We start from the raw sequence: 144179 nt of genomic DNA on the forward strand, positions 1-144179 counted from the left end.
GGCTTAAATATGCCTGCGATTTCACACCAATACTTATGGTGCTGGTAGGTGAGGTGATGAACAGGTAACAGGATTAGGATGGAAGCTATTGTCTGCTATTCTTCAAATCTGCTGAGACAGTGGACCATGTTACACTTTTTGACACAGAATGCCAGAATGCCAAATTTGGAGACCAATATGTCTATGGAGACATATTGGTCTCCATTTCAGCAATTATCCTGCGGCCAATGTCACAGTGACTAATGTCTGGAACTCCTACCCAGCTGCACTGCAGGGAATGATAGGGTACTTAATGTGCTGCTCTCTGCTTCTGGGAATGATGTTACAGTATAGAGTAGTGTAGGTTCCCCAGTTGAAAGGACCTCCAGGAGTCAGGATGGGGTTACCAGCAAACAAAGTTACATTTATTGTAGCTTTAGGTGGCATACAGGGTGATATTCGACTTTTTACTGCTAATTCTTTACATCTGCTCGCTCTCACAGAAACGTGGATACAGCAGTCTGACACGGCCTCCCCTGCTGCACTGTCCTACAATGGCCTGCAGTTCTCCCATACCCCGAGACCAGATGACAGGCGTGGCGGAGGAGTAGGTGCTCTTCTCTCCCCGAAATGTACCTACCATGTTATCCCCCCTGTACCCTCACTCACTTTTCCATCCTTTGAAGTACATACGCTACGGCTTTTCAGTTCGCTGTCCATGCAAGTAGCAGTTCCAACCCTCATCTTAGGTGATTTTAACATCCCCACTAATTACCCCAACTCCTCATCTGTCTCTCAGCTTCTTTCACTCACCTCCTCCCTTGGTCTCTCTCAACTCACAGCCTCTCCCACTCACAGGGATGGCAACACTCTTGATCTGTTCTTCCTCCGTCTCTGCTCTGCTTCCAACTTCACTAACTCCCCTCTCCCGCTCTCGGATCATAACGTCCTCTCTTTCTCTGTCACGCTCCCTAACATCTCTCCAGACCCACCTACCTACCGTACCTACAGGAACCTTAAAGGGGTTGTCCCGCGGCAGCAAGTGGGTCTATACACTTCTGTATGGCCATAATAATGCACTTTGTAATATACATTGTGCATTAATTATGAGCCATACAGAAGTTATAAAAAGTTTTATACTTACCTGCTCCGTTGCTGGCGTCCTCGTCTCCATGGTGCCGACTAATTTTCGCCCTCCGATGGCCAAATTAGCCGCGCTTGCGCAGTCCGGGTCTTCTGCAATCTTCTATGGAGCCGCTCGTGCAGAATGCAGGCTCCGTGTAGCTCCGCCCCGTCACGTGCCGATTCCAGCCAATCAGGAGGCTGGAATCGGCAATGGACCGCACAGAAGAGCTGCGGTCCACGAAGACAGAGGATCCCGGCGGCCATCTTCAGCGGTAAGTATTGAAGTCACCGGAGCGCGGGGATTAAGGTAAGCGCTCCGGTAAACTTCCTTTACCTCCCTGCATCGGGGTTGTCTCGCGCCGACCGGGGGGGGGGGGTTGAAAAAAAAAAAAACCCGTTTCGGCGCGGGACAACCCCTTTAAGGCCGTTCACACCCAGGACTTTGCTGAATCTCTACAGTCCTCTCTGTCTCCTATCTCTCTCCTCTCCTGCCCCAACCTGGCTGCCGCTCACTACAACATCGCTCTCAAACATGCCCTTGATGAAGCGGCGCCCCCCATGACCCGAGCCATCCGATGTAGAACACGGCAACCCTGGCTCACGCCTCAAACACGCTTCATCCGGCGGTGCTCTAGAAGTGCTAAACGGCTGTGGAGGAAGTCGCAAACGTCCGCAGACTTCCTCCACTACAAATTCATGCTCAGAACCTACAACCTTGCCCTCCACCACGCCAAACAAGTCTACTTTACCTCTCTAGTGTCCTCACTATCGCACAACCCTAAACGGCTCTTTGATACTTTTCACTCCCTTCTCAGCCCTAAACCGCAGCCTCCTGTGACGGATCTCAGTGCTGTGGAGTTGGCTGCTTACTTCAAAAAGAAAATTGATGACATCCGTCAGGAAATAACTTCCCAATCCCAGACTAGCCCTGACCCTAGTCTTGTCAGCACTGCATCTAGCTCCTGCTCACTGTCTGTACTCAGACCAGCGACAGGGGAAGAAGTCTCCAAATTGCTCTTCTCTGCTCGCCCCATCACCTGCGCTAGCGACCCCCTCCCCTCACACCTCCTCCGATTCCTCTCCCCAGTGGTCATCTCCCATCTCACCACTATATTCAACCTCTCTCTGACCTCTGACATGTTTCACTCTTCTTTCAAAGACGCCATCATATCCCCATATATCCCCACTGCTAAAGAAGCCGACTCTGGACGCGACTGATGCTGCCAACTACCGACCCATCTCTAATCTCCCCTACATCTCCAAACTACTAGAACACCTGGTTTACTCCCGCCTTGTAAGCTATCTATCAGAGCACTCTCTCCTAGACCCCCTACAGTCTGGCTTCCGACCTCAACACTCGACAGAAACTCCTATGACCTACTGACAGCCAAATCGAGGGGCAATTACTCCCTACTGATCCTCCTCGACCTTTCCGCAGCATTTGACACTGTTAACTACAAACTCCTCCTCAGTATGCTTCGCTCCATCGGCCTAAAGAATACTGCTCTCTCCTGGTTCTCCTCCTACCTATTTGACAACTCTTTCAGCGTCTCCTTTGCTGGCTCTACCTCCCCTCCTCTTCCCCTTGCTGTTGGGGTCCCCCAGGGCTCGGTCCTCGGCCCCCTCCTTTTCTCTATCTACACAGCCCCTATTGGACAAACCATCAGGATATTTGGCCTCCATTACCACCTGTATGCTGACAACACCCAGCTATACACCTCTTCCCGTGACATCTCTGCACCTTTTCTCCAAAACATCACCGACTGTCTGTCCGCTGTCTCTAACACTATGTCCTCTCTCTACCTAAAACTAAACCTCTCTAAAACTGACTTACTGGTATTTCCACCCTCCACTAACCGACCTCATCTTGACATCTCCATCTCAGTGTGTGGCGCCACCATAACTCCTAGACAACATGCCCGCTGCCTTGGGGTCATATTCGACTCTGATCTCTCTTTTACCCCCAATATCCAATCTCTCGCCCGAACATGTCAGCTGCACCTCAAGAACATCGCAAGAATCTGCTCTTTTCTCACTGTGAACACGCTAAAAATACTTACTGTTGGCCTCATCCACTCTCAGCTCAATTATTGCAACTCGTTGCTGATCGGCCTCCCCTGCACCAGACTCTACCCTCTCCAATCCATCCTAAATGCAGCAGCCAGGCGTATCTTCCTGCCCAGCCACTATTCGGACGCCTCTGCCCTGTGCCAGTCACTGCACTGGCTGCCCGTTAAATACAGAATTCAATTCAAATTTACTACCCTCATCCATAAAGCCCTCCACAGCACAGCGCCCCCTATATTGCCTCCCTCATCTCAATCCATCACCCAGCCCGGACTCTCCGCTCTGCTAACGAAACCAGACTGAGCGCCCTTTTCTCATTCCTGCCTCTAAGACTTCTCCAGAGCAGCACCGGTCCTCTGGAACGCACTACCAAGGGCTACCCGATCAATCCAGGACTCGCAGAACTTCAGGCGTGCTCTAAAAACGCACCTCTTCAGGAAGGCATACCGCATTCCCTAAACAAACCCGTCTGTACATCGCCTGATAACATGCTCCCTGACCTATTGACTGCAATCCCTGCTAGCCATCATAAACCGCTCCTGCAGTCATACCGTTTCTGCCGTCACACGGCCAAATGTCTGACCATTGTCTATGTGTATAGAATCCCTCACTCTCCACCTCGCCATACAGTGCACATCTCCAGTCCCTTTACCTTCTGTATCACCCCATTACTTGTAGTATGTAAGCTTGTTGGAGCAGGACCCTCACCCCTATTGTTTCCATCAACTGATTTCTATGTAACCCTGGTTCTGTAATTTTTGTACTTTTGTCTTTCTGTATTCCCCCTGTCTATGTAAGCGCTGCGGAATATGTTGGCGCTATACAAATAAAGTTTGTTATTATTATTATATTCCTTAGGCTTCCTGTCTACGGGCGTTGCGGGAGCTGCCGCCCAGGAGCATGAGCCAGCAGATGGATCTCCACAGTAAGCCTATCTGACAGATGCTGTGATTTGCCCTCCGCGAGCGGAAGATCGCTGTGATTCTCTGCTCGTGGACAGGGGGGGTTGCGCTTTCCATAGCAACTCTATGGAAAGCGTGCACTGCATTACCAGCGGCCGGATTATCACCGCGGGAAACGCACTGCAATAACGCCCATGGACAGCCAGCCTAATAGTCAGTTTCCAACATCCAAGTTCAGAAGTAGTGACTGGAGATACCATTGCCTACAACTGTAGTGTCCCAGACTTTAGGGCCACTCAGCACTTTAATTACCTCCTGTGGTGCGTGTGATTGTATTTGTGATTACTTGTCTATCTTGTGTAATGAAGGAGACAGGAGGTGGTTTTGTGTACTGTATAGAGTCCCTGTCTGGTCAAATGTCTGCTGTTGTGTCTGTCTAACTTGTATATGTCTGTATGTGAGACACCCTACCCTCATGTGTCTTGTGAGTCACCGCCAAAAGCAGTCCTGGAATTGTGTAGAGGCGTCCGCCCAAAATCCTCCAGGGGAAGTTATATATAGTAGCGCAGGGGTGTAGGCAAAGGATAAGGGGGTAAAAGAGTCTAAAGCTCCACTTACATGCAAAGATGATTGCTCAAAATTTGCTAAAAAAAATAGTGAGAATAACAGTTTGAGCGATCATTTTGCATAAGCTGCTAATGGGCACTAATGCCCATTAGCAGCTAATTAGCTTCATTTGCATGTAAATGAGCCTCCCTGAGCTGTATGCAGATAACAGCAGGTGGTGTGTTATCTGTATACAGCCCCTTTGTTCTGCCGGGGGACTGCAACTGAATACAATGTTATCAGCGCTCCCACGGAGAATCACAGCATCCGTTCCCTGCTATCAGCTCTTTGGCCGAACAATTGATTTTAAATTCAACATAAAATCATTGGCCGAAAAGCAAACGATGGTAGCATTTACACGCAATGACTATCGCTCAAAAGCCATTGTTTAAACGAATTTTGAGCGATAATCATTGAGTGTAAATGGGGCTTAAGAGAACAGAACGGAAAAAAAGGATAAGGAAAAGCTTGTGCCTAGTCTAAGGTTAGACTAAGAAATGTGGATAAGGCAGGAAAGCTCCGGAAACCAGAGAGTCTATTTCCACCCCATTGGAAGAAGCATGCTCAGTGCGGGTAAAACCTTATGAGTCCCGGGAGCAAACATCAAGCGGCCAGTCTCATCCACGAGTAGAACTACTGCTGATGAGCAGCAGGATGGGAGCCACAGGAGTGCCAGCTTAAGTTCCTTTCATTCCTCCACAAATAATGTTACCTCAGGATCACTTAAGTTTACGGAATGTCTGACAGAAGTGTTAGGGCCCATTTACACACAAAGATGATCGCTCAAAAGATGGATTTTGAGTGACCATTTTGCATAAACTACTACTTGGTGCTAATGCCAATTAGTTGCTTATTAATGCTCCCCCTGGGAGCTATATTCAGAGAATAGCTGGTTGTCTGTTCTTTGAATACATTCCCTTTGTTCTGCCGCAGGGTTAACAGCTGAGATGATGTTATCAGCGCTCCCCGCAGAGAAAACAGCCTGAAGTAGCTGCTATCAGCTCTTCTGCCGAACGATAGATTTTATGCCGAACATAAAATCATCATTCGGCAGAAAAGCGAAAGACCGGCAGATTTACACGAAAGAATTATTGCTCAAAAGATGGCTTTTGAGGATAATCGTTATGTGTAAAAGGGCGTTTACTAATTGTTATCTATGCTGAAGAATCAATGTTTTGCTTGTTACCACAGAAACTGTTCATGGAATATATTTGAGAGTTGAGTAAATTTTATACCCTTGGTTTACCATATATCATCTCTGGTCTGTAATGTTTCTATCATCATCAGCAGCGTACAATTGTGCACACAAAAACATGCACCTATTAAAACTATTGGTTCCCTATGATGTGTTCACATATCTGTGTTTTACAGGCGTGCAAATGCACGTACCTGCCAAATATAGGACATGCGTGCACCATAGGCCCCTGGTGCGCATGAATATTTCCCAGTCGGGAGTCCCCTTGTCAATGAACACTGTGACAGCACTGTGTGGAGAGTAAAGAATCCACTGCCACATCTGTCACAGCTGTGGCAGAGGATTGCGATGTTCTCCCATTGCTTTCAATGGGACTGTCACTTCTGCAGTCCCATTGAAAGCAATGGGCTGCTGGCAAGCCCTGCAGGGATTTTTCGGGGAAGTGCTTTAAATATAAGCCCTTCCCTGAAAAATCATCCCTAGAATGTGTTAAAAATAAAAATAAATTATTACTCCCCTCTCCTTAGCTGCCGGGGCTCAGGCACGTTTAGCCTGTCTTCTCCCTGCACTGCTCTGAAGCTCCCTCAGCAGGCGAGAATTTAAAATCCCCGCCTGCTGAAAGGGCTGTATCTGATTGGCTAAGCCATTCATTGAGTGACAGCTGAGTGCTGCCTGTGATTGGTCATAGCACTCAGCTAATCACAGGCAGCACCTGGACCCATTGAAGGCAATGGTACAGACCTGCATTTACGCATGTTTGTACACATACGTGGGTGCGCGGTTTTGTGCGCACCTATGTACGACACATGCACGTGCTTGTGTGAATGCACCCTAAGGCTGCAAATGACTTTCCCCTAACCAGCTGTCTGCACTTGTTGTCTTATGTGCTCTTCCTTCTAAAGATTCTGGAACTGCACAATGGTTTTTATAAGTTTCTTGCATCCTTCCAGCACAATAGGGCCGAGAGGAAGGACAAGTACACTAAATTAAACTGAGTCTGCTTTTTCCCTCTATAATAAACTATTTGATACAATCACCAACTCCAATATAGACGTAACTTCAGCCCATACAAAGAGGATATTAACCCCTTAATGACCACCCATATGCCTTTTGACGGCGACCATTAAGGGGCTTTATTCTGCAGCACTGTCTTTTAACAACGGCTGCATGAGAAGCCTAGTGCCAGTCTCCCCCCCATACCGCAAACAGTAGATGCTCAGCTGTTGGATGACAGCCTGGCACCTGTTCTAACAGCAGAGACCAAAGAAACCTTCAATCTCTACTGTTTAACCCTTTACATGCCGTGGTCAGTGTGACCGTGGCATGTAAAAGTCTGACAGAGAGAGGTGGCTCCCTCTGTCACTCATCGGACACCAGCAATATGATTGCGGGGTCCCAATTGGGTGCTATAGCATGCGGAGACTTAAATTTAGGCTTTGGGTTTGCCAGCTATAGTGGGCTATGTGGCTCAGCCTCCAACTGAGCTTCATAGGCTTTTTAATCCACTGCTAAACTGAAGTATAGTAGAGCATTGGAAGAATGATAAAATATGGTGATATTCCAGTCCCCCAATGGGACAAAAATAAAACGTTAAAAAAGTATTTAAAAATTATTTAAAAAAATAGAAACATCACTTTACTATGTAAAAAACTAAATAAAAATCTCATATGTGGTTCGTAATGACTCAAAGAAAAAAGTTAGTACATTTAACCGACACACTGCATGTCATGAAAAAAAATGTAAAAAAAACCATTCGCTAATTTTGCCTATCTTACCTTACAAAAAACGGAATACAAAATGATCAAAATGCCGCATGGATCAACAAGTGGTGCTATTAAAAAGTTCAACTCATTTTGCAAGAAAAAAAAAACCCTCGCACAGAACCATTGACAAAAAAAATGCCCGGGAGGTTTAAAATCTCTCTGCTCTCGGCTAGCATGAGTAGCCGAGAGCAGGGAGATGTCACCGGGAAGTTTTTCCAATGTGCTTCCAGAATAAAGTGAACAGATGGGAATATAGATCTCATCAAAAATGTGCACACTATGTTTGCTGTATGCGGTCCCCGGTCACATGACCGTTGTTATCCGATGGATAATGGCGATCATGTAAAGTTTTTAAAAAAATGTTAAAACAATTTACATTTCATCTTCCCTCACGGATCATATCCATGAGGGAAGATGAAATTACGTACCTAAGGCCACTGGATTTACCCGCGGACACTACCCCAGCTTCTGCGCATGCGGGGGTAATTTAAAATCTCACAGCTCCTGGCTACCAAACGTAGACAAAAGCCTAGAGATTTCACGGGGCAAGGCGCGGTATGTTGTCCTTGGTCACATGATTGTTGTTATCCAATAGATAACGGCGATCATATAAAAGTTAAAAAAAAGTTAGTGTTTCACCCCTCGTCACAGGTCGGATCTGTGAGGGGAGGTGAAATTACTTCCTTAAGGCCTCCGGCAATGTCCCCCAACGGGATCTTTATCCGCGGACCTTTACCAAGCTTCAGCGCATGCACCCGTTGGCAAAATGGTAGACACTAGCGCAGAAGCTGGGGAGGGCACAGGAAATTTTAAATCTTCTTACTCCTGGCTACTAAGGGTAGCCAAGAGTCTGGAGCAGTGACCGAGGACTGCGGTGAGCGGTCCCCGGTCACGTGATCACTGTTATCAAATGTTAATGGCGATCACGTAAAAGTAAAGAAAAAGTTGAAGTTTAATCTTACCTCACCGATGCGATCAGTGAGGGGAGACTAAACTTTGGAGACCTGCACATTTGAACCCGGACGCGATCCTCCTCCACGGGCCTTCCACGGCTTCTGTGCACATCAGCAAAATGGCGGACACATGCGCAGGAGCTGGGCAAGGCCCTGGAAATGTAAAATCTTCTTGCTCCCAGCGACCAACGGTCCACAAGAGCCTGGAGCAGTGACTGGAGGCCTCGTTGAGCGGTCTCTGGTAACGTGATAAAACATCTCACATGACCGGATGGAAATTGCGGATTCCGCACGCGTTTGATCTGCGGTAACACACAGGTCAACTAAATGCATTGGATTACACAATTCTGCTCACATTAGTGGGTTGGAATTATGTAATCCACTTGCAGAAAAGAGAACGCAGCACATTCTACATTACTGCGGACATCCGCAACATAGAGCCCATTGTGCTCCATGGTCGTGGATATACCCGCAGCCCATACGTAACTACATTGTGTGTGGGCTGCGAAAACCCGCGTCATCGCTAAGCAATGGCGTGGGAAAGGTAAACGAAGAAAAATGTACTGCGTGAGTACACAGTTATGCGCAGTACATTACCCGGAGGTACGCAGGGCTACGACTGGGCTCACAAGCGGATTCCACATATGGCCGTGTGAGGCCGGCGTTAATCAGATCGCTAATACGTAATTTACAAGAAGCCCCGGGTACGCTCACCTTCCTGCAGTTCCAGGAGCAGCTTGCTGAGTGCCTTCTGCGTGAGACCGCCGCACCTCAGCAAGATTACGAAGCCTCACAGAGCGCCACTTTTTACACCCCATCCCTGCCGCTGAGGTCCAAAAATACCTGCCAAAACAGTGTTGGGTTTTCAGCAAGCATGGGGGGAGGAGGGATACCCGGTTTTATTGCTCCATGTGCCCATTCCAACCAGACCTCCATAATTACCCCTGTCTTCGGACATACCACACAGTTCACATTATTACTTTTATCTAAGATTTAGGGAAAGCCAAAAATGAAGGGGGGGAGATTATTTTCAGGGAGTCAATTTTTATTTCTGCACAAGTGAGCTACTGGGCCTGGAATTTCCTCGGTTGTACCCTAAAATCCAATGGGTGTTCCCTCCATTATAGGCCTTGCCATGGATCCTGTAAGCAAATTGGGGCTACAATGGGGAAGTTTCTGAACACAGGACAAACAGGGGGATTCATTTTGGGGTGAAAGTTCTCATTCCTATGTATGCTGTACAAAACAAAACAGTTTTTAAAATGACATAATTGTCATAAAAATGAAAATCGTAATTTTTCCTTCTGCTTTGCTTAGATTCATTCAAAAACTGTGGGGTCAAAACTTGCAGTACATGCCTAGATGAATGCGCTAAGGTGTCTGGTTTTTAAAACGGGGTCATTTGTGGGGGTTCTCTATTATTTTGGCCACTCAAGGGCTCTACAAGTGGGCAATGGGGCCTAAATCACCTTTAAGCAAAATGTCTGTTCCGAAAACCACTGGCTGCTACTTTCATTTTGGGCCCCGTTGTGCATCCAGACAGAAGATTAGGGCCATATTGGGTATGTTTCTGAACACGGGAGAAACAGGGGGATCCATTTTGGGGTAAAAGTATTTATTCATATGTGTGCTGTACTAAAAAAACCTGTTTTTAAAATGACACAATTGCCAAAAAAATGTAAATCGTACTTTTTTTCTTTCTGCTTTGCTTATATTAATTCAAAAATATTGGGTTCAAAATACACAGTACACGCCTAGATGAATTCGTTAAGGGGTCTAGTTTTCAAAATGCGGTCAATTGTGGGGGCTCTCTATCGTTTTGGCCGCTCAAGAGCTCTACAAGTGTGCAATAGGGCCTAAAACGCCTTCAAGCAAAATGTCTGTTCTGAAAGCCACCGGCTGCTCATTTCATTTTGGGCCCCAATGTGTATAAGGACATAGGATTAGGGCCACAACATCTATGTTTATGAACACAGGACAAACAGGGGAATCTATTTTGGGGTGTAAATCCTCATTTTTATGTGCACTATAGAACAAAAAAAACTGTCTTTAAAATTGCATATTTGCAAAAATATGAAATTTAATTTTTTCTCCTTTAAATTGCATTAACTGCTGAAAAGAAACTGTGGGTTCAAAATCCTCCTGACCCCCTCAGTGAATACAATAAGGGGTGTAGTTTTTAAAATGGGGTCATTTGTGGGGGTATCTGTTATTCTGACAACTATGAGACTTTGTAATCTTGGCTTGGTGCAGGAAAACAAAGTGTTCCTTAAAACGTTAATTAATGTTAAATTTATTTTAATTAAGTTTTTCCAATGTGCTTCCAGAAATTTATACAGCATGTTTGCACATATTTGACATATTGCAGTTGAAAATGTAAAAAAAATGATAATTTTTTCAAAATTGTTCCAATTTTGGCACTTTTAATAAATATACACAAATTCTGTTGGTCTATTTTTACTGCCTTAACCCTTTCCAATCCACTGTCTGACATCTAAAGACATTATGATTTCAGGCTGTATAGCTCCGATGTTGGAAGACATCCGTCAGGGTTCTCTTACTGTATATTGCCAGCCTCTCTGCTGTCAGAGCCTATCCAACGTGTCACCTCATGCAGTACTGGATTTAGCCAGCATATAGCGCTGTTGTATAACGGCAGAAAAAGTAAGCCCCCTAGGAAAACCAGGAGACAAATTGGATTGGAAAGGGTTAATGAAGCACAACATGTGGCGAAAAAACAATGTTAGAATCACTTGGATATGCAAAACTTTTACAGAATTATTCTATGTCAAAGTGACACATGTCAGACTTCAAAAATTTGGCTTCGTCATTAAGCCGCAAACAGGCTTGGTCACTAAGGGTTAAACTAATTTAACATAATTGCCCATTGAAATCAATGAAAGCATGTTTGTGTGGTTTTTTTGCACGCACAAATAATACAGTAAAACACACACCGGCGCATGCAAAACCGCAGAGCAAATTAGACCCATGTGAAGCTGGCCTAATAGTTAGTAGTGATGCTCTGGGTCACTACACATCAATATCTGATTTATGGGAATCCACAGCTCGGGATCTCCGATGATCAGCTGATCGAAACGAGTGCTGCAGACTCTTCAATGTTTACATCTGAGTACTATCTGTCAGTGCTCAGAATGCTGTATTTTATATTAATTGATGGCCTCTCCTTTAAACATCAATGTTTAAGGCCTCATGTCCATGGGGAAAATCAGGCCCGCTACGGATTCTCCATGGAGAATCTGCAGCGGGTCCCTCCTGCCCCGCGGACATGAGCGCTGAAAATAGGAATTTAAAAGAATTTACCCATCCGTAGCGGGCGGGGAAAGTCTTCTCTTCCTCACGGCCGGATCTTCTTTTTCGGCCGGTGAATGAACTCGTCACAGCTGCGGCACATCCGCCGAGCCGAAGCAAGAAAGATGCAGCCGTGAGGAAGAGAAGACCTTCCCGGTCCGCTCCGGATGGGTAAATTCTTTTAAATTCCTATTTTAGGTCTCCCGCGGATCCGGACGGCTTCCATAGGCTTCAATAGAAGCCCGCGGGAGCCGTCCCCGCGGGAGACCCGCATGAAAATGGAGCATGGTCCAGATTTTTTCATGCTCCATTTTTTTAAAAATCCCTTTTATTGACCATCCGCGGGTATTTATCTACCCCGCGGGTGGTCAATGCATCCCTATGGGGTGCGGATCCGCGGGCAGGAGAAGAGTTAAAATCTGCTGCGGATTTTAATTCTTATTTTGCCCGTGGACATGAGCCCTAAAGGTTTGGTAACCCCTTTAAAGCTGCTGAAGGCAGGCCTATCTAAACAGTAATCACTCATGATTGCTGCTATGAGCTGCCTAGCTTAGACTCAGAATGGTAGAGTTGGAAGGGATCTTTAGGGTCATTGGGTCCAACCCCCTGCTCAGTGCAGGATTCACTAAATCATCCCAGACAGATGTCTCTCCAGCCTTTCTTTGAAGACTTCCATTGAAGGAGAACTCACCACCTCCCGTGGTAACCTGTTCCACTCATTGATCACCCTCACTGTCAGAAAGTTTTTTCTAATATCTAATTTGTGTCTCCTCCTTTTCAGTTTCATCCCATTGCTTCTAGTCTTTCCTTGTACAAATGAGAATAGGGCTGATCCCTCTGCAGTGTGACAGCCCTTCAGATATTTGTAGACCGCTATGAAGTCTCATCTCAGCCTTCTTTTTTGCAAGCTAAACATTCCCAGATCCTTTAACCGTTCCTCATAGGACATGATTTGCAGACCGCTCACCATCTTGGTAACTCTTCTCTGAACTTGATCCAGTTTGTCTGTGTATTTTTAAAATTGGGGTTCCAGAGCTGGACACAGTATTCCAGATGAGGTCTGACTAAGGGTGCATTCAGACGACCGTATATCGGCCGGCATGAATACCCGTCGTCTCTCTCTGCAGGAGGAGGAGGCTGGAAAAGCCGGGAGCAGTGCCATGAGCTTCCACCCCCCCTGCACTATTTTCAATGAGAAGAGGTGGGATGAGGGCGGGGCTAATTACCAGAACTTAGCCCCGCCCCCACCCCACCTTCTCTCATAGCAAATAGTGCAGAGGGGCGGAGAGGGGGTGGAGAGGAGGCAGAGAGGGGGCGGGAGCTCAGTGCACTGCTCCCGGCTCTTCCAGCCTCCGGCCCCTGCAGAGAGAGAGACCGTATATTGGCCGGCGTGAATACCCAACCGATATACGGTCATCTAAATGCACCCTGAAGCTACTTACAAACTGGCGAGTGTGATATCGGACTGAGAAAATAGCAATATCGCGCTTGGCAACCTGCATTTTACCCGAGTATGCAAGGCAATTTTCAGGCCAAAATGCCTTGCATTTGGAAAATTCCGATCCTTTCGCACAAGTTTTACACGCAATTGATTTCAATGGGATGCAAGAGCTATGCAATGCATTAAAGGTCCCTTGAAGTGAATGTGCAATGCGGTCCAAGGAACATGAAAAGATAGAGCATGCCACGACTCATGTATATGACTCAATTCAAAAGAATTGTATTCGCAAAGAACTGTGTATCTCGCAACGCACAAATCTCCCACAAGTTTCTCGGATGTGTGAAACCGGCCTAAGGAAGAGTAGTGGGGGATAATTACCTCACGTGATCTAGACTCAATGTTGTGTGTTGCCAGAAACAGTGCTACAATTGACATGCCGCGGCTTTCAATTCTGCACGGCATGTCCGTTTTGGCGTGACTTGGCCGCAGCGGACTGTCCGCAGTGTGTGGATGAGATTATTGCAAATCTCCTTCACTTTGCTGCTTTGTCTCGGGCTTAAGATTGCGGGTGGAATTTCTGTGCAGAAAGTACGCACAGAAATTCCGCCCCGTGTGAACCCAGCCTTAAAGAGCCATCTAAAATGAAAATCTTATGCAAAAACCTCTTCAACTGTTAATTTTGGAGAAAGTGCAATATGGTGGCTCTCTGGTTAGCACTTTTGCCTTGCAGCACTTGGGACCTGGGTTCAAATCAAACCGGGGGCAACATCTAACTGTATGTTCTCCCTGTATTAGTGTGACTTTCCTCTGTAAATTTCTAAGAAAGTGGTTCTAGTGCAGTGGTGGCAAACCTATGGCACGCGTGTCAGAGGCGACACGCAGAGCCCTCACTGCTGGCACGCGTCACCATCGGCCGCTCACCACATTAGTGAATGTCTGCAGGGGCCGCGGCTGCCCTGTCTGCATTCACTCATCAGCGTGCTGCCATCAGCACTGCTATCTGCGCTAATCCCAGCGCACCCTGAGACGTCAGTGTGCAGCCGGCATCCTCCTCCCCCGTCACCTCCTACTTGGAGAGCAGGGGAAGGAGGCATCTGGCAGCACACTGACGTCAGTGTGCACCAGCGATTGGGCAGAACAGGAGCGGCGCTACAATGAGGAAGAGGGGTAAGTATGTGGGTCCTGGGGGCGGGCATTATCACTGCTGGGGGACTGCTAGGGGACCGCTGGGGGGGCATTATTACTGCTGGGGGACTGCTGTGGGGGGCATTATCACTGCTGGGGGACCGCTGGGTGAGGGGGGGCATTATCACTGCTGGGGGACCGCTGGGGGAGGGGGGGCATTATCACTGCTGGGGGTCCGCTGGGGGGCATTATCACTGCTGGGGGACCGCTGGGGGCACATTATCACTGCTGGGGGACCGCTGGGGGAGTGGGGGCATTATCACTGCTGGGGGACCGCTGGGGGGGGCATTGTCACTGCTGGGGGTCCGCTGAGGGGGGCATTATCACTGCTGGAGCACCGCTGGGGGGGGCATTATCACTGCTGGGGGACCAATGGGGGGGGGGCATTATTACTGCTGGGGGACTGATGGGGGGCATTATTACTGCTGGGGAACCGATGGGGGGCATTATTACTGCTGGGTGCTATCACTATTATTACTGCTGGGTGCTATCACTATTATTACTGCTGGGGGGCTGCTAGGGGGTGTCACTATTATTACTGCTGGGGGGTGTCACTATTATTACTACTGGGGGCCGCTGAGGGGGTGTCACTATTATTACTGCTGGGGGCCGCTGGGGGGGTGTCACTATTATTACTACTGAGGGCCGCTGGGGGGTGACACTATTATTACTGCTGGGGGGTGTCACTATTATTACTGCTGGGGGGTGTCACTATTATTATTGCTGGGGGGGTGTCACTATTATTACTACTGGGGGCCGCTGGGGGGTGTCACTATTATTACTGCTGGGGGGTGTCACTATTATTACTGCTGGGGGCCGCTGGGGGGTGTCACTATTATTACTGCTGGGGGGGCCACTCTGGGGGGTGTTACTAATATTACTGCTGGGGGGCCGCTCTGGGAGGTATCACTATTATTACTGCTGGGGGGTCACTATTATACTGGGGGCCGCAGTGGGATGTCAATATTATTGCTGGGGGATCACTATTATCGCTGGGGGATCACTATTATCGCTGGGGGGTCCTTTTTAGAACGACGGGGATAAAATCATATGTCATGATAAGCCCCGCCCCCTGATGTTTTGGCACTTTGCGGTAAATAAGTGGGTTTTGGGTTGCCATCACTGTCCTAGTGCTTGAAATAGAGAAATTAGATTGTGAGCCCCAGTGGTGACAATCAGTACAACAATGCAGAATATATTGGTGCTATATAAGCAACAAGCAGATTGGTTCTCGGTGACTCTGGCCGTCTCAGGGGTTAACTCACCTTCAAGGTCTAGTAATCCAACTGCTAGAGGAGTTGTCAGCCAGCGTTCTCAGAAAACATTATATAAAGCCTCCTTCACAAGTGGTGTTTTTCTAGTTTGTAAAATGCCATGACTTTCATGGATATTTAAGGGTGGTTTCACATCTGCCCTGGAACCCCCGGTCAGAGGTTGCACCGCAGATCCGGCTCAAAATACTGGAAGAAGAAGTGCTGCATGCAGGGCTTTTTTTTTTGTCTAAAATCCGGGCAGCTGAGCGGAAACCTAATGGACCCCATTACAATCAATGGAGTCCATTCGGCGCTCTTCGGTTCCATCTGGAGCCATTCAGGGATTCCCCTTTCCTGCTCTTCAAATGGGGCAGGAAACCGGAAATCCAAGCGCAGGCGTGACACCACCCTAAGACATGTTTTGTGATGCTTTTTACATGTCTGTTTTTGGGTTTTTTTTGCATCTTTTTATCCTGTAGAGAACTCTACGGCAAAAGACCTGAAAAAAGCCATATCTAGAGCATTCTGCAAGTTGCAAGCAAAAGTACCAAAAGTGAGGAGAGAAAGCACTATTTGCAGTGTTTCAGTATTTTCTATTAACTTATAAGCTTACGTCTGGATGTAGTGTCTCCTGACTCAACAAATGTGATGTTTTTGAAAAAAACACAAAAAGTGAAACTATCCTAAAAGTCAAATAAGATTTATTCTGCACCTGTCAGGGCATGCTGGGAATTGTAGTTTTGAAAAAGCCAGAGGTCCACCGGTCAGAGACCACCGATATGGAGCCCTTTACTATATTCCACCATGTCCCACAGTTATAGCCAACTTGCCCTGTGTCTGCAGTATAATGCAGTGCATTGTTTTAGTAACGTGCAGATATGTATAATATTTACCTAGGTGTTCTTTCTAAATAAGGCCGGGAACACTTCCTTGCAGAGTTACAATAGGACGACTGGCAGACTGAGTGTGTGCCACAGCTGGAGCAGCTTCTGGGGCTTGTTTTTGCATGTGGGATGCTGCCAGACCCCACCCCTTCCCTAACTGTGCACTAAAGCTACGTGTACTATCCCCAGGCTCACAGCAGCACCCGCAGCAGCCGACTGCTACCTGCCTCCCTGCGTCTCACCTGCACCTGTATTTTGGCATACACCGAAAGCACTGGAGCAAGCAGGTAATGTGCATGTCTTCACCTTAACCTGCTGCGCCTCAAGGGTGTTCTAAAGGGTGACAGTCACTTCCACTGATGTGAAGTTATGGTGATCGGTTTCTTCTCCACAAATAGTCACACTTTATAAGACGACGTATTAAGAGAACAAGGCTTTGTTATTTGAGAAAGTGATATGTTCTTGTAGCATATACAATAGAGTCCTTCATACTTATGACTCACTTGTGTGTACAGTGATTGTATTCAGCTAATGTCAATACTGTGGCACCTTAACAGTCTACTAGTGCAGTCTACTAGTAAACTCGATTGGTCATGGACCTGGCACCATAACATCATACTATGAATGAATCGTTCTGGGCACTTGGGAAGTTTCGGGACCCTCCGTCTACGACTGACTGTGATGGGTTCTTTGGCCACAACTGTTAAACTGTATAACTCTACTGGGCACTAGATGCCCAGAAATGTGCAGTTTACTAGTAAAGTCTATTGGTCGTGGACCTGGCACCAAAACCGCACACTAGGAATTAAGTCATCTGGGCATTTGGCAAATTTCAGGACCCTCCGTTATGTTGGGTTCTGTGGACACAACTGCTAAACTGTAGAGGCTCCTAGAACCTGGAGGGCTACCAAGTGATGCACCTACAGTCAATCAATGGGGTCCAGGCTAGGAGTCCCCCATTGATATCTGAAAATACTGAAACTTTATGATAGAATGTGATTATAGAGTCTGGGGAACTTGTGGTCTAGGGGGCAATGCTGAGCTATCAGATTGTTGATACATTATGTGCCGAACTGCCTGTGTCCATACTAGTACTGGCCTCTATATATCATAAAAGTTAACCCAAACTATGTCATTCTTGTTGTAGAGTACACTATGGTTCATCTCATTCTGGTTGCCATGGCCACAACTGCATACATACAGTATATGCTTCTACGTCCACATGGACAATGACAATGAAAAACTGCACAATATAAGATGAGGATTAGAAAGGTTGAGATGTGACCTTGTGTTGGTATATGTAGGACTTATAGCATAATAATATATATATCACATAGGTTGATTTGACATAAAGCTTTGTCAGTATAGCAAGCAATGCCTAAAGACCCTCATACACATTAGGAACAGGTTGTTGGTACCCAGCAATGGGGGCGTTCCGATTCTCCCCAAAAAGACAATGTCGGAGAAGAAGAAGGATCGGGTACATTGAGTTTCAATGGTGAATCTTTTTGTCCCTTCTTTTGTCTGGCTGCAACTTTCTCCACATTCCGAGCGCTCATATGTATGGGGGAGTCAGGGGCAAAAGACCTGTCAGCCTAACGAGTGTTTGACCAGCAGCTATTGAAGGGGTATGGGCACCCAAAATGTATGGGATTTATTGCATTTTGTTTGCTGTTTTCACTACTCTGCAGAATAAGTAAAACATCTCAGAGCTACGTGGAAACTGTCAAGAAGTTTCTGTCAACTGATTTCTTATTCTTATCATTATGATTAGTAATAGTGGTTCCATTTATAAGTATAAAATGGAAAATTACTCTTGGCAAACGTGGACCTTGAAGCTTCTGAGTCCGGCTTACGTTCTGTAACAATGCCCCCCACATGCCATGTGCCATTTAGAATTCTGCCATCCTCTTAGTCTAGGGCTATACGGTGACATGAGTCGCTTATTAGCCCCGCAAACTCACATTGTCATTGAACTCAATGGAGTAACGGCACAAGTTGCATTCAACTCGGTTATTTTTGCGACCTGCTACTCGCACTGTGACTCTAGTGAGTTCAATGGCAGTGTGATCTTTGGTCATAATACTCTTGTCATGGCCAAAGTGGCCATGCAGTTCTATCCTTACGTGGTAGAGAGGATTTGGGACCCCCTCAGACACCAAAGCTGAGTTGTGACTATTACATCTGCATCCCTACCTGAGCTTCGGCGCGGTCTGTGGGTCTGATTGATTTATCAAAACTTTTTTATGCCCTTCAGACTTGCTTATTGACAATTGACTATTCTCTATCTCTTAGGATGATACATGATTCAGGTTGTTTAGAGCTGAACTGCGAGATATATTTAATTTATGATCAATACTAATAAGAATAAGAATGTAGCACCAATAAAGCTGTCACCTGCTTGTTGACTGTTTCCAGTCATCAATAAGGCTATTAAGATCTGTCACACTGATGGTAGACTGCACATATGCTCACTATACGGTAATTGATACTAGTTCAATTTCAAGTGCTGGGATTTAGGAAGGGGTGGGGGCATTATTATTTTGCGTGCCTCCAATCCATGTAAATAGTCCTACATAAAATGTTATGTGGACTGGAGATCGAAGAGGTACCTGGTGCACATAAGAGATATCATGCATGTTACAGACCAATGAATGGTTGGGGGGGGGGGCAGACTGAGAGATATGTACACTGTAAACTGATAAAATATCCATAAACTGGCCTTGTTTCCAACATGGTGACATCTAGCAGAGAGCGGCAGAGAGTGATTGGTGTTGAGAGGCAGTCACTCAGCAGGACGGTGCAGACACTTCACTCACTCATCGGGTGTCACTCCTCATATATATGAAGATTAGCGCTGCAGACTTCCTGTTTTTATGAAGGATAATCTCTATGGATATTAGTTCTTTTAGTCACTTGAAGACAGCGACTACTTGTGACTTTGATTACATAAGTAGAGACAGTACAATATAAGTTCCTATTGCTCAATACTTAAAGGGGCCATCCAGCTAGAAAGTGCATGAGGGTGGGGAGAAAAGTTTTACTACTTGTCAGTCTAACTTTCTATACACATTGAAACAAACATCTCCTATTGGTCTACTTCTTAAGCTTAGGTGGGCTTAGATCAACAGGGAGTGGCTTTCACCTTGCAAAATACTATAGAAGAAACACCGGTGCACTGTAGGGGTATTCTGGGCATTGACATGTAATGACTTATCTTCAGGATAGGTCATCAATAGTTGATTGTCTGGGATCCACTGCTCGGGACCCCCATCAATCAGCTGATCCTGAGGCCTGCTGTCAGTGGTCAGAGCCAGAAGTATAATAGAAGGCGATGCTCCTATTCATTTCAGTGGAAGTGAACCTTCTTTTACACTTTTGGCCCTGACCACCAATGTGGATGTCCTTCCCTGCTACACTGACAGCAGGCCAGAGGATTATAATAGAATGGTAGAGTTGGAAGGGACCTCCAGGGTCTTCGGGTCCAACCTCCTGCTCAGTGCGGGATCACTAAATTATCTCTGCCCAGCCTCTGATTAGCTGATCAGCAGGGATCCCAAGCGGCAGATCCCAGTGATCAACTATTGATGACCTATTCGGAGGATAGGTCATTAGTAATTCCCCAGAATACTCATTTTAAACTTGGGTTAGACTATTCATATAGGTCAGGTTCTCGTGGGTCAGCATTATGAAGCACATTAGGATAAAATATCTTCTGGTGTTTTGTTTGGAAGTAACTTTAGCAGTTGAAGTATGATATAGCATTGGTGTATTTGTGGTTAAACCTGCTATATAGATAGACCTCCCATACCATATGTGCAGCCTGTGCATCTACACAAGGGTCCAGGAGGTAAGGCGCTGACTACCACCTTAAAAGTAGTTTCCTACTGTCTATTAAATTGCATGTAAGGACAGAAATGATGAATTTCATTGCTCATAATTTTTGGTGGATTCACAGAGAAATAAAACTGGGTGCTAATACACTGTTCTCACGGGGAAGGGGGTGTCTACTGTCTCTGCCCACCTCTGTTGTATGCAGTTTTGATCTGTATACCATTGATTATCATGTTACTGGCACATACAGTAGCATGAAAAAGTAAGAACTCTTGGAATTACCTGGATTTCTGCATTAATTACTTAAAGGGGTATTCCGGGCTTTTACTATTGATGACCTACCATCAGAATAGGTCATGAATAGTTGATCTGTTGGAATCAACCACTCAGGATCCATGCCGATCAGCTGATCATCCGGCCTGCTGCCAGTGCAGTGGGGTCGGACGTCATCATCAGTGGTCAAGACTGGAAATGTAATACATGGCTTCACTGCCATTGTAATCAAAGGGAGTGATGCCTCCTATTGCACTTCCGGCTCTGACCACAATGAGGAGTGGGAAGTGTAATAAGGGGCATCACCTTGATTGATTTCAGTAGGAGTGAAACCATCTGTGACATATTCACATCTATGCTTCGCTTCCATTTGGGGATTCCATTTTGCTGCTCCATTACAGGAGCAGGAAAGGGGAATCCCTGCCTGTACTGATCCATCCTATGATGGAATTGAATGGCCCCCAATGACCATGATGGGGTCTGTCCAGCTTCCATTATGCCCTCCAGCACTTCCACAGATGAAATGGAGCAGCATGCTGCACTATTTCATACACTATTCTATGGTGGATCTGTGCCGGGTTTGAATGTGGCCTAATAATATATAGTCTGATTAATATCCATATCTACTCTGACCTGAACCCTATCGAAATGTCATGTTATGACCAGAAGTGGGCTATGCACGCAAGGCATCTCAGAAATATTGATGAACTGAAAGACATTTGCAGGGAGGAATGGTCTGCAAATCCCACAGGAAATGTTTGATGGAGATGACTGCTTTTTTGCCTCTAATGTGGATGTTTACTTAATGTGTTCCATAAAAGACCGCACATAGCACTTTGAGTACTATTCATAGACAACAGGGTGCTAGAGTTTTGGACAATCTCACAGAGGCAGGAGTAGAAAATAGAACATAATGCAGGCGATTAAGAACACCGTGTTCCTGATAAGTAATAGGCCAGCCTTGATGGACCTGTGCTCTTACTTGTCGTCGTACTTCAGTGCAGGTGACCTAGAGCCGGGGACTCTGTGAAGGCCAAAAGCTACAAGTACAGTGCAAAAACAAATAGAGAATGGTTCAATGCAACTAGACATTTATAATGTCAGGTTGTTACACAGTCAGCAGTGTTTGACTAAAGGCTTCCTTCAGCTTCAAATCACGCTGCCAATGTGTTATGAGGACTTTTACCTCTGTGGTGACCTGGGAGGCATTGTGACACATGGCATTAGTTAGGACAGGCTTAAAAGCTATGGACACCCTTTGGGACATCTTTTTCCTAGAATGCATTTATTTTTGGCAATGGGGTACTATTAAAAGTTTTGCACTGTTTTGCATTTGCAGCTCACTGACAGATTTGCTAGTGAACAACCTTCTTCAGCTTGCTAAATACCCTGATACATAGAAGCCGCAGAAGTCAAATGATGTCAAAATTGTAAATAAAATCCTATTACTAAAATACATGCATTTAGCCAAAAAATGCACCAAAAGGCGTCAATTGCTTTTACAAAACAGCAATGTACATATATGTCCCCGTGTAGTTTTTGTCTGATTATTTCTCTCAATCAGTTTAAATGGATGTAGGATCTGCCAAAAATACCTGAGAGGTGTGCGTCCCACCTCAGACTCCCACAGACTACAGTTTGATAGGTGGACAATTGGTGGTTAAGCTATAAATCAGCAAATAGGGGTCAATGGAGTCCGACTCTGGGACCTGTAACTTTTAGACTTTTCTAGCATATGCTGGGGATATGCCATAAATATGCACAGTGGGAATAGTTAAATAATACACCTAGAAGTGTATAAAGGGTTAAAGTAGTAGGCACCTGCTGTACATTGGATGTGATACACTATCTCCGATGTAAAAGACTGTCCTGCAGTGCATTAGGATGAGAGCTCTGCCAGTCAGTGATGCGCCTACACACTGTTGCTGGCTGGTCTCTCTGTAACGTCTCCTTCACACCGGTGTGTGGTCACAGCGTATCACACGTGCGGATAATACTCTGTACCAATATGCCATAGGCTCCCATATTGCTGCACACACATATTGTGTGAAATACATGCGCAAAAAATAATGTATGCCAAGATAGTATGTTGCGATTGGCGGCACACAAGAAGTGTGCAATGTCATCGCGTACTTGCTGCGTGCTGCCTCGTGTACGGCACGCAGTGAATTAGCGTAAGCACGGCTTAATGCTCTTTGGAGAAGAGCTGCTGGCTTGCAGATGATGCATTGCCTGCAATTCCTTGAGAGTATGACTTTAGAAGTATACAGCACCCCCAAACTGAGTCTGCTGCAGAGACCCACCTCAAATGTTCTACTTCTAGTTCCCGTAGAAACTTTTGTAATGCAGGAATATCATACACCTATACCATACTAAACCGCAACGCCTAGCAGAATGATATTTATGTCATGTCCTGTAATCCAGTGGTCCCCAACCTTTTTTTCTCCAGGGACCGGCCTCAAACAAGATGATTTTTCCATGGCCCGGCAGGGTGGGGTGGGGGTGGGGCTTTGGTCATATGGGGGCGGGGTTATGCAGCGCTGTACACCAAACAGCGCTGTAGACCGCAGGGTGTTGCTGGGACCACTCTGCTGCCCTTCTACACTCCCTGGCACCCTCAGATATGCGCTCACCGGCAGAGGCGTAACTTGAAGCTCCCGGGCCCCAATGCAAAACCTGTAACAGGGCCCCCAACTATAATGCTTTACTCATAGTACTGGGTTCCCTATATCGAGAAGAGAGGCCTTATGGGCCCCCTAAGGCTCCTGGGCCAGGTGCAACCGCATCCCCTATAGTTACGCCCCTGCTCACCGGACCGAAGCACTGTCCGTGTGGGCATGTCCCTGAGGTCCCCGCTATGCTCTCCGCTCCCACGTGCTCACTGCTATGCTGGCGAGCCCCCGCCACCGGTAGCAGACAGCAGCACACGATGGAGCGTGTCCTCCCTGCCGCAGTACTAGCCAATCGGAAGCTAGGGGGCGTTCACTCCAAAGTCCGCTCAGCCCCTAGCTCCCAGTGACGTGATATCAAGGTACAACAGTACCGTGCTGGTCTGCGGTGCCACGGACCGGCAAAGAAACCCTAACGGCCCCGTCCTGGTCCGCGGACCGGTGGTTGGGGACCCCTGCTGTAATCCACTGCCTGTAGTGACCTATGTCTGTGTAAAACATTGATGATATCCAATGGTTAGGGCTATGCTGTGTCTCATGTCTGAATTGGCTATAGCACAACTGGTCTGGTCCCAGCAGTCACATGCCGTTCTTTGAGCACATGATCACTCAGCCAACATGGCACATGACCAATGAAGCCAGTGATTGGCTGAGTAGTCGAGGGAGAGATAAATGGCATGTGACGGCGGCAATTGCTTCATACCAGCATGGACCCGGAGGGGCCATTTACAACGCGGTTCGAATATTTTACCATATTTTACACTATTATCTACCCCCCCCCCCCTAAATTTTCATTTAACCTCGGAAAACCCCTTTAAGGTCAGGCCCTACGTATTTATCGTTTTGGTATCTACATAGATTATTTCATGCATAACTAGTTGACCATCCATATTGTGTCTGGAAATCATTTTAGAAGTTGGCAAATACAGTATGTCCGTCCGTACACATTTTTAACAAATTCTCGCACTATTTCAGGACTGTTGATCCTGGTCAAGGACATTTTCCTTGTTATGCACAGTGGGATACCACATATCAGTAATAGTACCATGAAGCTGTATTTAAGTTAAACGCCATGTCGTATGTAGGTCTAACATTCTGTGCTTCAAAATGAAAATGCTTCAAGGGGTTGTCCCACTTCTAACTATTGATGACCTCTACGCAGTATAGGCCATCAATGACTAGTCGTCGGGGGGCGCTGTTCTACTATACAGTATGTAGCTGCTGTGTTGTCGAAAGCTGATGGTATATTGTGCAGTGGCTCAGAGCGGTACTGCAGACTCAGTCCCATCGAAATGAAGTAACTCATTGATTGGTCATCAATAGAAGTCATGTAACTCCTTAAAGATCTCTTTATAGTCTTTGAAGCTCAGTTTTTCTGATTCAGAGCTCCAGATCCTCAGTATACAGGAAACATAGAAACACAAAGCGAACATACAAAGTCCGTGCAGATGTTGCTCTTGGACAAATGTGAACCTAGGACCACAGCACTGCAAGGCACCAGTGCTAATGACTGAGCCACCATGCTTGTTCCGTCTTTTTGCTTGTTCTTATTTCTCTTTCTTCCTCTTTCTACTTTCTTCTCTGTTTCTTCCACTGGAGAAGGAGAAAACAAGAAAGTGAAGGAGAATAAGAATAAGGAGAAGTTTAAAAAAAGGAGAAGGAGGAAGAAAAATGGAAGAAGGAGATGAAGGAAATAAGAGAATCTTCTCTTTCTCTTCCAGAGAAGAAGCAGAAGGAGGAGGAAGGAAGAAGCTTGGTGGCTCAGTGGCTAGCACTGTTGCCTCGTAGGGTTGACGTTCTAGGTTAACAGCAAATGATCAACATCTGAATGGAGCTTGTATGCGCTCTTTGTGTTTATTAAGGCCCATGTAGACAACGATTCTCGCTCAAAGTCATCTTTTCAGCGATAACCCTTGCATCTCAATGCACGGACATCATACAGTTTTCGTGTACGAGTCATTCATCTTTCAATTCTAGTTTTCTTGAATTGAGCAATGAACTCTTATCAGCGGTGCAGGCTGTTATCACAGTCGACAGCGCTGATAAGATTCTTTGAGCTCGTTTTCCGCTGGTAGTTCACAGTGGGACACGAGTTGTAATCACGGAAAACAATACATCTGCTTATGTTCTCCGAGTTATAGTGGCAGTGTCCCGCTCCACCTGTATAGCTCTTAAGTAGCTACTTGGCTACTATAGACTATGCAAAGATGATTGCCCAAAACTGTCACTCAAAGTTTGAGCGACTTTTGAGCGATCATCTGTCAGGGTAAATGGGGTCTTAATCTTGTTCTTCTCCATCTTCTCTTCCTCCGGAATAAGGCGAAGAAAGAAAATTGGTGGCTCAGTTGTTAGCAGTGCTGCCTTGCAGTGCTGGAGTTGTGGGTTCAGGGGCAATATCTCTATGTAATTTTATGTTCTCTTTGTGTTGGTGGCTCAGTTGGTAGCACTGCTGGATTTGTAAGTTCAAATCTGACCAAGATCAACATCTGGTTGGGTTTTAATGTTCTCTGTGTGTTTATTCTTGTTGTTATTATCGTCCTCTGGAGCAGACCAGACCGGACCAGACCAGTGTGGTGGCTCAGTTGTTAGCGCTGATGCCTTGCAGTGTTCAAGTTGTAGGTTATTCTCTGACCAAGGGCAACATCAGGATGGAGTTTTTCAAAGTCCATGTACATGTTATCTGTGATAGGACTTTAACCTAGGACCACAGCACTGAAAGGCAATGGTGCTAACAACTGAGCCACATTCATAGGGAAAAAAATCCCTCTCTTTTTCTCTCACCTGCTTTTACACGGAACAATTATATCCTTCTGATTCCAGTGAGAATCAGAACAATTATTGTTCAGTGTAAATGCCTGCACCGACTAAACAACAAACAAGAAGTCTTTTGCTTTTAGTTTGTCGTTCAGTTTCTGCACTTATGACTGCTTGCTTCCTGTCAATGGCTGGAATGATCCCTGGTCCACTCTACCTCCATTCACTAGCGATGCTTGTTCCTGTGCTTTTACACTTTAACGCTGGGACGGCCTCTCGGGCATCTGTTGCCTGCTAGATAGTCCCGTGTAAAAGAACCATAAGATGCCGATGCCAACATTTTGATCTTTCTATTCGCTATAAGTTCACAAACAAGCTGTTCGCTGATGAAGGACTCCTCTCTATCGATACATCTTTCTGAGGCTTGCAAAGTGCTAACTATAAAAACTATATCCCATAACGGCAATGATTTCCTCCCACATTATGGGCATGTGGCTATCTGCGACCCTCCTGGTATGCAGTGATGAGAGCAGAGCACCGCTGTCCTCTCCAGTGTTTCGCTATGATGTTTACTGTAGACCTGGATCAGTGTGTTTGTTTTCTACCCTGGCAGTATCCCCCCCCCCCCCCCCCCCCCCAGCTTATTTCCGAAGTTCAGGTTTGCTTTTTGCTTTCCAAGTGATATTTTTGGGTTGGTGACTATATCAGGAGGGCAACTTGATCTGAGATTTATGTGTAAACCTCTTTCATCATCAGCCGGGGAATAGAGTGAGTAGAAAGATAAGAATTAGAGATGTGGAATCAGCATGTTTTAAGCGTTTTGCTAATGACTATGGTTGATGGCTGATATGGGAGGTGACGGATTCTCTTTAACTATGTGTATACTCAGGATTTGGAGCTCTAAAAAAACAGAGCTGGAAAGACTATTAATATATTGTTACGGGTTATCAGACGTCTAAATATGGATGACCGATCGGTGAATTCCTTTCGGTTGGACTGAGCCCACAGTAGCGCTCCGGGCCAATGATTACAGTCTGTTATCCTGTCAGCTCGGAAGCTCCGCTCACATCTTGTTTTCAATGTACGGCCAAGGTGCATATATTTTACATTACGTGTGCTACCAGGTACATTGATTCCTATGGACAAGACGGATGCACACATAACGCACTTTGTGGATCTGTCCGTGTGTGCTTATGTCTGCATCAGTCCAGGAAAGTGTAGTCTACTGCGGTTTTCTGTGCTTTGCAAAAACATCGACTTTTTTTCTGTTGAAGTCAATGGACGGCATATGGACAGAGTATGCAAGCAGAACTTACATTTGCATATGTCAACCGTACTTAAAAAAAAGTACCTTCTATGGAAAATCAACTGTCATGTGACCAATGGGTTCCAACTTTACTGATCATAACTAGAGATGAGCGAACGTACTCGTTTAGGGCGATTTCGCAATCAAGCACCGCTTTTTTCGAGTAACTGATTACTCGGGTGAAAAGATTCGGGGGGGCGCCGGGGGGCGGCGTGGTGGAGCGGGGGGGAGCTCTCTCTCTCTCCCCCCCACTCCCCTCTGCAACCCCCCACTCACCCCCGGAGCCCCCCAAATCTTTTCGCCCGAGTAGTCAGTTACTCGAAAAAAGCGGTGCTCGATTGCGAAATCGCCCTAAACGAGTAGGTTCGCTCGTCTCTAATCATAAGGTAATGTAAACAAAACCATATATTTCTTTATTTTAAAAAAACTAAGGGAAAGGTATAGAAATGGATGCAACGTAGACCTAACAAAAAAAAAAAAGGTTAAAAATGCATACGTTTAAAACGGCTTCAGCATATACTGCCACTGCATGCAAAAAACGAGATGTGAAGTAAGCCTTAGCCCGTATTTACACGGCCGATAAACTAGTGCGACACGGACAGAACTTGCACAGAAAGTGAACCCATTCATTCATTACATGAGACCTGTAGTCTGTGATTTAAAAATTGTTGCATGCCTCATTTTTGTGCAAGTATCGCCCGAGAACGGGGCATGTAATGTGCGGTGTCCCACGCCTTAGTAACATCAGCAGTGCAAGACACTAAAGTCGTCTCCATCTGCTTCTACACATTGACTTCCCAAGAACAAGTTCAGTTGAGCATTTCTCAGAAACGGTGTGAAACCTGTAGATCTATGCAAATGCGCTGTGCTTAGAAGCCCTCCAGAAACTTCAGATGACATGCCATGCAGATGTTCAGCCACTTGTTTCTAACATCTGTGAGTTCCATCAGTGACATAAGTCCATATCCATAGGAGTTACAAGACTTCTGCGGGGCGCATAAGATGAGGTTGAGATGAGAAGGTGATGATGTCTGCACAAAGCTGAACCACAAAGCCCTCTGCCACATTATTGCCACCTACTCTAGCATCTGCTAGAGCTGGAACGTAGCCCATGACACAGGGATGAGACTTGTACTATTTAACTATTTCATTTTAGTGTATGGGGAAATGTATTTCATGGGCATTTACATTACTGGAAACCAGTTGCAAAAAACGTAAACTCTGGCCACAAACATCACAAATCTGATCCATGTGAATATATCCTAAGGGCAACTTCACACAGGTGTATTTGCCCGTGCGTAATACCCAGTGACTAGAACCCATTGATATCAACGGGTTCGTTCACATATTTCTTCCTGCGCATTTCAGTTGCACGTTTCAGTCCCCATAGAAGTCAATGAGTAAATGCGTGCAAAATCCTCTAGGAGATGCGTGAAACCCTGCGTACTTGGGCATCTGGAACTCATTAGACTGATTAGCCATTTCAAATCGGCGCATCTTGAACTTGCCTTGCGGGCAGAAAAAGTACCGTTAAATACGCCAATGCAAGTGCAAAAATACATTGTGCTCAGGCACACACAAATACGCATACGTTCATGTGAAGGAGGCCTAAGGCCACAGTCCGACGAGCGTGCTTTTTTGCACACCTATGCGTGCAAACAAAATTGTGTCTATTAGAACCATTGGTTTCCTTTGTAATGTGCTCACATGTCTGTTTTTTAGAGGCGCAAAATACTCGCACCTGCAAAAGATAGGACATGCGATTGCCAATGCACCTGTTTACGCGCATTTTGCACATATTAGTGGAGTGCATTTTTTTTGCACAAATAGGCACGCAAAAAAACACGCTCGTCTGACCACGGTCTAAGTATGTATGTATTGATGCATCTATGAAAGTTGTAGTTTTCTGCACAATGTCTGTCTGGAAGTGCCGCTGTGCAGAGAAAATCCTGGAGGGGCAGTATTGTGTAACCACGACCGCCAACAGGGTGCCGAGGGAGAATTTGTGCACTAGTGATTTTTTTCAGCCAACCAGGTACCTTTACACGGGATGGTTGTCGCTCACATGCTTTCTCACAGCAGCATTAGACTTCAGCGAATGGAGACGGAGCGCGCTGGGAAACACTTCTGGCCGCCTCCTTTCACTGTGAACAGGCAGTGGTTCAAAGACTGAACAACTCCTGTTTACTCGGCTTCCTAGCCGCTTCAACCTAAACAAAGCGACTGGCAACTACTGAGTCATTTCTCGTTCAGCGCCCTGTCGGTGGCCGTGTGTAATGGCGATATTCAGGCGATAATCGCCCCGTGTAAAGGTACCTTAAAAAATAGTTGTTGGCTGATTAATGATCGTCTGGTGCAAACAGGCAATTGTCTGCGTTATAATGACTAGCCAACAACTTTGTTGCTCAGTGTAAAAGCACATACAAGTTGGCTCTATACAAATAAAGATGATTATTATTAAACGGTTGTTCCTGTACTAACGACTCACTGTATCCACTATTTCGGGCAACTTCTTGAATGATAGTTGTAACATGTAAATCCACCTTATTGTTCTCAGCAAGCGGCGGCAAGTCCTAGAAGTATACTGTAGCAATTACTGCAACAACTGGAAGCCTTTAATGGCCCTTTTATATCGGGGGCGGTGTAAAGTACATGGAAGGGCACTTTTACACAGGAGTGACCATCGCTTACTGAACGGAGGCGGGTTGCGCCAGAGTTCTTTTACGGCTGGCCAACAGTTGCTTAGTTTTTAGGTGAGCCGAGAACCAAGCGGCTCCGAGTGATTCTCTCTCACTCGCCCTGTTGGGTCCCGGATTTACACAGTTGCCCAGAATTGCTCTTTTGAGCGATTACTTGGGCGTCTGTTGGACCGTGTACAAGTACCCCAAGGCTGCTTTCACTTCTGCGTCAGGGATTCCCTGTTCCTGCTCTGTTCAGGCAGCAGATGGAAACCCCTTGGCCAAACGGATCCGTCGTCTGCCGGCACCACGCAGCACTGAATGGGCCCCACTGACTAGAATGCGATCCGTTCAGCTTCCTGCTTTATATGAAGGCAGTTGGGTTGTTCCGGGGATATCTGCATATTGCGGCTGTTATCAGAGACATGACTCATATTTCCTGAAAAGATGCTCTTCGCTCTCAGTGTAAAAGCTCCTTATCTGATTATTTTTTTCTAACAATCTTCTCAATCACTTGAGTGAATGTTATTCAATAGTTCTCGAGGGTTTTTCCGCATCCGTTATGTACACTACAGGGCACAATTGTCTCACTGCATAATATATTCACTTTATGTTCTAAGGAAGTAATTTAAGATCTTTATCACTGGCTTTCTCCTTAAAGGAGCACTTAGAGGGAATTTATCATTACGTTTAAACCCCATAGACTTCGTTATGGGGCTTAAAGATGAGGGAACGGGGAGTCCGGAGAGGTATGTTTCATACACACCAGGCGCCCCTTTCCAGCGCTGTGTCCCCACGGAGTTCATGCACAAAAGCAGCTTGACTCTTTCTGTGTGCATCTCCCATAGAGATAGATAGGAGATGCATGGGCAGAAAGAGACAAGCTGCTGCCATGTGCGAACTTCGCAGGAACACAGTGCTGGAACGGGGCACCTGGCGAGTTTGAAAACATACCTCCTCTCCTATTCCATCAACTTTGAACCCCATAACTTAGTTTATGGAACTCAAAGGGGTTGACTGTGTCTCTTTAAAAGTGCCACACAACTTATAACTGTGCAGCTAATATCAGTCAGACAGATGTATAGAGCAGAGCTATGGGAGATAAGCTAGTGATCATGGGGGCAGAGATATATCTAGCCTTCCTGTCAGTAGATCACTACAGTCAGCTTCATTGTATGTTGTCGTGGCTGATAACAGGAAGCAACAGATTGCATCTGACTACACAGTCAATAAAGACAAGACAGACTTAAAAATGTGCATGGGGGTCACCAGATTCTCCACTAATTGCAGGTATTAGGGAAAACAAGGATCGGGTATGTTGCTATTTTCCAAGATGGCCCGCACATCCCCACTGATATGTGGCTTGAAACTACATTTCCCTGCTCTGTACTTCCTCCTTAGCACGTCTCCACGAACGCTGCCCTGCTATTGGTCAGCAATCCGGTCCTGAGAGCTGAAGAGAAAAAAAAAGTCATCCTTGATTGTTCCTACAGAGTAAGCCCTTCCTGTAGAGCAGGAATGCCAACAGGTCATATCTAGGGAAACACAAAATACAGAGCAGAACCACATTGTAAACTTTAATAGAGATGAGCGAGCGTACTCGGTTCGGGTGTTTTTGCACTCGAGCAGCGCTTTTTCCGAGTAACTGACTACTCGGACGAAAAGATTCGGGGGGCGCGGGGGAACGGCGTGGTGGAGCAGGGGGTAGCAGTGGGGAACAGGGGGGAGCTCTCTCTCTCTCCCCCTCCCCACTCCCCTCTGCAACCCCCCTCTCACCCCCGGCGCCCCCCGAATCTTTTCGTCCGAGTAGTCCGTTACTCGGAAAAAGCGGTGCTCGAGTGCAAAAACACCCGAACCGAGTACGTTCGCTCATCTCTATTTAATAACTTTTGATCATCATTCATTTGATAGCAATTTTGCATAACCTGAATACCCTTTAAGGTGCCCAGACACTTTCAACAACTGACAGATGAACTATTGTTCATCCAACAGCGGTTTCCACTGGCTCCGCTATAAATTCAAACTTTGCCTTGGCTGAACATTTGTAGGATTAGGGAGGTAAGTTGCAGCCGAAGGGCTCTGGCGACGGCTCAGCTCTCTGGGAACAAGAAGATCAGGTGCTGAAATTCAGTATCCCCCTCTAACCCCAACATCATCTGTTGGTAGGAGAGTTGTCCGGCCCCACCATTATTGGCGGATACCGTAGTATCTAATGTGTATGGGAGCATTTATGCCCTTCTCCCCAGTAAAAAAAACATTAAAGGGGTTGCACCACAATCAACTTTTAAGTAATAAAAGTCTGATCAATGGGGCTCTTATCTCTGACGCCCCTGCCGAACCCAAGAATGGGCATCCCATGTTCCCCTCTTCTTGTGACCTGCAGTAATGTCATGTTGAATGGAGCAGAGGCCACACATGCGCAGTGCAGCTTCACTCGTTTTAATGGGGCAGATGGAAATAGCCAAGTACTCCCAGGGGGCAGGGGGTGCCATTTTGCTTCTCCCCAAATGGAGCAGGAAAACGCCCCCCCCCCCCCCCCCCCCGAGCACCGATGTGAACAAGCCCTTAGAAAGATGTGGCTGCTTTCTTTCTGTCCGTGGGTTGTGTCTCATATTGCAGCTAAGTTTCATTGAAATGAATGGGGATAAACTGCAATACCACATATAATCTGTAGACAGATGTGGCGCTGTAATCCTGTACAGCGCCTTTAAATAAAGTTTAACTGAAACAAATCTCCTCCCCCTCCCCATTTAATAAATATATAAACCTCATTTTTTCAGTTAGGCCGGTGGCACACAAATGTGTCGGGGTCCGCAGCGGAATCAGTCTCAAACCGTGGCCAGTGACCCTGCCTTCTTCTGTATTGCAGATGGATGCGGCGGCTCGCTGTTGGTAACTACAGATCTTTTTTGTAAATCTGCGTTCTTCCTGCGCCATTGCTAGGCGATCACGCGGGTACCTACGGCCTATCCATAATGTCAATAGAATCTGTCCGTGCAGACGCTGCGATTTTTCCTCCGCTTGCGGAAATCGCAATTTGTTTCCATGAGTGTGTAGGAAAAAGCAAGTTTTCATAGTATGTTCTGAACGGTATTTGCTGCGGATCCTGGCTGCGGACGCCGATCGCAGATTCCGCAATGCAAATCCGTTAGTTTAAATCCAAATCTATATATTTCATTGTTTTAATACGGTACCCCATATAATTGTACGGAGACGCAGAATAAAAATAACGTACTCTTTGTCCCACTCAGCAAATGTTAAAAAAAATCCTTAAAAAAGCTTGAATTTTCTTTTTTAAATTTACATTTAAAATATTTTTTACTATTTCCTAACACCAAAAAAAAGCCATCTTGTAGCTAGGTTAAAGGTTATATGAAAGGCCATGGCTCTCCCATAGCTCCCATTTACATTTGGGCATTCTATTTTCTTGTTCCGTCATAAGAACAGAAAAACGGAATGACAGCCAAGGACGGTTCCTTCACATGATGGAAACCAACGGTGCTCAATGGACCTTATTGACTGTAAATGGGGTTTTTCAGGCTTCCATCATGCTGCCCGTTATGTCACCAGGAAACATTATATGGCTTTTTCGTAGCACATTTGCACCGTAGTGTCACTCTTGTCCATGGGTAGTAAAGGCAAGGAACCATGCCAACCCAATGGAGCCCAATGCATACACAACAAGATGCCATTCTTCTTTGCACTATGCAGCCCTAGTGGTGAGAACGTTTGCACAATTTGGATCACTAGATCTTGGCACTCAGAGAACACGTATCAAAACACCAGGCGGGTTTGCTTTTCAAGGTGTGTTGAGATGGGACCGTGAGAAGGGCTACATATGAGAAATGTTTCTGAATGGCATCTAGCCACTTTGATGACATCTATGTATGAGGATGTTAGCCGACCACCCCTGGATAGGATATATCATAAATAAAGACAACTCATCCTTGTGTGATGTCTTGGCTTACTTTAAGCTCTCTTATACTTCTTCATCTTAGCAAACAAAGTTCTGTCGGGTTTCAGGGACTCTGCTTGATGTAAGTTTGCTCTGTATTTGTCACGTTGAAGCTCAGATTTCTTCTCTGTAACGATCAGGCTCCGGGCCTGCATACATAGACTACAGATTAAAACTCATTTGTAAATACTGGAAGATTTAGAAATCCTAACCATACAGTTAATTCTATTCACGTTCCACACAAGGGGGCCAGTTATTGCACTGACACCTTATGTAGCAGCCAATAATGATAACTGCTCTCACCGGTCTTGTCTTACAACTTCCTTTCATGATCAAAAAACCTTTACTTTTCATCCATTGCTCTCGGAAAACATATACAATCAAGCATTGTACATCTCTGAGCAGAGGATCCCATAATGTCTATCACACCGGGGCTATTGTACACTTAATGCTCTTCTAGACTTGGAGAGTCATTTGAAGTTAAGAGTTACACGTTACTTAAAATCAATTATTCTATTAAAAGAGACAAATTGAAATAAAATTCAAGAATGAAATTTACACCCCCACAATCAGGTAATAATTAGTTATTTTATAGCAACGAGCAGGTACAAATAGTAATTACATATGTAGCCAAATTTAACTAGTCTGTAATAACTTTCTGCAACTTGTTATGTTAAGCCTTGGTAGTCTAATCCTCAGTTATAACGCTTTCCATTAGGTAGTTAAGTGAGCTGTGGAATGGAAGCACGACTGCAGGATCAGACTACACAGGAACTGTTTGTAGTCTGTTACCATAGAGACACATAGGCCTGCATAACAGCTGTAGACGCAAAACAGTAAGAATTTTTAATATTTGCAGATTTACCTCATTTTAGATGCAATTAAAAGACAAAAATGGTCATGCAGGGCTATATAAACCTTTAAATCAAGTGCCACTAACCTCACTATATATTGGGTGCTGAGTTCTCGAACTCTGGCTAATAGATGAGGGTCCTAAATGAGAACCCCCACTTCTGCCTTTAACGTAGCTTTTCTTAGTACATTCTCTAAACCAGACAATCCCTTCTACATCAAATAAATTAAAAGAAATAGACAATTGTTAGGACACCCGTCTAATGCCCTGTTTAGATGGAACGACTATCAATCAAAAAATTGTTCAAAAGAGCAAAACTGAACGATAATCATTCAGGCAATGACTGAACGACAAGCGAGAAATATGAGGTTCTTGCTCGTCATTTAGTTTTAGTTGACTCAGGCACTTCTTGTGCACTTTAAGCACTGGTTGTTCAATGTTTCACATAGGACTCACTGAATGACTAGTGCATGTGGCCTGCAATGGGAATCGTGCAGTTTAAACAGGCTGCCTGAGCGCGAGTGAGCTAGTGAAGACATCCCCAAGCTTGTCTGCTAAGGCAAATCAGAATCATGTAGTTTAATTAGGCTGCCTGAGCATCACCAGCTCGTCCGCTCGGGCCAACGAGAATCATGAGATTCTCGGCCCATGTAAAAGCGCCTTAAGTAGGCATTGCTAAAAACATAGAACTCCTTTAAGGGAACATGGAATTGGGCAACTGGCTTCTTCATACATCCAAAAACATTGTCTTGCCATTAGACAAAAATTGTAATTAAAGCTTTATACAGATGACACAGAAAGACAGATAAAGCCATTTGCATGGCTATAAAGGACATTGCATTCTTTGAGCCGCTGTAGACGCATTTAAAGCCAAATAAATGCATTATGAACCACTAAAAATAAGTGGGAGCTGGGCCATTCTGCCCACCTGTAGGTGTGTAAGAGCAGATTGGACAGAAATTTTACTATATAGGTTCACTGGATCTTGTCTTAGAGCAGAAAGAGATGGTCAAAATCCAAAAACGTGGCTATCCTTGTCCCAACCCTTAAGAGCTGCGGCATTAGGTCGCCTGCACACACGCGGGTCGGACCCCGCATGCAGGATTCCTGCAGCGGAGTTCGACCCGGTGCCCGGTTAGTGCCCCCCAACATACCTCTCCGCCGTGTTCTCCTCTGCTACAAATGTGTCGGACGGAGCGCCGACATACATGCGTAGTACAGAGGACGCCGCACTTTTGATGTGATGACTGCAGAACAGCCGCGGGACAGATGGCTTCCATTGACTTAAATGGAAGCCGGCTGTGTGTAGCTCATACAAAATCGCAGCATGCTGCAATTTCTTCCCCACGAGCGGATAATCGCAGTCTCATAGCATGCTATGGGCTGGATTTGCTGCAGAATCCAGAGGCGGAATCCCGCTCCCAATTTCCAAATGCAAATCCCCCCTTAGTCAGGAGGCCTTATATGGAGTCTGATTTTTCTTTTCTATATAAAAACAAATGATTGTTCAGCACACAGAATTTCTAACATAAGACTTCTAGGTGTTCCAGTTGTCCGAAGCAGTCAGAACGTCATTTCTTCAAGTTGCTGGATGTTTTCCAAAAAAGTGAGCCATGTATGGCTGGCAGTTGAATTAGGTGCTCCGGAAATGTTGTCTGTGGCTATCTGGAGCATGCAGACATCATTACAGCAATACATCACTTGTTCGGATTATTCCCACTTGTATTGGGTGGCACATTGTTACTGCCCCCTGCCGTTAACTTTCTGGATGGGTCAGTACAAGGGCATGTGCAGATCTCATCAAATGATCAATAGTAGAAGTTTTAAGAGGGGTAACTCAGTATCTTTATCTGGGTGGAGATTAGTGAAACCGATCTTCACCACAAAGCAGGTGCAGTGAACTTTCAGTACCAAGTTTCAGGATAGTTTCTAATTGACTCATGTGTTTCCACAGATCTTTGATGTATAGAGCCAGAAGACGCTTTCAGGGAAGAAGATCAGTCTGCATTGCTTCTTTTTACCCTAAAATATGAAGACAAAACCAAGATCAACAAGGCGAAGACTGGAAATCGATCTGGATGACGAAGAGAGTCCAGAACTGCAGACTTCCAGCGAGGATGAGAACGATAAGTGCTATGTGTATAAGGAGAAGAGTAAAAGTAGGAGCCAAGAACCTGGTAAGAGCAGCAACCGGAGGAAGAGACAGTCGTCCCAGGGGAAGGAGCACAGCGTCCGGAGACTAGAGAGCAATGAGCGTGAGAGGCAGAGGATGCATAAGCTCAACAATGCTTTCCAGGCTCTAAGAGAAGTCATTCCACATGTAAGAGCAGAGAAGAAATTGTCCAAGATCGAAACACTCACCTTGGCCAAAAACTACATAAATACTCTAACCGCCACCATATTGAATATGTCCAGTGGGTGTTTGCCTGATGTCCAGAACACTGACTCAGGTGGTGGAGGGAAGCTCTATCAACATTACCAGCAGCAACATGGGGAGGAGGACAATGATGAACACTTAGAAAAATACTCTACACAAATTCACAGCTTTCGGCAAGGAAGTTGATATCAAGCGGAACACATTTTTTTAACCTTAGCATTAGGCACATTGAAGAAACATACAAGACTCTATGGCAACAATGTATTACATAAAATTTTCCATTCCAAAACCAATCATCTATATGTTGCTATCATGACTATGATGACCATGATCGTTAACAGTGTATAATTGGGCTTGGGAAGACATTTAGGGGCTGGTAGTATGTGAATATTATGTAAATTCTTAAATTATGGGGAACAATGAGATGTAATGTGGTGATTACCGGTTTTATGTGAAAGGCTGATATAATCTTTGTAAGAATATAGTAATTGACACAAGTGATAACTATATACTCAGCAGGCAGCAGTAGCATTATTCATTATATGAAGGAGACCTAGCTTGTGAATAGCATACAGTGTTGCACTGAGGCCCCATAGGTCCAGCTCAGGATATGATGCACGCACGCACAAGATACATTCAATCAGCTCTAATAGGTTATTTGTGAGTTATCCCATAAGAAATAGATTCTAACAACAAGTCTCGACTCCAAGGTCAACGCTAAATGGGCTTGTTGTCTGCTGGACCTTTGGGGGTCATTAACCCTTTGCAATCCAATTTTGGATTCAGGGTTTCCTAGGGGGCTCTTTCTGCCATTATACAATGGCGCCATCTGCTGGCTAGAGCCAGTACTGCGGTATGGGACATGCTGGAGAGGCTTCTGACAACTAAGCGGCCAGTAATCTACAGTAAGAATACCCTGCCGCACGTCTTCCAACATCGGAGCTGTACAGCCTTCAATCAGAATGTCTTTAGACGTCAGACAGTGGATTGGAAAGGGTTAATGTGACGGACCCTGGACCCAACAGAGGATCCTCTTGTCTGATGCTGATAGCCTATGAAGATATTATATAACACATATGTTATAGGTAATGTGTTAACTGAAATATAGTAAGTTCGTCCACACCTTCTATACTTTACCAAGGCATTTTATAGGATATGTAGCTTTTTTGTTCAAAGTATGAAATACAGGGGTTAGCGATAAAGTGAACACTAATAAGTATTTAAGAAAAAAACAACAACAAACAACTAATTAACATAGTATCTAGGCTTTCTAGGCAATACCTTATTTCACACAAAGACAGTTTGCTGCCATTTGATCATATTACATGTTGCCTACAAAAAACCCAAAAAATACAAAACTCTGTAAACTGTAGAATACCTCAGAAATGTGGAACGATTACATTATTTTATAGATTTCCTTCATGTTTAAGGCTTCCTATAGAATGCTTTCATTAACACATTGCCTGTAACATATACAGATTTAGCATATCTTGACATTTGACATGATAAGTAGATTGTATCTAGAGATGAGCGAATGTACTCGGTAAGGGCGATTTCGCAATCGAGCACCGCGATTTTCGAGTACTTCACTACTCGGGTGAAAAGTACTCGGGGGCGCTGTGGGTGAGCGGGGGGTTGCAGCGGGGAGTGGGGGGGAGAGGGAGAGAGAGAGGGCTCCCCCCTGTTCCCCGCTGCTACCCCCCACTCCCCTCTGCAACCCCCCGCTCCACAGCGCACCCGAGTACTTTTCACCCGAGCAGTGAAGTACTCGAAAATCGCGGTGCTCGATTGCGAAATCGCCCTTACCGAGTACGTTCGCTCATCTCTAATTGTATCACAATGTGGTAAGTTGAGCTATCGTGATGTGCCAGTCATGTTGAGCTTTGCTACATCTGTATATTATTATATACCCGTCTGCTGAAGAAAAGAAACAGTAGCTGACGGGCTAAAGCATCTCCCATGGGAAATTTAGCTGCTTTTGGAGCTGCATAAAACACTGTCCTATTGCAGTGCACTGGAAAAACGGGGGTGTAACTAGAATGGGTGCAAAAGATGTGGTTGCACCTGGGCCCTGGAGCTTTAGGGGGCCTATTAGCCCTCTATAAGGGGACCAGTACTATGTATGGAGCAATACTGGGGTGTGTGTTGGGGGGTTACAGATTTTGCATTGGGGCCCTGCAGCTTCAAGTTACACCTCTGCTGACAAATACTGAAAAAAAGTAACTTCTTGTATATAGGACATTTTCCTATTAATTACTGCATTTCTTAGATTTAGCAGGGGCACTTATTTTCTTGGGTGAACTGGAAAAGTAGGAAAGTGGTGTTTTTTCTGTTTATTGCTATAAATAATGGGGAATGGTGTTAACATAAGAGAATGTGAATGCTATCTACTGGTTGTATTGCTTCTTAGCAAATTAATATTGCTCCTTTTTATCAGTCTGCTGCTGAACCCCAGAAGAGATGGCTGGCGGGGGACACAACTGGATCTAAATGCTTATGGGGGGTGATATGGTCACTCACCGTACAGTAGAAGGACTGGTTCCAGAGATTGTCTCATCACATGGTTAAAGGTACTTGTACTTGGTACGACTGTGCTGCGCATCAGTGCCCGACAGCCATCACAGCGACTATCACTACTGTGCTTTGACACAAGAGCGATTGTCAGAGAATGAGTGATGAGTCGCTGACTAGTCGTTCCATTTCAGATCATTGAAACGGAACTTGTGACTACTGAGCACCTTCTCGCTCGGTGCCCTGTTGGGGGCCGTGTCTACATGGGCCAACAATCGCTCATGATCACTTGAGTGGTTAGTCGGGCGAGGGGTGACTATCGGTTTGTGTAAACTTACCTTTAGACTGAGAACAGATTGTTTCAGGGCTCAAAAGACCAGGAGAAATTGCCCTCAGCGTCTGCATGGGAGATGTAGTATTTGTATGCAGGACCCAAAAGAAAGGACATCCGTGTAATACATAAGTGACTTGAGTCGGTCACTGCTTCTTTGAAGCTCTGGTTCATAGAGGGGGCTGTACAATAAGAGACCTCCGCCTTGTTAATATCCATATACCCTAATATGCTTAAAGGCATATTCTGGGACTTTTACACTTTGTAGTATTGATGACCTATCCTCCGGATAGGACAAAGCATTTACTGGTGCATAATAATACCCAACACTAACCTTTCTGCTGTATGGAGAGTGATTCTTCCATTTCCCGTCAACTGCAGGAGTAGACAGTGCTGCCTTAGTTGCTTAAAGACCCTTTACCTATCGCCATATTTGTGAACTATAAAATACAGTGGTGCCTTGGGTTAAGAGTTTAACTCGTTACGTGACGGAGCTCTTAACCCAAAACACTCTTATCTCAAAACCAGTTACCCCATTGAAATGAATGGAAAAGTCATTAATCCGTTCCAAATCAGGAAGCTCTCCCACTGACTTCAATGGGATGGCGTTGCCCCATTGAAAGCAATAGGACACCGGCACCCTGCAGTGATTTTTGGGGAAGGGCTTTAAATATAAGCCCTTCCTTGAAATCATCCCTAGCTGCAGTAAAAAAAAAAAAAAAAAAATTATATATATATATATATATATATATATATATACACATATATACACACACACATATATACACACACACACACACACACACACACACACACACCTGTCTGCCGGGGCTAAGGCACATCTAGCTGCGGCTTGTTCTCCCTGCAGTGATCTGAAGCTTCTCAGCAGGCGGGGATTAAAAATGCAGGGAGAACAAGCAGCGGCTAGACACGCCTGAACCCGGCAGTGGCGGACAGGTGAGTATATATTTTTTACTACAGCTAGGGATGATTTTCAGGGAAGGCTTATATTTAAAGCCCTTCCCCGAAAATCACTGCAGGGGTTGTTGGCACGCGATTGCTTTCAATGGGGGCAGCGGTGACCCAATTGAGAGCAAGGCTCTTAACCCAAGTTTTTGCTCTTAAATCAAAGCAAAAATTCGGGAGAGAGTCTGCTCTTAAGTCAAAAAGCTTATAAACTGAGTCACTCTTAACCCAAGGTATCACTGTACATACCCAAGTTAATGTAGAAGAGAAGATAATAGACATCTTATTCAGACTAATAGATACACAAACCTTTCAGCTCTATAGGGGTCTATTGCTTTCCTCACACTTCTTCTAGAAGACATCTCCACACATAGAATAAGACAAGTCCCTTCCTCTAGAAGACAATGACCTGTCACAGTACAAAATGTCTTTATCTGTCAGCTTGTTTTGCCCGTAGGTGACTGGCGGATGTAGATGATGAATGGCTTTAGTGCAGCACTTAGCATTGACTCTGTTGAGCCGGGTGCTGCCGTTTTCTTGTGACAGTAGCAATAATCTTCTGGCAGCGGCTCATGCATAGGACGCCTAAGAGCAGGATCTGTACAGAGTTAATTTTCAAACCAAATAAATGCAACCGCTGAATGTTCAAAGAAATGTCATGAAAGTTTAGAAGATCTCATTTTCCTTTTGCCAGAGGGGCATATAATGGATCGAGTTCCCTGCCAAGTGACAGTCTTTAATGTTATCTACCTATATGTGTACCTTGTTAACGTGCGTGCTGGCTTCTTCTGTTAAATTAAATCACTGTTTATCTTCTGGCTTATGACTTAGGAAAAATCTTGTTTGATCAATCTGCATTTCCTTCTTATAGCATTAGCCAGTTGGCAGGGACATTGGGAGCTAATGACATCACTGGTAAAGTTAAACATTTGCTAAAGTTTTAGCTTATCCAAAACTAGTCCAACATCGGGGTGTCGTGTCTGGAGCACTCTTTCATTCTCCAAACCATAAGTACCTGGGGTCCCATAGCTTGGAGGTACTTCTAGTCCCACTTACTCCAGAACATGACAGCCAGTGAGTACCATCATGGGAAACAGTGTCACTTATCTCTGAGTTATGCCTGCAGCGCCAAACACAGCCCATTGCCAAGGGTGGCACTGTTTCTTCAAGAAAAAAAAAAAAAAAAGTTTGACAACTACTGTAAAACTCTTAAAAGTTAAATTTACAGAGACTACAGAACATGTGACATATTTCCAGCAGGTTTTCTGCCATTATGAAGTATATAGGGCTATCACAGACATTACACACATGCACAATGAATCTGCTCATGATTCGCGACCTTGACTCCAAAGGATGGCATGCCAACATGCAGAGGGGCCTGCATACAGAATATCCGTTTTGAATATAACTATATTGTAAAACACAGTTCTGATATATACAGGCCTGAAATAGAATATTAATGTATACGATTGAACTTCAAAAATATGTATGAAGGTTCAAAAATTTCATACACATATTGCAAAAATTCTCAGGTATCAGGGACCCGAGGATGACCTATTGTCTGGAGATACCGCTAAGGTCCCTATTAGAGATGAGCGAGTATACTCGCTAAGGCACATTACTCGAGCGAGTAGTGCCTTAGCCGAATATCTTCCCGCTCGTCTCTAAAGATTCAGGGGCCGGCGCTGGTGTCGGTGACAGGTGAGTTGCGGCAGGGAGCAGGGGGGAGAGAGGGAGAGAGAGATCTCCCCTCCGTTCCTCCCCGCCCCCCGAATCTTTAGACACGAGCGGGGAGATACTCGGCTAAGGCACTACTTGCTCGAGTAATGTGCCTTAGCGAGTATACTCGCTCATCTCTAGTCCCTACTGAATTGTATCTGTCTCCTCATTAGTTCACGCATACACATGGAGTGGTGATATCCCATCTGCGACCTTTTGGGCATTTGTCTCAGGCACCTGGGTCTTGCTGCACCACAGTATACACAGACACAGCAAAGCTAAATTTGGCATTTGGCACAATGTATTCTGTTACATGTAGTTCTCCATAGGACTGCAGGAAATTTACCAAATTAGGCTCTATTCACATCTGTGCTGGAAAACAGAATCCCCTGGATGAACCTATCCGTCTGATAACAGAACCAAACTTGACTATATTGGGGTCTGTTCGGTTCTTGCACCGGTCAGGAATTATAACCAAACCAAAAAGTCCTTCAAGCACAACTTTTTTTCTGTTCAGCATTTCATGCCGGATCTTCGCCGGAGGTTCTGAATGGAGCCTCTTCTGCAGATGTGAATAGAGCCTTATCCAAAATAGTGCAAAAAATAAAAGGGTCATTGACAGATTCGGCTCTACTGCATACAAGTGTTTATCTGGAGAATTATTTCCTTCTCTTTCATACTCCTGATAGTTAGCGGATCTCTGATCATGTAGAACAGATAGTGAAATAAAGTACAATATATTTGAATAAAACTGCATGAGGTTTATTTGCTTCTTTAGGTTTATACTTTTCCAGTTAGTTTGCTGCATTTGGAAGGATGTATGTAAACATAAAACTTATAATGATGCATGTCTATGGGGCTAGAGTCCACAAAAGTGGTCATTTAATTTTTATTGAGGCAACACAAGCATCGGTGTTCAAGAAAAATTTTTAAAAACAAGTTGAGTTTGTTGTCTGGTTATATTGCACCCCCACTGCCATATGCAATTACATGAACTCTACCCCAAGCTAAACCCTAGGATCAGTTGTATTTCATCGCATAACACGTAGTACGTTTTGTGTAAGAGCAGTCATAATGTTTTCAGTCCAGGCCTTGATACCCTAAAGGTCAGCATCCAGGTACAATACTGACCTCTACCCCTCTATATATAAATGGCCAGAGCTACCAGCATTAACAATGTAAAGATTTAATAAAGACTTTCTATGCATTGTGTGTTCTGTTCTTCTTTGTCACCCTCCAGCCATATGCAGTTCCTCTTTTTCTACTAGCAGGTGCTCGACAAATCTCAAGAAACTTCCTCAGGCAAAAAAAGTCTATCCAGTGTGAGGCCACAAGCTTATTTGTATATAGACAACCTACTAATGCAATTGCACTAGTAAGTCATCAGTATTTCACCTGCTTTCATTGGTTTTAGTTTCTACTGGACATATATGGATCTGTTCTTGCCTAATAGAAAATAAAGCCAATGAAAGCAAATACAAACCAAATACTGGTAAAATAGAGATAAAATGTGTATGCATCCGTATTTTACCCAATTGCCACCCCAAGCCAGTTTTGGACTATGTGACCAAGTGCAATTTATTGCACTGACACATTTCACTTTATATGGAAATAACTTTGGTAATGCTATTACTTATTCAAGTTATTCTAAAACTGATTTGTGTTTGTACTTTGTCTCCATGGTAAATTTTAGTTGGTATATTCTGGGTTTATGAAAAAAAAAATCCAAAATTTAGAAAAAAATTCTCATTTGTCAACATTTGACATTTTCAGCTTCTACTACAGTCATACCACACAAAAAGAATAAACAACATTTACCATATGTCCACGTTCCTTTTTTTTTTCATTTTTCCCAGCCATTATAAGGCTTATAAATATAGCACAATTTTTCACATTTAGAAGAACAATCCCAAATTCAATTTTTTCAGGGTCCAGTTTAGTTTTGAAGTTGGTTTGATGAGACTGTGCCTTGGAAACTCCCTATAAATCACTCCATTATAAAAACTGCACCCCTCATACTATTCAAAACCACATGTAGGAAGTTTGTTAATCCTTTCAGTGCTTCACAGGAATCAAATCAAAGTGAAGGCGAAATAATTTTTTTTTGCAGATTTTCATCTTGTTCTTTCTGTATTAGAGCAGGAGTTATCAGAGAAACGAATCTTAATATTTATTACGCTGAATCCACAGTTTTCAGAGATATCCCACATGGGGCTCCAGTCTGCTGCATGACTCAAACATAGGCCTCAAAAGTGAAGGAGCACCTAGTGGATTTGGAATCTCCGTTTTAGGGTGTATGAACATGGGCGAGTGTCATGTGAACCCGCTATTGGTCAGAGAGGCTGCGACTGATACTGCACTGGCAAAGATGCGATTTTATGCTAGTACTATGTGTTTTGCAAGGATTTTCTCCTGCATGAAACTCGCATGCACCTGCTAGCATTGCAATGTGATAGCTATTTAGCTCCCATAGAGAAAAGAAAGTGCACATGTAATGTCCCTATTAAAAATAATGAGTTCTTTTCTCATGCAGTTTCTGTGCATCTTGATGAAATAATCTGTGTAAATACACCCTAAGGCCTTAGTCAGACGGGCGTTTTTTCGCGCGATTTGCGGATCGCATGACGGATGCGCAAATCGCGTGACCGGGGGCGAAAAATCACGGGAAAAATCTGCACCTAGCCGCGTTAATCGTCGCAGCAAAACGCCCGTCTGACCGGAGAAAAATCGCCGTGCGCATCAAAATGCGCATGAAACTTAGACTGGCCCGCGAAAAAAACGCAGCTAGCTGCAGTAAATGATTTTGGTGCGCACATAAAACGCCAAACGCAGATAGGCGCGATCTGCGAATCGTCGTGTCCTATAATTTATCGCATATCCGCATAAAAAGCGGATATGTGACCGATACCATAGCGAACTATTGGTTCTATATATGCGCGATTCGCATGCGCAAATCGCGCGAAAAAATGCCCGTCTAAGGCCTAAGGGCGTTCTCACACGGCCGAGAAAATTGAGCAAGATTTGTGCGTTGTGAGATGCCCCCCATTCTTCTTAATGGGGTCATACGCATTAGTGATTTTTTTCCAGCATCGCGTCCCATCCTATCTTTGGGCATGCCCTCACATCGCCCATTGTTCTCAACGCAGGCGGCGGCGGCAGCATCACACCGCATTGGTGCACATAAGTGTGATACAAGGTCTCCCAATTGAAAACAATGGGAGACACTCTGGCAGAAATTCGCTACTTCCCTGAAGTAGCATTATCAAAGTTTGATATAAAAACGCCTCATATCCGCAAGGAAAAACAAAAAACGCATGTTGGCGAGCGTGATAACAGCCCGATATCGCACTTATTTGCACACGCATTAAGCCTTGTCAACGGGCAACATCCACGTGCAGAATTTCCAAAGCCATTTTGTGCAGAATTGCGTTGGAGATTTGCCCGTTGACAGGATTAACCCCTTAGTGACGGAGCCTTTGTTGTTTATTTCTATTTCAGTTTTTTTCTCCCCCTTTAAAAAAATCATAACTCCTTTATTTATCCATTGACGTCGCTGTATGAGGGCTTGTTTTTTGCGGAACGAGTTGCATTTTCCAGTGGTAGTATTTAATGTACCATATAATGTAGTGAAAAACTTTAAAAAAAAAATTCGAAGTAGAGAGAAATTGAAAAGATAATAAAATTCCGCCATCTTTCGGTGTGTTTTGTTTCTGCGACCCACAAACTGTAACAAAAATGACATGAAAACTTCGTTCTACGGGTCAGTACGCTTACTACGATACCAAACATATATAGTTTTTTTTTTTGCTGTACTACTTGTATTCTTTTTCAAAGATAATTAAATTTTTAAAAATCATTTTCTGCCGCCATCTTCTGCGCGGAATAGCTTTTTTATGCTTCCGGTAACATAGTTGTGCGAGGGCTCATTGTTTGCAGGATGTCCTGTAGTTTGTGTTGGTACCATTTTGAAATACTTACGCAACAGGATGACCCAAAAAGTACATTTCTGGTGTTCTTTATTTTTTTTTTTCTGACAACGTTCATTGTGCGGGGTAATTAATGCGTTATTTTGATAGATCGGACTTTTACGGACACGGCGTTACCAAATATGTAATTTTGTTTTAGGATTTAGAATCTATTATAAATATGGCAAAAGGGGGGAGAGTTAAACTTTTATTAGCTTTTTTGCAATTCGTAAAAAAAAAAAAACTTTATTGCTCTTGTTTTAACTTTTTTTTTTTTAGTCCACCTAGGGGATCACAACATACGATGCTTTGATCGCTCCTGCAGTATGATGCAATACCATAGCATTACATCATACTGCGATCTGACAGGCAGTCCATAAAGCCACCTCTCAGGGACGGCTTGATTGGCCTTCTGCCATGACAGCCCTGGTGCCTTTCAGAAGGCCACCGGCTGCCATGACACCCATACGGCTACCTGCAATCTCATCACGGGGGGGGCCATTCGGGGGATTTAAAACCTGTTAGAATTGACAGCAGCATTTAAAGGGCGAACAGCTCCGATGAGCCGCCCGGCCGCTGTAAGAGACAGCCCACATCTGGGATGTATGAAAGGAGGTCACCCCTGTCATTACCCTTTATACACGTCCTGCGTCTGCAGGACGTAAAAACACACTGTGGGTTGTCACTAAGGGGTTAAATCTGCCTACAAATGCATGGCAAAATAGGAGACAGAAATATGCAGCTTAGTTGCGAAATCCACGTTGGACTCGGTCACGTGAACATACCCTTACTGTGTGTGTATAACGATTGTACAGACCCATCTCCCTCCCTGACAAGCTGTGAGGAGGGCAAGATTGGAAATAAACTTTATGAAAGTTTTCACTATGAAACTTTGTAGTGACAGGAAATCACAGCAATCACAGTCAAATGACCAGAGACCACACTGATGAGTCTCAGGGCAAAGCTGTGTGCCTCTCGCCTTAGGGAGACAAAATGTACAGTTATGGGAACCATCAGCAAGGAGGCAGGATGCCCAAAATATACAGGTTGCAATTAATATTTCTGGCTGACTACATCAGTTCCACATCTATTTTTTTGTGTTGCAGTCCCACTCAAGTGAATAGGGCTGAGCTGTAGGATCACTGTAGACCACCGTATTACATCAATGACCCCTAGAACTGGCTGAACACACTAAATAAAAGTAGATTAATGTTTAAAAAACTGTAGAACGATCGTGTAGATTGGCCTCATACATGTTCAAGGAGGAGGGATCTTTCTGGAATGTTCTTTCAAAGAAAGAGATTTTGTAATTGCAGTTTCTGTTGGTAAAGATCTTTTAAACAGGACAGACTTTTATCAGCGGGGACGGTCTCATCTGTTAGCCAAAATGATCACTCATTGTATTTCACCTGAAGAACGACCATTTTGGTTGAAGTAGTGCATTTTTATCAACTTTACTCTACACAGGACGACTGTTGGGCACGGAAGGGCCTACGGACCGCCGCCCGACTATCACTCCTGTGCTTACACAGGAACAATGGTCATTCAAGTGAGTGTAGGGGGAGCGGGCCGGGGATCGTTCTAGCCCACCGGCCTCCATTCACAGTAAACAGGAGTCACTTACACATTGAGCGGCTCCTGGTTACATGGGCTGACAATCACTTGGTTTTTAGCTCTATTAAAAAATAAGAGACTGACAGGTGAGCAATTTCTCAATCAGCACCTTGTCGGTGGCCGCGTGTACATGGGACTACCATCTCCAGCGAGAATTTGGGCGATAATCGCCTGTGTAAAGTACCCCTATAACACATGACTAAAGATGAGCGAACGTACTCGTTTCGAGTAATTACTCGATCGAGCACCGCAATTTTCGAGTACTTACGTACTCGGGTGAAAAGATTCGGGGGGGGGGGGGGCGCCGGGGGGAGGCGTGGCGGAGCAGGGGGTAGCAGCGGGGAACAGGGGGGAGCCCTCTCTCTCTCCCTCCCCGCTGCAACACCCCACTCACCCACGGCGCCCCCCAAATCTTTTCGCCCGAGTACGGAAGTACTCGAAAATTGCGGCGCTCGGGCGAAAAAGGGGCGTGGCCGAGTAGGTTCGCTCATCTCTACACATGACCATAACAAGCCATTACTAAGAAAGCAAAAAGACAGGAGCAGTCACTTCAACCTCCAGTGTTTAATTCAAGGAACTGCCAAGTACATTTGGAAGAACAGAACACAGTCATTAAGTTATCATATTGCATATTTCACAATAACACAGTATAGGAAGTGCAGTGGTTTTAAAGGAAGAACTAAGACGCAACCACAAAAAGGGGTTCACGTGGGCGTACTTCACACTTTTTGTTCTTTTCCAAAATTTGTAACGAAAAACAGGAATGGACCCGAGAATTAGGATCCTGGTTTGCTTTTTTAAGATAAAATTGAAAGGAAATAAAACCTGAAATTCATTGGTCTAAGGGGACAGTCAGCACCTTACATAGACACATGTAGAATGATCACCGAATAGAACCTCATTTACCCACAACCCCAAAAGAAAAATGGAGTACTCCACTATGACCGCCAAACTATGCAACTGAAGTAACCCCTACATATACAATAAGTTATTCTGTAGTCATAAATAGTAGATTAAAAAAAAAGGAAAGGAGATTCTCTCACTACTTACACAAAGTGTTTGGAATTAGCATAACCCCCCCCCATCCCGCCTGCCCCAACCCTATGCTCAGAGGTGTAAGGTGAAGCTTCTGGACCTGTAACAGGACCCCCAACTATAATGGTTTATTCCCAGTACTGGGCTCCCTATATGGAGAAGAGAGGCCTTATTGGCCCCCTAAGGCTCCTGGCCCAGTTACACTCCTGCCTATGATATATAGCTGCATTATATTTTACAACTGACCCTCCCTGTCCTCAAAGTTTATACAACACCCAGGGATCGTCTGTTAGCCGTGCAGAATAACTACTGGTGGCCACCGCTACTAAGGTGCTGTGCGTAGTACATTGTGCTTCACAGAACCCCTACTACTCGCCCAGCTGAACTACTCCAAATGCCCTCCTGTTTGGAAATATGGCACAAGCTATTAAATAAGTTGTGCTCTGCACCGTTGGAAGGTCACACCTCATTAACAGACACCGATACAAACAGTCACTTGAGTTGGTGCCGTGCGTCTTCATACTAAGTGCATTACTAAATCCGCTCTGTGTGCCCATCACAGGTTTAACATGGTCACGGCCGCAGGATGTCCCAGACAGCCGAGGTGGTAAGGGTACTTTTAGATGGGACAAGTATTGCTCCTGTGCTATTACACAGGAGGGATATCAGTGCCTGGAGCTGGAGTGCATTGGAGATCTCTTCTGGCCATCCGCCTCCATTCACCATGAACACACGGTTGCTGAAAGAGGAGCGACTAACCGTTTATACTCCGCGAGAAGTTTCTCACTAGTTGCTTCATATCAGTGTGCTGAAATGAAGCAACTAGCGACTAATAAGCTATTTCTCACTTATTACCCCGTCGGATTCCACGCTTACACGGGACAAAACAGGTCAGAATCTCTAGTTTGGGCGATTTTTCAGGCAATAGTTGGCCCATGTAAAACTACCCTAGAAGGCATCAGAAGACGCAGGAAGGATGGTTGTAAATGGAGTCATATATTAACAATCCTATATCTTTATAATCTGCCATTATACATTTCCAAGTAAGTCGCAGGTTCACAGGGCACATTCAGACAAGTCTCCTAAAAGCTGGGGGGCAAAGTGGTGAGTGGGAGCAGTTTGGAGATGCCCACCTCTCCTCCACTAGCCCTATAGCAGCAGTCTGGTTAAAGTGTTTTTTAGCCCTAATCTATCATTATCGCTCTAGGCTTGTCTTAAAGGTGTCCGTGACGCCATTGACCTACCCACTAAAATGGCGCTTTATAGTTCAACAGTGTACATGCCACGCCACACTGCAGCAGATCTACTCTAAACTGAATGCAACATCACCAGAGAAGCTCTGCGACAGCGAGACCGGGAATGGCGCAGGAGCATTAACGAGCCTAAAGTGCTTTAAAGATGAATAAACATTACAAATGGTAATAGAAATATCAACAGTTAATGCTGACATCACTAGTTACCGGTGGAGTCATATACCCTGGCCTCTGCGATCTGTAGAATACCAATGGATACCTGTATTGTGCTTCTATAGAAAGTGTATGGAATTTTTAACAGGAACCTGGTACCCCTACCGACCTATAGGAATAAGTCAACAGGCCAGGACAACACGACATGTGCTTTTCCATCCTCTGTTTGCATATTTTATCCCAGGGAGCATTGCAAGGCCTATAGAAGACCCCTCAAGAAGAAACCTCAACTCCCTAGACCTTAGAGTATTTTACAGATGCTGTAATTTAAAGTGCATCTCTGCATTAAAATTACCATTTGCTAGTACAGATTGTAGTCACGGAGGGCTTTTTTTTTGGTCACCCAGTCACTAGCCTGTGTTCAAGTACAGACACTGCCCTGATGTTAGTCCTGTAGCAAGTATGCCGCCTATAAGCAAAAATACCCCTAAAATGACTTCATGGGGTTGCCCCACGAAAATAAATTATCACCTATCCATAGGTTAGATGATGGGTGTCTGACTGCCATCATGAAAATGGGGGTCCCAACTGAACCCGGATGAAATGGCGACAGGTAATTTGTATCCCGGAGTCCAAAAAGTGATCACATAATTGGAAACAAACTTGAAAAGGGCTCCTTATGCAGAGAGTCTCCCTAATACACACTACAATACTCACAACATACAAGCAGAGCCGCCGCCCCAGACCATGGAAACATAAAAGGTAAGTACGGTTCCTGTGCAAAAAGAACATCCTTATTATTTAACCAATGTCTAAAACAGAATAAAAGGGAAGTAAAAGTTTACAAATAAATAAAAGACTTTCTTGACGCGTTTTACATCATTTCCATATCTCCAGGCTGTAATGGCAGGAAGAGGTGTGCGCCAGGAATGTATCATGCATTTCACAGTTACCACAATTACAGAGTTTAGGGGAAAACCATTTAAATAGGTTGTAATTGTTTGCTTACTAATAGCAGATGATTACTCCTGTGCATGCTACAGTAGCAGGGATGTTTCCACCTCCTCCTCCTTCCAGTGCTGGGGCCACACAATGACTTTTAGACTGGCCGGCCATGCCGGAAGTTTTGAAGTTCTATTCCTGAAGTTAAATGGGGTTGTCTTGAGATTTTTCCACGGAAACAGCGCCACTTTTTTCCATGCTTGTGTCTGGTACTGCAGCTACAATACAAGACATAGCCCATAGCCAAAAGTGGAGCTGTAACTGGGAAAATAAAGCAGGGGACACATCTCGCAGCTAGAAAGGTGACATTAAATGTTGTAAAGTCATTGTGTAGCTCCAGCCTAAAAGGAAATGGCATGTAATAACTTTCACATAAAACTAGAAATACCTACATAAACCGTGTAACCAAATGTTCTCTGCCTGTCTTTGTACTCTAAGACTCTAAATATGGCATTTGCCAGTATATTTTAATAAGTTGCCGCTCTTCAACTTGGGTTTCCAGACTCCTCCAGTGCTGGCTCGCTCTTCTTTTCATCCGCATTGATGTTCATGGACTTTGTGGATTTGTCATCCGCACTGATGTTCATGGACTTTGTGGATTTGTCATCCGCACTGATGTTCATGGACTTTGTGGAACTGGCTTCAGGCTGGATACTGCAATAACCTGCATTACCCCTAATGGTCACGTGTTCCCAGCCTCCCTGAAAGACAAAAAGTGACACCATCCATTGGCTGCCTTCAGGTTATCCCAAAACATGGCAGAATTTGATCATACTTTTTAAGTTTGGAGAACAGGAGGGCACTACATGCATAAGCCTTGGAATTAAAACATCCTCGCAGAATGATAAAAGCTGGAATGGAGCGGATATAAAATATTGCCTTAAAAGGGAAGCTGTCGCATCCTATAAGTACAATAAACTAAGTTATGGTGCCCCTAGGGCACGTCGGTCCTAAGGAGTCTTGGGGTGTCATTTTTATACTTGCATGGCTCCCCATTCCGGCGCTGTCACCCATGGAAGTTGATGTGCAGTCTCTCCGCATGACTTCTCTATGGGAGTGTGAGTGCAGAGTGCATGCTCACTGACAGAAGAGAACAGTCAGTCACTGACTGAAGGAAAAAAAAAAGTCAGGCTAAGAGACAGCGCCGAAGTCCAGGGTTGACAGCATGGGAACGGGCAAGCATAAAAAGTACACCCCAAGACTCTTCAGGACCTTCTCCTTAGTTTATGGTGCTAATAGGACGCAAGAGGTTCCCTTTAAAATGTACCTAACTTTTTTTGAGTAACTTAGCAAATCTGATAACTAGCAAAAGCTTATCCTGCAATCACATAAACCAAGTTTGTTGAAGAGTTAGTGACCACTTAAAGTGAATCTCCACCTTTCATCGGCATGTGGTTTATAAAATTTAAAACTGCGTGCAAATGAATTTCTTACTATACCTATTTAGCAGTCGGATCAGTGTTTTTCAGATGCGGAGGTCCAAGTCACCTTCACAGCTGTAAACTTAGAAAAGAACTTTCCATCTGCCTGTAGCCACCACTAGAGGGAGATTACTAGGTCTTGTTTTCTTATTGGGTTCAGTGTAATTAAAGAATTTTCCAAACCCCCCATACAAATTGAATAAAAGCCAGGGATCGTGTAAAAATTCTAAAAAAGGCATAACTTGCCTGTTCATTCTGCCTCCATTGGAGTGCAGGTGCTCCCCACTGGTCTTAGGGATATCAGCGCTGATACCACTGACCGCCCAAGTTACCGCTACCGTCAATCACTGGCCTTAATGGTCATATGGGTAGTCAGTGGCATCACGACTTCTGTGCGTGAAAACAAAGACCATTTGGGAGCATCAGAGCGGTGAAGCTGGAATGAACAGGTACGTTCTACTTCTTTATAATAATACCTAGCTTTCATTAAAATTGTGGGGGTCTCAGAAAACCCCTTTAACAGCAAGCAGCCAGAGAAGAAAAGAAATACAAGGCCATATAAGAAAAATAAAAATCCCACTCACCCCGATCCCGTAGTCCCAGGACTGTCCTTTGAGTGCCATTGGCTGAACGCCTATGCGATGACAGACGGTCCCACAGCTCAGACTGTGGCTGCCCTGTACCTTATCAGCAATCACCCAAATCTGAAAATGGTAAAAGAGAACATAAAAAAGAAGTTCAACCAATAAGGGTAACAGAGAACGCATCACTTACATTGTTCAGTTTCAGAGTTTCTGCCCACTAGCGTTTTTTTCTCTACCGATGCGAGATCGAGTGCCTCGCAGCGCAGAGAAAATGCTGCGATACCGGCCATTGTTTTCAATGCGGCCAGCAGCAGCCCCATTGAAAACATAGGGAATAAATCGCGGAATTCTGCCACAGCTGTGACAGCTATGGCAGAGGATTCTTTCATTGATGAATGGCTGAGGGCTGCCTATGACTGGTTGAGTGCTGTGACCAATCTCAGGCAGCGCTCAGCTGTCAATCAATGCCTGAGCGCTGCCTGTGATTGGCTGAACGCTCAGCCATTTACGCCAGCGTTTTCTGGAGGCAGGGATATTTCAATCCCCGGCCTCCAGAACACAGAAGACAACTGCCGTCCCAGAGAGAAAAGCCAGAGAGCTCTTCTAGGTGAATATATTATATATAATATTTTTTTATTTTTATTTTTTACAGTTAGCCATGATTTTCAGGGAAGGACTGATATTTCAAATCCTTCCCTAAAAAAGCAAATGAGTATGAAACCATTGAAAATCATTGGTTTTATAATCATTGCTCTCGTATTGCAAAAAAAATATATATATATCGCTAGTGGGTAGAAGCCCTCAGCCAACATAAAAATCAGTGTCGAATTGGGCACTTATATAGTTTAAACACTAATGGTTCACATAGGAATGAAGTCTAGACACGCTGCCCAAGCATGGACAATCTGGTGATGACATCATCTGCTCGTTCGCTTGGGCAAATGAGAATCGTGAAGTTCTCACCCGTGTAAAAGAGGCGTTGGGATAAATCCTCAATATCAGATGGGGGTCCGCCGCTTGGGGTGACCACCAATCAGCTGATAAGAAGCTGCTGCCAAGGATCGGAAAGCTCAGAAGGTCATCAGTTCGGCAGTGGCCTGGTTTAGCGCTGCAGCTCGCTCTCACTGAAGTGAGCAGCAGTTCCCTTGATTAAAAATGCTGTTTTTGTTTTTCAGGTCTCATTTAGAAACTTAACTGTATTACTATATGGTATAATGGTTGGAGGTGAGCAGAGACGGGCCTGCAATGAGCTTCCAGTGAGGTCTACACTTCACTACAAATGTTCAGCAGTCCAGAGAATCCGCTAGTCCAGTAACTTCTCATGCATGCTCAGAAACGGTGATCACTGGACACATCCATTAGTCAAGCACAAGTGAGGACGGCATGCTAAAGACGACTATGGATCAACACGGCAATCAAAGGGTTGGGGAGCCCTTCTGGAAAACTTCTGCCCAATTCTGATGGCAAAAATCAAACTGCTGCAGGCGGCAAAGTGCGCAAGCAAGAAGACAGAGCTGTGCCCAGATTTTATGTATGTGGTTGACAGAACACGGATGTAACTAGCAGAACAAGTTCTTCAATTGAGAAGCTGCATGAGGGATCTTTCAAACTTTAGATTCAAGCAAAACAAATATCTGTGAAATCACTTAGTTCATGAGAGCCGCGTTGGAATAGCCGGCTTTACTGTCCACTCGGTTGTCCCATTAAAGACTTCTTTACGTTTCTGGTCTTAAAGGGGTATTACCATCTTGGCCTATTACCCTGTTCCAAACCTCTCGCCCCCCCCTGGTCGTTGCACCCAGAGGTGGCTTGGTTTTATAGAACCAGCCAAGTACTCTGTGCTACGCCGTTTTCATAACTCCTATAGAAGTGAGTGGGAGTTCTGCAAATAGCGAAAAACAGAGTGTTTGGCTGTTTTAAGTAAAATCGGCCACCTATGGGAGCGTGCATGCTGCGAATAGGTGAGAAATGTTATTCTTGGGAGTAGCACCATTTTTATTATTAATAGTTATGGATAATTAGCAGTTTGTTGGTTTTGTCACAAACCTGTGCCCAATTTATGTTATACCCCGCCCCCCATTCAGATAACTTGAGCCCTGGTTTTAGTAGATTTCTTCCAATTAAGCAATTACAAGACACCTCTGTAACGGATACCGAAGGCCTGGGCCAAGTCTGCTTCCTGCATCGGTCTTGTGGTTTTGATACCTAATCCTGCTTACGCCTTTAGTAATGAAAGTGGCTTCATAAGATATGACTCTTATATGGCATAAGAGTTGCTGGTAGAATCAAGGCTCTTTCAGACAACTTGAAAAGCATTCCGCAATATGCACTGTAAGACACCGCTACACATGTCGTTGAGGAGTTCGCTCCAAAGCCCATGTCTACATGCGGATTTTGATATTGAATTACCAGCAGAAATGTAAGCCATTTTCATTTCATCAAAAGCCAGATGGAGGAGATGGATTTTGGGGCAGAATTGACCAGGTCTTGTGGTGCATAATGTGAGCTAGTTCTGCCAGAGTGAAAGTACCCTTATGGAACCTCAGAACATGCCAGTAATGTGGAGTTCACATAATGACATTGTGTGCACCCTAAAGGCCCATTTAGACACAATTATAGCTTAAAAGATGTCTTGAGCGATAATCTTTGTGTCCATTTACAGCACAAGGCGATCGCTCAAACGTTAAGCGATCACCTTGCGCTCTGAGAGGGGATACAGAAGACAAGCAGAGCCGCTTGTCTTCTGCATCCAGCTGTTCTCCGCTCGGAGCACCCGGCTGTTATATAGCTCAGCGCTCCGAGCGGAGGATGCAGAAGACAAGTGGGGTGGTCTTCTGCATCCAGCTGTTCTCTGCTCAAAGCGCCCGGCTGTTATACAGCTGAGCGCTCCGAGCGGGGTATGAAGAACGCAGCTGGACCGCTCTGTTCTTCATACCCCACCTGTGTTCAGGAAGCGGCATACAGCTGAAACAATAGTATCAGCTGTATCTCGCTGTGAATTCCTGATAACTGATCGCTGATCCTTCAGCATGCTGAAAGACAACGATGGCTTAACGAAAAATGCACAATGTCAGTGCAGTTACACACAACGATTATCGCTCAAAAGACGGCTTTTGAGAAATAATCGTTGTGTCTAAATGGGCCTTAAGACTCGGTTTACATCTGCATTCAGGGGTTTCCATTCTTCTGTTCCTTCATAGAGACATGAAAGCAGAAAAAATAAAGATTTTTGTTTAACCTTCCATTGATTCCAACAGGGGTTTTTGGGGCTCGGAGTTTGTCTCCGTTCAGGTCTTTTCCTTCAGACTTCCTTTTTATTTTCCATGATACAATAGTGTATTCTGTTGTGCTATTTTTTCGATCCAAAAAAAACGTAAATCTGCTGGAAATTACCCTTTTGCAGCCAGAAGCAGACAGCTCTGTATATTATTCAGTGGCCTGGTTGGAACTGCAGGCTAAGTCCTACTGAAGTGAATAGAATTTGGCCTGCAATAACAATCTGGGCCACTGTGCGATGTACGGAGCTGTCTGCTTCCTGCAGCAAAACAGCTCTGTATATTAAAATACCAACCCAGGAGAACTGCTGATTGCTGGAGAACTCCCAGCTATCTCCTATTGATGGTCAATGCTGAAGAAGTGTCATCAATAGCTAGATTTGGGACAAGCTCTTTAAGGAGATACACATTCACACACATGTAACAAGATATAAAATCTAGGTAAAGGGTGCAGATAGCGATCTTTCTTGTAGTATATTCCAACACAAGGGTTTGAGCGAAGACTTGACACTAAATAAAGCTTCATTTAAATAGCTGTTTTCACTGGAAAAAACTGTGGTTGGCCACCTATTTCTCAAAAAATTATGTATTGCATGTCAGCCATTCAAATGAGTGGCTGATCAGGTAATAAATGGACTGCTGAATATGCCAGAGTAGAAGCCATTGATGGGTCTCTGTTCCTGCTCGTAAAGAGGGGTCCTAAGAGGAAGAACCCCCTCATTGACATTCAAATGCCCCATTAGATGCTCTTATTATGAGAAAAACCCTATAAGCCAATTTCACAAGTCATCAGGAGATCGTAAATGACATATTATAATACAGACAGATGGTACCTACCTGATCAAGGGGCCCTACAGACACTTTGCGGATATTGTTTGACACATGTTCCCAGGTAGATCCCTGAGGGTAACTTGGTGTGACACCAACTCTAAACCATAAATTGCCTAAATTGGAAAATACAAATATTGTAGCTATGAAGGTTAGTAAGAAGGTTACTGAAGAGTAAAATGTTAGACATTTAATAATGTACAGTATACAGATTGACTATAAAGGGGATCTCTGCCTAAAATCAATCAATTACCTGTGAACATGGCCTATACAGTAGGAAGGCTACCTAAATTTGGGCTTTAAAAAAACACTTTTGAAAGCCATATGTGGGGAAAAAGGGGATATTAAGCCTCACTGCAGTCATGTGTGAATATTTGGGTTTACAGTGAAAGTAAAGGGGTATTTCCATCTCATAGTGACTGTATAATGCTAGGATATGCCCTCACTTTACGACCGGTGAGGTCCTACCTCTTGAGAATGAAGAAGCAGCCTCAGCACTAATCCAGACGGCCTCATTCACTTAAATAATAAAGATGTGTTGCAGCTCCTCTGCACAGCAGTTCGCTGGGGAACCATTGGGCAAGGAAAGACTGCGACTAGAGATGAGCGAGCGTACTCACTAAGGCAAACTACTCAAGTGAGTAGTGCCTTATGCGAGTACCTGCACGCTCGTCTCTAAAGATTCGGGTGCCGGAGAGGGTTGGGGATCTTTCTCTCACTCCCCCCCCCCCACTCACTCCCACAACTCCCCGCTCTCCCTCCAAATCTTTTGAGACAGGCGGGCAGGTACTCGCATAAGGCACTACTTGCTCGAGTAGTTTGCCTTAGCGAGTACGCTCCCTCATCTCTAACTGCAACCCCTTAATCCTCGATCAATAGAGAGATCGGACGATCGCAATGAATGTGTGATGGCATAGCCTAGCAGTATACTATCACTATGTAAAAATTGACCCTACAATGTCATATATATGTCTTGGTGGGGGCCCAACCACAAAGACCCCCAACAAACAAAATGAAGACTGAGCTCTTCCCACATCTCCCATTTAATGTAATGGCAACTACTCCACCAAGAAAGTGGGACCAGGCAACTTAAAGGGGTTGTCCCGCGAAACAAAGTGGGTCTATACACTTCTGTATGGCCATATTAATGCACTTTGTAATGTACATTGTGCATTAATTATGAGCCATACAGAAGTTATCAAAAGTTTTATACTTACCTGCTCCGTTGCTGGCGTCCTCGTCTCCATGGTGCCGACTAATTTTCGGCCTCTAATGGCCAAATTAGCCGCGCTTGCGCAGTCCGGGTCTTCTGCTGTCTTCAATGGGGCCGCTCGTGCAGAATGCCGCCTCCGTGTAGCTCCGCCCCGTCACGTGCCGATTCCAGCCAATCAGGAGGCTGGAATCGGCAATGGACCGCACAGAAGCCCTGCGGTCCACAGAGAGAGAGGATCCCGGCGGCCATCTTCAGCAGGTGAGTATGAAGACGCCGGACCGCCGGGATTCGGGTAAGTACTACCCGGTTTGTTTTTTTAACCCCTGCATCGGGGTTGTCTTGCGCCGAACGGGGGGGGGGTTAAAAAAAAAAAAAAAACCCGTTTCGGCGCGGGACAACCCCTTTAATTTGCAGGATCAAAGAAAGTCCCAAAAGTTGGACCCGCACTGTTCAGACATGTAGGTCTTCTCCCTTTAATATAGTATCTCCTCTTACACAGCCATACTCTCTACTCAGTGGTTATGTAGGCGACAAATGTTCCCCGGGTACGGCCAACTCTACAGCGGTTGTGGTCAATTATCACAGTGTAGGAGCAGTGCTGGATGTTAGTCATGTACATGGTGAATGGCTTCTCCAGGTGTTGTGAAGTTCATGTCCCCCTCCCGTGTCACAGCAGTCTGCAACTTTCACAATCCACTCAGACTTTGGGTTTCACAGGCTGCAGCTGAATGATATGCAGACTATCACAATCACATGTGTGGACATAGTCAGTTACTACTTATTAAGGGTTAGATTATGTCCAGCTGCTCACTTCTCAATACATTTTGCACAAGACATTTCTATTTTAGGCCTCGTCTCTATCACCACATTATATTTAGTGTCACAAATGGAACTTTATCAGCAAATTTTCGATAAACCGGAACACTTCCATACTGAAGCTTGCACGACTCAGTCCAATCTGGGATATACAAGGTTGGTAAGACACACTTACCGTTTTCATCAACAGCAAACACGGCCGTTTGTCCTACAGAGACTTGCTGCAGCTTCTGCTTCGGTGGAGATGGAATGTGATACCAGCAGTCTCCTAAATCACAAGAAGTAGTCAGACATTACATCTAATGTAAGCAGAAACAGAAAATGCGCACAGGTACGGTAAATGGGGTCACCAGTCAACATTTAAAAAAAAAAAAAATAGTTAATAAATAAATTCCATGTATACAGCACTGACATATAGGGTGGATTCAGCGGACCGTATATCGGCTCGGTTTTCACGCCGAGCCGATATATGGTGTCCTCATCTGCAGGAGGGGGGTGGAAGAGCCAGGAGCAGGAACTGAGCTCCCGCCCCCTCTCTGCCCCTCTGCACGATTTGTAATGAAAGGAGGCGGGACGGGGCCCAAGTTCCGAGAATTAGCCCCGCCCCCGCCCCTCCCTATTGCAAATAGTGCAGAGGGGCAGAGAGGAGGTGGGAGTTCAGAGCACTGCTCCTGGCTCTTATAGGCTCCCCCCCTGCAGAGAGACGACGTATATCGGCTCGGCGTGAAAACCCAGCCGATATACGTTCGTCTGAATCCAGCCTTATAGCAATGAAACCAGAGGAGTCGGTGGAAACTACTGAACTCCGATACATTCCAAATACAGTATACACAGATGGGCGTCTCTAATAAAGTGACCGTTTAATCAGCACATTGGACCTCCTTTGGCTTTCAGAGCTGCAGTAGTTTGTTGAGGTGTCCATCCAGAGGTATCAGAGGACCATGGTGCGCCAAGAGAACATTCCCCACACCATTACTGCACCAGCCTGACCTGCTGAGACCTGACAGGAAGGGTTCATCAAATCATGCTGCTTGTCGCAAATTCTGGTGCAACAGAAGCCTGGATTCATCTGACCAGGTGATGTTTTTCCACTGCTCAGAGATTCAATTTTTGCACACTTCTGACCACTGGAGTCTTGTCTTGTTTGTTTTTCTTACATGTAAAAGCCCCCTAAGCGCACCTCTAGATAACAACCGCACTGGAACTGGTCGTGTGCCGTTATAATCCGTCCATGCTAAGGAACGTTGAATTGTGCATTCGGACAAGCTACTGTAGTTGGAGCACCAGCACTGTATTCGGCTGTGAACCGCCTACTGGTCATAATTATTCCGGACATCCTCCTCGGACCCTTTTTGTCAAGTGGTTTACGTCCACAAGATCCCCTTTCACTGGATGTGCTTGCTTGATCCCACCATTCTCGGTATATACTCCACACCACCAACTGAGAAAACCCCACAAGGTTGGCTGTGAAATCTTGGCTTCGGCTAGTCTTGCACCGATGACCAGGCCTCGATGGAAGTCGCTCATTTTTTCCATTCTAACCTAGATTCACACTAAAAGTGATCTACGAAAAACGTCCTCCCTTGATTCTATGCTGCACTCCGGGGTCACCGGTCTAATTTCCATACAGGAAAACTCCAATTGTGAACCAGCCGGTATCCCCATTAAAGTGGCCATTCAATGTAAATCGGCAAGTTCTCATTTTCGATCAACTTTTAAAAAAAATGTTATTCAGCGAAGAACTTTTTTATCCATTTCTGCGTGACAACAGTCATATTTAGGGGCCTCAACGACAGCAATTATACCCACATTACCGGGCCGCCCTCCTTTAGATATCATGGAGAAAACCAAGCATTTGTCCTGAGATATTTTTAAATCAAGATTAGGAGTTTTAAAATGTGGGTAGAATATCCTAACGATATTGTTTGCCATTGTCATATATACATATTTACCTTTCTATTAAAGCTGCTGGAAGGTCACCTCTGATCTAAGACTGTTTACCCAGTGCTTCGCAGTGGGCCGTACCTGTACCGTCACATGCCGAGCCGAGCCGCTCCAGGCACTACACAAGCAGAGGCATAAAGCAAGATTCCAGGGTACAGAACAGTCAGAATCCCTGTAAAGCTGCCTTATGTGGAATGGTTCATGGTGCTGATACAATGATGGCTGGTTTCTCATAGTGGCTGTCTCTCGGTCACCTACATAGGACTTTTCTCTCTTCTCTAGGTCTCACACTTGGAATACCTGCCCTTTCACTTCAGAGCACTCCTGCTCCATCGGCTGTTTTAAGCTCCTTCTGGCAGCTGAAGATGGTCCCATAGACAAGTGCTCAGGGAACTGTGCTAATGTAAGATTGCTATTGAAAACCAAATACAAGGTAGACTCGGGGTCCGTTTAGACCTGCAGATTTAGCGTTCGCTCTGGAAAAACTAACGATTTATCGTCAGTCGTTGGCTCACACTTACACTGAACGATTATTGTTCATTTTTGCTCATCTGAACGATTATTGTTCCGTGTAAGATGGCCTTTACTTATAGAAGGGGCTGGTGTCATAGGACTCATGGGATCCCCATCTAAGTTGGCTTTCAACCAATCTAAAAGGCAGGAGGGGTCAGGCAGCTTATAGATTTCAACTTTATAGGATAGTTTGTCCAAAAGAAACCCCAGGAGGCAGAGAATGTAACACAGCTGCTGCAACGGGTTTCAGGGGGTATACAGCTATACTAAACACTTGCTTAAGCAGAAATACCTCTCGTGGTTTCTGTTGGAATAACCAATCCTATACGGCTGAAACCTGGAAACTGCCTGATCACTTCTGCCTTTTCAATTAGCTGAAACCCAGCTTGGAAGGGGTCCTGTGAGTCTATATAACCACAGCCCCTTGTAGAGGTCTACCTTATTTTTGGTTTTCAAGATCCATTTTATATTGGAATATTCCCTCAATTGCTGCCCACCACCTTTTTTTCCCCATTTTTAATTGGCTGACTAGATCGTCAATTAGCTGACAAAAGAGCAAACCCTTAGGCCTCCCTCACACAGGCGTTTGCAGAAACGCAGATTCAGCCCAGTTTCAGCAGCGATGGCATTCTTTATGCCAGCGATTTGGCTGCGTTTTCAGTGCAGCTGAAAACTCAGCCAAGGATGCTGAGAAACAAAGCCAAAACAATACAAAACTCTCCTATCAGCTGCCGTCCGGGTCCCGGCCGCTGATCTCTGCCGCTGCTCCAGGCTTACCCTGTACTGACAGATCTATTGCTGTAAGCGAGATTTGAGAACCCTACATCCAGCAATAGATTACTGCGATTAGGCATCAAGCCAGCGCCGAGAACCAATCACAGCCATTAATTGACTGTCTCAGCTTGCCGGCTCTGATTGGCTCAGACAGTCAATGAATTGCTGTGATTGAGCATCGAGCCAGCGCCGAGAAGCAATCACAGCAATCTATTGCTCTAAAACCTCGCTTACAGCAATAGATCTATCAGTGCAGGGGAAGTCTGCAGCAGAGATTAGCAGCCGGGACCCGGACGGCAGCTGCAAGGTGAGTATTGCTCCCACCCTTCCCACCCTCCCCCCCCCCCCCCATCTAGTATAGCTAGGGCTGATTTTCAGGGTAGAGCTTATATTGCAAGCACTCTCCCCAAAAATAAGTGTGCGGTTAACACTGCCAAAAACGCGGCACCAAGTTTTGCCACGTTTTCAGCAGTGCTGAGTCCGCTACCTATTCATTTCACTGGGCGACGCAGGGCTGAAAATGCCCAAAAATAGAACGTGCAAGACTGAAATGAATGGGTGCGATGTACAGCGTTTAGCGCTAAACACTGTACAATAATGTTTGGGTGATGTCAAGCCTGTTTAGCTTCATTTCATAGCAGTATCCATCATCTTTGGTTCTCAGTTATTAGTGGAATTGATATTTTGTGCCGGCATAAAAATGGTCATTTGTCGGCAGCACATCGCCCATGTGAATAGGGGGCTGTGCTGCCGAGGAATGCACTTTGTATGAAGTCGAACAGTAGTAGTACTGATCATACATCCTCCCCATACCACTGATCTTTTGCCGATGTGAACAGTAGAACCAACGCTGACCTACACTTATTATGTTGATTGAGGTTAACACAGAATGAGGTGCGCATAAGTACTTCAGTAGCCGTTGGATGAATGCTCATTTGGCCAACAGCCATTTTTCTTGAGCCCCCATACACACGAAATCTTGCTTCAGTGAAGCACTCATGCGTTTTTCAAGGAGTGGACTAAGTGGCTGCCTGACGGCGGTTTACCTCCAGGAAAAACAAACAGGATTAGGCATCCAAATTCAATTTTCCAGATCCCTCTTTTACCTCTGAGATCATCTGTTCAGGGAGGGTCTGGAGTCCCCCATACACAATAGGTGACTAGTCTTGCCTAAATTGGCAATTTTGGACAAGTAATGTGTATGTTGGGTCTTTGTTACTTTCTATCATACCGATTGTGGTACAGTGAGCAGTAAAGTGATGTGTGACTACATATCTGGCACATGATACGAAGAACTCATACCTGCAGGTTGACTGGAAGACACTGAACCCCGATAAAAGGCAGATCCATCACGGGCTATAGCCCATACCTGCAGGCATCCTCCCACTGACAGGGAAATAAATGGCTGGTCTGTGCCAACATGGAGCCATGAGGAACCCTACAAGGCAAAATGTGGTGTTATTCAGATAATTTACGTATTGACCAGCACTGACTCATTTACCTTGCTCCCCTAAGATCAGCGATTCCAATCTAGCTGCATAGTCTAATGGGAGTCTGGGTTAGTCTGCAATCCACCTTCTGTCTCATTGCGGGGGTCAAGGAAGGATTTACAAAGGTTAGCTAATGCCAGGGGAAAGAGTGGCAACCATGAAACGAGAAGTTACACATATGTTAGAATTCTTGGGGTTTAGTAGGTCGTTCTATTGCCTCTTCTATGACCGCTTGCCAAGACTGTTCATACAAGAAATTCTGCAGGCTGACAATGCAGTGATCCTAAATAAAACTAGACTTACACTGCACCCCTGGCCACAATAGGGGCCACGTGACTAAAGATCACACTGTAACCCTGTGACCTGGTGATCTCATGGTAGTCATTGTGGGTCACGGTGCACCTAGGAAGTAACTGTGACCCCGAGAGTCGAAATAAGTCCAGAAAGGGTCATGGCCATTTGCAAGTTGCAATGTAACTGCATTGACTTCTATGAGATTGGCAGATCGAAATCTTACACTGTGATCTTTAGTTGTGTGGACAAAAATCACCATGCAGCTCTATCCTATAAAGGTGCATCCTCTGAGGACACTCATCAACTTACCCAGCATCTGCTTTTGCATTTTCTTAAAAATTATTAAACAGATCAAGGACGGAAAAAATTATTAAAGGGGTTGTCCCACAAAAAGAACTTATCCTTGGCAAATATCTGATCAGTGAGTGTCCGACTGCTGGATCCCCCACCGATCCTGGGAGTGGAGGCCTCAACTGTCTCTAAATGCATGGAATGATGGGCACAGATGCACAATACTCCATTCATTTCAAGACATTCAGGACCCCAATTCTCCTGATCAGTGGGGGTTCAAATGGTCGTAAATCCATAGAACTGATAGCGATTCCCTAGCCTGTGTATAGGAGCTCCATTATTTTGTGGCACAACCCCTTTAACATTAAAACGTGTGAAAAATTTCTAGTACTGAGCATAGTGGAGATCTTTAATTGATCATTAAGTTTAGCTCTGCTTTTCATATATCCACTACTCAAATTTGCATACAATATTGCATCAATTTGAAAATACTTTTCTTTGAAAAAAGTTTTATCTCAAGTAGATTCAATTCATTTCTAAAGCTGCTGGTGGCAATTTGGCGACTGGCTCTTCTCCTACATGGTACTGGTGCATCTGGTCTTCACCGGAACCATGGGTGGAGACATGTGCTTGTCCTGCTGGAGCTATAGGGAACACCCTCAGCTCCTGATTGGCTCCCTTGCAGGGAGCCAGGCAGGGAGGCCACTTGCAGCTGAGAAAGGAGAACATCAGGGAGTTAACATAGCGCACACTCAAGACAGGAGCCCAGCCAATCAGCAGCTTTGGGCGTACCCTATACCTCCCGCAGCACAATCCCAGGTCTCCACCCATTTTTGTGGTGGAGACAAGATGCACCAGTACCCTTCTACATGTACTGTGGTATAAAGAACTGTAGGGATTACTCTTTTCCCCTCAAACTACTTTAGTATAATCAATACCCCCAAAATGCAATACAGCAGAGTGTGCTCTTCATGGTGGCCTAAATTAAGTAAGGGTCTGTTTAGATGAGCCGATTTCTCATTTGAAGAAGCGAACAATGTCAGTTTTTGTATTTGCTCAGGCAGCTACATTATTGGCTTGTTCAAACGAGAAATCTTCCAGTCATTCACATTCACTATATAAGTGAATAAGGACGATAGACCGACCGGTATTTAAACCAAATAATAAGTGAACGAGCCAACGATGATTTTTATGCCTGCAAAAAATGACCACGAAACAAGAAGTGAACGATTTATCGATAGTCATTCGATCGTTGGCTACATTCAGACCGTACGATCATCGTTCACCTACGCTCGTTTGAACAAATCATGTAAAAGGGCCTCAAGATGTAAGAAGACATACAACTTAAAACCAAGAATACATTTGTGAATTATCAAAGGGATTCAAGAATACAGGCACGTAAGAAAACAAACAGCACTAATTATATATAGATCATGTCTAAAATATCGTCAATTTATTCTACACCAATTAGCAAAATGCTCATTCATTGATGCTATAACCTTACCGAAGGAGTCTGCGTTGTGACACCGAGCCGGCAAAGAACGTCCCCCTTGTTGCTGATGGCCCAGACCGCTATGTGTTCATTATTCCCAGTTACTCTTCCCGGATGTATGGAGACATCTCTCAACAAAATGGGTGGGACTTCCAGCCACGGTCCACTTGTCACAATTTTACATTTTCTATACAAAAAACATAGATTAGTAAAATGGCCGAATTAAACCATAGCATGCAGGGGACAACTAGCACAATACCACGAAATCATACCTGCCAACAGATATAGATACATAGAGTAACATCAGCCAGGCTTTTGTACATAATGTCAAGAAGACTTTACAAAGTTCTCATTATAAGTGATAGATAGAGATGAGCGAACCTACTCGGCCACGCCCCTTTTTCGCCCGAGCGCCGCGATTTTCGAGTACTTCCGTACTCGGGCGAAAAGATTCGGGGGGCGCCGTGGGTGAGTGAGGGGTTGCAGCGGGGAGTGGGAGAGAGAGAGGGCTCCCTCTGTTCCCCACTGCTACCCCCCGCTCCGCCATGCCTCCCCCCGCCACCTGGCGCCCCCCGAATCTTTTCACCCGAGTACGGAAGTACTCAAAAATCGCAGTGCTCGATCGAGTAATTACTCGCAACGAGTACGTTCGCTCATCTCTAGTGACAGACCTATTAGGTGACCGGGTTGACATTATGAACTTGCCCTACAGCAGTTACAATAACTTTGGGCTTCCATCACAAAAGTGGTGGATGAAGTTGGTGCTGTGGATTTCAGTAAAGCTTATGATACAAATCCACATAAAGAGCTCATAGATAAGTGATTGAAAATTGGACTTAACCCTTCGATATTCCAGAGGATTTAACAGTTGGTTAAAAGATAGATATCAAAGTGTTGTTGGTAACAGTGTATTCTGAACCGGGACGAGTTACAAGTGGTGACCACAAGGGTCGGTCCCGGGTGCTATTCTTTTTAGTATGTTTGTAAGTGACAGAGGAGAAGGGTTATCAGGTAATTGCTGGGACAGTTTCTATTTTTTTGTGTTTAGATGGGTCTTTTAGGAACATTTAAAAGAGTCCGTCAGGTCTTCAATGATGCCGTACATGAGCTCATCACAGCAGTACATACTAAGCTTTAGGATACATTATAGCAGGTAGCGTAGACAATACCTGTAAGTCCTGCATCCTCCTTCACACAGACTGACAGCCCTGTATATATACCAACCCAGACAGGAAAAGCTGTCAATCAGTATAAGTGGGCGGAGCAAGCAATGCAGGACTTACAGGCTTGTCTCTGAGTCCTGCAGCACTTTAACAGCAAGATCCTAAATCAAATCATACAAAACTCCCGGTATATAGCCGCCAGTTCATTACCCCCTTGTGGAGAGCCGTATAGGAGCACTGACAAACTGCTTTAACACAGATCTAATAACTAACATGGCGTTCTAGATGTATGCAGCGTGTTCGGAGAGAAGGATGGAAGTGTCTAGGGAAGTATTTTATGCAGCTACACCCAGATCTGCTGTCTGTCACTTTTTGGGATCATCTGATACATTGGCATCAGGAAAACATGAACAAACATCCAGATCATCTCATTCAAGCAGAGCATTTCTGTTTCTGGAAATGCACAGAACAACAAATAAGAAGTACGTTCTGCTTCTTTCTTAGAACCGCAGTGTAAGGTGTTCCTCATATTTACCTTGCCCAGCGCCTTCGTCTCACAAAATCCTTAATGGTCTTGTAGCCATGATAAGACCTGTAAAGAGATTTATACAGTTCATGTGCTGACCTCTCCAATACACCCCGCATGCTATAGTGCCTTGTATATGTTGACCCGGCTCATTGTTTCCTTTAATATTTTCTATGCCAATTTCAACAAAACGCCCTGTTCTCTCAAAGGACATTCAGTTCTATTAGATGCCCTCTTCAGGTTCACCTAATTAACTCTAAAAGAGAATTCCATTCATATCAATGGCCCCTGTTATATCAAGGACTATGTCAATAGAAGGGAGAAGGAGTAGGAGGGGTGCCATAGTTTTGCTACTTTCTTTGCTGCTGCAGGGGTGGGGTAAAGTCCCCTTGTGCAAGCACAGAGTTGTGACCGACTCCTGTTTTTTTGCGGGGTGGTTTTCCATTGCCTTTCCCAGTCATCTTTACCCCCCAGCAAGCTGGGTACTCATTTTACCGACGTAGGATGGATGGAAGGCCGAGTCAACCTTGAGCAGACTACCACAACCTTCAGGTCGTGAGCGAGAGCTTAGGACTGCATTCTGCTGCCTTAACACTCTGTGCCACACGAGGCTCTTACTGTGGCTGGTACTAATGGATAAAAGCGCTAGCTAATCTATTCCATCCAAGATGTTCAGTCTGCTAGTGCTAAGAACTCGTTTGGATATACCACTGCAAACAAGAAGCAGCAGCTGGTCACATAAGCACTATATAGGCCCACGTCAACTTTGGCTTCGCTGCAGCATAACTGTCCTTTGATATTTTACCTCTTGCTCCATGTTAGGCCGGTCTTACACAATCGGATTTTAATTGCCTCCGCAATGCAGATTAGTGCCATATGCAGGGTCACCGGCCAGGCTCACAGCCGGAATCCGTTGCAAGCCTCTCGCATGCAGAATCCGACCCGTTCCTGTGAGCCTGGCCTTAATGAGAAGCCACCAAATGACTAAACAACAATATAGTCTTCATTTCACTTCTGCAGATGTATTAACAAGTTCAATAAAAAAAACGATATATAACAAAAATCAATAGCAAAATATGTCTGTACTACAGTACAGTACTAGTGAATGGGGATCACAATGATGCAGATTGTCAAATTCGCACCAAGCCTTTTATGTTGTAGAACGGATACAGAATCACCCTTTGCAATGAAAAACAAGATTTTTGTAAGAACTTACCGTAAAATCTCTTTCTCATCATGTTCATTGGGGGACACACCTTTAACCTTAGGTATATAGCAACTGCTGATTGGAGGCGGACACCAAGCAGACAAACGAGTTGGCTCCTTCCCCTTGCTATATACCAGTGATGGTGAACCTTTTAGAGACCGAGTGCCCAAACTGCAACCCAAAATCCACTTATTTACCGGAAAGTGCCAACATGTCAGGGGCCGGGGCGTATCACGATGTATGATTTGACCCCCGTTCTAAAAAGGACCGGGCCGCTTCAAAATAGACAGTGGAAATGTTGCAGAATGTCCCTCAGCGGAAGATACTGTGGAAAAGTCATCCAAAAAGCAGTCAAAATCTGCACCCGGTCTATTTTGTAACAGCCCTGCCCATTTCCGCCGCATGTAAACATACCACAGCGGTAATAGTGCCCCCCCCAGCGATAATAGTGACATCCCACAGTGTAATAGTGACACCCCCCCCCCCCAGCGTCCCCCAGTATAATAGTGACTCCCTCCCAGTAGTAATATTAGTGACACCCCCCAGAGCGGCCCCCCAGCAGTAATAATAGTGACACCCCCCCCCCTAGCAGTAATAATAGTGACACCCCCCCCTAGCAGTAATAATAGTGACAACCCCCCCCCCCCCTAGCAGTAATAATAGTGACAACCCCCCCCAGCAGTAATAATAGTGACACCCCCCAGCGGTCCCCCAGCAGTAATAATGCCCCCCAGCGTTCCCCCAGCAGTAATAATGCCCCCCCCCTTCCCCAGCGGTCCCCCAGGAGTAATAATGCCCCCCCCCCTTCCCCAGCGGTCCCCCAGGAGTAATAATGCCCCCCCCCTTCCCCAGCAGTCCCCCAGCAATAGTAATGCCCTCACCAGTGGTTCCCCCAGCAGCAATAATGCACACACACACCCCCAGTGGTCCCCCCAGCAGTAATGCACCCCCCCCACCCCCAGCAGTCCCCCTTGCAGTAATAATGCACACCCCCCCCCCACCCCCAACAGTCCTCCAAGCAGTAATAATGCACCCCCCACCCCCAGCAGTAATAATGCCACAGTGTGCACCGTGATCAGCGCAGATAGCAGCACTGATGAGGGAATGCCTGCAGGAGAGCCGCAGCCCCTACCGGCATTCACTAATGTGGTGAGCGGCCAATGGTGATAGGTTCGCCACCACTACTATATACCCTCTGCAGGTACTCTGCTAATCAGTTTTGCACGCAAGCACTAGGAGCGCCCCAGTGGGGCTTGTTACGAAATGGTAGTGCCTAAAATAACTTAGGAGGGCACCAGTGTGACCATAGACAAACAAACAAACAAGGTGTTCCCTAATGAACATGACGAGAAAGATTTTACAGCAAGTTCTTACAAAAATCTAGTTTTCTCCTCTGTATTATTGGGGTACACAGCTTTGACCTTGGTACGTTCCAGAGCAGTACCCAAGGGGGTGGGAAAATATAAGAAGCTGCATGTGTAAAGAAGTGTAATCGGGTCTTTAACCGTGACTAGCGTTAATGGATGCCTAAGCATTCAGCATGCTTAGGGACGGAGCATAAAGGGACCTGAGAAACGGTCTCATCCACCCACTGGGAGAGAGGCCCCGACTAGTAGCTTCCGATGAGGCACCCGCTGCCCGCCTTAAAATAGGATATCCCTGGCATGGTAAACCTGTACTGCCACGAAGCGGAGCCAGTGCGAGAAGCCCATCACAGAAACTCAAAGACACAACTTGTGTTGTCGGGAGTAACCGCAGAGAGCCAAGGCGGCTGAAGAATGCCACTTGAGAGAGGTAATCTTGCGAAGTCAGACCGAGCCTACTTGTGTCTGGCGCGTCCTGTGGGACTAGTCGCTATTGTTCTTCATTGATGCGCATCAAGATACCACATAAGGTGAGGTAATATGCAACAGGTCGAAAATGACCCTCTCCTGATGACAAAGAACATTCCGCCCTATAGCGCCTCCTGCTCAGAAGGGCGATGCGTAGCCAAGGCGAGCTGGACGTGACGTCAGCACCAGCGGCAATGGAGCTGAAACTTCAAAGAGCTGGGGGCCTTCTATCTGACGACCTAGTTGAACGTCAGCGTCCGCTAAAATCCAGACTGTAAACACCCAGCTAGGCAGGCTGTCGTTAGACAGCACCGCTGTTGAAGGGTTAGAAGGAAGCAACCCAGGCGAATGCGTGGGAACTACTGCTACCAGAGAGAACGGGAGATGGAGACACATGGCTCAGAAATACCATTAGTATCAGCCCTCTGAGACTGACAATGGCCCCAGCCGCCACCTGCTGCATGAAGCCTATGGACTTTGAAGTCTAGGCTTGGCAAAGCCGGCTCTCTGGGATGTCAGTTAGGGGTGGCCCTTACCAAGTGGTCACCGAAACCGCATGACGCTAACCAGGCACCACAAAATTTGGCGTTACTGCAAGATTACACAAGTAAGTGAATCTCACTAGTCCCTTTGTGGGAAAAAAAAAAACGAGTCGGGAGGGGCGAGCGCTAAGAATTGATATATGGTATCACTGTCTCCTGCAAAAAGTAACGCCGGAGGAGATGGCACCGGAGGAACGCAGCGCGCTTCTGGATCCGTCTGGTTTAAGCGCTTTTGTCTCACGGACGGAGCTTTGTAAGGCGTAGTCTGAACGCTTTATAACGGAAGCAGACGTGTGAAAAGGCAAAAACTCTGACCACAAGCGGCTCTCAGCCAACTGGCTTCACAGTGCCCATGCAAAAGAGAGGACCTGGAGAATGGCATTTGCGTAATTGCTGAGGAACCCCAGCAAATGCTCTGCTGACGCAAATTCACCCGTATAAGGGGAGGCGCGTCGGCCATAGAGCGAATTGACTTTCGACAAAAAGAGGCACTAGAGGATGCATGACATGACGACTCTTCGGTTTAGCGAAGCAGTTGTCGGACAGGCTCCAAAGTTGGACCAGAACCCTACGCCTTGTACCTGTGTAGGAAGGATCCAAAAAAGAAACACTCTAGGAGCGAAGTTGGAGACTGCTCTGAATTACAGAGTATGCCTACGTCCATAGTCCAGCCATCCACAAAAGGGGAGAATTCGTGGCCCGTTCTGTAGCCAAATCAGGGATAGCCATAGCCAAAAGCCCTGTCTCAACAGATATTATTCATGCATCACAGACCACGAGTGACCCACATCCGCATGGCCACAGCTGACTGAGCACGCAGTTCCGGGTTTCCTAGAAAGCACTAGATGCCGCTTTTGGTTCCGAGGCGGCGAGAGGTATCGGACCCATAGTGGTTCAGCGTGTCATAGAGCTCACCGGAGGGGAGCCAGTAGACGGATCTACAGCCCACAAGCCCACTATACTTAGACAGAACAAGACTGTTCATAAGACGAGATATTCTTTGACTGACTGGACGTCAATCTAGTATTGTGTTGAGAGTGCAAAACGTATGCGACTGTGGCCCGGGCCCAGCCTGCGTCCCGTCCTATAAGCGGAGATCAACCTAAAGCTGCCTCAAAGGGAATTGCGGGCGGGCCACCATAGGAGGGCTAGCCGTTAGGTAGGGTTCACCCGTTCCGGAGCGGAGATGAGGAGCAATGCATCTGCAGAATTTCTGTGTCTAGCACTCTTTCAATATGAAAGGTACCACAGATCTCAGCAAGCCCGGAGAACTGCTAACAATTAGTCTGAACAATGTTGTCCGTCAGGCGAGAACTTCTTTGGCAGGATGAAAGTCTCGTACTGAAGCAAGAGCGCACATAGTATCCTACCCGGGCCCCCTATGTCCACGTGTCGTCCTGGATTCGGATACTGCACTAGGCTGCCTGCAGGGAACTGCAGGGGGATAAGCCGGGGAGCTACCAATAGGCAAGGCTCAACCCGCTACGGAGCGGGCCTAAGGAGTGATGAATCAAGAGAATCCCTGTGCCTAGTACACTTACCATGTGGAAGGTACCACAGGTCTCAGCAAGCCCAGAATCATGCTGAGGTTGATTGGGCAGGGAGGAGAAGAGTCTTTGGCTTAGGATTAGGGCCCATAGCATTCGGGAGTGGGTGGAGGACGAACTGTACAGAAGGCTGGGGCTTAATTAGCGCTACCTCCCATGAAGCAGTGCCCGTCACTGGCCCTTTTGCGACACCTAGGCTGCATCACCACATCAACGCTGCCTCCCGGTCCACACAGCGGCAAAACACAGAAATCTTGCTGCAAAATATCAAACTGTTCGGGTGCAAAAAAGCGCACATGGCACTGTTGCATGGCGGCAGATATCACAGGCCGCTGCTGCAATATAAACGTGCCGGACCACGGCAATATAATCGTGCCGGACCGCGGCAAAACAAACATGCCGCTTGTAATAACACATGGCAGCCATATCGGCTGCACCTCCCTTACGAAGTCCACAATGGCAGTGGCACCCTACTAGACTGTCGCGGCTGCAAAACCTACAGTAGGCCCGAAAACCATGGGCTAAATTTACAGCAGCGCCGCAGAGGTCCCCTACTTCCATGGGGGCCACTAAAAATGCCAAGGCAGTGCAGTGGAGATCAGGGCCTGGTAGGCCTGAAAAGCCGGGGCCCACAGTAACGGACGCTCGTGCAGCATGAAAGAAGATCAGCTGCATGGCAGCAGATAACAGCAGCCGCTGTCGCATGGCGGCCGATAAAGGCAGACGCCACAAAAGACCAACCGCCGCATAATCGTCCAAGAGAGCAGCCGCCGCATGGCGGCAAGTGAGAACAGCCGCCTGGTGGCAACACCAGTGTGTCCTTGTGTCCTGATACTGGGAGATGCTCCCTCATTTCCAGCAGTGAACCTTATCAGCTCCACAACCTCGACGAGGGGGAGTTCTCTGGGATGGGGAACCCTAAAGCTGGCAGGCAGCGATCTATTGCACAAGGGCATGATCGGGCCACCTTTTCTTCTTGGAGGAGGACAGACACTTGCCGTCCGCCCTCCTCATGGGGAACAGGTAGCGAGCTGCCTGGCCTGTCCCCACATCCATGTAGTCCCGAAGACCTTGATTGAAGAGGTCTGCCTCATACAGACACTAAGCTAAAAACTAAATTAGCCGAATACCTGCAGAGGTATATAGCAAGCAGGAGGAGCCAACTCTTTTGTCTGCTTAGTGTCCGCCTCCAATCAGCATTTGCTATATACCCAAGGTCAAAGCTGTGTCTCTCAATGATACGGACAAGAAAATGAGACATCCACAGCAAAAGCTGCATCTAACATCAATGGATTTTGCAGCATATTTGGAGCAAAATTTGCAGTGCTAAAAATTTCAGTCTCAGAACTTAGCCCTAAGCTATACCCACTGTTATTAAGGAGGAACCGCCGTACTTACGCTGGGAAGTCTGCTGCATACTGCCACCCTTCTTGATCAGTTCCTCCAAGGACATTAAAGTCTACAAACCAGTCAGTGACCTAGGAACAAAGCAAAAATCTAATTAGTAACAGGGTGGTAGCCATCCCTTACAATGTCAGACACTGCTTAGTGTATTTTCCAAGAAGTAAAGGCACATTACATAGTGACAAGACTAGAGCATTCTGCAACACTGTACTTGTGGCCTGCCTTACGGAGATTAGGCTACTACATAAGTGGTGGACAGTTTTGCTGCAGACGGAATATTGTAATTTCTCTTTTACATGGCTTTCACTTTCCAGATTCACATAGGAATTACTGAACTAATGTTTATAAACATTATAAAGTAGTTTACAAATAGATAGCATCTACATAAAAAGGATCAACAGGACAGCCTGTTATGAGAAGGAGTTAGACATACTCTACAACACCAGAAAAGTAGGACATTACTAATGAAGACTATTTAGAAAGCTGCTTAATATTGTATTTAGGAAGCAAATTGATAATAAAAAATTAAGTGCTAAAAAAGGTGTCCATATGCTTTAAAGGGTTTTTTGGATGTGGGTGTTGTGTAAAGATTGACACTCAGGCTTCATTGAGACACATGTAATGTAAATGTAGCTCTTTTACCAATTACCACACAACTATTTTCCCTCGCACATTGCAAAACGCTGCTATACTATTGTACCCACCACAAAGCAGTACAGTTTGGGGAACAGGCAAATACCCAAATTAGTCCGCAATAACGCACGGACATGGAATAAGCTAAATGTGCATGAGAGCGCCATCTAGTGAACAGAGAAAGGTCCTACGGATTCTCAAGCTGCTAAATTTACCAAATAGACAAGCACGTACGTCCTATGAAGGAGGAAGTTATTTGAAGGGGAAAGTTTAAAGAAACTCGCGGCTGTTTACATTAAAACAGACGCAGACAGAGTACGCCAGTGACATTTAGAATAAAATGAAGTGAAGCAACCAGGACGTTCTCCTGTTTGTTCTCTCCTCGTGTTACTAAGTACTGAACCTCCTCCTTCATAATTAATAGTGAGTGAAATGCTGCCAAAATAGTGTTCATGTTTACACACTGTTATGTGCTTGGATAAATGTAAACATTTACGTGTTTTATAGCGGATGCGCCATTAAGGCGTTCTACCCTTCTAAACAAACACTCCTTAACCGGTTTGCCACCGGGTGTCTATGAAGGGTGGAATTAGACACGGGACAACTGCAGGCTGAACGATCACACAAACAAGTGATCTTCGCTGCATATTTGGGGGGGGGGGGGGGGGGGTAATAGGCTGAGCTAGATGGACATGTCTTTTTTCGGTCTTACATACTATGTTACTCCGTCTCCATTAACTGGACTATCGCTCTATTGTGAAAGCACAGGGGCGATAAGTCTTGCAACGACTGTCGGGCGCTTATGTGTCTGACAATCGTACTGTGTAAAACTACTCTAAAGCCCCATTTACACGCAAAGATGATCGCTCAAAATTTGTTTCAAAAGATAGTTTGAGTAACAGTTTTGAGCGATCATTTTGTATAAGCTACTAATGGGCACTAATTGCCATTAGTAGCTTATTAACTTCATTTGCATGTATTTAGAGAGCAGACCACCTGCTGCTCTCTAAATAAATCTCCTTTGTTCTGCCACAGGCTGCACCCTGAATTCAATGTTATCAGCGCTCCCTGCGGAGAACTCACCATGCGATCCCTGCTATCTGGGACAATGGATTTTATGCTGACTTGAATTGACAGTGATGAACGAACAGTGAACGAAAGATGCACAATGGGAAAGCATTTACATGCAACGGCTATCACTCAAAAGCCATCGTTGGGTCAAATTTTGAGCGATAATCGTTGTGTGTAATGGGCCTTAACTCACGCTAGTAGAGCTACTTCTACGGTATGATGAAATTTTACTCCCATCCGCTCACCTTTATCATGAAGCATCTTCCCTGCCCCCACACATTATTAAAACTCTTAAATTGGATATTGTAATCCCGCTTAAAGCCACTGCTTGCAGAAATCACACTGCTCTGGGCTGATGGAAAGCAGTAAGGCAGCATCAATACCTGATGCCACTCTTAAAAGTGGAGAACTGACTATATAGAAATGGCCTGATATTATCTCCGGCTATGGGCTCTAAGCTGTGGCGCTGTAGCTGTTGAAAAACTACAACTCTCAGCAAGTGTTAACAGGCTGTCAGTGAATGCTGCAAGTGGTTTTAAAACAGCCGGAGGGGCTCGGCTTGGAGACCATAGGACTACGAGTAGAAAATGTGTCCCAATAGACAACTTAGCATGGTCATATAGATTTCATTGACACCAGAAGATCATCTAATACGTATGACGGCCCCCGGCTCTTTCCCAATAACAGATATTGAGGGAGATAAGGACAAGTCTGGTTTTGGACTGCCCAATATTTGTACTCTTGGGAGCCAAGCTATCTAAAATGTATGGGCAGCTTAATTGACAAAAGCAGGACATGCAAAAATATGGAAACCTGCTCCATCAAATGGTGTGAAAAGATGGATCCGATATCAAGACGTCTGGTAAGACTTTACATGGGGAACGCTCACCGGGGTAATTACTGGTATTAGTACTGAAAGTCTTACCCAGGACCACTGAGGCGATGGAGTTTTCATGTTGGTCTTTGTACACTCCTGTAATCCACTAGCATCACTCCACATGTATCTGTCGGTTAATAGTCCTCTGCAAGACAAGTTTACAATTAATCCAAACAATATTAATATTTTCTTCCTTTACAGACAGAAATTAAAGGTCCTCCTAGCTGCATCTTAATACACAATCTTAGTACTAGCCTCATCTCCTCTATGCATACTCCTATACGGCTATACCTTCCCTCCATTAATAATAATAATCTAATACTACTACTGCTTCTAATCTGTATTTATATAGCGCCACCATATTCTGCAGCACTTTACAAATCTGCGGCTACATGTACAGACAGAATCAGACATTACATACAGTATTAAACTAATGGACAACAGGGGGACCCACATTTTTGTATGTGCTACATAACAGTCCTATCCCACTAAGGCCTCCCTCCCACAGGGCGTTTGCAGAATCACAGCCCTTCATTGACTGTCTCAGCTTGCTGGCGCTGATTGTCTGAGACAGTCAATGAAAGGCTGTGATTGGGCATCGAGCCAGTGTCGAGAACCAATCACAGCAATCTATTGCTGGAGGCGGGACTCTCAAACCTGGCCTACGGCAATAGACTAGTCAGTGCAGTGGAAGCCCGGATCAGCGGCAGAGACCAGCGGCCGCGACCTGGACGGAAGCGGCTAGGTTAGTATTATTTTTTTTCTCTAGCTTGTGTGGCCTGGACTGATTTTCGGGGTAGGGCTTATATTGAAAGTCCTCCCCCCGAAAATCAGGGTGCGGTTAACGCTGCCAAAAACGCGGCACCAAGTGTTGCCACTTTTTTAGCAGTGCTGAAACAGCTGCCCCTTCATTTCAATGGGTGACACTGGGCTGAAAATGCCCAAAAATAGAACTTGCATCGCTGTCAAAGTGCAGCGTTAAATGACGCTGCGACTTCAGCCCTGCGTGAGCAGCCCCATTGAAATGGATGGGTGCGTTGTATAGCGTTTAGAGCAGCGCTGAAAATGCAGCGCTAAACGCTGCACAAAAACGCCCTGTTTGAGAGAGGCCTAAAGGTTTCCTTTTTAAATACTTGGATAGTATACAGGTTCATTTTACTGGCAGGGCAAGCCAACCAGGCTTGGATTGGCCACTTTACAAAATCCTAAGGACTTTGGAGGTTTGTCAACCCCCAACTTATATTATCTGGCTTCTCAGCTAGTGTTTGCATATTCGTGGCTAGAGTGATTGTAGCAATGCTGCCACTTTCCTCTAGGGTGCGCCGCATGGGTCATACGAGGGTCTTGCCAACACTTCGTTTCACTACAGAGCATCTAAGGATGCCCAGTAATACCTTTAAGAGGGGTGGATAGGGCAAGCTACTAGTTCACTTTCTACTAAAGCCCCATTATGGTTTAATCCCCAGTTCCTTCATCTCTACGTGTTTGACAGTGAAAGATATTGGGCGTCCATTGGGGTTAAGTATATGGAGCAGATCTGTCATGCACCCTTGGGTATTTCTTACCTTTGCTTACATTTTAGAGATACCCTTCAAGTACCTAATACAGGTTCACTATGCTGTGCAAGCGCAGTTTGGGTCCTTCCATGTTTGAATGAACACGTCAGGGTTGGAGAGCCTCCTTCGGACTCCAGACTTTACTAAACCCCTTACTAACATATATTCACTTTTGCAGCCCAGGACAGCTCAACCTTTAGTGAATTCATATCATAAATGGATCTTAGATATACGGAAGTTAACAGAGGTACATTGGGTGGAGGTATACGATAGCTACTTCCCTCAACAGTTGGCACTCGAGACATGTTAATACAATACAAAGGTCTCTCTAGATTATACTATACCCCTGAGATATTGAAAGCGTTCAAGCTGACTGATAATGATTTATGCTTTCGTTGTCAAGCGGCGCAAGGTACTTTGATGTCCACGGGCATAATTGAAGTGCGGAATCCGTGTGGGTTCGCAGTTGGACATTGAGGGTATGGGGGAGGCTGGTAAGTATTGAAGTCATATCTATGGACTCAAGAGACCCAAGTCATAGGAGACCATAACTATAATTTATGGGGCTCATAGGACATGACAGGTTCCCTTTAAAAGTAACTCTTCATGTAAGGTGCAGCACATTGCAGTCCAAAATATGTGTGTCAGTGCTGCCATCTAGTGTTCAAAACTTTTTGTATACCCAACAAAGAATACAGAGCAACAATGAAATACAGGTTCATTTTAGTGAACCTATGCCTAAAGGCCCATTTAAACACAACGCTAAATTATCGCTTAAAAGCCATCTTTTGAGCGATCATCGTTGCGTCTAAATGCGCGACCATTGTGCACTGTTCGTTCTTCGCTCACTTCTAGCCAGCTAGAAATAAGCTATGAGCCTGATCAGCATTGCACGCTGATAGCTCAGCGGGCAGTGCTGATAGCATTCTTTCAGCTGTAATCTAGCTGGCAGTTCCCAGCGGGACACCAGCTGAAAGCACTGAGAACAATGCAGCAGTTTGCATATTCAAAACAGCTGCTTTGTTCTCGGAGCTGTCGCTGTGGTTTCCCACTCCCCCTGCGTTAACTCATAAGTAGCTAATTAGTTACTTAGAGTTATGCAAAGAGGATTGCTCAAAACTGTGACTCAAACTGTCATTTGAGCGATGTTCAAGTGATCATCGCTCCGTGTAAAGGTAATATTAATCTGACGAAGCTGATTATAAGACAATTCCCTAAAACCGTTGCTTTGTAAGAAAGGCGATTTTGACAATACAGCAGTTTTTTTGCCAACTTCTCTGTTACTATATTATAAAGTAAGCATATATGTATTTATACACGTTAAGTCTGTTGCATTTAGATGAAGCACTCACGTGCTGCTGTATCCAGTGATCGGATTCCATCTCTGATTTTCATAGATGTACACACATTTAGTATCGGACTGGAAAAATATGTTATTTGTGCTGCGATCCATTCCTGCTAAAACGTGAAAATAAAGGATTCGGTTAGTAGGGAGAACATTATGGACATGACACTTAGTTAGTCGGATCTGGTTTGCACTATTTTTCATAAATGAGTAGCTTCTGCGACCTGTCTGCACATTTAGGTCCTAGACAGCAGTTGACATAACCAACCCAAGAAAAAGCCCAGTGATGGAATTACATAAGAGAAGCCATACTCCCCCCTCCCTGACTGCTGCTGTTTCACTGGTGCCCAGACCCCTGCTGGTCTTCACTTCTGGCTGGAGAGAGATGGCATCCCAACAATGAGTCATGTGACCGCTGCAGCTAATCACAAGCCAAAGTGAGAAGGCAATTATCTGCATGCGCTCTCATATCCCTGGTGTTAGTGACATCATCAATATCTCGCTAAACTTTCCTCCTACTCTGCCCCATACTCAACTTAATAGAGTGTGCTGCCTACAAGTGTATGAGGCTACTCAACAACATACATCACTCATCAGTAGGTTAGGAACTGGTCTTTCCACACAGAGCTGCATATATCATACCTTGCATAAATCCTCCACCATAGCCTCCAGTATATGCCCATGCTGTGAGATCATGACCGATGCCCCACACCACACCACAACTGCCGCTTTCCACTAACTTCAGGTGTCCCCCTATCTGATGCCAAAACCTGTAAAGAAAGTGAAAATGTATCTTACTCCAACATATGTACATATTAACAGGAACATTGGGTAATATTCACAAACATGTAACTGCAGAAATCAGTGCAGTGCAGAGGAAAAGGTCACACTGCTGCAACTTTTAGCTATAGTTATCCCCATAAGACTTCACCCATCCATTGTTGTAGATATGGGGATACAGTTGGGCGAAGTCCAATCATGGCATAGATTAGGAGTGAAACCACAGTCAATGAACTTACATTATTATCTATCTATATCTGGCTTTGAGTCTTCTGCAGCAGGACCAGAATTGGCAAGTGTGCCTTAACTAATTAGGATTGGCTCATGGGGCATCTTTTAAACAGTCTTGAACATCCATTTAACATTTTGTCCTTCAGACTCTCATCCTTATATCTATATACATCAATACTTGCCATCCCCTTCCTCTAATAGGTAAAGCCAAGTGATACAGTACATCCACACAGGTGACTACAAGGCCCATATTGAAGGTCCTTAAAGGGGTTGTCCCGCGCCGAAACGGGTTTTTTTTTTTTTTAACCCCCCCCCCCGTTCGGCGCGAGACAACCCCGATGCAGGGGTTAAAAAAACAACCCGCACAGCGCTTACCTGAATCCCGGCGGTCCGGCGTCTTCATACTCACCTGCTGAAGATGGCCGCCGGGATCCTCTGTCTCCATGGACCGCAGGGCTTCTGTGCGGTCCATTGCCGATTCCAGCCTCCTGATTGGCTGGAATCGGCACGTGACGGGGCGGAGCTACACGGAGCCCCATTCAGAAAAGAAGAAGACCCGGACTGCGCAAGCGCGGCTAATTTGGCCATCGGAGGGCGAAAATTAGTCGGCTCCATGGGAACGAGGACGCCAGCAACGGAGCAGGTAAGTATAAAACTTTTTATAACTTCTGTATGGCTCATAATTAATGCACAATGTACATTACAAAGTGCATTATTATGGCCATACAGAAGTGTATAGACCCACTTGCTGCCGCGGGACAACCCCTTTAACCCTTTCCAATCCACTGTCTGACGTCTAAAGAGATTCTGATTGAAGGCTGTACAGCTCCGATGTCGGAAGACATCCGGCAGGGTATTCTTACTATATATTTCTGGCCGCTCTGTTGTAGGGGGCCTCTCCAGCATGTCACATACCGCAGTACTGGCTCTAGCCAGCAGATGGCGCCATTGTAGAATGGCAGAAAGAGAAAGCCCCCTAGGAAACCCTGAATTCAAAATTGGATTACAAGGGGTTAATAGAAAAAAATAACCATTGTTCTTGAAGGAAATCAAACTTTAAGAAGAAATGTCTAAACTGAACAACACCCTTAAGTGCTCCAAACTGGGTGCAGTCTGGACACAGATCTGAAATCATGCACATTAGAAGAAGAGAATCATTAGCACATTAATTGTTAAAAGGTTGACAGTGATCCTATTGTAACACTTACATTTGGTCACATAATCGTGTGCTGGTCAGGAACTCCAAGTCCGATGATGGTTCACTTACAAAAATGTCACCTTTACAGGTGATGGACCATATTGCCTGGTGAGAAGGAGGACCTTGTACTTTTCTAATTTCACAGCAAGACCTACTTAAAACGCTGAGCTGTAAAATAAAAGAAGAATTGATGTGTGAAGGATATAGAAATCCAATCGTTATAGGGATTGTCCAAGATGATTTTTATAAAAAGGCAGTTTGTTCCCCAGATGTAGCGCCACTGTTGTCCGCAAGCTGTTCAGGGGAAATGGAGCAGAGCTGCAATACCAGACACTTGCCATGGAGAAGGGTGGCGCTGTTTGTGTAGAAAAAAAAAAAAAAATGCTGACCCTTTTTTCTAATCCTAAATATCTGATTGGGGGACAAATCTCGCGGATAGGTACGCAATTTTATCTACCCTCATGAATACAATTCGTAAGGGGAGATTTAAAAAAAAAAAAAAAAAAAAAAAGTTTTCTTTTAACACTTTTTAACTTTACATGATTACCGCTATGCAATGGCTAACAGTGATCACGTGACCGGGAGCCGCATACAGCGGTCCCTGGTGACAGCTACCTGCACTCTACTATCTTTTACAGCCGAGTGATTTTAAAATTTGCTGGGCTCTCCGGCTTACTGCGCGCCACATCAGCGCATACGCAGAAGCCCGCAGCAGGTCCAGATTGCCGTGGGATATCACAGAGGATGGAGGTGAGTATTTTCAGCTGCCCTCATGGATCTGATCCATGAGGGTAGCTAAAACCTTAACTGGATAACGGCGATGGTGGGCCCAGGGACCGGTGACATCTCCAGGCCTCCCGGCCTTCTGCGCATGAGGCTGACATTATTGACATCTGGCAAGCATGCGCAGAACACAGTCAACGGGGCCCAGAGGAGCAAATTGCAAATCGCCGCGGGAGATCGTGGAGGATCAGATACATGAGAGCAGCTGAAAAACTTTGTTAACTTTCATGCAATCGCCGCTATCCGTTGGATAATGGCGATCGCGTGACCAGGGGGGGTCGGATATCCCAAACCCCCATAACAGCTCCAGGTTGTTGGCTACCTCCAGCAGCCGGCATCAGTCTACAGCCCACGTGGCTTTAATCCCCCAGAGCTAGCATGTTTTTACGGCCCTGGGGATTAAAGCAGGACATAAAAACACTATGGGGTGGTCACTAAGGGGTTAATCATCTAATATGGAGCAGCCTAAAGATCTATATGTTCTGCAGGCAGATCACAGAATTTCTAAGCCAGGTAATGGAAATGCCGGTCCCACTCGACCCGAGCCTATGCTTATGGGGAATCCTAGATGAGGAGCACTGGCAATTTCATGACAGGGTACGTCTCACTAAAGTATTGTTCATGGCTTGCAAGACGATAGCTTTGAGATGGATGGATAGGCGGCACCCAACACTCTCAAAGTGTCAGAACATTGTTAATTCCACCTTATCATACGAAAAGATAGTCTATAAAAATAGAAAATACCCGGAAAAATGTATCAAGGTGCGGGGGAGATAGTTGCGTCTGATGAGCCACACCATCACGCAGGATCTGTTTCAAGGCATGATGATTAAAATTGTACCTAGGTCTGTCCAGTAAAATGGGCATCAACTGTTAAAATTCTAATGTTATGGAAACCTACTGTACCGGTGTATTGTATTTATATATCGGATGTGGATATTGTATCTCTGTAACTCCCCCTTAAATAACTTTGCATACATCATGAATTCAGATTAACTATATACTGAATTAAATATTGCTTGTTCAATAAAACGAGTAAAAAAAAAAGATATATTATTAATAACTTGAACATGTTGCCCAAAAAAGACTTTCTAAATCGTAAAGTCCTGTGATCACAGCAGCATTAGCACTGCTTCGAGAAGGCAGTCTCTCTTTCTCAGCAGTGTGAGAAGGAGTGGAAGGAAAAGGGGCAAGTGAAATAGGAGGAAGAGGCTTGCAAAAACAGAGACAATGACACTACTTGACTATATGAATACAACCTTGCTGTTACAAGAGAGGGCTGCAGCATAAATGGCTGAGCTTTAAAGGGAAAAGCTTCACAAAAGGTATTGTACATGAGGATCTAAAAACATGGTGGAGTTTTTATTCTTTACTGAAGCTAAACCCATAGAAAAAAAAAAGTGATTGTTAGGGCAAAAAGGTTATTTTCTGCATTTGATGGAGGGGCTATGGACCCTCTTGGTTAGGATTCCTTGGGCAATGCCTGACTGTTATGCCACTGATCTGCAAGTCCATCAGCTTTCTAAAATCTGTGGATTACTGCTGACACCAGTCTTTGAATGGGACAGTGACTATAGACGGTGATAAAAAATATCTGTGGTTTGGGGGATAGGCTGAAGTGGATTACAACTTTTCCTGGTAGCACATATCTGCTGTTGATAGCTACATGATAGACTTGGCCTGGATATCATCTGGGAGAGGTTTGTTGGATCACTGGTTAAGGTAAATTTAGATACAAAGATGATCACTCAAAAGATGGCTTTTGAGGGATCATTTTGCATAAACTACTACTTGGTACTAATGCCTATTAGTACCAATTAGTAGCATCTGAGCCTCAGGAAGCTGTATTCAGAGAACACACCACCCGCTGTTCCCCAATTACATTTCCTTTGTTCTGCCCAGGGGATGACAGCTGAGACAATGTAATCAGCTGTTATCAGCACTCCCCGGGCAGAACACAGCGTGCGGTCCATCTTATCAGCTGTTCTGCTGAATGATGGGTTTAATGCCGAACTGAGGTCCATCTTTCCGTAGAAAAGTGAAAGATTGGCACATTTACAGACAACGAATATCGCTCAAAAGACGGCTTTTGAGCGATAAGCGTTGTATCTAAATGGCCTTTATGTTGTCGGAGATGTTTACTGTGTTCTTTCTCTATATGAATTAATCTAAAATATTTTTTTTTAAATGGAATTTTTCAATGCAAGAGATTAAGGCTATCCAAATGCAACACTCTGTCCCAGCTCAATGGATAGTAAGGGGCTTGTGTCCAGTGGGCTCAGCTTACTCTCATTTTGCCCCTGAACATATGTCACCTACAATTAATTAATTCCCAATTGAACCAGAAGCAAATATGACAGCAATACTGTGTTAGGGACTACAATATTCTGAGTACCTCAAGAATGATTTTAACCCCATGCAGTTCTACAGTAAGTGCATGAGAGGTGACGCGATTATGACAACACAGGTTTTCTCCCTTTTACCTTGTGCTTACCCAGTCATGCATCTCCTGCTCCGTGGCAGCAGCCAGCCGAACCGGCCACCTCTGCTTTGTCTTCTCTGGAGTGTAAATGGCAAACGAGTGTTTAGCTTCATTGAGAACTGGCACTAGAATAGTGATTTCATTGAGAAATAAGTGCAAATACTGAAAAGGAAACACATAATGAGACACAATAAGTGCTGGGTACTAGGAAGGGATCACATATAGCCCTGTACACAGACGCTTGTATTCACCTATCTATGCTGGCTGCAGAAGAACGTGCTGCACGTTATCCTACCCTGAACACAGTAGGTAACCACAAGATACTACAATATAAAAATCGCATAAAATAAAGGAACGAAGAAGGTTTGTTTTAAAATCGCAACCGTTATAGGATTCATGTTGAGGGGACAAATATAAAAATCGGTCAATGTGAAATGTGATACTTACTAGGTTTCAAAAGTCTTAAAGGTATATGAACAAATAGTGGACATTTCTGTTATTGACTGAGAAATGGTAGGGTAAAAAAAAAAAAAAAAAACAGGAAAAAAAGGCCGTATTTTTTTTTTATAGCTAAACACACACAGTCAAAATTAAAATACGGCCTTTTTCCTGTGTTTTTTTTTTGTTTTGTTTTTTTTAAATCGCTAAAATTAAAATACGGCCTTTTTTCCTATTAAAAAAAAACACACGAAAAAACGCCGTATTTTAATTGAAAAAGCTTAAAGTGGTTTTCCCACTAGAAAAAAAAAAATAAAAAAATTCAGCAGCTAGATACTGTATAAAATTACTAAAAAAAAAAAAAAAAAAAAAAGACATGCTACTCACTTGGCTTCAGCCCCCCAGGACACAACTGAGTGGCTCGCCCTGCCGGTATGTAAGTTGGGCGGACGTTAGGCAACCATCACAGCCAATCAGAAGAAGCAGCGTCTCCAGCCACACTCCTGGCATCAGCGCTCACACCTTGGGTGCCATGATGACAGGAGTTTGGGACGGTGACACTGCAGCCTCTGATTGGCTGCAGCAGTCACATGACTTCTGCGGATGTACATACTGACAGACGGAGTGGCCCACAGCTGTGTTCGGTTCTATTTTTATTTTATGCTGCGCCCAGCTGATTTTTTTTTTCTTATAGTGGGAAACCCCTTTAATGTTTGTCCATGCATAAGATATGCTTTGAGAGGTTGTAACTAAAAACTAGTAATGATAAAGAACCCACATTGAAAACTTTTTATAGAGTTTAAAGTGGATGTCTATTTGAATTATAGAAGTTGGTTGAAATTCATGTAAAATTAATTTCTTCATAGAAACCTTATAGCACAAAGCTCTAAATCCCCTTACAAGATTTACAAGATAAGAGGACAGCTGCCTGCAGCCACCACTAGTGGGAGCCCTGGAGCTTCCTGCAGACTGGGATACACTGAACCCAATAATACACAGCATGCAGTAAACTCCTTCAGATAGGCAACTGCAGGTCAGCAGAACTTTATCTAGTAATCCCTTACCAGCCAAACCTATTTATTGGCTTTTTACATTTATGCAAGTCACTATGCAGCATAAATAAAATGGTATCTTTATTTTATGGGTCAGGACTAGAGATGAGCGAACGTACTCGTTACGAGTACTTACGCACCCGAGTACCGCCATTTTCGAGTACTTCAGTACTCGCGCGCAAATATTCGGGGGGGGGCGGGGGGAGGCGTGGCGGTGCGGGGGGTAGCAGCGGGGAACAGGGGGGAGCCCTCTCTCTCTCCCTCTCCCCCCCACTCCCCACTGCTACCCCCCGTGCCGCCACGGCGGCCCCCGAATTTTTTCGCCCGAGTACGGAAGTACTCGGAATTCGCGGTATTCGGGCGAAAAAGGGGCGTGGCCGAGCACGTTCGCTCATCTCTAGTCAGGACAATTACAGCAATATCACATACATATAGTTTTTTAACCTTACTACTTTTGCACAATACTAGCACTTAGCATAGAAAAAAAATGTCCCATTGGTCAGACCCCAACTGATCAGCAAGTTATTCCATATCCTGTGAATAGGGAAATAACTTACATTTGAAGATACTACACCTTGAAACCTTATATTACATATGAGCCATCACCTATGCTTACATCCTGCTACAGTACCGAAAACAAAACACATTGAAACCAAGTACCTTCTTCTCCTCATAGTGAGTGTAGTAAATAAAGAGGATGCTGTCTTTGGTTCCATCATTTGCTGTCACCTGCTCAAGGGCCACGCGGACATCAATCCATTTGTGAGGCTTCCAGTCTCTCCACCACTGTAAAGTGCCTGTTTTGACCCATACAGACTGAAAAAAGGTGAAAGTATTACTAGGAGTCAGAAACGTGAAAAGGAAGGATAAGGAGTCAGAATAGACAATGCAGGCTAAAGGGGATGACTTATCCTGCCAACCCTTTTCCATTCATCCAATTATTGCATATGGACGCCATGAGGGACTGAATGCGCCGCTAGAGTGGAGAGTCACTGAAAAGCATATAATAATGCTTATAACTTCACAATTTCTCATTTCACCAGACTTAGGCCTCACATCCACGGGAGGATCAGATTCCACATGAGGGAGCCCGCAGTGGAATCCGACCCTGCCCGTTGCCGAGGACACTGCGGTTACATGTCCCGGTCTTCTATTTCCAGGTCTGCAGATGCATGCAGTAGCGCTGGCTGGCACACATGCGCCGTGCTTTTATTTTATTTTAACTCATGCTTTCCAGCAGAATCCGCAGCCTGTCCGCAGTTCAACTGTGGATGGGCCGTGGATTGGATGTCTTCCATTGTCTTCAATGGAAGCCGGCCGTACGGGATCTGCACTGAAATAGATTATGCGATTTTTTTTTTCTGGACCCAAAATGTCCGTAAATCAAATCCGCATGCTTTATTTCATTTGCAGACGCCCATGTACCCCTATGGGCGGCTTGATTTGCGGATCTTCAGATCCGCCAGTGGACATTGGGCCTTAGACTAGGACTACTTGGAGACTGGCCCTGCTACATTGTAAGTTGCAAAGCTCCCACAATCACTTACATTAGAATGCAATGTACTAAGGTCATCGTGCAATCCTTGGCCTTGTGATATGTGTGGTGGTGTGTGGGCATAGCCTAAAAATTTCTATGTGTCATTTTTTAGATGAATGTGGCTCATTAAGGTACAGAAACATTGGGACCTCTGTCCTAAGGTCAAACATTGATAGACTAAGTACCTGATCTACGGCTGCTTCGTAGTGTCTGAAACTGTCCAGTTCTCTCTTTGTGCGTTCACTGAGCTGGTCAAATATCTGTTTTCTCCACAATGCTGTGTTTGCCGGGGTGATAGACAAGGACATGGACTGCATACTGACTGTCAAACCTGAAGCATATGCAAAACATTTGTTTACTGATGCGTTAATAGAACACAACAAGAAGACATGTAGTGCTCCTATAAAGGGCCCAATGATTAGGTAAGAAAGTTAGTTTGCCCTGTTATTGGAGATGGTGAAGTTGCCACCAGTCACCCAATGAATGAGCAAACACTCTTATTGGGTGATCACAACTTTCATGCACCCTCCCTCCCAAAAAAATGATTGAGTCATGTAAAAGGACCCCAAGTCTAGGGTCACACATGAATAATAGTAGAAGTGTGAACTTAGTGTTCCCCTATGAAGAAAAAAAGCTGTGTGTGCATCAATAGCAAAGATTGTTGGGAAAACATTGTATAAAGCCGGTATAACAGCGGTAATTGCCAGGCTGCACATGCAAGAACATAAGAGCGCTAGCTGCAGCCGCTAGTGCTAACGTCAAAGTGCCCTTTTATCTAGTCCCCCCAACAGAGTATAATTATATCAGTCCTCCCAGCTCCTTACGCGGCCCGCTCAGCCTCCCCCCGCTCCTTACGCGGCCCGCCCAGCCTCCCCCCGCTCCTTACGCGGCCCGCTCAGCCTCCCCCCGCTCAGCCTCCCCCCGCTCCTTACGCGGCCCGCTCAGCCTCCCCCCGCTCCTTACGCGGCCCGCTCAGCCTCCCCCCGCTCCTTACGCGGCCCGCTCAGCCTCCCCCCGCTCCTTACGCGGCCCGCTCAGCCTCCCCCCGCTCCTTACGCGGCCCGCTCAGCCTCCCCCCGCTCCTTACGCGGCCCGCTCAGCCTCCCCCCGCTCCTTACACAGCCCGCTCAGCCTCCCCCCGCTCCTTACACGGCCCGCTCAACCTCCCCCGCTCCTTACGCCGCCCGCTCAGCCTCCCCCGCTCCTTACGCCGCCCGCTCAGCCTCCCCCACTCCTTACGCCGCCCGCTCAGCCTCCCCCGCTCCTTACACCGCCCGCTCAGCCTCCCCCGCTCCTTACGCCGCCCGCTCAGCCTCCCCCGCTCCTTACGCCGCCCGCTCAGCCTCCCCCGCTCCTTACGCCGCCCGCTCAGCCTCCCCCGCTCCTTACGCCGCCCGCTCAGCCTCCCCCGCTCCTTACGCCGCCCGCTCAGCCTCCCCCGCTCCTTACGCCGCCCGCTCAGCCTCCCCCGCTCCTTACGTTGACATTCACCCTTTCCCGTCCCGAACTTGAAAAGATTTGTCACCACTTGCAAAATTTTAGGTGCATTAGCAACAGTTTTGGTTGCCATCTGGAGCCCTGTATTATGCATTCATCTCTAGATCATTAAGCTGAGAGGGACAACAAAAAGCCAATACCTCTTTGCTGAGTGAACCATTTAAGAGAGTTTTGAGAGTCTACAAGACAGCCTCCACCAGAAACCCATGTCCATAAGGGATATGCATCTTCTACAAAAGATTCCTCAGTTCCTTCAGGGAATGCCTCAAATACTGACAGGTTGGAAGTGTCCTCTATAGGTTGGAGTGCATTGATACGAGCTTCAACCAGATCAATGCTGCTCCACTGGGGAGCTCTGGTCATCTTGGAGTTTGTAGGCACTTCATCACAACTGGTACCAGCTTCTTCTTGGGAGCCCTGAGGAAGATCTGCACTCGGACTGATGATCTCCTTTACGTCCGATGGATTGGAACACAGATATTGCATTTGTGTTTGTTCAGCCTCTGAATCTACATCTGACTGGATGACCGAATCCGTTTGACCCCTTACTTCATCTCCAAAGAAGCAGCCAGCACTACAGGAAATAAAAACACAAATGCCCAGAGTACTCATCACTTATCTCACCATTTAATAACAAGAATAATCTCTTATTTATATAGCACTAACATATTCCATAAAAAAGTAGATATTACATACAATATTGCACTAATTAAAGGGCTTTTCCATGTAAAATACTATTTATGACGCATCCTCAATCTATGAGGAACTAGGGATGACACAAGAGGTAAAGTATTTGTTTTGTACAATGGTCCAGCCATCTATAAGAAAATAAGGTAGTATACATAAAGCCGCAGCCGCGGTTCCAGCCTGACTTACCGCAGCGGATTGGCCGTCCCGTGTGGACGAGATTTCTGAGAAATCTCGTCCACATGGCTGGCTAATCCCGAGATTAGTGGCCGCGGGCGGATTTGCCGCGGCCCTGTGTGAACCCAGCCTTAAGGTACATGCAAACGGGCAGATGTTTGCTGCAGAATACGGAGTGGGCGTCCATCTCCGGTCCTCATCAGATACCCTCCTTAGCATGCTATGGAAAAGTGATTTTTCATGCACAGAAGCAGAAACCAATTGCAGTTTCCGCTCATGGAGAGGAAAAAAAAAATTGCTGCATGCTCCATTTTCCTGCGGTGTTCGCACGGACGGCTTCTATTGAAGTCAACGGAAGCTGTCCAGACCGCGCATTCCGCGAGAAAAGCAGGAGTTTAGAAAAAAATAATAATCTGTACTGTGCATGTCCGATGGCTCGCCGTGTGGACCATCTGCGGTACAGATGAAGCGAGCTGAAAGCAGATACTCGCAGACACCACTGCTGCCAGGGCCAGAGTCTGCAAGCAGAATCTTACCCACCCGTGTGCATGCGGCCTTAGGGCTCCTGCACACTTGTGTTTTTCTTGCGCTTTTTTTCCCCACCGATTGTCAATGGGACTTTCTAATGTTAAAAACTAGTGATGAGCGAGCATTGCCCTTAGCGAGTACCTGCCCACCCGAGAGAAGAGGTTCGGCTGCCGGCGGCGTGGGAGAGCGGAGAGGAACGGAGGGAAGACCTCTCTCTCCCTCTCCACCCCCCCCCCCCCCTCCCCGCTCCCCCTGCTCACTGCTGCAACTCACCTGTCACCCCCGCCGGCAGCCGAACCTTTTCTCTCGAGCGGGCAGGTACTCGCTAAGGGCAATGCTCGCTCGAGCAATTGCCCTTAGCGAGTATGCTCGCTCATCGCTATTAAAAATGCACCGCAAGTTTGTGCTTTGCAATTTTTTTTGTGCGATGCGTTTTTAACATTAGAAAGCCCAATTGAAAAAAAAAATTTTTTTTTAAAAATCGGTGGAAAAAAAAAGCGATATGGCGTGAAAAAAACATGCAAGAAAAGCGCAAGTGTGCAGGAGCCCTAATCTATATCACAGACAAGAATAGGACATACACTATCCCTGCATATCAGACAGTACACAGATGAGTGTCTATGTGCTGTTGGATGTCAGCTGCATCCAAGATTCTCAGGCGCTACTCGCATATAGCTGCATTTGCTCTTTCCAAAGTAAGAAAAGAGGAGATTCTGGAGATATTTTTGAAGCGCAGGTAACATGAGCATGCAAGTGCTTTAACCCTTTCCAATCCACTGTCTGACGTCTGAAGACATTCTGATTGAAGGCTGTACAGCTCCGATGTCGGAAGACGTGCAGCAGGGTATTCTTACTGTATATTACAATTATTACACAGTGCTCTCTGCTACATTTTAGACGCTTCCTCTTGCATTTGTAAAAAAATAGTAGATTTCCCAGATTTTAGCAAAGAGCTCTCAAAACTTCACTGGTCGGACCACAAAAAGAAAAAAAACAAACACCTTAACAAACTGAGTGTTTACAATGAAGAGTGTAATCACCTGTTGATGCTTGAGACACTTCCAGAGTTTGATCTGTCACTTTCTCTGGAAACCAAAATGGCTTTCCACATTTTTCCACTGAGCTCACTTGGGGTGACGCCTTGTCGGAAATATACTGCTCTGTCTTCATATCCGATGCCCCAGATCTACATGAGATACAAAACAGATATAAAAATGGACAACTATGAAATAATTTAGTAATACCAACATGGCGCAATCATATTCAAATCCTGAAATACTCTGTACTTCCATAGGAGCTTCAGAGAGAATTAATAGCCAACATTGTCATACTACACCAAACAAAGTACCCCCTCTTACCGCATCATATGTATATTGCTATATTTTATTTATTTATTTATTTTTTTTGTGGCAACCCGGGGATCATTTACTCACATCAAGGTAGACACCAATGGGTTAAACTCCAAATTCTGATTTATTGTCACAATTCTCAGCAATATCAGCTTGTTTCATCACAGCTCCTCAGCAAATAAACTTAAATGTCCTTTTACTCCAAGGTTTTGATAAACAGCCAAACTGTGTTTCTCACCCACTCTCCAGAGCAGCTTCATACAGTTGTTTTCAGGACTCACTCGGCTTTCCCTCAGGACAGTTTCACTCCAACCTTCCTGAGGCACACGAACAGTCTCTCCAGCGTCCAGGTCTCCCCCTGGATCTGTCTTGGGCTCTCACAGCCCAGGTCCCTCTCACTGGACCTCTCTGGCTCACAACCCAGGGACCTGTCTCTGGCTTGCAGCCCACTTCACCCCTGACTGCAGCAGGAACAAACACCTTTATCCTCCTTACTGACCACACCTGTGGGTGTTTTCCCCTTGTCTCAGGCACCAGACTGCCTGTCTGTTGCCCCCTACAGGCCACTCTCTGCAGTGCACCCCCAATATAAATATAAATATATATATATATATATTACACACACACACACACGTTTCCCTCTCGGTCTTTTTGTCTTCACTTCTCACCACAGTATCTTCATTTTAACAACTTCATTTTATTATTGACTGTACACTTGGGTTAATATATTACCTGATCATTAAGTCCAACACTCAACATTGCCAGTTCTCCCACCATTTTAATCCAACTAGTACCACATGGGTTGTGCGAGTTTACTCCTCTTCTAAACCAAACCTGGTAAGAGACAATGCAAGACTGAAGACACAAGTAATATATACTACATGCATGTTGTAGAATATAAGAGGACCTGGCTCCTTAGTGCACAGTTACAAAATTACAGCTGCAGACAAGAGTGTAGCTCAGGCAATGCTAATCAACCCTCTGTTCGCATCTGTATAACGGTGTCCGTGCCGCATCCGTCACATGACAGACCCTAATGGCACCCAACAGACACTACTGATATATAATTGGGATCTGTTGGGTTCTGCCAAGAGGTCCGTTGTGCTGAAAAAAAAAAAAAAAAACCCTAGCACTACATATAGTGCTATTTTTTTCTGCCAAATATGATGGAATTAGATCTTTGAATTTACCACAAAAAAAAAAAAAAATTCCCTTGGAGTGGAGAAGAGCAATCATAGATGCCAGAACCTTGTTGAAAATTTGGGGAGCTGTGACAAACCCAAATGGGAGAGCCGTGACCTGGTAATGATCCGAGCAGATGGCAAAATGGAGGAATCGTTGGTCTGCTCAACATATGGGGACATGAAGATAAGCGTCCTTCATGTCTATGAAAGGAACTCCCCATGTTGTACAAATATTAGAATTGACCTCAACGATACCATTTGGAAGTGATAGCCCTAGGCAAAGCAGTTGAACCTCTTCAGGTCCAGAAGAGGTCTGAAAGTGCCATCCTTTTTGAGCAGGTTGGAGTAAAAGCCCTTGAAGCTTTCTGAGTGAGGAACAGGAACGATTACTCCTTGAGAAGACAGAGTGTATATCTAAAGCAGTGGCCTGTAACAAACACTGGTATTCTGAAAGTGGAGAATGAGCTGAAAATTCTATGGCATAGCCTGAAGAGTGGACCTCCTGAACCAAGGTGTCGGAGTTGTGAGCGAGCCAGGTCTCCTTGAACAGGGACTGTTGTCTCTCCATCCTGGATGGATTGGGTGGGGGCCGCCCTTCATGCAGAAGCAGACTTGGACAATTAAGGTCGGAGGGCACCAGGGAGGTTGTGGTTTAAAAGAGGGCTTTCAATTTTGGTTCTGTGAGGATTTCTTATCATCTAAGGACCTGGGTCTGGAGCAACGAAAGGAATGAAAATGGAGGCCATTTATTCTGTACGGATCTTGCATGGTTGGCGTTATGCTGTGGTAGATGCAAACTCTTAACTTCAGTGGCCTCAAAAATAATCTTATCGAGTCTAGCACCAAAATGACGAAAGCTGAGAAAGGGAAGGCGAGTTAAGACCACTTAGAGGCGGCATCTAAAGCCCAAGGTGTGGGTATGTGTCGCAAGGTTACTGAAGCAGCTGATGTGCAAGCCATGAGTCTGGCCGTATCTAAAGAGGCTCTGCAGAGAAACTTCTCCGCCTGGCCATTCTGCTGGGCAATGTCGGCTAGTTTGTCCTGAGGAGAGCCAGGAAGAATGCCAAAACGTAGTTGCTTAGCCCATTCTGTAGTGGCCCTACTGACCCTGGTAGAGGCAAACAAGGGCGAGTGCCGAACCCACAGCCTCAAAAGGAAGCCTTGGCGAAGGATTCTAACTTTTTGTCCCATACATCCTTAAAGAATGAAGCACCAGACTCAGCATTTCAGAACACCACACAGATAAGGAGCATTGTGGTTTGGGCGGCATGAACCTGGTGACAGATTCCTATTAAATAAATCAATATGGACAAAATGTCATATTTTTTATGTTGCTGTGTTGTATCTTGACCTGGGATCATGATTAAGAAGATTTGTCAAACCCTGGGTAGGAATTCCACCTGCACAAAAATAGCCACCCATAGTAACATTCCTTTTAGACCCCATGTATAAAATAATCTGTGGCATAGGATATTTTGATCTTCTTGTATGTATTTTAACAATTCCATGTGCCATGAAGCCTGTATTTGCAAAGGTTTCACATAACTCTCTTATACAACAGATCATACACTAAATGTGGCCCCTTTAATATGCAATCAGTGAACACTGACATGATGTAAAATGCATATTATAATCACTGTATGGACTTACTTTTCGTTCCTTAGTCACAGCCCAAACCACATGAACACCCACTGACACATGCATGATCCCATCTCCGGGTGTGGGGGCTTCTATAATTTCCCAGGAAGTGCCTGCCATGAGAAGGATGTTGTCACTCAAACACAGACTTTCACAAAAACTCATGCATCAACCACAAGCAGAAAAAAAAAAATTATTTCCCCAGCTCTGGTAAGCAAAGAGGAGTCAGACTCACGCTGGAAATAGCTTTATATGTTTTTAGTATTACATAAAGAATTTTTGCTTTGTACGCACAAGCCAGCACAGAAGTACCCTGTTTCCCTGAAAATAAGACATAGCATGATTTTCCAGAATTTTTGAGGATGCAAAATGATTTTTCAGGCTTTTTGAGGATGCTTGAAATATAAGCCCTACTCCAAAATTAAGCCCTGCTAACAGTTAATTAAAAAAGTCAATTTAAATAGTGTCCAGGCAGCTATACATGTAAAAAAGTTAAACCTTTTTGAACAAAAATTAATATAAGACACTGTCTTATTTTCAGGGGAAACCCGGTATAGAGGACAGCAAAGCAAGGAGTATCATAGGAGATGGTAACTAAATGTCTTAGGTGTATAGTCTGCAGAAATCATTCAGACTGGGGTTACAGTAAAGTACATTTAGCCCAAGAGTTTCCCAGAAAAATACGATTGACCTTTCCTGAGGATACGTCATCATCGATAGGTAATCAGCTGAGGTCCACCGCTTGGGACCCGGCAAATCAACCGATCGGGCGCCCGCTGTCAGCGCTGCTACACACAGGGGTACGGAGCGGACGTTGCTTCTCCGACTCCTATGTAGTGGCTGGCGCTTGTAATGAGCTTCACCTGTGTTAGCTGTGGAATGGCAGCAATTTTTGGCAAACCCGCATGAGGTTTTTGCTGCACAGTTCTTGAATGTGTGGCACAAACCGCAGCACAATCCAACTAACTGACTATATCCTGAGGCCAATTTCACACGGGTGAGTGAGATATCGGGTGGTGTAACTCGATATCGCGCGATTTTCCCCACGGATGTGAGGCATTTTTTTTTGTCAAAAACTCCTTGCATCACTTTAGGAAAATAGAGTGTTTCCCATTGCTTTCAATGAGAAAACTCCCATCGCTCTCGTATGCCACGACGGCCACATTGAAGAAAAAAAAAGTGATGTGATGCAATGGAATGCCCAAAGATAGGACATGCCGCTATTTTTTACTGCGATGCGGTAAAAAGAAAAAAAAAATCCTTCATGTGTATGACCCCATTCAAAAGTACGAGGCTCATATTCATGCGTCTCAACGCACAAATCTCGCACGATTTTCTAGATCACCTAGAAAGCAGGCTTATGGAAAAGTATTTCCTAGGAAGACAACCCAAAAATAGGGTTAGCCCTAATATAGTTTACCCTAAACGATTATATATACACTACTATTAATATTTATTGTAATGAAATGACAGTACCCAGAAATCTTAGAAAACCAGTTTAAAGGTAAGTTAGAATGAGAAGAAATGATTTCTGGCAAGACAATCCTCCATAGAACACTAATCCAAGTAGCATCAGTTCCTAGTCCGGTGTGGATGGAGGTGGTTTCACACATCTACCCTTTACATTAGAGTAATGGCAGTAGGCAAGAAAGTGTTCATTTAGCAATGAAAGCACATGTGCAGCGCCTTATAACCAGCCCCTATACATCAGAGGCGGAGGAACAGGTAGTACACTAGCGCAATGGTATGGGGAGATTTACCTTTAAGGTTATTCCTGCTGATACCTTTCCTTACAATGGCCTGCCCTTCCCATAGAGCGGCCCATAAGAGGTCATCGGGACCGCAGCTTATCTGTATGACCTCACTAGGCGTTTCGATTTCTGACCAAGATGATCCTTCGGGATTGTCATGGCGGACGTCCTCTCTGTACCAAACCTATGGGGGAAATAAATAAAGCATATCACAGGGACATCTAAGGCGTTCAAAGAATGTTCTGAGAGAATCAAATAAACGTCAGGGGGTGCAGTAAGAATTTTTTTTTTCTCCAGTTGAAATATTAGGGTAGATTTAGTAAACCTGTCTGTTCTAAACTTGTACTGTTTAACTAATAGACAGTCTTAAAATAACTTTTTAACTCTTATCTTTCCATCAATAGGGTTGTTCGAGGGCTCAAGTACAGACGAGATTGTCACCACTTTTTATTTACGTTTTTTTTTTTTGAAGACAGGGTGAGCAAAAAAATTCTGGCGTGCATTTTTCATTTCAGCTGATGTTCACCATGAAGGATAAATAATGTGTCATTTTGATAGACTGGAATTATTGTATAATTTAGTCACCCTCAGGTTTTCTTTTTCAAAAGAGTTTATATTTCTAAAAGTAGTACAGCAAAAGAAAAAAACTAAATACATTGGGTATCGTAATCGTTATGACCCGCGGAATAACCTGATGTCATTTCTGTTGCAGTGAATATACCGTAAAAACAATAATTCCGCAAAGATGGCATTTTTTCCCTATTTCACTCCAGTTAGAAATCTTTAAAAGTGCGCATAATACTATATGGAACGTTAGACAGGATCATTGAAAGATACAACCCAGCTATCTGAGGGCTCTTTCATTTGTGAAGGATAGGTTGATGGAAAAATAAAGAAGTTATGATTTTTTGAAAGTGAAGAAGAGAAACCGTTAAAAAAAAAAAAAAAAAGGGGGGGGGGGGGGCATGACCTTAACAGGTTAAATGACAAAATCCCTTTAAGGCACTGTAATTAGCATACTGCAGGCAGTGGCAGACATTGGCATGATTATTTGTCAGTTAAAAGAAGCTGCACTTGATAGACGAAAATGGCGAGAATTGATCCATAGAGTGACCGAGTCGGCAACGAATGAATGGTTAATCATCATCATCAATTAAACTGCAACATAGAAATACATTGTCCTGGAGATAGGATACATGAGGGTCGCACGAAGAAACTTGGCCTTCCTGCTCATGAAAAACAGTTTAAATTCCACTTTTTAAAAGGCATTTGGATTAGGACTGCTGTAACGGGAAACAAGGCAATTACTTCTTTAAGAGGACTGTGATACACGAGCTCCAATGAGTCTCCCTGTCAGAAATTTGGGGTTAGAACTAGAGATGAGCGAGTATACTCGCTAAAGGCAATTGCTGGAGCGAGCATTGCCTTTAGCAAGTACCTGCCCGCTCGAGATGAAAGGTTCGGGTGCCGGCGCGGGGGAGAGGTGAGTAGCGGCAGTCAGCAGGAGGGAGCGGGAGGGGGAGAGAGAGAGCTCCCCTCCGTTCCGCCCTCCCCCGCAGCTCCCTGCCCACCGCCGGCAGCCGAACATTTCATCTCGAGTGGGCAGGTACTCGCTAAAGGCAATGCTCGCTCGAGCAATTGCCTTTACTGAGTATACTCGCTTATCTCTAGTTAGAACATGGATAGATAGAGATATATATTATATAGATTTATTTATTTATTTATTTTTAATTTATAAATTTGTGGGGTGTAAAGAGGAAAAAAGGGGAATGGGGGGGGGGGGGTGTAGCAGCACACCAAAATTGTCACAACATCAAAATTGCACTTGCATAGTCAATGTATAGTGTAACAAAAAGTGAGACAGGGGGTAGGTATGGGACAAAGGGGGGATAGGCAACTCTGTTGATCTGTTCTCAGACTGAGGCTTCTTTCACACGAGCGCATATTGGCCTGCATTTTCACGGCTGGCCTATATGCGCTTCCATCTTGGGCGTAGAAGTTCGTGAACGGGCGCACAAATCTAATGTTTGTGCGCCGTTCACACGGCATGGGGCCTGGTGCATATGCACCGAGCTCACCATGCTGTTGCCCATTTTCCCTCCCTATCGCAGGCTCACCTCTCGTCTCCTCCCTGCACGTTCTTTGCCCACCCCGCCTCCTCCCATTGATGGCTATGGACAAGGGGCGAGGAGAGCCCATAGGAGCCCCTGCAGTGGCAGACGTATTTCAGCCCAAAAGATAGTTCCAGGACTATTTTTTGGGGTCCGACGTAAAAGCACCCCGGCGCTATATTGTCCTTGCTGGACGCTTTTACGTCTCAGTAATACGCCCATGTGATCTGATGCATTGTAATCCAATCACAGCGTATATCAGCCGTCCGTGAAAACACCGGCCAATATGCACTTGTGTGAAAGAAGCCTTATACAAATATTGTGTTGTAATAAAGAGGTATGTACTTTGGCTTATAGGTGTGGTTGTGGAACGAAAATTGTTTATTTCTATAGGAAATCCATTTGGACCATATTTTAAGATATTTCTCCACCTTTCCTGCTTGGAGTAATGTCATTTTTTCAAAGCTGCTAAGTATGCTGATCTCAATAACATGGATTTGTTATATCTGTAGAAGCCCATTTTCTTCGTCTGTAATTGGAGTCAGGGGACGGAGCGCGCCGGTGGTGGAGGGTGTGTTGGTGGTTTGGTGCGAGTGTAAGGTTTCTTGCCTGTTTGCAAGGAGATGTACTACAATTTATGTTGGTTTTACTTTAACCCTTTCCAATCCAATTTTTATCCTGGTTTTCCTAGGGGGCTTACTCTTTTTCTGCCGTTATACAATGGCGCTATCTGCTGGCTAAAGCAAGTACTGCATGAGGTGACATGTTGGATAGACTCTGACAGCAGAGAGGCTGGCAATATACAGTAAGAGAACCCCGACAGACGTCTTCCAACATCGGAGCTGTACAGCCTTAAATCATAATGTCTTTAGAGGTCAGACAGTGGATTGGAAAGGGTTAAAAGCATCAATAAGCCTTTTAATAAGTGATCTTCCCATCTTGCTTCAGAATCTGCAATAAAATACCTAAGTGTATAAACTACGCTCATACCTTTCCCTGCAAGGAAACGGTCCAAATAGAAAGACGTCCCACGGGCTCATCTGTGATCTCCCATCCTCCAACGGAGATGTCATTAAAGGGATCTGGTAATTGGTCTTTCTCAATGTGGGAAGGAATCTAAAACGTGAAGAAAAGAAAATTCTGATAACACATACCAGGATAAGGTACAATTTAAAAAAAAAAAAAAAAAAACGACAAACATAACCAGGGGTCTGCTTTATGAATCACATGTGCATTTTTTCTGGTCACTGTAACAATTTGGCTGAAAACTGCATTGCATAATGAAAGGGTTGTTCAGGTTTTAACTAGTGATGACCCACCTTAGAAATAGTCCATCAATACAAGATTGGCAGGGTTTCTATGCTCATGACTTCCGTTCGTCGAGCGGATTTCGTCTGAAAGCAGACAGCTCTATTCTCTCCACAGTGGCCCAGTTTGGTATTACAAGCAAATTTTCCATTCACCTCAATGGGAACTTTGCCTTAACCCCTTAAGTACTAAGCGCTGTAAATTTACGGCGTTTGATCTTGGGCTTTAATCCCAGCTGATAGCAAAATCTCTCTCTCACTCTTCCACCCCCCCCCCCCACCCGCTCCTCCCTGCTCACTCCACCAACTCACCACTCTTCCCCCGCCGGCACCTGAATCTTTTGGGACGAGCGGACAGGTACTCGCATAAGGCACTACTCGCTCGAGTAGTTTGCCTTAGTGAGTACACTTGCTCATCTTGGTCACAATTTGACCTCCTCATGCTGAAGAAAACGTACCTTTGCCCAGCTGTTCCTAGACTTGTATCTTCTGTATCGGATCCATCTCCTGCGTCGCACACAAGAATTCCACTTCTTATCCTTTGTGTATGTTGCAGGGAAATCTATAGCATACGTCCAACCCTGCAATCATAAAGTACATAAAGAAAGGCATGATGAAATGTGAAATGGGAAGAAATCGTCCAACTTTTTACATTTATCAACTAAGTAGAGTATGCTGTAAGCTCGGAGACAAGGCAAGAACCTTAAATTTGGAGGAAGGTTTAAAATGTGATTGCAAATGACTGGAGAATGTTCTTTATAGTCCTCTGAAGACTGGATGACATTACAAGATGCGCCGTGTCAACAGAAGACTTTTTAATGATGAACTAGACCAGCAGACCTACAAGATGTTCTTAGACCTTACAAAAGGATCGGTTTGGACTTGCAGAAATAAAGCTGGCCATACTCCTTAGAAAGTCTTCACCCAAGTGCTCATTTGGCGGACCCCCTATACACAAGCCCGCTTGCCTGGCCTGAATATGCATGTGTTGTTAATGGGGAGAAGGGAAACAGCTGCTGCCAGACTTCTCTGGCGGCAACTTATCCTACATTAGAACAAAGCAATGGGTATGTGGTATCTAACAAGCCTGACACCCCAATACCCATTAGAACAGGGGTTGGAAACCCAATAATCATGATCAACAGGCTGATCGCATATGGGTGTTGGGTAGATCGTGGGTGGGACAATCAGGACAGCAAAATAAAGCTTATTCTGCAGTACTAACTGAATACAGTCCACTATACACAGTCACCACTGAGTATATGAGAAGGGAGCAGGATCCCCCAGTTAATGGATTCTATTCAACATTGTAGAGCCGAGTGATGTGTATGAGGGCAGGATGGTGGGCAAAGAAAGTCAGGAGAAAGGGTGATGTGAAGCAGAAGAGTGGATCAGGGAAGGACCATGCAATGTCTATTTGACCCCTTAAGGCCCAGTGTTTCAGTTCTATAGTACCAGACATTTTTAGCCACAGTTGGTGGTTTAATGGCACTATTTTCTTGCCGCGCTTTTCATTTTTTCATGACATATAGCACTATTTTTTAATACCCCTTTTCATAGTTCTGGATTTTTAAACTTAGTGCATTTATACGCAAATAAAGTACAGGAATGGGTTCCCCATTTTGGATATATAATTTGTATAATCTCTAATTACAGGGCAGATATGGAGACGGTTTAGGTTCATGCTGGTGGTGGACTGCTTTTATTTTTTTATCTGGCCATGCTGGGGAAGGAGCTCGCCAGTAATCATGTGATCGCCATGTCCCATAGAGGAAATGGCACTGCCCCTTACATCGCACTCACTGAGCGCTATGTAGCCTGCGAAAGAGAAGGCAGAAGCTGTTCTAGACATCTGCTGTCCAGGTCCTCGGCTGGGTCTGACAGCCAAACACCCAACCTGTTCCTGCTAGAGTGCAGGAGCAGAAGCTTCAATCCTGCACCATTTCTTCACGATTGTCCGGGAACTTACCCCTTTTTCTGTGGGTTCTCCTCCTATGTTTTCATCCACATACCAGTCTGCCTCCCATTCCCAGTGTGAGGAGGGTAGATTAAAACAGTCTAGAGGCTGGTGTTTCAAACCAGTGACATCGCTCCACTGCCAGCGGTCACTGGGTAGAAGCCTCTCACAAAATCCATCCACTGGATTCCAACGCTGAAAACACAAGACACAAAAAGAGGCTGCATTTAATGAGTTAATCCAATAGGTGAAAGCAATATACAGCTGCAGGGTGGTAATCCCATCGTGTAAGGGACACCACTGTGTTACTACAGCCTGATCATGGAGGACTAAGTAGCCTCGAAAGCTTGCAGATGCCGTACAATTTTTCAGGTTAGCCACTAAAGTTATCACCTTTATAATACTTTGTCTTTTTGATACAAGTGAATTAAACATCACACACATCTGGAAAGTCTGAAGACCCTTTCACTTTTTTTTTTTAACAATTTTGATTGAAAATTTTCCATTTTACAAAGGAATATAGCATTGAGATGATGTATGAAGGATGACAGGCTGGGTTAGTGGTAGTAGTAGAATTCTAATCCATTATAGCCAGATTCTTCGCCTTTCATTGTTGTTTTTGTCATAGAAAATTCAAAAACCTCAGTGGCCTGGCCAGGGCCTACTTGCAGAAGGGGAAAAGGAGGGAGGTGCGCAGGTATTGGGGTTGGGTAGGAAGGGGGGAGGGGGGGGGGGCTTCTTCTCTCATGGGGCAGCAACCGAAGGGGGTGGGGGGAGGAATCACCAAAAGTTATTTTTCGGGCTTTGTATTTATAGTGCAGTTGGGGTTCCAGCCTCTGCTGTAAAGAGGGTGTAATCTATCCATGGGGTCCCAATACTTAGAAATCTGTCGTACCGATCCTCTGATATCGATGGTAATTTCTCATTAGTCAGATATCAATTCATTCGGCATTAAACCTCGGAGAAATCCAGAAGATCGAGCGACAGTGTGTTTTGTGGCCAGGAAGAAGAATGAATGAGCTTTCTAGAGTTTGGAGATATATTTGTAATCCGTTGTTCAGTAGGGCTTCACATGGGTTTTACGCAGGTTATGATTAGTTACTCTATATATGAGGAAGTATACCCTAATACAGAGTCTTTTGCTGTGCGACGTGCCCACACGGTGGAACTTTAGGCTCCACATGTTGGCCAGGCTCTATGAGCAGCGTAGAGCTATAGTGCAATACCAACTCCAACATGGGCGGCGCAGTGGGAGTCAGCCTCCTCAATTCTTTACAGAAGAGTGGGCCTGGTTGGCAGACATCTGCCAGGTCCTTCGAAACTTTGAGGAGTCTACCCAGATGGTGAGCGGCGATGCTGCAATCATTAGCGTCACCATTCCTCTGCTATGCCTCTTGAGAAGTTCCCTGCAAAGCATAAAGGCAGACGCTTTGCGCTCGGAAACAGAGCCGGGGGAAGACAGTATGTCGCTGGATAGTCAGAGCACCCTCCTGTCTATATCTCAGCGCGTTGAGGAGGAGGAGGAGCATGAGGAGGATGAGGAGGAGGGGGAAGAGACAGCTTGGCCCAATGCTGAGGGTACCCATGCTGCTTGCCTGTCATCCTTTCAGCGTGTATGGCCTGAGGAGGAGGATCCTGAAAGTGATCTTCCTAGTGAGGACAGCCATGTGTTGCGTACAGGTACCCTGGCACACATGGCTGACTTCATGTTAGGATGCCTTTCTCGTGACCCTCGCGTTACACGCATTCTGGCCACTACGGATTACTGGGTGTACACACTGCTCGACCCACGGTATAAGGAGAGCCTTTCCACTCTCATACCCGAAGAGGAAAGGGGTTCGAGAGTGATGCTATACCACAGGACCCTGGCGGACAAACTGATGGTAACATTCCCATCCGACAGCGCTAGTGGCCGAAGGCGCAGTTCCGAGGGCCAGGTAGCAGGGGAGGCGCGGAGATCAGGCAGCATATACAGCACAGGCAGGGGAACATTCTCTAAGGCCTTTGACAGCTTTCTGGCTCCCCAGCAAGACTGTGTCACCGCTCCCCAGTCAAGGCTGAGTCGGCGGGAGCACTGTAAAAGGATGGTGAGGGAGTACGTAGCCGATCGCACGACCGTCCTCGGTGACGCCTCTGCCCCCTACAACTACTGGGTGTCGAAGCTGGACACGTGGCCTGAACTCGCGCTGTATGCCCTGGAGGTGCTTGCTTGTCCTGCGGCTAGCGTCTTGTCAGAGAGGGTGTTTAGTGGGGCTGGGGGAATCATCACAGATAAGTGTACCCGCCTGTCAACCGACAGTGCTGACAGGCTTACACTCATCAAGATGAACAAAGCCTGGATTTCCCCAGACTTCTCTTCTCCACCAGCGGACAGCAGCGATACCTAAACAATACGTAGGCTGCACCCGCGGATGGAAGCATCGTTCTCTATCACCATCAAAAACGTGGACCTTTTAGCTTCATCAATCTGTGTATAATATTCCTCCTCCTCCTCCTGCTCCTCCTCCTGAAACCTGACGTAATCACGCCGAACGGGCAATTTTTCTTAGGCCCACAAGGCTCAGTCATATGATTTTTGTAAACAATTTTTATACGTTTCAATGCTCATTAAAGCGTTGAAACTTTCACTTGAACCAATTTTTATTTTAACTGGGCTGCCTCCAGGCCTAGTTACCAATTAAGCCACATTAACCAAAGCGATTAATGGGTTTCACCTGCCCTCTTGGTTGGGCATGGGCAATTTTTCTGACGTACATTAGTACTGTTGGTACACCAATTTTTTGGGGCCCTCGCCTACAGTGTAATCCAATTAACTTTTTGCCCACCTGCATTAAAGCTGACGTTACATCAGCTGTGCTGGGCACTGCAATGGGATATATTTATGTACCGCCGGTGGGTTCCAGGGAGCCACCCATGCTGTGGGTCCACAGGGAGTTGTAACTGCATGTGTCCACTTCTAAAGAACCCCAGTCTGACTGGGGCATGCAGTGTGGGCCGAAGCCCACCTGCATTTAATCGGACGTTACCTCAGCTGTGATGGGCACTGCAATGGGATACATTTATGTACAGCCGGTGGGTTCCAGGGAGCCACCCATGCACACGGAATTCCCATTGCGGAGTTGTACCTGCCTGTGACTATTTATAAAAAAACGCGGTCTGACTGGGGCATGCAGACACCTTGATAGAATGAATAGTGTGTGGCACATAGGTTCCCCATTGGTATGCCCACGTGTGCAGCTCCTGATGGAGGTGGCACAGGATTGGATTTCTCATTGCTTCTGTACAGCATTGTGGGCTATCGCCCCGCCCCTTTTAAAGAGGGTCGCTGCCTAGCCGTGCCAACCCTCTGCAGTGTGTGCCTGCGGTTCCTCTGGCAGACGCACTTATAAATAGACATGAGGGTGGTGTGGCATGAGGGCAGCTGAAGGCTGCGCAGGGACAATTTGGTGTGCGCTGTGGACACTGCGTCGTGCGGGGGGGGGGGGGGGGGGTTGGGCAGCATGTAACCCAGGAGAAGTGGCAGCGGAGTGTCATGCAGGCAGTGATTGTGCTTTGTTGGAGGTAGTGTGGTGCTTAGCTAAGGTATGCATTGCTAATGAGGGCTTTTCAGAAGTAAAAGTTGTTGGGAGGGGGGGGGCACTCTTGCCTCTATTGTAGCTTAATAGTGGGACCTGTGAACTTGAGATGCAGCCCAACATGTAGCCCCTCGCCTGCCCTATCCGTTGCTGTGTCGTTCCCATCACTTTCTTGAATTGCCCAGATTTTCACACATGAAAACCTTAGCGAGCATCGGCGATATACAAAAATGCTCTGGTCGCCCATTGACTTCAATGGGGTTCGTTACTCGAAACGAACCCTCGAGCATCGCGATAATTTCGTCCCGAGTAACGAGCACCCGAGCATTTTGGTGCTCGCTCATCTCTAGTAGCTACGGTACAAGGTATGTACAAGGCCCGAATATATTTGTGAGATAAGACCTTTTGCTTGTGGGTATTTGAGGCAGAATGTTTCGAAGGGGGTTGTTTTTAATGTGGAGTTTGTGTTTTTGAGAAGAGAGGATGTGAAATTTTTGAGCTGTAAATAGGGGAATATTTTAGAAGATGGCAGGCCAAACTTCTGAAGGGCAGGGAATGTAATTATACCATTTAACGATAGTAAGTGGTGTATTTTGGATATGCCTTTGCTTGTCCAATTCTCAAAGGACAGTGGGGAGTCAAAGACCTGGTGGGAGTAAGAAGTTATGCAAAAATGGTAGAAGGGGTAAGGGAAGGGAAATTAATTTCCCAGAGTACTTTATGGAATCCCAGACTTTGAGGAAATGTTTTAGGGCTCAGTCAGACTTTTCCACACAGAGAAAAAAAAATAAGGCACAGCGTGCGGAAAAAAAATCCGCATGACCACGTCCATTGCCACCCATATGTTCTATCTTTTGTGGGTTCAAATTTTTTACCAAGCACGCTGCGCTGAAAAGTGCGCGAATATCCCCGCGTCTCACTGAGCCCTCATAATGGGGTTAGAGATTGGTCTCCATAATTCTTACATGGAAGAAGTTTGGAATACCCTGGATACTTCCTACAGCTGGCCGACTCACCGAACTAAGTAAAGAGGGGTGACCAAGAACCCAATGATCATTTTAGCTGAGCTCCATAGATCCTGTGTGCAGATGGGAGAAACTTCCAGAAGGCCAACTATCACTGCAGCCCTCTACCAGTCTGGGCCTTATGGCAGAGCGGCCAGAAAGGAGCCTCTTCTCCGTAAGACACATGAAAGTCCTCCTGGGGTTTGCCAAAAAACACCTAAAGGCCCCTTAGACTTTGAGGAACAAGATTTTCTGGTCTGATGAAACCCATATTGAACTTTTTGGTCTCAATGCTAAGTGTTATGTCTGTAGGAAATCAGATACTGCTCATCACCTGCCCAATACCATCCCTACAGGGAAGCCTGGTGGTGGAGGCATCTTGCTGTGGGGTGTTTGCAGCGGCTCGGCAGGGAGACTGGTCAGGGATGGAGCAAAGTACAGAGATATTCTTAATGAAAACCTGATCCAGAGAACAAAGGACCTCAGACTGGGCAGAAGGTTCACCCTCCAACCAGACACTGACCCCAAGACACACAGGAGTGGCTTAGGGACAACTTTGCAATTGTCCTTGAGTGGCCCGGCCAGAGCCCTGATGTGAACCCAATGGAATATCTCTGGAGGGACCTGAAAATGGCTGTCCACAGACGGCCCCCATCCAACCTGTCAGAGCACTGGAGGATCTGCAGAAAAGAATGGCAGAAAATCCCCAAATCCAGGTGTGCAAACCTTGTGGCATCATAGCCAAGACTGAAGGCTGTAATCGCTGCCAAAGATACTTCAACTACCTACGGAGTACAGGGTGTGAATACTTATGTCAATGCAAAATGTTACAAATCTTTGTCAATTTTTTTAAAAATAAAAAACTAACACTCTGTATTTATTTTGCCATTATAGGGGGGGGACTTTGATTTTTTTTTTTTTAATTTGTACAAGTCCATAACATAACAGAAAAAAAAAGTCAGGAAAGCCGTCAGCTCCTCTGTAAGTAATAGGACTTATAATGCACATCGCTCGAGGTTGGTACCTGATTCTCGTAAGTCTCCTCCTGGTATCGGATTGGCAAGTCGCTGGTATGTACGTAGACGTAGATCTGATGATTGCAGGCTACTCCCCAGCAGCATTCTTGAGCAGCGGAAATGCGCTTGAACTCCACCTGTCCGTCTTTACACAGTTCCCATTGTTGCCCATCTGTGGATAGTGTGTATACCTTGCCCCAAATATCAGATGCCCACACTATGGTACTTGGCATTCTGCTGGCCCAAAACAGAAGGCAAATAATGAAGAAAAGTCAGAATATTAAACATAGCAGGCAACACCAAGTTGCACATTTATCACCATGGTAGCTAGGCCAGGGAAGGAAATGGTTAAATGTTGATGTAAAGGGTTAACCAAGATCAGCACATACTCAGCCCTTGCATAGTTTCTGACCGAGAGTTAAAAACCATGAGTTCTATTCCCTTTTTCAGTAGCATCCTGTACACTTTGGTTATATACTTCTGCTATCTAGTGTGCGAGTTATGGAATGAGGTCATCACATGATGAAAATTAGAGATGAGCGAGCGTACTCGGAAAAGCACTACTCGCTCGAGTAATTTGCTTTATCCGAGTATCGCTGTGCTCGGGTCTGAAGATTCAGGTGCCGGCACAGAGCGGGGAGCTGCAGGGGAGAGCGGGGAGGAACGGAGGGGAGATCTTTCTCTCCCTCTCTCCCGCCCGCTCTCCCCTGCTCCCCGCTGCGACTCACCTGTCAGCCGCAGCGGCACCCGAATCTTCAGGGACGAGCACAGCGATACTCGGATAAAGCAAATTACTCGAGCGAGTAGTGCTTTTCCGAGTACGCTCGCTCATCTCTAATGAAAATATGTTGTGTAAATATATATCTGCGTCTTAGTTAGATGATGGCATGAGGCCGGCTGCACCCGACCGGGTTGGGTTCTGGATGCAGGATCCCGCACCAGAATCCTACCATGTGCCTGGCCGGTGAACCCGTGTACCTGGCATTTCTCATCGTGTGCAGGCAGCCTTCTGTACTGCGGAGGGTCTGCTTTTCCATAGCATGCTATGGACGGGATTTACTGCGGCTTCAAATCCGTCTGTGTGCAGCCGGGTGAATGCCCACGGACGTATTTGCATCGCGTTTCCCGCGTCGGAAATCCGCGCGTTAATTCCGCAGTGGTAAGACTCTATTGAAGCTAATAGCTTTCTGCCTGCCAACGCACACATGCGGATTTGGAGCACAAAAGTCTGCGCGCGTGTAAGAATAGCGGCATGTTCTATTTTACCGTGGATTCGCCGTGGGAGGGCTCCATTGATATCAATGGAAGCGAAACCGTGGAAATCCGCCTGGAAAACACGATCATTCGCTGGCACTTTTTTGTTTTGATTCGCGGTACTCCCGCAGCGTAAATTTGACGGCGTATTCCGCATCGCTTGTGGGCATGAGCCCTTAGATGGAGGGAGTAGACCGAGTTAAGGTGGCACAGAAGTTTGCAGTAACATGTAAACCAATCAGAACAGGTCTTACTTGCATGAGAAAGTGAAAGCAAGCTTTGCTATACAAGGCACTCCCTGTGTGTGTTCTACACAGTTTTTGGACTTAGTATTCCCTGGGTGTTGGCCGGCATAGTAAACACCTCATTTCCTGAAGACACAAGTCTCCGGGGTCCTCTGTTCCTATTACGTCGCTCGATACATTTTACAACTAGTGCAAACAACATTCTATAAAATTGCATGAGATGTTTGATAAGATGTTGCATTAAACGAGTGTAAACATCATTTGTATCTGGACTCTCCGCTCTGTAAATACTCGGATGTCGCGCTTACAGAAGGAGCGATGGACAAGATAACATCTTTGCAGGTTGCTGACCTCAATCTGCCGCCTTGTACAAGGTGTGTACGTGGCACGCTCTAGGGACTGGTATTCTGGGATGCATGGTCCATGCACCCCGCGCTGCACAGTAATCTGCCTACAGGATAGGTGATAAGTGTCTGATCACTGGGGGTGAGAACGCTGGGACGCCCACCGATCACGGGAAAGGTGGTCCCGAGTCCCTAGTGTGAGCGGTCATACATCCGCACTACTAGAAAAGCTGCACTTCTTCCTTTGCAATGAAAGGGATGACAGCGCTGTGTGACGGCTCAGCTGCAGCTTTAGTGTGATCAGAGGTTGAAGAACAAGAATGGTGTGCGGCCTGATGTTCTACTACGTGCACACTAGGGGTGCGTTCACACGTTGCTGATGTGCTGCGGATTTTTTGCAGATCTGCAGCAGATTTTACTCTTTCAACTGGATTCTAAGGGAATGGGTGATATTTGCAGCAAATCAGCGACGTGTGAGAACACCCTTAGGGTGGACGCCCACTAGGGATTTTTTTTTCTCTGCGATGCGACAGCGATAAATATGAAACCAATGATTTTCAATGGTTTCATACTCATTTGCGATGTTTCAGCAGAGCTGGGCATCGCAGAGAAGAAAACTGCGATATCGTTCAGTGTTTTCAATGGGGCAAGTGGCAGCAGCGCTAGCCCCATTGAAAACATAGGGTGTATATTACGGACTTCTGCCGCAGATGTCACACCTGTGGCAGGAGTTTCCTTCATCCCTGCGGGGACCATGCTGTCCCTTTGCTTTTAATGGGGTCGGCGCTGCGTACCCATTGAAAGCAGTGGTTTGTGGCAACCCCTGCAGTATGATTTTCAGGGAAGGGTTTGAAATATAAGCCCTTCCCTGAAAATCATCATGAACTGGTTAAAAAAAGAAAAAAAAAAAATTACTCACCTCTCCGCCGCTCAGACGCATCCTCCGGCTGGCTCCCCGACACTGCTATCCAGCACTTTCAGCAGGCGGGGATTTAAAGCTCAGTGTGTGGCACCACCATAACTCCCAGACGGCACACCAGCTGTCTTGGGGTTATATTCAACTGCAATCTCTCCTTTACCCCCTACAACCAATCTCTGACCCGAACATGTCAGCTGCACCTCAAGAATCTGCTCTTTTCTCACCATGGGCACGCTAAAAACGCTTACTGTTGCCCTCATTCACTCCCGACTCGTTTACTTCAACTCGCTGCTGATCGGCCTCCCCTGCACCAGACTCTACCCTCTCCAATCCATCCTGAATGCGGCAGCCAGGCTCATCTTCCTGTCCAGCCGCTACTCGGACGCCTCTGCCCTGTGCCAGTCACTGAACAGGCTGCCCGTTAAATACAGAATTCAATTTAAACTCACTACTCTCATCCACAAAGACCTCCACAGCATCGCCCCGCCCTATATTGCCTCCCTCATCTCAATCTACCACCCAGTCCGCGCCCTCCCCTCCACCAACGAAATTAGACTGAGTGCCCCTTTAATTTGAACCTGTCTTTCCCGCCTCCAAGACTTCTCCAGAGCACCACCGGTCCTCTGGAACACACTACCAAAGGCTACCCGAGCAATCCAGGACTCGCAGAACTTCAGGGAGGCGTACCATATCTCCTAAACCAAACCCCTCTGTACTCCGCCTGATAACATGCTCCCTGACCTACCGACTGCAATCCCTGCTAGCCGTAATCAACTGCCCCCTGCAGTCATACCGATTCAGCCACGACACATGTCTGATCATTGTCTATGTGTATATCACCCCTCACTCTCCACCTCACCATACCGTGCACATCTCCAGCCCCGTTACCTTCTGTATCATCCCATTACTTGTAGTATGTAAGCTCATTGGAACAGGCCCCTCACCCTACTGTCGCCATCAACTGATTACTACATGTAACTGTGATTTTGTTTGCTTCCCCTGTCTTGTAAGCGCTGCGGAATATGTTGGTGGTATATAAAGATTATTAGTAGTAGTATGATTGAAATGGAACACCAAGATAAAAACCATGGATGTAGTTCTAAATTGAGCCCGGCCTAAATGACACCCTATGACCCCAGAGAATACCATCATACACTGTGATGCACGAATACCCCCCCCCCCCAGGGCAGCGGTTCCCAACTTTTTTCGGCTCGTGGCACACCTCGTCAAAATAAATTCTCGTGGCACTCCTGGTAACTTCTCAGAGCACACCAGTGGAGTGCAGCCCCCTGTTGGGAATCCCTGCCCTAGAGCCACGGCATGCACCCCCCGTGACACGTGTACTACAAGTTGAGAAGTCGGGATTTAGAAGAGACTATGGCATTAAAAGGTAAATAATGAGATCCATTGATAACTCTTGAAAGGTCATATCTGACAAGGTCACCTGGCTGGCATTGGCAAGGACACAAATACAGGAAATCATCGCCCTAAATGCTGTGTCACAATCCCAACACCCAGTGCAGGCCGTGCAGTGAAGCTGCTCCTTTGGTTTACCACTTGGACTTTCCATAAATTATAAATAAGGTAGTATTTACGCTGATGTAATGCACGTTAATGCAGATGAAACAACCAAGTGGCATCGGATAGACTTAATGTTCTAGGCCAGGGGTTCCCAAACTTTTTCAGCCATGGAGCCTTTTTTAAAGCAAAAGTTTCTCGTTGAGCCCTAAAAAAAATGTTCAGTAGTAACAGTGTCCCCTATATTGGCCCCAGTAGTAATAGTGTCCCCCACATTGGCCCCAGTAGAAATAGTGTCCCCCACATTGGCCCCAGTAGCAATAGTGTCCCCCACATTGGCCCCAGTAGCAATAGTGTCCCCCACTGCCGCTATGCTCTTCAGATGCAGGGAGAGGAAGTGGTTAAATGTGTTACTACACCCATCCTTCCCCGTCTCTTCTGCACCGGAGCTCACAGGCGGTGAGAAGCCTGGAAGAATAGGAAGTTGCTTAACCCCTTCCTCTACGTGAAGGTTTAGCAGTGCGGATTACAATAGGGTTGAGTGGGACGGCCATAGGCCCCCTTGGAGTCTCAGGCCTGGGACGGTCGCCCCAATCATAATCCGCCATTGGTTCCCGCTCTACTCACCCCTGGAGTGGGTTCCAGACAGCCTGTACTGAGGAAATGAACGTCCAGAAGCTGGCTCGTGTGACCTGCGTTGTTATGCCGACCGCAGGTCCCGATGTTCATTCCCTCACTACAGGCTGTCTGGACACCGCTACAGCGGTGAGTAGAGTAGGGACCTTCCGTTGGAGCCCCTGATAATCCGTGGACCACGCTTTGGGAAACCCTGTTCTAGGCAATCCCTGCTGATTTAGAGGGAGCCAACTGCAGGGACCCCCATGATCATAAAAATGAAGGGACTGCCGAGTACTTCATTTCAGTCTCATTCAAGTAAAAGAAGCAGAGCTGCAGTAGCGGCATAGTGCCTGGTCAGCCCTGGCGCTGCGCAAGGAAAGATTCAGAAGGCGCCAGGGTGCTCCGTAGAGTGCCATAGCCGCTTTATTCTATCAATTGGTGGGGGTCTTAATGGTCAGACCCCCACTGATCAGCAAGTGAGGTCATACCCTAGCAACGTGCTGTCATCTACCCTGGCAGGAATTTAAACATTTAAAGGGGTTGTCCTCTTATAAAACTACCAAAGGCCTATCTTTATGGTAGATCGGCAAGGGTCTACCACACAGGACCCCCACTGATCAGCTGTTCACTAGCCAGGAATGTTTATGTATTGAGACAATTTCTGCAGGCAGCTCTATTCCTACTGCAGTGGCCAGGTTTGGTATTACACACAAAGATGCCATTCACTTAAATGGGTACTTTACATGTAATACCAACTCCGACCACTGCAGTGGGAACGGAGCTGTCTGCTTCCTGCACATCAGCTCAGTGGCCAGGTGAGCAGACCTCACCAATCTACTATTGATGCTGTACACTGAGGATAGACTACCAATAGTTTACAACTGAACAACCCCTTTAAAAGATAATAGCCGAGTCAAAGTAGTGAACATGACTCTTTTCTGCAGTCAGAGCACATAGCTCTCTAAGAGAGTGCACACACACTCACAGACTGAGCATCGGCATCCAGGGGTGACAGCAAGGGAACGGAGAGCTGGGTAGGTATAAAAGGTACACCCAGGACTCCACCTTCCTATAAGCACCATAACGAAGTTTATGGTGCCATTTGGTGACGACGCTTTCCCTTTAGAGGGATATTTCCATCTAGGACTTTTATGGTATGTCCACAGTCCACCATCAGGGCTGCTGGCTATGCTACATTTGTTATTCTCAATTTCATTCTAGCCTCTTAGTTAGGGTTATTGCACTCTATTTTTGCCACAAGCCATAATGGCTTATTGGTTCTCTATACGTTTGGGGTATGGGTGAAAAAGTGTTTTAGTCCTATTATAACATCAGTCTTTGGGGGATTGACCATTGAGTTTTTTTTCCAACTAAAGAGAATTATGTGGTTCCTGATGAACTGCGCCCTCCAGGGGAACGGAACCAACGAACTTAACAAATAGATCTGAATCATTGAACCTATTTTGACTTGTTCTCATTGGAGACAGCTTTAATATCAATTGAGGCTACTATTGACTAACGGGGATATTAGTGGGTCTGGGGGCCTTTATCAACACCTCACTATGAGAGGTAGATCAGGGTTTGCTGTTGGCGGGCCAGTGAGACGATAGGGCTGGCTTGTGAATGAGCAAGACTTCCATGTTGTATGGGTGCAGTTAGATTAATTGCCAGGTATCCTATACATCCATGGGACTTCTCAAAATCTTGTAAATCCCATGGACTACTGACAAACACCACAAATAGGGAGGCGTGGAAATCCCCTTCTAGCTTCCCCTTTCTGCGGATTAGAATAGGTACCAAAGGGAAAAGCAACATATTTCATACCTTCCTCTTTATTACATTGCAGCACGCTATGAACAGAGTTGCCTTATCTCAACCGCCTCTTTCCATGTATCCCATTATAGACCTGGTAAAGCCTGTTCTCCTCTAGTGCCGCATGACTGCCCAGTCACCGGAGCTCCTCTGGGTGGGGATTCCTCCGTTAGTCTTGGAGTTTATTCATGGTTTGGATTACTTCTCATTTTATTTGCCTGTTACTTTCCCAATTATAAAATGCTGTGGAACACTATGGCGCGATATAAGCATAATTATTATATAACACGTCATTTAAAATCAGCAACTCAAGAATCACTGGAGGTCAACCCACAACGATCATAAAAGTTATTTTATATCCTATCAAACTGCCATAACATGATAAAAAGGGCAAGATCCCCAAAATGGAAAATATCACTTAAAAAAAAAAAAAACTACTTAAAAGCAGATGGATTTGAAAAAAAAAATAAAAATTATATATATATATATATTTCACTATTTTTAATTTTTATAAAATATATATTTAATATAATATATTTCACAATTTTTAATTTTTTTGTCTATTGCCTGTACATGACTATGGCAGCTGCCATATTGGCTCAGCTACAGTTAGCAGCATTTAGAGATGCTTTACAGAAAAACTCATGGGTCATTCTGTTACGATGCCCTCCATGGATGTCACCAAAACATCAACTAAGGTCTACAATGGACCAATATATACAGGTACAACATCACCTAAATGAGAGAAACACAAAGTACAGGAGAGGAAACTCAGCAGGGCGATTGTCCTGATAAGGACGGCCTCACCTATGAGACCTAGCCTGTTCCTAGATGGAAGAAATGGAAGGAAATGTAGCACATGGTGATGCTAACAGATCTTGGAAAACAGGAGTCCACTGCCACACCAAGACCACAGACAGGAGGGTACAGGCGCCCAACAACTATGCGAACAGAGGGAAACATACAGGACCTTTTTCAGCTGTCCAACAAGCCATGTGGACTAAGGCCACTCCCACACACGGTGTTGGTAAAACGCCATAATTTTTATTGCGGCATTTTACCCTGACTTTTATCGATATTTTCAATAGGTGATGAGGTATGTTAAAAAGCCCCAAAACGATTCAAAAATAGAGCAGACGGCACTTGAAAATCGTGGCGTTAGAAAACGCTGCGTTCGAGCGTGGTCTGCAAGGCCCCATTGAAATCAATGGCAGCGTTGTACAGCGGAGCTCAAACCGCCACTGTAAAAAGTGCATATGTGAGAGCGGCCAGAGGGAGAGGATAAAGGACATAGTTCAGGTATCCAACAACCCATTCAGATGAAGGGAACTCAGGCGTCCGCCGACCAACGGACAGGTGGAACAAACAAGACTCGTTCTGACAGCTGGCACAAAGAGGAACAAACAAGACTCAGATGCCCGGTCACCACCGGACAGGACTAAACATTAGATGGGTGTCACAAACAGGACTGGGCTTAGACCAGACATGGATAACCCTCATTGACCTTGTTTGGGATGAACTGGACAGACGGGTGAAAGCAGAGCAGCCTACAAGTGCAGCACATTTGTGGGAACTTCTACAATAATGTTGGGAAGGAATTTCTGAACAAGATCTGAATGCAGTTGTAGAAGGAATGCCTGGATTGTGATCAGCTAGAGGCAACTACTTCGAAGAGTCAAAAATGTAGATTTAGGCCTCCTGCAGATGGCCGGGTCGAATCCGTACCCCTGCAGTGACCTGGCGCTCACCTCCTCCCGGCGTCTTGCACAGCCGTGCAGGGCAGAGCCAGCAGGTCACCAGTGATGTTTCTGTGTGGGCTTCTGCAGGTGAATGTGTGAAGGCTCACCAGTCTCTATATACTCGCTTTCCTTCAATTTAAAGGGGTTCTGTCATTAAAAAAAAAAAAAAAAAAAAAAACTATACTTACCTATTCCTCCCCCAGCAATCTACTTACCACCTCTTCTCCTCACCGATCTTCTCCTGACTCCTGCAGTCCCCCGGGTCACCTCACCTCCAGCCGGCCGGATCCTCTTCCTCCTGCAGGTCAGTGTACCGGGTCACTGGTGACGTAGCGGTCACTGCCTAGCAGGGACTGCTGATGGCTATACCGAGCCTGCGCATGCACGCTGTCTCGCGGCATTAGGCAGTGAGCGCTACGTCGCTAGTGACATAGCGTACATTGCCCTGCAGGAAGGTGAATGCCGGCAGTGGACATAACCTCACCAGATGAATCGGCCGGCTGGGGGTGAGGGGACCTGAGGGACTGCAGGGGCCAAGAGAAGATCGGCAGGGAGAAGGTGCGGTAAGTGGGAGGAATAGGGGAGGATTGATTATTTTTTTTTATTTTATTTTTTTTTTATAATGACAGAACCCCTTTAAGCAAGACTGGTAAATGCATGGACCTCCCGTAGGAATGGCGATCAATGGCACATTATAGGCGCTGGCACAGGCCATGTATGGGTCAGAGGCCGGGGTCACATCTGTGCTGGAGGTTCCTTCACACAGCCGGCACAAAATATTGGCAGAAAAAACGCTTTTCCTTGCCAGAAAATTCCAGGCAGCTGAGCGAAAACCGAAGGACCCTATTATAGTCAGCGGACTCCGTGTGGCGCTATTCGGTTCAGTCATTAAAGAAAAAAAAAAAAAGCATGTTCCACCAGGGGATTCCCTGAACGGAGCAGGAAAGCGGATTCCCCAATGCAGATGTGAATCCACCCAAACCCAGCAAGACCACGGCGCAACAGCTGCCACAAATGGCATTTATACCACGAAGTTGCAATTTTGTTGTCAACGGTCCATCAGAAATGAAAGTGCAAGAACGCCATAAAACTACCGGCCGCTGAGTGCCATCATCCCTCCCCACCGTACGGCGGAGATCGCCAGGGACCACCGGTGGGTGTAACTAATAGCGGGCAATCTTGGTTTGCACAGAAATTCCAATGGTGACTTTTCAGTGTTCACCACCCCACAGAGGCAATACCCTGCCCCAGTGCTGCCCCCACAGTACGTGGACTGTTGTAGTACTACATATGGTACAGGGCAGCTATACTCCATAGGACAAAATTGCCACAAAACCCCTAAAATAAAAGTTATGTGTAATTACACATAAAACCCAGAGGGGGCGCAATAACCCATAGGTAAACACCGACCATATGGACAGGCAGAGCTCATCCTGGTTAACCCTTCCTACTCTAATGTCCTCTACAATTAATGGAGTACAAGGTGGGATAAACCACTAATTACCCCTCCCTCCCTCTACAAAAGGCCGTCGGCAGCGGAGATGCCGGAAGCCGACAACTCACCTTGCCGCCCTGGCAGCTGGCACAGTAACACGTAGGAGGTGCCCGGCTCACGTCCACACACATTGGAGATGTTGACACGGTGCAGCCATTGCTCTGCAGTTCCCCCTCCTTGGAGAAGACACGGGGGCGGGGCAACTCCGAGCAGGGTGCTCTGCTATTGGCTGCTGGTGGATCAGAGTGCGCTGTGATTGGTGGAAGGCAGTCACGTCAAATTAGATGACAAAAACAGCCGCACAGTGTGGTTGTACATGCTAGTGCTCTGGTCAGGAGCGGGAGGGAGGGGGGCGCTGTACTGAGTGCCAGCAGACTGTAGTGTACACCATGACAGGGCTGCTGTGGGGGAATCACACTGTTACATAATAAAACATGGAAGTTTACAAAACTATGGTGGCATTAAAATATATGGCGCCAGCTGTGTGCGCTGCGACCGAATAAAGGCGCCTAACCGTGGCACCACCGCATCACAGCTGCTGCAAAGGCAAGGCGGAGGAGTTGCCTGTAGCAACCAGTCTTTCAACAAAAACTGGATTCTGATTGGTCGCTGTCACCCGTCCTTAGGCCGACTTCCCACGGACGTAGTTGACTGCGCAAAGTTTGCGCATGTGACCCGCGGAGAATACAACCCATTGATTTCAATAGGTTTGGTCACATTTCCGTATTTTGCATGGGCATTTCTGGTGCGCAAGAAAACCCCATAGAATTTGCGCTATTTATCCGGGTATTTGCGCATTATTACAGTCAATAGGAGGTGCGCAAAAGCGCGTGCAATGCGCAAGAAGATACGCTGCGCGATTCCGCTAGAAAAAGAACACATCTAACTAGCTAATTAGCCATTTCAATTGCGTCGTCGTTTGCCGCGTGCAAAAGAACATGCCCTGCAGGGCCAAAGGGGCGGTAGAAAATGATGTGTGCGCAAAATAGTTCTTTAGATACACAGCGCTCATGCACGTGCAAATACGCGTATGGCCATGTGAAGCCAGCCTTAAAGGGGTGTTCATATATCACTCCCCCGACACCACCCGCTCAGCTGTTTCTAACGCCGCGTTAGTCGTGGTATAACGCTTCCACTGAAATCAATGTGGCCTCGCAGACGTGTTCGATCGCAGCGCCGCGATGTGTGAGCGCCGTCTGGTCTATCTTTGGCCGTTTAGCGAACCTCATCACCCATCACTATGATAGGGGGCACTGAAACACGTTGGGGTGCACTTAAACTGAAAGTAGATTCACGGGAAAGGGTCGCGATTGACATCATGGCGCATTGCCACGTTCATGGGTGCGAGGGCCCTTAGGCGCAGTTCACATCTGCGTTGGGGATTCAGTCAGAATTTGGTTTTAGGAGCAGAGAAACAGAATTAAGACAGAAATCATTGTTTTGGCGCATTGATTTCAATGGGGTTTTTAAAAAAAAGAACAAAAACCGGACATTAAAAGGAAAGCTTCCATTACTTTAGGTTTCTGTTGGTTAAACAGAACAAGTAGCGCTGCAGGCTGCGCAATTTTACCATTAACCATTACCAGAAACCTAAAAAAAAAACCCTAGAAATCAACCGGGGGGAAATGGAGCCGTGTGTTAGACTTATCACTGAAGCCGTAACAGCGATGTAAACTGAGGCCAGATCCACACGAGCAGATGCACTTTTGCGCATCCGAGGGCGAAGCATTTTTGCGGAATGAATGATGCTTTTTGGTGCCCGCATCGGCGTATTTCACCGTACTTTTGTCCAGTTCCAGATGTGTTCTTTCTCCAGTGGGAGTACGCAGCATATTACGTGCGCAAATGGAGACTTTTTTGTGTGACCGAAATGTGCTGGAAAAATATGTGCCTGTGACTGACCCCCTCTGCCCCCCCGCGGCCGCGGGCACAGCGGTATGTGGTGGCCCTGGCTGGTCAGAAGGTATAGAAACTGTGTAGAACTACCACGCTCTGTTGTTTCCGTAGTCCCGGACACCCAACCACCTCGTACACAGAGGTATTCCCACTGCGGCCATGTTTGGCTGAGACAAGACTACACTTTTAAGCTTACCTCCCAATTATGGATCATTAGCACAAATATTAGCACAAAAGTCACCATATGATGGAATAATATGCAACCTGGGGTCTCAGATACAGATAGGAACCATACAGATAGTTTGTGGAGCAGCATGGTAAGCTTATTAATGCATATCTACTTCCAAGGTCAAGAAGAGGGACATTAAAGGCCAAAGAGGGACAGAGGGACTGGGGTCGAAAATAGGAACTGTCCCTCCAAAAGAGGGACACCTGGCAGGTATGTTTTAAGGATGCTGAAACCCCCTAATAAAAGTATAGCTTTTGTTGAAGTTTCTCTTCAAAGTGTACCCGAACTTTCAGGTGACTTTTCCGAATAAGCTGCTGCATGTGTACATGAGAAATAACACTAGATCTGGTTATTATATGTCTTATATTCTGCATTTATCACCAGGAATGGCCAAAACACGCGTGAATGAAGCTGCGTGCCTATTGCCTATTAAATTCAAATAATGGCCGAGCGCTGCCTGTGATTGGCTGAGCGTTGTGACCAATTATAGGCAGTGCTCAGCTGTCATTCATTGAATGGCTGAGTGCTGCCTGTGATTGGCTGAGCACTCAGCCAATCAGATACAGCCCTTTCAGCAGGCGGGGATTTTAAATCCCTGCTGCTGAAAGAGCTTCAGAGCAGTGCAGGGAGACAAGAGTCTACACGCCTGAGCCCCGACAGCAGCGGACAGGTGAGTATATATTTATTTTATTTTTTACACCAGCTGCGGATGATTTTCAGGGAAGGACTTAAATTTAAAGCCCTTCCCCAAAAATCACTGCAGGGGTTGCTGGCAGCCCATTGCTCTCAATGGGGCCACCGGCAGCAGCAGCAGCCCCATTGAAAGCAATTGCAGGACACTGTGATCCTCTGACAGAGCTGTCATAGCTGTGGTAGGGATTATTCACTCCCCGCGTGGAGTCCCCTTGTCACTGAACACTGTAACAGTGTTCAGTGATGAACGGACTCCGTGCGGGAAATATTGATGTGCAGCACGGACCTATACCGCACACATGTCCTATCCTTTGCAGGTGTGCACGCTTGCACGCCTGTAAAACACGGACATGTGAACACATCATAGGAAACCAATGGTTCTAATAGATGCGCAGTTTTGTGCGCGCGTAAACACGCTTGTGTGAATGAGGCCTAAGGGTGTTTTTGTGCGTCGCTGATTTGCTGCAGATTTTGCATTAGATTTTGGTGCAGAGCCGATGATCAATTAAAAAAGGACAGCATACTCACCTGTCTTTGGCCCCTTGGGACCCAGCTAAGCATCTCCTGCTGCCCTTTCCCGAACTCCTGGCACCCAGGATGTGAGTTTGGAAGGTGGCACTGTGGCTTCTGATTGGACACAGGGGTCACCTGACAAAGCAGCCCTCCGTGGCGGAGGATAGGGAAGGGGCAGCAGGAGACGCTCAGCTGGGTCTCCAGGGGCCGAAAACAGGTGAGGGTGATCATTTTTATTTACTCACCTGCCCAACCATTCCATTTTTTTCTTTTTCTCACACAACCCCTTTAAGAGAGGTTTCACATACATTAAAAAAAAACAACACAATTTTTGATGCAATTTTTTAGGCCAAAGTCAGAAGTGGATCCTAAAGGATCGGGTCATATAAAGGAAGGACTTCTACGCCTTCTTCCTGCTGGATCCACTTCTGGCTTTGACTCAAAAACACTTGCATCAAAAACTGCATTTACCTTGTTTCAAAAATCACTGCATGTGAACCTCCCTAAAGGGGCTGCTGTTTTTTTTAACCCCTTGTTCACATTACATCACTGCAGATTATTTTTTTAGGCTAATCACACATTATTACCCTTGCAGCATCGGCTGTAGTCAAATGAATGGCCAACCCAGTCCTACATGGGTGACCAGCTCTGCTGTCTGCATACAAGCCCAATCTTGACAGATCCATGCATTTCTAGGGGATTCCTGTTTTATTTTGGGGGCACATGCTCCTTGAAAGGCTTTTCCCATGATGTCACCTCACTACACCACCTCTCTTGTATAGAAGTGATTATCCAGTGCCCCCCCTGGGCTCAGACATTAACTCTTTCACGGCTTGCTATTCCACAGGATAGCAAGTAGAGGGCTGTGTAGATTGTGTTACTGTCTCTTTAAGAGGCGCTTCCTGTCGGGGAGAGTCAGGGAGTGGTCACATGACCCGAGTCTTGTGACTGACCGCACACAGCACCGAGCACATTGGGAGGGAGCAGCTGGCAGTGTGTTGTGTGCTCGGGGAGGAATCAGCATGGACAGCAAGCCGCTCCTGCAGGACCGACCTCCCGCCTACAGCCCGGCCGCCACCGGGGGGTGCGAGTACGGGCAGCAGCAGCCGCAGGGCTATGGGACTATCCCCGGAGCTCCACAGACCGCAGCGCAGGGGGTCTACCCACCTCCAGCCTACCCCTACAGCACGGGCGCGGGTGGGTATCCTGCAGCACTGGCCATACAGGGGGGTGAGCAGACTTGTAGGAGTATATGGGGGATGGGGCTAATAAATGGGGAACCTATATATTAACTCTGCTACTCCAAAAAGTCATATCAGCCGGATTGTGTTCGTGTACTGAAATATCAGATTGGCATTATATATCGGATACTTGTGACATAAGGTCTGTAGTGCGTCTCTATGTATCCTGCTTCCCTGAATATAAGACATGGTTATATATATATATAAATTTTGCTCCGAAAAACGTAACTTTACATGTATAGCCGCCTGGACACTACTTAAACTGACTTTTTTTAAATAACCTGTAACTAGGGCTTATTTTTGGAGTAGGGCTTATATTCAAAGCAACCTAAATTCTTTTGCATGCTCAAATCATGCTAGGGCTTATTTTTGGGTAGATCTTATTTTAATGGTACTTTGCACCCTCAGACTCTCCTACTGAACTGAGGGGCCTGCTAAATGACCAATAAGTGTTCAAATGAGCAGAAAGTGAACGGTAATTGTTTGGTCTGTGCGCACCAATGAGGAATGAGACACATTAGTTTCTTGCTCAGATGGAAAGATAATCATCGACGCGTTCAGTTCGATCACTCTCCGCTCAGTGTCTCACACTGGCTTATACAGCGTCCGTGAAACCGCTGAGCGATACTTAACGAGTCAACAATGAATCTGCCGGTCTAAAGCGGACACAGGAGTGCGACGGTCTAAAGCGGACACAGGAGTGCGACGAGCTGCCGCTGACATCACTGGCCCTCTTGAGCAAGCGAGAATTCTCCAGTCTCCATGGAGCCTTAGATGAAGATAATGCTCTACATGGGGGTCTGAGTTGAGCCCGATGCACATGGGCGTATTTGCATTGAACAATCAGGAGCATATACTGCCCATAGACATGCTATGGGAAATCGCCTTTCCATGAACAGAAATCAACTGCGATTTTTCTGCTCACGGAGGGAAAATTGCAGCATGTTGTATTCCAGCATGGATGACTTCCATCGACGTCACTAGAAGCCGTCCCATCCGCGGCCCATGGAGGTGGGAGGTCAGAAGGGATCTTCGGCGCACTCCACCTCCATTCCCTGAACGGCTACCGCTCCAGTGAGAAAGCATATGAGCGACAGTGGTCTTATCTGAAGGTACCCTAGGTTACTATTCATGGCTAGAATGAAGGGTCTGCGATGTTCTGCGGGGTATTGTGCCTCTTCGGCTTTCATCAGTGACGGTTGTGGCTTCTGTGGAGAAGTTCTTTCTGTGGGACAACCCCCTTTAACCGCTTAAGGACCAAGCGCGGTAAATATTCCATGCTTGGTCCAGGGCTTCAGTCCCAGCAAATGGCAAAAAATATGGTGTGGGAGTAAAGCCTCTGTTCCTGCAATCAGGCAGGAGCAGGTAGGGTCTTTGGCTGTCAGACACAGCTGAGGACCTGGAGGAGAAGGTAGAAGCAGTTAACTGCTTCTGCATTCTCCTTCCCAGGCTACATAGCGCTCAATGAGTGAAAGTATTACTTCCACCATCTGACCCAGCGATCTCATGACCACCAGGTGCCCTCTGTCAGCAGGGTCAGATCAGCTCTGCCAGTCTATTGTTACTTCAGGGGGGAAATGCTTTCCCTGTAACTGGGGCTCTTATGGATCCTGTAGTATGAAAAAAGGGGAAAAATACAATGTGAATGACCACTAGATGTTTTATGACCTCATGAGGGACATAGTAAAAAAAGGTATAAAAGTTATTAATTTACAGAATAAAATAGAAAAAAAACTCTAACAGGACCCAAAACCGTCGCCTTATGTGCTCTGTGATCCCAAACTATACAAATTCTGTATCCAAATGAGGAAGCCGTACTTTATTTTAGTGTAAATATGCTAATTTAAAAGTACAAACAAAAAAAATATTTTTTTTTAGCTTTTTACCCCCCATAAAACTAAAAAAAAAAGTCAGTGGAAAAAAATCTAAAATAAATAGCCCTATATGTCACAGAGAAAAAACAGCAAAAATCATTTTGGTAACTTAAAAAATAAAACGGGGGGCAGTAAAATCCCTAAAGTGTCCGGCCCATTAGGACTAAAACAACCTGGTCCTCAAGGGGTTCAGTAAGGGGAAAGTAGCTATATTGGTTGTCTCAAGTACGTTTTCCCCCTGTCCATGTGATATGAGATGTGTATCTGCTGGTGTGGAACTGACCACTGGGACCCCCACTGATCCTGGAAATGATTGCTGTGGTGGTCGCACATGCTCACCGCTATTCATCATTCCTGGACCTTCTAGAGCCCTGTTATCAGAATCCATGGAGGTTCCAGGAGTCAGACCCCTGTTTAGTTGTTTGACCCTAAAGTCTGTCTCCCTCCAAGTTTTGTACTGCTTCTTCCAGTTGTGTGATATCCACACCAGTATCAGATCTGACAGTATCAGCCATCGTGTTCTTTGGCGGCCGGGTCTTTTGCCTCTGATCTGTCCATGTGATTCCGGTCATCTTGCCCTCCAGTGATATATCGGGTCTTCTACAATTCAGTCCTTCTGTTACTCTCGCCGTCCGGGGTATACACAGCAGCTTTCGCCGGCACCACACCCTAAACGCATCAATCCTCCTTCTATCAGCTTTTTTTGCAGTCCAGCTCTCACATCCACACATGGCTATGATGGTTTGCAGTTTCCTGCGTCTAGCAGCTATGCCGATATGCCTACTTTTCCAGATTTTGGCCATGTTTGGCATTGCATTTCTCCCCAATGTTATCCTATGTTGTGTCTCTGCAAAGCTTCTCCAGTCTGGTCAATGTTTGAGCCAAGGAAGATGAAGGCTCGCACGTAACTCTATGACCTCATTGTCGATTTTTGATTTGAATTTGGCCATATTTTGCAGTTGTCGTCATTTTAGATTTCCTTATAGTCAGGTAGAGGCCCATGCTTTCACTTTCAGTTCTGATCTTCCATATCAGCTGCTTCTGTTTCTGCAAGCCGACCCTCCTACAGATCAGCACCTGACCCCCTATCCTGCTGACAGCGAATGACTTTCTTCCACAGGACAATTCTTTTCAAAGGTTTAGGAACATGCGGCAAACAAGGACTAACTAACCACCGATTGGGTCACATAGCGAAAACCTCATGTGGCCCCCTACTTGTTTATGCCTACACTTGTGATGAGGTGACCTACATATAACGGGGAGCTGTCTTCTGACATTTCCGTTCTTTCCATCTTGTCGACCCTCTTCATCTCTCTGCATATACATATGTCCACGGCATGCGTCAGTCTTTCATGCAGATTTCTGCAGCTGGTGTACTGCGGGTCATCTGAAAATTGACTTTTTTCCCCTTGCGGGATATGGCGCATGTACTGCAGATCTGCACAGAAAAAATCTGCAACCCCATTTCCCAGCTTTTTCCCCACTTCCCTAATTGCTTCTAACCTTCAATTCTGGAGTGATGCATTTAAATGTATTTGTGGATGCACTGTGGATCCTAGGCTCCCATAGAGATGAATGGAGCGTGATCCCCGATAAAATAAAGCATGCTGCGATTTAATATCCGCATGTGGCATCTGCAAGCATCAGATCTGCAGGACTTAAATGAAGTCTGGATGCCCAATGCTTCTCTATGGGCAGCTAGAGCTGCAGATGACCCACGCAGATTCATTAAATAAAATCCGCCTGTGGACATTATGCCTAAACTCCCCCCCCCCCCCCCCTCCCCTGTGCTCTTCATGTAGATACTTTGTCCCAAAAAAATCCCACCCCTAGTTGGAGGTGTGGGTTTGCTGCAAAACTTGGCATGCAGTTCCATCTCAGACAGATATACAAATGATGAGTTATGGTGTGATTAGATGAACGGTCTTGTCATCAGAGACCCTAAAAGTGGTTCCCCCCTTGGCCTATAAAAGGCTCTCGGAGCTCCTTGTGTGTAGTGACCTCTTCTTCCGCTTCTGTAGAGCTTGTTGGCCACTAGACGCCTCTACGACGTAGAGAAGAGATTTCACCCCGTTACTAGAGTCTGAGAGGAGCGCATTATTGGGATGTGAGAAGCTGGATGGTCGGATCGGCCTTACGCCGCAGGAGTAGCGCGATTAAAAACAAAAAAGTGCCTTTTGGTGATGATGGATTTCCACGTCTCCACTAATGCTATATTAATGGAGACCTCCCGTGACATAAATCCGCGGCAAATAGAACATGCCGTGATTTATTTCCTGCTGCAGAAATCCGCAGTAGAATTCAACATGTTGGCATTGGCAGGCAGAAAGCTATTTGGTTCAATAGAACCTTATTGCTGCGTGTTTACGCCACACAAAATGCAGTAGAAATCCGTCCGTGGGCATTCACCCTTAAAGGGAATCTAGTGAGCCTACTTTATCTCTGCTATATCCCCCTGCTGGTATGGGGTACATCTGCGTTTATCCATGGGAGGTCAGGAGGATTATTTTGTATGGGTAAAGCTGTCATACGCAGTAGGAGACATCATATGATGGCCTGATGGTCTCCTGACAACATGAAGACCAGGCGTGGCTATCATGTATATGGCCAGCTTAAAACAGAAGTGAAGAAAGTGTAGATCCCCCTTCAAAAGAAAACTGTCACTAAAGTATCTTCCTCTGAGACGTGGAAGTGACTGTAAGATGCCCGGTCACATTAGGTAAACTTCATCTGGATGCACCAATCTCGGAGGGATCAGACAACCATCTAGTGTATCTGGGGTTCACCAGACTCTCCATCAATGGTGACTGTAGAGGAAAAGGATTGGGCATGTGGATTCCAACGTGTCCAGCCATTGCAGGAGAGAAGCCACTGCTAAAGGTTGTGTTCTTTATAAATCGCTGATCAGATCTTTCACGCGAACCATAAAATCATCATTGGTCGTCCATCTGTAAATGGAGGCGGGTGGACAGGAACGATCCCCGGCCCGATCTGCCTGCATTCACTGAGCGATGATCCTCCTGTGTAAAAGCACAGTGGCGATGGCTGTTGGGTGCTGCAGCACTCCTTTAGGGCTCATTCACATGGGCGTATGCAGTTCTGAGTGGGTGGCCAATGGCTTCGCTTTTCTCTGAATCCCTGTATCAAGCATTGGCCCCTCTGCTGAAAACGCGGCACAACTTGCTAAAGCGCTAAACCCCCTAGCTACACTGCCTGAGTAAAAAAAAAATCAATACTCCCCTTGCAGGTGATATCGCTGTTCCCGGCGGCGCTCCCGGGACTTCTCAGCCAGCAGGGGAACTTTTTCTCTGGTGATGGGGTTTTGAAATACCTGGCTCCAACGAGAGATTGCTCTGATTGGCTGAGTGCCATTAAATGACAGCCCGCTCAGCCAATCACAGCCAGCGCTGGACGTGTCCAATCACAGCCATTCATTCATTGAATGGCTGTGATTGGACACGTCCAGTGCTGGCTCTGATTGGCTCAGTCGGCTGTCACTCAACGGTGCTAGGCCAATCAGGGCAAACAGCTGGCTTCACAAGGTCCCGACAGCGGCTTCACCAGCTAGGTGTGTGTGTGTGTGTATATATATGTATGTGTGTGTATGTGTGTGTGTGTGTGTGTGTGTGTATGTGTATATATATATATATATATATATATATATATATATATATAATTTTATTTATTTTTTCTTTTATCAGCAGCCTTAATTGCGCTTTCAGCTGTGCTGAAAACGGTGGCATAACTCACGCCAGCGCTGCTGAAAGCGGGTGGAATCTGCAGTAAATGCAGCGTTGAACAACCCTGCGTTTCTGCAAACGCCTGTGTGAGGGAGTCCTCAATAACACCGCTTGGGGTGGCACTGAATCAGTATTCCAGTGCCGCTGTTGGCATATTAATTAGTTTACAGCAAAGTTGATTGTCTTTTTTGTGTTAAATTGGAAAACCCCCTTTAAAGGTGCATTTAGACACAAAGATGATCGCTCAAAAGATAGATTTTATTTATTTTTGCATAAACTACTCACATGCTACTAATGCCTATTAGTAGCATGTGAGTTGCTGGGAGCTGTAATCAGGGAACACACCACCCGCTGTTCTCTGAATACATTCCCTTTGTTCTGCCATGGGGCTGACAGCTGAGACAATGTAATCAGCGCTCCCCGCGGAGGACACAGCATGAAGTCCTTGCTATCAGCTCTTCTGCCGAACGATGGATTTTATACCGAACATAAAACCATCGTTCGGCAGAAAAGTGAAAGATGTTCTATGGTGATATTAACAATGTTATGAGCTTCTTATTAGAGATGAGCGAGCATACTTGCTAAGGGCAATTACTCGATCGAGCATTGCCCTTAGTGAGTACCTGCCCGCTTGGAAGAAAAGGTTCGGCAGTGAGCGGGGGGGAGAGAGATATCTCCCCGCTCTCCCCCGCCGCTCCCTGCCTGCCGCCGGCAGCCGAACCTTTTCCTCCGAGCGGGCAGGTAGTCGCTAAGGGCAATGCTCGATCGAGTAATTGCCCTTAGCGAGTATGCTCGCTCATCTCTACTACTTATATGTATGCATATAAAACACAATAAAAAAACCTTTGAAACTAAAAGTGAAAGATGGGCACATTTACACGCAACGATTATTGCTCAAAAGATGGCTTTTGAGTGAATTTTGAGCAATAATTGTCTAAATGGGCCCTAAGAGAGCCTCAGAACATCAGTGGGGGTCCTTCCAGTCCGTACAATCTTGATACTCTAATAGATTAAATGAACAGGTTATTATGTTTAAAAGGGGCATCGCTTGTGACGTTAGAGGACATCTCTGGATTTGGCTGATCTCCCTTTACATCTTTCTAGTAGTTCTGGTTTCCAGATACTTTTTGAGCACTTGTGGTTTCTCCAGGATTTGGTGGCAGGGCTGTCTCTCTCTGCCCACGCCGGGAGTCCTGTGAGTTGGTATTTCAGGTAGTCTGACTATCTGGCTGCCATTGTGGGTCTGTGTCTGATAGGACTGCTCACCAACATCTGCAATGTCTACTATCTGCTGTTGTGTATCGGTATCCTGAGGTGCAAGCTCCGTTGTCCCTGCAGTCGTCATAAACCATTTGTAACGCGTTTGACTGTTTGCGATGTTAATATTTAACTTCCTCACTCTCTCCGGCAAATACTTGGAAATGATAACTTGTAGCTGTTTGACGGATACCGTGTGCTCTACAGAAGAGGCACGTGACTCGTCCGGATCATTCCCATAGACGGGACGATTATTGCTAAACGAGCAAAAAATGATCATTCAGTCTAAACGCAGCCAATAACGAATAATCGTTTGCTTTTCATTTGGGTGTGGACAAAAATATGGAAACGCCATACGAAATGCCAGTTTTATGACTTATAATCCCATGTAACTTATTTCAATAAAACATGTAGTGACAGATTTCTAAGTGAAGGTAATATGGCACAGATGCTGCCGGGTAGAGGTGATCATCTGCCTGAGCAACAAGGTTCCATTGGTCCGAGGTTTTAGCCACTCAGCTGCTGTTGCCAGCCGGCTCCCAAAACCACCCAGAGCAGGGAAAGAGGTGAAGAAAAACACAAATTTGGCAGGAAAGTTCTCAGCTTAGCAGGAGACAAAGGGCAGCTCAGCGCCAATGATTAAAATCCCATGCATTTTGTATGGTGTTCTTGTAATTTGGTCCACCCCACCCTCTGTATTGAAAAGGGATTTTCTGACTTGCTCATCTTCTATAAGAAGAAATACTCCCTTTTAAATGTCATAGTTGTAAGTTTTCAATCAAGGTTTTGAGGGGTTGGTGGTTATGACAGCTCTGTAAAATGTGACTTAATTGAAAGTGTAGTGTGTGCGTGGAGTTAAATATAGCAAGCTGACATTCTGACATTGCTTTTTCAGGTTTTATTGCACCGCCGCAAGTTACCTACCCCAGCACTTACACGATTATCCAACAACCGGCAGCAACGACCTCTGTGGTAGTAGTCGGAGGGTGTCCAGCATGCAGGTAATGGGACGGTCATTAGGTGACGTATACAGACACTTGTGTTATCACTGGCAAATTCTCACTTTACTGCTAGAATATGCCTATAGCAACTGCTTTTGAATGGCTTACCTGCTGAATATTATAGATACTCTCTTATTTCAAGGGGGTCTGTCTGACTTAAAAAATATAAAAAGTTTCTAGAAAAAGAACTATGCCCTACCCACGGAATAGGGGATAAGCGTTTGGGGTTCCAGCTGCATGGGTAAGGGCAGTGGTCATACACTGCTGTTGCATTTATCTCAGGGCACCTGTTTTAATTGGTGAGGGTCCCAGCAACTCAGATGACCACCCCCAATAAGACGCTTATTCCCAATTCTGGGGATGGGAGATCTGTTAATTTTATGAAACAATCCTTTTAAAGGGGTATTCTGGGCACTATTCATAACCTACCCTGACAATAGCAGGTGCTTGACAGTTGTCCACCACTTAGCAGACCAGAGGGTCAGCTGGTATCCTGTCAGAGCAGCTGGGCCAGATATCTGCATTGATGGCCAGGGCCAGAAGTATAATAGACTGCTTCCCTCCCATTGAAAGCTTTTTATTAGACTGACTGCAATGCGCACTAACAGCGGGTCGGAAGATCAGCTGATAGGCGGGAATCTCAAGTGGCAGATCCCCCACTGATCAGCTATTGGGGCCTCTTGTTAAGATAGGTCATCAATGGTGAATACCCCTTAAACTGCTAGCTAAAAGTCTAGGGCGAAAACTCTGCAGTCACTCTGAAGTATTTGACTGTAGCTGGATCACCTGACCTGTGTATGAGATGCCGACCAATACTTGAGGTCATATTATCATGGTGTGGATTTACTGTTACCTACATGTCGATGGGACTTTCAAAATCTGGGAAAATCATGCAGAAAAGCTTTGGATTTTCATTATGCATTTCAAATTTTCAGGGGGTTACTGGTTTTCATTGAAGAGATCCAGAGGGTGTATGGAGACTTCTTTTCAGGCAATGCTCCAAAGTATGCAAATTAGCTCATGTCAGTTAAATAGACTCCTCCCCAAAAAAAGCTTTCCATCTATTGACAGACTGAAATCTCCATACACTGGAAGGGGCTAGTCAGTGGGAAGCAGACCTCCTCCAGACAACCAGTACCGTGTTCTATACTGAGTAGCAAGATGCCCCAAAGCAGTTTGTCTACAGTGTATAGGATAAAATCCATGGTGAATCGGCCACATAATCTGTGGCAAAGTTCTTATGTAACACATGCAGGTTCTGCAACAGTTTTTCCTAGGGCAGTTTCACAGTACCGTATTGTGGGCACATTTATACTTCTGTGATGTAGATGAGTCCAGGGCCGACGGCGGTCTACGAACACAAACCCAAAGCATTCTAGGAACCTATGAGTTCAGGTGACTAAACACGCAGTCAGGCCACAACACTGGTATTACGGATGCATAAACACTTGTGTAAAACCGGCCTTGCCTTAGAATTATTCTATTAAGTCATAATAAGTATGGTGGACATTCAGGTGCTCAGAATCCTCTACTTCTGTGCTCTGGCTTTTACCCAAGAGGAGTCATATGTTGGAGGATGATGCAATCTGTGAGCGGTCAGCAGTTACTAAATCACCCAACACTATTTGCAGTCACTTGTATGTAGTTTTTTGCAACTTCTCAATTTGTGAAGTTGTGTGCCCGGGTTTAAGTACTCACTATGCAAATAAAAAAAAATAACTGCATAAAGTGTCATTATTGGGTCCAGCCCCCTGCTCAGTGCAGGATCAATAAATCCTTCCAGACAGATATTTGTCTAGCCTTTGTTTGAACACTTCGCTTGAAGGAGAACTCACCACCTCCCGTGGTAACCTGTTCCACTCATTGATCGCCCTCACTGTCAAAGTTTTTTTTTTCTAATATCTAATCTGTGTCTCCTCCCTTCCAGTTTCATCCCATTGCTTCTAGTCTTGTGCAAATGAGAATAGGGCTGACCCCTCTGCACTGTGACAGCCCTTCAGATATTAAGTCTTCTCTCAGCCTTCTTTTTTGCAAGCTGAACATTCCCAGATCCTTTAACCGGTCCTCATAGGACATGATTTGCAGACCGCTCACCATCTTGGTAACTCTTCTCTAAACTTGCTCCAGTTTGTCTGTCTTTTAAAAAGGTGGAGTGCCCAGAACTGGACACAGTATTCCAGATGAGGTCTGACTAGGGCAGCCTGCAGACGGCCGGGTCGGATCCGGCTGCGAGCGCCTGCAGAGAGCAGTGCGGAACTCGCCCACAGCTCCGGCTTTCATGTGCGGGCAGCCGGCGCATGCGCAGAGCGGAGCCGGTGGCCGGTGAGTGAAGTTTCTGTGTGGGGCTCACAGAGCCCCGCACAGAATTAGGAGATGCTGCGGTCTGTTTGCTGTGCGGGATTTCGCGCAGACAAACTGCGGCCGTCTGCATAGGATTGCGTATTGTAATGCAATCCTATGCAGGCGTCCAGAGGCGGAAATTCTGCGGGGAATCCCGCTGCGGAATTTCTGCCAGTCTGCAGGCGGCCTAAGGAAGAGTAGAGGGGGATAATGACTTCACATGATCTAGACTCTATGCTTCTCTTAATACAGCCCAGAGTTATGTTTGCCTTTTTGGCTGCTGCATCACATTGTTGACTCATGTTCAGTCTATGATCTATTAGTATACCCAAGTCTTTTTCACATGTGCTGCTGCTTAGCCCAATTCCTCCCATTATGTATTTTTTATTTTTTTTTCCATTTTTTTTTTTTTGCACAGATGTAAGACTTTGCATTTCTCCTTGTTAAATGCCATTCTGTTAGCTGCTGCCCACTGTGCAAGCTTTTCTAAATATTTTTGAATACTCTCTCCTCTCCAGTGTTGGCTATCCCTCCTAGCTTTGTGTCGTCAGCAAATTTGATCAGTTTACCCTCAATTCCCTCCAGATCATTTATAAAAATGTTGAACATAACTGGATCCAGGACGGTGCCTTGTGGTATCCCACTTGATACATTCTTCCACTTGGATGTGCAGCCATTTTTGACCACTCTTTGAGTACGATCACTCAGCCAGTTGTGAATCCACCTAACAGTTCCCTTGTCAATCCCATATTTGGTCTTTTTTTTTCTTTTTTTTTTTTTCTTTTTTTTTTTTTAAGTATGGTATGAGATGTTCTGTCAAATGCTTTACTAAAGTCAAGATATACTATATCCACCGCATTTCCCTGATCAACCCAGTTGGTGATACTATCATAGAAGGAAATTAGATTCTTCTGGCATGACTTGTTTTTTACAAACCCATGCTGGCTGTGGTTAATTAATCCATTTTTATCCAAGTACTTGCATACATGCTGTTTAGTTCGTTGTTCAAAGATCTTTCCGGTATAGAAGTCAGGCCCACAGGCCTGTAGTTTCCTGGATCCACCTTCTTCCCTTTTTTTTGAAGATACAAGGGACATTTTCCCTTATTCAATCTTCTGGGACTTCTCCTGTTCTCCAAGAATTTGCAAAGATTATGGCGAGTGGTTCAGTAACTACTTCCACTGCTTCCCTTAGTATCCTAGGATGTAATTCATCTGGACCTGGAGACTTGAATTCATTTAAGTTAGCTAAGTGTTCCCTCACCATCACTCTGCTTAGTATGCAGATAGCCTGCATTCTTTTATTCCCCCAATAGCACAGGGAAGATCAGTTAATGTTCCATCTACTTTCTGAGAGAAAACTGATACAAAATAGGAATTTAAGTTTGGCCTTCTCAACATCATTCTTAACCAATTCACCATTTTCATCTTGTAAGCATCCAATAGCATCTTTGACTTTTTTCTTTTGACATACCCTTCTTATTGCTTTTGGTCTCTGTTGCAAGCCTCAATTCATTATTAGCTTTAGCTTTTCTGACAGCTTTTCTGCAATTGCAACCACTGGCCACTAGTCGCAGGGTTAAAGCAGCAGCTTCTGCTCTGACCTCCTGTGTGTAGCGGTGCTGACAGCAGGTGCCCGCTAAGCTGATCGGTTGGGGTCCCAAGCAGCAGACCCCAGCTGATCAACTATTGATGACCTATGCTGTGGCTAGGTTGTCAATAGTATTTTGCCTTGAAAACCCCTTTAACCCAATCTGAGCATGGCCGCTCCACCTATAGCTATATTCCTGCACCTGAATCTATTGTCTATGTACGGTTATAGCTAAATACTAGCCGGGATTTGTTGTAAAATGATATATGTATCGGTCACACTCGTGCGTCTGCCCTAAATAACTCTCGTCAGGTGATGGTCATATGATATGAAGATGAAGTGCATTGTAAGCAGACAAGGAAGAGGTCATTGTGTTCTATTAGTCATGTGAATTCTTATATAATGTCTGACATGCACAAGCTGCTGGGTTTTGTTTTGTAGCCAGAGTGCAATATGGACTTTTATTGTGTTTTCATTGACTGCAATGGGATTCTGCATTCATACTTGAAGTTTGTACTTCAATGCTGTGCCAGGAAGAAGTCATAAACTGACATGCTCAGTATTGACACGGACTCAACATAGGAAAATCTATCCGCACGCGTGTTAGTCCGATGTATGCTACCCTGCTTCTGGGTTTACATTGTGTGAAAATGAAATTCTACATTTAACCCCTTGAGTGGCACACCCGGAAAAGTTCCGTGACGAGCTCCACTGCTCATAGCAACATAGCCCGGAAGATTTCCGGGCTATGTATCACTATGGGAGCTGCAGAGCACAATACCACAATCTGTGACAGTGTGCTCTGCCTGCACAGACCCACAGAGAGTAGTGCAAGGGCTTTGAAAAACCAGCAGAAGATATTGCGGCAATGTCCTGCTTTGTTTACAGGTTGCCATAGAGACCATCGGCTTGTCAGAAGCAAGCCGATGGTCTCTGTGGCAGGGCGAGCTGGTTGTTAGCTGTCAGAGGACAGCTAGGTACTAGCTCTTACAGCAGAGATCAGAGAAAACCTCCGATCTCTGCTGTTAACCCTTTACATGCTGCAGTCTGTGACTGCAGCATGTAAAGGGCTGTCACCATCGGACCCCTGGAATGTGATCAGGGGTCCTGATGGGTCCCTGTGGAAGTCCCCTAAAGGGACAAAAAAATTTTTTTTTAAAAATTAAAAAAATAAAAGTAAAAAAATTATTAAAAAAATTTAAAAAACACTTGTCTCCCTTTACTTTGTAAAAAATCAAAAATACAATCACACATGTGGTATCCATGTGCGTCGTAATGACCCAGAGAAGGAAGTTAATACATTATTTAACCCCTTAATGACATGGCCCCTTTTTTTCTTCCCCATTTCTTTTTTTCCTCCCCCCTGTTTAAAAAAATCACAACTTGTCCCGCAAAAAACAAGCACTTATATGGCCATGTCAATGGAAAAATGAAAAAGTTATGGCTCTTGAGACGCAACTGCAAAATTAGTTGAAATTCAATGATTAGACCATTTTAAAAAACCTGCCCTGGTGGGCACGACAGGGTGGTAGGAAACCCGCCACTCAAGGGGTTAATTTGTTTTTCTGGCATGGATTTTTTTTTTATATAGTGTGAATGACTCCTACAGCCACATACAGAGAAGGCAAGCTTTTGGCTTGGATTTTGTGCCATACCTATAACAATGTGTACCGCACACCACATGTGAATGGGGCTTAGAAAACTTGAGGGCATACCATGGATTCTGAAATCTGCATGGTACCTCATTTATTTTAAATTTATAAGATAAAACCAAAATCCCCCCCCCCCCCCCCCTCCCTTTACATGTATTCAATATAGCCTAAGGCTTCACACGGGCGTAATGAGCTAAATGCCATGCATGTACCACTCACGCAATGACTTGCATACTTGCAACATAACCAACTTCTTGTGCTGTGTACGAGGCCAACTAAAGTGTATGGGAGAATACTATGTATTACATGTGCAAAAAAACTTCACGCGTAATATGCAGGGACTATACGCTTGTTTGAGAGAGGCTTTATGGAAAATCTTAGATGGCTCATGATGCCACCTGGTGGTAGAATAGTGTATAGTGCTACATTTGTTGCAGAAGTGAGTTGGCTTGCATCACTGCTGAATAGAAACCAGATCCATCCTACGTCTGAATGTATAATGTGTTTTGTTTTTTTTTGCCCCAGGTATATAAATTGTACCCCAATGCAAAGTCCATTATAAGTGCAGGTGCACATATTTATTGCACATGATTGATAATGAAGGATTGTTATATTACTTTATCTAACATTGTGTATTCTGTTTGTATCATCGCAGGGTCGGTGTTTTGGAGGACTCCTTCACCTGCCTGGGGATCTTCTGTGCCATCTTTTTCTTCCCGCTTGGAATCCTGTTCTGTCTCGCCTTGAGGCAACGGAGGTGTCCTAACTGTGGAGCCACATTTGGTTAAGAGGATCAAAAGAGACCACTTTGTATATCATATACCCTTCTCAATCCCTTCTAAATGCACAATCCTTTTCTTTAATTGAATAGTATCATTGTATGTGGGAGGTGATACGGTATATCTTTCTGTTCTGCATAGGGTGGAGGGGGAGAGCTCTGTGCCATAGAGACACATGGAAGGGTCAGACTTCCTTATACCAGTGCCTTCAGAGACTGTAACAAGACCCGGCTCTGCCCTGTGCTCATGTCCCCGTCTCTTGCGTTCACCTATTTGTATATATGTTAGTGTCAGACAAATTTCAATCTGTAAGATGTCTTTGGAAGAAAAAAATATTTTATAGCAAAGCAGCACTGTGATAATTCTAAAGTTGTCATTAAAATGAACAAATCTATGATACCTTTTTGTACCGCTCCATCTTTCACTTTGATATTTGGGCCTACTGCTGACATGTTTTATATTTATTCTCCCTGATAAAACATTTTGGAGCATCTTTTCTTGGAACTCTTTCTAGTCATTCCTCTGTTGTTCCTACTAGAAATGTATGAATCGTTATCTGGTATTGCCAGTTGCAGGAGGGATGTGGGGAGTTGGGGGTCCCTACAGTGTCAGTCCAATCAATGTTGACAAGATAGAGGCACTGCAGTGATAAACCCCTTTAAACAAGAACAAATAGTTCATTTATTCATAAATTTGCAGGAGGAGTAACTGAGGAACAGCACAGTAAAATATGCTCCCCATTTACTAGAATAGCTCTAGTAAGATCAGATACATTCTCTTTATAGGAAGTGTAAATCAGCCCCCACTCACTGCAGCTGGTTGGATAATAATGGTTCCTTCTGCATTGGGATGTCATAAGGCATAGCTTCCTTATGACAGCTATGGCGCCCATTCCTTGAAATCAATGGGCGCTATACTTTTTTAAATTAAAAAAAAAAAGTGCACTTCTGCATTGGGGTTGAAGCTGGATGTCCAATCCCACTCCAGTGAGTGTGGAGGCTGAGATCAGGTGATCAACAAGGGTCCCCCAAAAAACTACTGATAACCTATGCTGACGATAGATCATCGGTACTGAAAGGGGTTATCTGCACTGTTAGCTTTCTAAATATGGCAGATTTTTTCCGCACCTGGGCTTTGAAATCCATTGTGGAAAGAAATTGACATGTCAATTCTTGGTGCAGTTTCTGCATGAAATCCCCATGGGATGGCTGCATGTGGATTTTCCTCATTGATTGGGGCTAAATCTGCATGTGGTTCCACACAAAAATCCACAGTAGAGCTGTTAAGGCTCGGCCTCAGAGTTCTGCTGTGGATTAAACTGTCAAACTTCAACATGCATCTCCCAGATAAGGCCTGTGTAAGTGAGGCCAACCTCGTTCAGCCAGAGATGTAGACTGGGATGTCTGCTGCCACAGTGCCAGTCCAACTATGAGCATAGACCGGAATCACCCGAGACTGACTTCTAGAAGTACACTGCATGACAACTTTATGGGGCAAAGCACCACCAATCAACTTGGGTGTACCACTTACTGCCATGGCACAGGACTACAAGGAGCAACCACTAAGAGGAATTCATAAATCAACGTGTAACTGTTTTGTTTAGAAAAGTCATGAATCGTGCCACGTTTGTGCAAAAATGTGATATATATATATATATATATATATATATATATATATATATATATATATTATAATTTTTTTTTTTTTTTTTGGTGCCTGTCAACTTTGAAGTGTTGCAAATCTACACCTGCTTGAAGCCATCAGATTTAATTTTCTGACTAGAGCAGATAAATTTGCCACATTTATACAGTTCACGCGTTTATTCCTTTAACTGAACTTTAGTCTTAGACTGTATTAAATGCCAGTCCCTATAAATGTGCGCCATAGTTCTTAATCACTTGACTGGCTAACCGTGAATTACTTTGACCTGCTTCTGTCTGGATGATATATTCTATGGCATGAGCCAAGAAGTTTGCTTGCAAGTGAAACTTGTGTGCACAACAAGAGAGCTGGAGTAATTTCTTTGCACAGAAGCAGGTTGGAGGAGGTAAGTTTATGCTATGATTTTGGCAGCGCTGCTCTGGAGGTGTGATAAAGGCTCTTGTACAGTATATGCAATATAAAGACAGTTTTTAGAAAATCCAGATGCATTGAATGCACCAAAGCTGAAGTCTTCAGTGGTGGGGGTCCTATAAATGGGGGATAAGTGTTTAAAGGCTCACAATGTATTACCTGGAGAAGATGAAATGGTGATCCCAGACTGAGTATTTGGCAAACGCAAAATATGCTGCTGGTGTAAAGTTGTCGTCTGGTCCACATTCAGGCATCTCCTCTCCCGTAATAAGATGTCCAAACAGTAAAACTGACCGTCTCTCACTAATGCTAAGCAGCCTACAAACCTATGGCCCTTTTACATGGGATGCAGGAGTGCTGACACAAAGCCTGGCCGTGGGCTTCTCCCGCAGTGGGGAACATTTACATGGGATGAGAAGCTGACTATTTGTTTTTAAGCTGACTTAAACGTTTGAATGAATTTTGAGCGCTAATGGTTGCGTGTAAATTTAGCCTATGGTGGAAGCGCACAGCACAGGCCAATATTTAAGGGCTCATTCACACAAACAGAATTTCCCCTCGTCATCCTGACAGCATACACCTGGAGGTTGTCTGCTGGACACCTGTTGGGACAGGAAGCAGAAAATACAAAAGGCAACTCCCACCACCGGCTCACCAGTGTCTTCCTGTCCCTACAGGACAGTCCAAGCGGAGCCTCCAGGTGTATGCTGGAGGTGAATGAAGAAAGAAGACTCCCATGCAGCCTGTCCGCCCGTGGGGGGGGGACGACCCTCTGTTCGGGCTGGCAGGGCTTGCGTGGGTGAGACCCTACGAAGGGACCCTCACCTGCAGGATCTACCCAGCACTGTTCCCCCAGTGGGAAAATCCTGCCCCGGTACGCAGCCCAGTGGGGTTGTCGAACCGGTAGGAAGCAGCCCCGGTACCTACAGGCTCGGACGCCGGTGTCTCCAGGGATCCACGTCTAGAGAGGTATGCCAGCAGCGCTCGGGGCGGTCCGTTCGGCGCGAGCGCGGCGCCATGTGTGTCTCCTAGGCGGCGGGTCCGGTCGGCGTCCCCACGGGTGTGCTGGTCGGCGGCGTCCCAGTGTATGCGGCGTATCCCCCGAGTCCGGCGTGACGTCAGCGTGACCGCGTCACGGGGGGCGGGGCCTCACTTACAGGGACCGTGTCGGTGCCAAATTTGAACATTTAAAAGGACTGGATTCCTCTGCATCTCTCCTGTCTGCACCTTACTGAAGATGTCAGCCAGAGAGGACACTGAAAGCAGCCTGCTGGTGAGTAGACTGCTTTGGGAGTACCGGGGAGGGAGGATTGAGACATCAGGATCTGGTGCTGGAAGTCCTTTTTGCTGTCTCCGTCTCTTAGGACGGAGATGCACAAAAGGTTAGAGAGGCCAAAAAGCGAGTGCTTGCGGCGGCTAGAAGAGGGCCACACCAAGCCACTATGCGCGGACTGTACGGAGAAGGTGATCCGCGAAGAGGGCTCCTCGGGCATGTCGGACATCCGATCCATGATCCGCGAGGAGATTGAAGCCTCGCTCTCCTCTCTTTCTCTGCCGCCCCCCACGAAGGGTAAGGCGGGCACGAATGGAAGAGTCAGACTCTGAGGAGGTCCTAGAAGATTCTCCTTCAGAATCCATGCCGCCCATGGAGGATGCAAGGAAGCATTTCTTTTCATCGGCGGACTTGGGTCAGCTGTTAACTGCAGTCCGGCGCACCATGCAGGTGGAGGAAGAGGTGCCGCAGCAGCATCCTTTCAGGATAGCCTGTTTCGGGGACTCCTACCACAGCCAAAACAGTCATTTCCAGTTAATGACATTTTAAAACAGCTGATCCTGACAGAGTGGAAACAGGCAGATCAGAAATTCTTCCTGTCCAAGGAATTCAAGGATCGGATGGTCTTCACACCAGAAGATATCGAGTTCCTAGAAACCGTCCCTAAGGTGGATCTGGCGGTCGCCAGGGTCTCAAAAAAAGCAGCCCTCCCCTTTGAGGACATTTCCCAACTGCGGGATCCACTAGACACCAGCGTGGATTCTGCGATGGAAAAGGCCTGGGAGACCGCGGCCCTGACCGTCAAAGCCAACATCACGGCCACATCTGTGGCGAGATCTATGTCGGTCTGCTTAGACCAACTCCAGACGCTGATTTCTCAGAGGGGCTCTAGGGAGGACATCTCCAGCTGCCTTCCCCTCCTCCAGCAGGCAACCGGCTTCCTGGCAGACGCCCCTATGGAGTCAGTGAGGTTCGGGGCCCGTTCCGCAGCCCTCTCGAACACAGCCAGGAGGGCTGTCTGGGTTAAGGCCTGGACAGGGGATAACGCCTCCAAGAATAGACTCTGTTCCCTGCCCTTCCAAGGACACAGAATCTTCGGGCCTTCCTCGGATATTCTCCTAGAGAAGGCATCGGATAAGAGCCAGGGACTACCATCGGAAAAATCGTTTAAGCGGCCTTCCTCCTCCTACCCTCCTCCTTTTGTTCCCTCTAGAGCATACAAGGGGAAAGGGAAAACCGGACGCTGGTCCTATCCCAAAGGCGGAAAGGGTGAGAATCCGCCTTCCCGGATCCTACAAGTAGGGGGTAGACTGAAGGGGTTCGCCCTTAGATGGAACGAGGTGACCTCCAATCCCTGGGCCTTACGCCTAGTCTCGGATGGCTACAAAACTGAATTTTCCTCCCCTCCTCCCCGGAGGTTCGTGGTCCCCCCCCTGCCAATCACCTGCTTCTGCTCAGGCCCTCCAGTTGGGGGTGCAAGAGCTGTTGTCCCTAGGGGCCATCACTCAGGTTCCCGCAGAAGAACTATTCAAGGGGTGCTACTCCCCCTTGTTCCTAATCAAAAAACCCAACGGATCCTATAGAACTATAATTAATCTGAAATTCCTGAATAAATCTATCGCGTATCAAAGATTTAAAATGGAATCGGTGCGGTCAGCAATCCCCTTAATTGCGCCAGATAGTGTCATGGCCACCGTGGGCTTAAAGGACGCATATTACCATGTACATAGATTCCCAGCGGTTTCTGCGGTTTGCCCTGGTGATAGATGGCTCTGTCTCTCACTTTCAATTTACGTGCCTGCCGTTCGGGATTTCCTCCGCACCCCGGGTGTTCTCCAAACTGCTGTTAGAGATGGTGGCGGCACTAAGGACTGACAAGGTGTTGATTGTCCCATACCTCGACGATTTCCTGATTATAGCAGGATCGGCTTCAGAACTCCAGTTCCAGGTCAACCTCACACTCTGTTCGAGTCGTTAGGCTGGATCATCAACTCCTCTAAATCCAGTCTTCTGCCCGAGCAGAAGAAAAAAAATAAATAAAAAAAAAAATAATTTCTGGGAGTGATTCTGGACTCACACCAGCAGTGCTCATCCCTTCCCCTAGAAAGGCAAAAAAACGATCCAGGATGAGTGTCAGGCACTTTCTCTAACCACTGAAGTCTCCCTTAGGAGAGGCATGAGGGTCCTCGGCCTCATGACATCTTGCATCGGGGTAGTCCCTTGGGCCCAGTTACATTGTAGAACCCTCCAAGACTTTATCCTAAACAACTGGGATAAATCCCCCGCCTTCCTGGATCGGAAAGTCGTCCTTACCTACAAGATAAAATCCTCCTTGGAATGGTGGATGTCTATCTCCAACCTGGCCATAGCCACGGCTTGGTACCCCGCATCCCCAGTATCCATCTTTACTGACGCAAGTGCAACTGGTTGGGGGGCCCACTTAGGCCTTCATTACGTCCAAGGGGGCTGGAACCGGGAGGAAGCTGCTCAATCCTCCAACTACAAAGAACTTTGCGCTGTCTGGAAGGCCATTCGGGGCCTCGAGACAGAGATCAGGGGTAGACACATTAAGATCTTTTCGGATAACATAACAACTGTGTCCCTCATCCGCCACCAGGGATCCACGCGGAACCCCCGACTCCAAGACTTGGCGGCGAAAGTTCTCGGGTGGATAGAGCAGCGGACGCCTTCCATCACAGCGTACCACGTAAGGGGCCCAGAGAACTCCATGGCGGACCATCTCAGCCGCAGGAAGATAGACCCCGGGGAGTGGACTCTACATCCACACGCGTTCCAGCTAATTTTAGAGAGATGGGGGACACCCAAGGTGGACTTGTTCGCCTCTCGGGAGAACACCAAGTGTCCCTGGTTTTTCTCCAGGGGAGCAGACGGGGGCTCCCTGGGAATAGATGCACTATCCCAGGCCTGGGATTGGGACCTTGCATACGCCTTCCCACCTATCCCCCTGATTCCTCGGGTCCTAAGGAAAATTCAGGAGTCCCCAGGCTCCGTTATCCTGGTGGCCCCATTCTGGCCCAAGAGACCCTGGTTCCCGCTCCTGGCCGCTCTCTCGACACAGGAGCCTCTACATCTGCCGCAGAGAGACGACCTCCTTCAGCAGGGTCCCGTGATATGCCCAAAGGTCCGACAATTCAGACTGGCGGCCTGGAAGTTGAGCGGGTAAAATACCTGAGCCAGGGCCTATCAGGGAGGGTGACCACAACGTTATGTGAGAGCCTCAAAAAATCCACCAG

General features: G+C 45.8%; 3 protein-coding genes across 4 annotated transcripts; 2 read left to right on the forward strand and 1 right to left on the reverse strand.

Annotated features, from left to right (window-relative positions):
- Positions 1–16865: 16865 nt before the first annotated feature.
- BHLHA15 (basic helix-loop-helix family member a15) lies at positions 16866–38908 on the forward strand. The gene is made up of 2 exons (XM_066577516.1): positions 16866–16949; positions 36939–38908. Exon 2 carries the CDS (start codon positions 37014–37016, stop codon positions 37545–37547), a length of 534 nt encoding a protein of 177 aa, XP_066433613.1. The 5' UTR covers positions 16866–16949; positions 36939–37013; the 3' UTR covers positions 37548–38908.
- Positions 38909–49011: 10103 nt separating this feature from the next.
- TECPR1 (tectonin beta-propeller repeat containing 1) lies at positions 49012–118952 on the reverse strand. 2 transcript variants are annotated; one of them, XM_066576390.1, is made up of 25 exons: positions 118843–118952; positions 108839–109064; positions 103248–103430; positions 101737–101859; positions 100962–101087; positions 97870–98044; positions 96122–96222; positions 94020–94121; positions 92979–93124; positions 90687–91120; positions 89235–89380; positions 88173–88328; positions 86035–86184; positions 82768–82925; positions 81191–81318; positions 80556–80658; positions 77696–77792; positions 75061–75140; positions 68544–68600; positions 66858–67032; positions 64581–64716; positions 60223–60315; positions 58028–58134; positions 53916–54035; positions 49012–52611 (listed from the first exon to the last, which is right to left on the reverse strand). In XM_066576390.1, exons 2-25 carry the CDS (start codon positions 109061–109063, stop codon positions 52396–52398), a joined length of 3537 nt encoding a protein of 1178 aa, XP_066432487.1. In that variant the 5' UTR covers position 109064; positions 118843–118952; the 3' UTR covers positions 49012–52395. The 2 variants fall into 2 exon arrangements, with proteins under 2 accessions (XP_066432487.1, XP_066432486.1); XM_066576389.1 differs by having other exon boundaries at positions 80556–80661.
- A 4080-nt stretch (positions 118953–123032) lies between these two features.
- BRI3 (brain protein I3) lies at positions 123033–137978 on the forward strand. Its single transcript, XM_066576394.1, has 3 exons — positions 123033–123302; positions 131113–131218; positions 137456–137978. Exons 1-3 carry the CDS (start codon positions 123128–123130, stop codon positions 137586–137588), a joined length of 414 nt encoding a protein of 137 aa, XP_066432491.1. The 5' UTR covers positions 123033–123127; the 3' UTR covers positions 137589–137978.
- The last annotated feature ends 6201 nt before the right edge of the window (positions 137979–144179 follow it).

The sequence above is a fragment of the Eleutherodactylus coqui genome, chromosome 8 (genome assembly GCF_035609145.1).
Source record: "Eleutherodactylus coqui strain aEleCoq1 chromosome 8, aEleCoq1.hap1, whole genome shotgun sequence".
NCBI classification, from domain to species: Eukaryota; Metazoa; Chordata; class Amphibia; order Anura; family Eleutherodactylidae; genus Eleutherodactylus; species Eleutherodactylus coqui.

Excerpts from the sequence above, each read along its gene's own strand:
- TECPR1 (XM_066576389.1), bottom strand. The coding sequence starts at position 109,063 with ATGCCAAGTACCATAGTGTGGGCATCTGATATTTGGGGCAAGGTATAC. Across the intron at positions 89,381-90,686 it reads ATGGTTCACTCAGCAAAGAG|GTTTGACAGTCAGTATGCAG; the intron begins GTATTGGCTTTT and ends CATATGCTTCAG. Across the intron at positions 77,793-80,555 it reads ATCACTGGATACAGCAGCAC|AGGACTATTAACCGACAGAT; the intron begins GTGAGTGCTTCA and ends CTTGTCTTGCAG.
- BHLHA15 (XM_066577516.1), top strand. The coding sequence starts at position 37,014 with ATGAAGACAAAACCAAGATCAACAAGGCGAAGACTGGAAATCGATCTG.
- BRI3 (XM_066576394.1), top strand. The coding sequence starts at position 123,128 with ATGGACAGCAAGCCGCTCCTGCAGGACCGACCTCCCGCCTACAGCCCG. Across the intron at positions 123,303-131,112 it reads CCCCTACAGCACGGGCGCGG|GTTTTATTGCACCGCCGCAA; the intron begins GTGGGTATCCTG and ends TTGCTTTTTCAG. Across the intron at positions 131,219-137,455 it reads GGAGGGTGTCCAGCATGCAG|GGTCGGTGTTTTGGAGGACT; the intron begins GTAATGGGACGG and ends GTATCATCGCAG.